At 53.6% G+C, this 112,694-nt stretch overlaps 4 protein-coding genes, 1 long non-coding RNA gene and 1 pseudogene across 8 annotated transcripts in view; 3 read left to right on the top strand and 3 right to left on the bottom strand.

Moving 5' to 3' along the window:
- Positions 1–19,104, top strand: part of LOC140688497 (uncharacterized) — a 32,207-nt gene extending 13,103 nt beyond the window's left edge. The window contains exon 5 of the mRNA XM_072948026.1: positions 14,467–19,104. Coding sequence (XP_072804127.1) covers positions 14,467–15,266 — 800 coding nt within the window. The 3' untranslated portion in view covers positions 15,267–19,104. The remainder of the gene's footprint in view (positions 1–14,466) is intronic.
- Positions 19,105–40,846: 21,742 nt separating this feature from the next.
- On the top strand, positions 40,847–50,584 carry TLE6 (TLE family member 6, subcortical maternal complex member). 3 transcript variants are annotated; one of them, XM_015240976.3, is made up of 13 exons: positions 40,847–40,907; positions 43,032–43,073; positions 46,631–46,952; positions 47,072–47,094; positions 47,409–47,469; positions 47,549–47,652; positions 47,742–47,779; positions 48,385–48,637; positions 48,730–48,980; positions 49,269–49,410; positions 49,816–49,966; positions 50,219–50,295; positions 50,465–50,584. In XM_015240976.3, the coding sequence occupies exons 1-13, from the start codon at positions 40,884–40,886 to the stop codon at positions 50,567–50,569; spliced, it is 1,593 nt and encodes a 530-aa protein (XP_015096462.2). In that variant the 5' UTR covers positions 40,847–40,883; the 3' UTR covers positions 50,570–50,584. The 3 variants fall into 3 exon arrangements, with proteins under 3 accessions (XP_015096462.2, XP_072803136.1, XP_031545587.2); XM_031689727.2 differs by lacking the exons at positions 40,847–40,907; positions 43,032–43,073 and adding an exon at positions 43,803–43,863; XM_072947035.1 differs by lacking the exons at positions 47,072–47,094; positions 47,409–47,469.
- A 1,651-nt stretch (positions 50,585–52,235) lies between these two features.
- Positions 52,236–71,545, bottom strand: TLE2 (TLE family member 2, transcriptional corepressor). 2 transcript variants are annotated; one of them, XM_072948015.1, is made up of 20 exons: positions 71,212–71,545; positions 71,038–71,135; positions 70,579–70,642; positions 70,078–70,122; positions 67,820–67,882; positions 65,580–65,654; positions 65,202–65,382; positions 64,856–64,875; positions 63,713–63,820; positions 63,312–63,356; positions 62,602–62,751; positions 60,880–61,018; positions 59,931–60,091; positions 58,829–58,905; positions 57,788–58,037; positions 57,090–57,337; positions 56,812–56,959; positions 55,086–55,236; positions 54,088–54,164; positions 52,236–52,498 (listed from the first exon to the last, which is right to left on the bottom strand). In XM_072948015.1, exons 1-20 carry the CDS (start codon positions 71,233–71,235, stop codon positions 52,391–52,393), a joined length of 2,232 nt encoding a protein of 743 aa, XP_072804116.1. In that variant the 5' UTR covers positions 71,236–71,545; the 3' UTR covers positions 52,236–52,390. The 2 variants fall into 2 exon arrangements, with proteins under 2 accessions (XP_072804116.1, XP_031545586.2); XM_031689726.2 differs by having other exon boundaries at positions 65,202–65,385; positions 71,212–71,520.
- A 3,914-nt stretch (positions 71,546–75,459) lies between these two features.
- LOC140688496 (uncharacterized) lies at positions 75,460–80,846 on the top strand. The gene is made up of 2 exons (XR_012063232.1): positions 75,460–75,689; positions 80,712–80,846. It is a non-coding gene; the product is annotated as an uncharacterized lncRNA (long non-coding RNA).
- A 3,609-nt stretch (positions 80,847–84,455) lies between these two features.
- Positions 84,456–93,109, bottom strand: TLE5 (TLE family member 5, transcriptional modulator). Its single transcript, XM_072948016.1, has 7 exons — positions 92,850–93,109; positions 91,635–91,732; positions 89,235–89,298; positions 87,810–87,854; positions 87,122–87,184; positions 85,621–85,695; positions 84,456–85,538 (listed from the first exon to the last, which is right to left on the bottom strand). Exons 1-7 carry the CDS (start codon positions 92,874–92,876, stop codon positions 85,317–85,319), a joined length of 594 nt encoding a protein of 197 aa, XP_072804117.1. The 5' UTR covers positions 92,877–93,109; the 3' UTR covers positions 84,456–85,316.
- A 9,216-nt stretch (positions 93,110–102,325) lies between these two features.
- Positions 102,326–102,426, bottom strand: LOC116285122 (U6 spliceosomal RNA; annotated as a pseudogene).
- Between the last annotated feature and the right edge of the window lie 10,268 nt (positions 102,427–112,694).

Genomic DNA, 112,694 nt, shown 5'->3' with positions numbered 1-112,694 from the left:
CTACACAGTAGAACCTTTTTGTCTTATCTATTTTATATATAGTAGTGTGTATCTGCTAATCCCAAACTCCTCTTTTACCCCTCCTCACCGCTTTCCTCTTTGGTAACTGTAAGTTTTCTCTGTCTGTGAGTCTGTTTCTGTTTTGTCAGTAAATTCATTTGTATCATTTTTTAGATTCCACATGTAAGTGATACCATATATTTGTCTTTCTCTGTCTGATTTAGCATGATAACCTCTAGGTCCATCCATGTTGCTGCAAATGGCATTATTTCATTCTTTTCTATGGCTGAGTAATATTCCATTATATATATCTCACATCTTCCTTAGCCATTCATCCGTTGATGGGCACTTAGGTTGTCATGTCTTGGCTGTTGTAAATAGAGCTGCTATGAACATTAAGGTACATGTGTGTCTTTTTGAATTAGAGGTTCGTCTTTCCCAGATATATGCTCAGGAGTAAGATTGCTGGACCAAATGGTAACTCTATGTTTAGTTATTACAGGAACCTCCGTACTGGTTCCCGTTGTGACTGCACCAGATTACATTCAGAAGGTGGGAGTTGTTAATAACAAACACAGCAGACCCAAGATGGGGTGACTTGTGCAAAACCCCACATCGGCAATCCAGGACTTAACACTTAACCTAAACTGCAGTTTTATCTTCCCCCAGGGATGAGGCCTTGAACCTGGGATTTTCTGGTTAACACTGGTGAGGTGGTCACTGGACGGCAATGTCCCTGTTTGCTTAGGAGGCCCCCTTGCCTGAAACAGTGACCCTTGCTGATACTTTCCTTCTGTCACCTCTCTGCCTTCACAGACCTTTTCTTTTCTGCAACTTGGTGGAGCCCCTTTCTGTTTGCTAGATACCCAACTCATTAACTGTTCAAAGAAGTCCATCTGATCTACAGATTTACTCGGTTGAATTTTTGTTGCTAAACAGTTGGGTGCTTATTTTGTAATACTTGTGTCAAAAGTACATTTTATGCATTATTATGCACGTGTATCTTGCAGTAAAATGTTAGGCTGTCAAGTCACATCACTCACCACAGTATCACATTTAAGAACTGTCTCCTTACAAAAGTCCATTGACAGATAACTGGATAAAGAAGTTGTAATAAATTTATACAATGGAATATTACTCAGCCATAAAAAAGAATGAAATAATGCCATTTGTAGCAACATGGATGGACCTAGAGATTATCATATTCAGTGAAGTAAGTCAGAGAGAAAGACAAATATCATATGATATCACTTACATGTGGAATCTTTTAAAATGACACAAAAGAACTTATTTACAAAATAAACAGAATCACAGACATAGAAAACAAACTTATGGTTACCAAGGTGGAAAGGGGTGCGGGAAGGGATAAATTGGGAGCTTGGGATTTGCAGATACTAACTACTATATATAAAGTAGATAAACAAGGTCCTACTGTACAGCACAGGGAACTATATTCAATATCTTGTAATGGCCTATAATGGAAAAGAATATATATATGTATGTGTGTGTGTGTGTGTGTGTGTGTGTATAACTGAATCACTATGCTGTACACCAGAAACTAACACAAGATTGTAAATTAACTATACTTCAATTTAAAAAACTATCTCCAGCAGGTCTGATGCCTGCTCCTAACAAGAAAAAAAAAAGCTACCTCAAATTATCTCATAAATGGAGAAGAGGAATATCTGCTATTCAGAATTTATACATGACAAATTTATTAGTAATTCTGAAATACGTGAGAACTCCCACAGCTTTGGAAGGGCATCTTCATGAAAAAGTTTATGAAAGAATGCATATACAAGTAGTCAAAGGTCACTTACTCAATAAACTTTTTTGAGGGTAGCATGTTTAATCACGTTTTTAAACTTCCCATTGTCTTGTACAAAGTGAAAATTTAGAAGAAACCTTTCTTTTTCTTTAAGAAACACAGAATGTAAGAATCACCACTGATGAAAAAACATTAAAACATTTTATAAAAACATGGATCTTAGATCAAGGAACTACAGTATTTGTCGACTGAACAATTTAGTAAGAAGACAAAATAAGCTGACATGCATTTAAGTCAGATGTTATAAAGAAGTGTTGTCGAGGATGTGGAGAGATTAGAACACTGTACACTGACGGTGGGGTTGGGAAATGGTGCAGTCACTGCAGGTAAGAGCTTCGTGGTTCCTCAAAAAGTTAAGCATAGAACTGCCCTGTGACCCAGCCACTCCACTCCTGCCTGCATTGAAACAGATGCTCAAACACGTGTACATGAATGGTGGTTGCAGCTCTGTTCAAAATGGCCAAAAGGTGGAAACGTCCAGAATGTCCATCAGTGCATGAAGGATAAACAAAGTGTACCCTGTACATAGGATGGGAGATTAATCAGCCATAGAAAGGAAGGAAACTCTGGCTCAGGCTGCAACGTGAATGAACCCTGACAATATTATGCTGAAGAACAAAGCCAGACACAAAAGTTCAGTGGTGTATGAGTCCGTTTATGTATATCTAAAATGTCCATAACAGGTCAATCCAGAGACAGAAAGTATTTCAGTGGTGATCAGGACGTAATCCTGATGTAATGGTATGCTATAATGGCCTTATAATTCATTCTTAAATGAAAAGGTAATTCACAACCGTAAGGTTCACACTCAAGTTTAAAACTCTGGCTATATATTTGTATATCTCACAGCTGTACAACCAACACTGTACAATATAGCCTTTCACAGTTCACTGGGACTGACTTAAAGCTGATGTGATGTGAATTTCTCCGCATGTGAAATGCACACCTGAGAGTTAAGACATCTAAGTGGCTGTGCTGAGTCTGCAGGGAGGCAGGCCTCAGGCCGACCTACTGGGAAAAGGTCCCGTAGCCTTGGATAGCTGACCTCAAGCCTCAGAGTCGGAAGCAGGGACAAAGGGCACAGCCTCCCAGTGTCAAAGGTCAGACAGGGACAGAGCCTGGCACTGCCTTGCACAAGGTGACATCCCTGAAAATCTTTGTTAACGGTCACATTTCTCCGTGACCTCCCTCGCCCCAGGCCAGGCCCTGACCAAGCTGATAAAAGAAATCATCACCAATTGAGGTTTGCAGAAGTCATTCTGGCTTAGACACGATTTAACTCGAAATTCATGCTAAGAGAGCCAGTTTGCAGGCTATCAAACATACATTGTACATCTGCTTTGACTAGTAAAGTAAAGCGTGCATTTACCAGAGGTAAGGAATATTTGTGTTAAAAATGAAGACTAAATGCCTCCCTTCCCGGGACACCAATGCTGATACACCTGCAATGATGACTCCCTCCCCAGGTACAGAACCACACTGACTCCTTGTGTCCTTGCAGGTGTTTGTTTTGGAAACCTTGAAGGAATGTATCCCTGACTTGTCTGATGGTGTTTGGCAGTACTGACAAGATACAAACTGCTGAAAACCATGCTTCTCCAGAGCAGTTCCTCAGAGTTATCCCGGAGGCTGTCCGCGGGCTACAGTCCTCAGTTTGGCTCAGATAAAAGTCTTTTCTATTCCCATTATAGATTGTTTATGTTTTGTTTACATCCGTGAAGCCCTAGGACCCATGTTTTCTCACCTCCACTGGTATACGGCGCGAGCCCCGAGGAAACAGCCTGGACTTGCAGGTGCAGGAGGAGGACGCCGGGGAGCCCAGAGCAGATGCCACAGGGTCCCCGGGCGGGAGCGGGTTCTGCGTGCAGCGCAAGTCCCAGGAGGGGGACCGGCCACCTGTGTCCCCGCGGCCTGTCACTCAGGAGCAGGGACGGGGTCTGGTTGAACTGTCCAATCAGCGGCGACGGGGCGGGGTCCGGACAACGCAGCAGTGAGGGTAGGATGGGGCCGGGAGGGCTGTCCATCAGGGCGGGGCCGGGCAAGGACTGCCGGCCAATCGGGGCGCAGGGCCCCGGGGAGCCGTCCAATGAGGGCGCGCGGCGGGCGCGTTCCCAGCCCGAGGAGGTGGCTCTGAGCCGCCCGCGGCGCTTGTGCCAGCTTGTCCCCTGGGCCTCAGGTGCCGGACCCCGTGGCTCGCACCTGCCCAGGTCGCGGGGCCGCGGGGCCGCGGGGCCGCGGGGAGCAGGCCTCGGAGAGCCCGAAAGGAGGCGGAGATGGTGAGTGCCTAGCCCGGGACCGAGCACGCGAAAGGCTTGTTCGAAGCGGCCGGAACCTGCGGAAAGCGGCGGCCGGCCGGGTCTCCCCGCGCCCCAGCCACCCAGGCGTCCCGGCCCGAGTCTCCCCCTCGGCCGCGGGGTGGGGTGCCGGCGTCCTGTCCCGTCCCCGCGCGACGTGCGGGGCGTCCAGATCGCGCCCTTGGCCCGGGGGGGTCGGAGGGAGGACAGGACACCCTGACGCGGACGGGCAGGCTTGGAGAGGGAGGGGAGGGGGCCCAGGGGAGGGGGGCCCCGCCCTGGACCTGACAGACAGTCACGTCCGGACTTGGTCAAGGAGCCTGTGATGCGAATAATGTTGCGATGGGGCCGAGGCTCGGTTTTCAGAGATACGCAGCGTCTCCCACCACACAGAAGAGGGCTTTTCTGTTCTGTGTGAGGAGGGGGAGCAGTAGAGAATCCGGGCGAGTGCGGGCAGTGCGCTGACTGCAGGACCAGCGTGTCTGGACCGGACAGGACCCCCTGGGTCAGCCTGTTCTCTGGAGAAGCTGACCAGGGGCTTGTTCCGAACCTCAGTGTTGCTCAGAGGTGGAAACGACCCCACGTTTAGGGCATGTGGGGAGGGAGCTTGAAGGTGTCGGGTAACAAATGGGACACAGAGAGCTTGGTCAAGCCCAGATGTGTGCAGGGCAGGAGGGCAGGTAAAAGTCAAACGGGCTGGCCCCTGCCTTACGTGCAGGGAGGGTCACAGTGTCTTGGTATTAAAGGCAACAGATCCACAGTGACCTTGCCCATGGGCTAATCCCTGACTTAGGAGGACCCCAGGCCCTCCTGTCTCATGTAGAACAATAATCAGAATTATGGCTTCAGAGAAAAAAGAGCTTTATTGGGGAGGAGTAGGGGGGAGGGTCTTAAAATTGCAACTTGGGAACACATATTTGAGTTCATGGAATACAATTTATGCTTGAGGCATGAAGAGAAAATGTAAGCATAAGATACTCCGTGTCCTGTTTGAGCCGTCCCTAATGTGCAGTGTGCATCTGCATTATACATTATCCAGATCCTCTGAAAGGCAGGAATGTCTGCTCAATCAGAAAGATCAAATTTTGTTTCCTTCTTCTGCCACCAGCAATGTAACTCCTTAGAAGATAACATTCTTCCTAAATCCTGCTGGGGGGTCATGGTGATCTGGTGCAGCTCTGGACTATGCATCTTTGGTGAACTTTATGTGAAATGTCACTGTGTCATTTTGTTGTATGACCCTGTGTCTCAAAAAGGGATATAACTATGCCTTAGACTTCTAGCAAGCAAAACAGTCGTTAGAATTTTCTAAGAAGCTGCTGGGTTGTAATCCTCAGATTTGCTCAATTCTCTCTTTGCACTTTTAGACCGACTGTTGATCAATATTTCATCAACAGCATAAAATTGTTCTAGGGAAGAGAGAGTAGGAGGCAGCTTACAAGGTTATTAAAGTCATCTGGCGTGAATTCTGATCGACTCTGTCCTTAAGGGATAGGCTGTCAGGAGTTATTTAGGGTAAGGGTCGGATAAGTATCTTGACTTTCTGGGCCACTGGACAGATTCTCCTGATGCCTGCATTAAGTTAGTAAGTGGCCAAAAGTTCAGATTCCATCCTGGTGGAGACCTGCATAGACCCCACTTCCTCAGTGGCCCCCTGGCTCCATTTTAGAGAGCTCTCTTAGCCATACCGACTCCGTTTTACTTTTCCTTTCACACCTGTCCCCTCTTGTCCTGGCCCTTGTCTGGGGAGAGTGCAGCCCTGGACAGGGGATACTAGGGAGGGGAAACTGAGTCATCACCTCTCTGTTCAGGCGAAGGTACATCTGATGCTGTGTCTGTGTGGTCAGAAGCAGATTCGGCAAAAGCCCATCCTGGGGCCTTGTCCCCATGTCCCTGGGGAATCCAGGTAGTAAAGAGCTGAAGCAGGCAACCCGCACTTCCGCCCTGCTCGGCCACGTGACCTACAGCCCGCCCTTCGCTCTTAATCCAGGCCGGCTACGTTGTCAGTCAAGGCCTCTAAAGGGGGTGGTCCAGTCCAATCAGGCCTGTCCAATCAGGGTGTGAGGGGTTAGAGCCCCATCCAATCAGGAGCGGGGGCGGGCGCATTCGCTTCCGCGGTGACGTCGTTCTCCGCCGCCTAGGCGTGCCTGCGCACCTACCTCGGGCGACCTCAGGTGTCGGGTCGCTGTAGCTCTTACCTGCCTGAGCCCTTGGGCTGCCGGCCGCGCAGAGCACGACCTGGAAGCGCGGAGAGAGGCTGAAATGGTGAGTGCGTGGGGCTGGCGCCGAGACCGGCTGGGCCTGGTTTGAACTGGCGGGAGGCGGCCGCGGGTCGGGACGCCCCGCCCGCCGTCCGGACCCTAGTCTCCACCGGGGACGGCGGTGCCGGGTCCCGGCGTCCTGCCCGGTCCTCGCGGGGGGTCCCGTGAGTTCCGACCCAGTCTTGGCCCGGTGAGTGTCTGAGCGAGGACTGGACGACCCCCGGCGCGGACGGTCGCGCGCTGGGGCCCCGCCCTGGGCGGGACAGAGGAAGTCGAGTCCGGAGTTGGTCGGGGAGTCCGTGTTGCAGCAGGGACGGGGCTGGATCTCAGAGACGTGGCAGCGTCTCCAGCAACACACAGAAGGCCTTTCCTCTTCTCTGAAGGGAGGTGAGAGGAAGGCCGCTTGACAGAATCAGAGGTCCTCTGGTCAGGGCATTCTCGGCCCAGGTCACCGGGCACTTGACTTCAGCCCAGGGTTGCTCAGTTTGGGAGGTGCAGGGGCGAGGGATCCCGAGTCTGGGGCCTTTGGGGAGAGAAGCTGGAGTAACGTTTGGGTCAGAAATGGGTGTTGACGTTAAGAATAGCTGTTATTTGCCAGCAAAGACGGATTTATTCAGGAACAGTAAAAAACTACAATTTAGGACAGACAAGGTATAGCGAAAGACTCAGGCAAGTCTAACAGATTTATTTATTGGAGAAAAAAGAGGGAGTTGGAAGGAGCTGTACTGAAGGAAAGTCCGTGGAGAAAATGGCGACCTCAGGGTGATGTTTCTCATCGCCTAGTGGCTGCGGCGGCTGGTTTCTTGTAGAAGAGGCAGTGTGTGTACGTCTTTTCCTCTGGGGCCTGTGAAAGGTGATTCTTTCTTGTTTTCAGTTTTTCTTTTGGGGTCTGTAATAGTCATTTCTTCCTGTAACGGGCGTCAAGTGGTACTGGGTGAGGCCACCCTTCTGCCCCTGCCCCCACTTCTTCTTAGTTTCATAATTTTCACATGGGCAGTCGAGAGCACTAGTTTCCAGCCTGTGGCATTGAAAACTCCAAACTTCAAGGCAAGAGACCTTTTTTCAAATGAGTTACTGCTCGGGGAGAAGGGACGGTTCTATGCAGGGACGGGGAGGGGTGTTTTGGTGTTTTGTTGCAGTTCTATTTAATTTTGCTTCTGCTGAGTTTGCAGTAAGTGAATGTGACCAGTGCGAGACCAGTAATGTCCCCCAGAAGGCTTCTCTCTGGTTCTCAGCCCCCGTCTGTTTCCCACATGCTAGTGTCAAGAGGCCCCCTGGTTAATACCTCCATTCAGTCTGGATGAGACTTGGGTTGTCTCACGTTTATTTTGGTTTTATTTTCTTTCTCCTTCTTTATCAAAAGGAGGTACTGGAAGTGAACTAGGTACCTCACAGGTGCTCCGCAGAGCTTGGCCCCCACCCCATCACGTTTATTTTTGATTTGTCAACAGTGCTGTTATTTTCTTTTTTGTCTCCAAGTGTAAATGCATCATAAATACTTCACATCTAGGAGAAGAACTGTGGGATTGTAGATTATGGGTAAGTTAAAAATACCAGAAAGTGGAGGGCTGGAGCCGAGTGTTTGTTCCGTGTCATTTCCAGCAGCTTAGAGTCTCCAGCTTAAATTGTCCATCGTTTGTGTCCATTCTGTATGAAGTAGATCTCCCTGTGATTGTACATTGGGTGTTACTGATAACTGTTGTGTGGAGCATTTCTTACCAAGTGGTGGTTCATCTTCTGTGAAACAGTTTTCTGTTGTTTTCCCACCTTTAATTCGTGTGTTTACTGATTTCTTACGTTTTATTTACATACTCTGGGCTTTCATCTTTTTCATTTCTAGGTATGCAAATATGTTCTCCCAGATTGTGGATTATCATTTTTCATTGCACACATTTGTGGACAAGCCTTAACTTGAACAGGCTTGAATTGAACTTACCCATCTCTTCCTCTATAGCTGATTCTTCTTTTTCTTATGTAAGAAAACTCCCCCGAATCTCAAGTTATAAACACGTTTCCTTGTAACTTTCAGTGTCCACTTTCTTCTTTCACAGTTAAGTCCACAGTGAATTGGTTATTGTGCATGCAATTGACAAGGAAAAAGGTTTTTTACTCTACTGTGGATACTCACTGATCAGTGCTCACCGCCCCCACATGTTAGACTGTCATCACCTGGCCCTGCCCAGCAGCACTTGTTCTGAATAGATCCATGTGCCAAAAACAGGTGGCCTGTTCCAGTGCCCACCTGTTTTTGTGATTTTTTTTCCGTCGGTGTATTTATCTATCCTTCTGTTAACATCATCCAGTCCCAGTCACTGCAGCTTTAAAAGTGTCATGTCCTTTAGGGAAAATTTCACCTCCTTGATCCATAGAAAACCTTGGCTATTCTTAGAAATTTGTCTTCCATTTGTTTATAGAAGTAGTTTTCTCAAGTCAAACAAAACAGAACGAACCATCCCCTACAGAAACCAGGTTGTATGTTGAATGGACTGAATCATGGAATTTTTAAGTGTTTGGGAGAAGCTGATCCCATGGTCTCTTTTCTGTGGAGGTACCTCCTCTCTCCATTCATTTCCTTGTCCTGCTTTTGCTGTTCAAGAATATTTTGGAATTTATCCATTAAAACATTTTATATTTTTATAGACATAATTTAGAAATAAAATTAGTTTTAATGGCAACTAGGCTGTTTTTGGTTTGGGAGGGCTTTTTTCCCTGTGGCGTCTGAGCCTGGCGCTGTGGTAGGTGGCCATCCCCAGCACCCTCAGGCTGTCTTACCCTTCTCCCCAGGGTGCCACAGACGGCGGGGCTGCTGGGGTGCTGGGGGTGGCGCTGGGGGGGTGAGGAGGGGCCCTTCTGAACACACTTCCTAAACTGCACCCCGCCAGCTCCCTGGGTCCTCTCACCCTGCTCTGTTTTTGCACCTCATTAATCTAACATAAGCAGGTAACTTATTTATTAGTTGTTTGTTGCCTGTCTCCCCACTGGGGCGGGCCCTGGCGTGTGGCGGGGCCCACGGCGTCATCGCTCCTCCCCAGGAAACCTCTGTTAAGGCGGCTCTGGAGTCAGCATTTCCACCCTGTAGCACTGCAAGGGAACTGACTGGGTTCCAGAAGCTTTCATCCCCTGTGGAAACGGTGTCATGCCTTGAGTTCTGCACACATTGCGCCCTTGACAGTTGGCTTGTAGTGTCTCCTCAGCCTGCTGAATCTCTAAAACATCCATAGTTTTGTTCCTTATGCAATTCCTATTGTTTTTTATTTGCCCAAGTTCTGCTGCTTTTGGATAAAATTGCCATTGGAGTTTGAAGATTTTTTTATCTAATGTGAATCTATTTTTTAAACAGCTTTAACTGAGGTAAACTTTATACTGTAAAGTTTCCTGGTTTAAAGTATAAAATTCAAGGGTGTTAGTTTATTTACTGAGTTTTGCAGCCATCCCAGATTCTAATTTTAGATAATTTTTTTATCACCCAGAAGGAACACTAGTATCTGTTGGCAGCCACTCCCCAGCCCAGGCCCGCAGCCTCCCTTGGTGTAGGCAGTTTATTAATCTCCTTTCCCACTTGATAGGTTTGCTCACGCTCCACATTTCACCTAAATGATACGATACTGCCTGTCTGCTTTTGTGAATCCTGCTAATGTTTTCAAAGTTCATTGATTTTGTGCCTCGGGCCAGTACTTGACTCCTCTTGTTGCCCAGGACATTCCATGTGAGATCACAGCACGTGCTTCTCCAGGTCAGTCCATGGCCTTCTGAGCTGCTTCCCCATTTGGGCCGTCGTGAACCACGCTGCTGTGAGTAACTGTGCGTCAGTTTGCTCTTGTCTCTCCCGGGTAGACAGAGGCCCAGAACGGGATTGCTGTGTCATATTTAACTCGTTTTGAGGAACATGCTGGACTGTCTTCCAAAGTGGCGTCACCATTGTACCTTCCTGCCACAGTGTGGGAGGGGTCCCACTTCCTCACATCCTCGCCAGCACTTGTCTGTCTGTCTGTCTTATATCCACCCGTGTGAGGCAGCGTGAAGAGGTACCTGCCTGTAGGTTTGATGTGCATTCCCCTGATGACTAATGCCCCGTATTTTCACGAGCGTCCTGGCCATTTGTCCTTCTTACTTGGAGAAATGTCTGCTCGTGCTCTTTACCCCTCATTCAATTGTACTGTCTTCTGTTCTCCCTGATCTGTAATTACTGTCCTGATTTTTTAATGTATTTAGAATACAGGGATGTTGTCAGGAGTGGGGTTAGCCAACCCCAGGTGCAGCCTTGCATTTTTAGTAGCTGACATAGTGGGTTTTTTTTTAAATTTACATTTTCAAACATATTTTTGATTAAACCTCGAATTTTTAAAAGTAATTATTTGCTTTATATTTCATGAGTGTGCTGTCATCTTATATCATCCTAAAGACATTAATTAGCTCTGTATTCTCCGTGTTAAAGTCGTCTTTGGCTCAACTACCACCAGCTCCTCCTACGACTCTATAGTGGGGCATTTCCCTCCATTTCTGGGCACTTGATCATTGGTTTGAGAGGCCCTGCTGACTTGACAGATCCCTCAGGAACCAGGCCTGCCCCCACCATGGGTGAGCCGGGGCCCGGGCCCCCTGGCATCTTGCCCTCAGTGTCCCCTCACCCTGGCAGGGGTCGAGGCTCCGCCTCTGTTGGATGTGGGTGCTCTAGCCCAGGCCACTCCGTGCGGCTGCCTCAAGGTGAGACTTGTTCAGATGCAGCAGGAACATCAGTGTTCACGGCCTCCTGGCATCTGCTCTGGTTCGTGGAGCTGACGAGGAGGTAAGTTAGGAGCAAGCCCAGCGTCCTGGTCCACGTTACCTGAAGGATGATGTCACTTTCAGTCTTTACCACCTCCGGTTCTGCTCTCTCAGTCAAAACAATTCTTGAAAAGAGAAAAGGAAAAATTGTTTTTTATTATAATGTGAATCTTTATCAATTACTGTTGTCGCTCACTGCTTCAGTGTCCGGCAGTCACCGTCGCTGGGGAAACTGCATTCCATGTGCTCGGGGACTGTCACTTCCCACAAGAGCGCAAGCCCAGGGGTCCTGGATTGTGCCTGGGTCGCCGGCTGTTGGGCCCGTCCCCCCACTCGTGGGTGCAGAGGGAGCCTCACTGAGACAGAGTGTCTCTTTCAGGACCCGGTGGACTTCAAAGACGTGGCTGTGAACTTCACCGCGGAGGAGTGGGCCCTGCTGGACCCGGCTCAGAGGAGGCTCTACAGAGACGTGATGCTGGAGACCTTCAGGAACCTGGCCTCCGTGGGTGAGGCTGGCGTCACCCCTCCACCCAGTCTTCAGGGAACAGATACTCTTACGGTTGTTCTTTCTTATTAGGGACACGGACGGGGACATGTTGAAAGGAAGGCAGGCGTGGTCCCCGCCTTGTAGAACCTACTTAGAGTCAGATAGCGTTTCCATGGAAACAAAGCTTCACGTACGACTGACTTTTTACTGTTGGTCAGCCTCCCTAGTTTTAGGGATTAATCAGAGGCTCCCTGATCCTGTGAATGCGAGCACAGCCTCCAGGGTCACGGGGCGGCGAGAGCAGCGCCTGTGGTCAGCACACGTGTGGCGTGGGCACCTGCTGCAGTCTCATCCACGCATGCCTGTCCCCAGTGACGGGGACAGGGCACCGGCCCGTCTTACGAAATGCTGTGTCCCCCGCCCTCCCTCAGCGCGAGCTGTTCTCGGGAGCAGGGCAGCAGCCCCACAGCGTCGCCCTCCCGGTGGCGGCTGGGGCAGGGGAGGCGGGCTTCCCCGGGGCCCTGCCTGCGCTCAGCAGGAGCGCCGCTCTCAGGAGGGGCAGGTCTGGGCGAGGGAGCGGTACCCGGACGTGCCCATTAGAAACAGGACTCAGTCTTGGAGAAGGTGACGTTTGTCCTTCACCTGGCCCCCTGTGGGGCTTCTCGCCCACCCTCACCCACTCGAGAGGTCTTTCTGTTGCTCGTGTTAGAAAGGGAGCGTCTGGGGACGTGCATTGTGCCCAGCTCCTTTCCCCTTTGCCTCTTTGAAGTATCCCTTTTGAAGTATCTCTTAGTGAACACGCTGCCCCTTTGACTCATTTTCCCCATAATGGCCAAACTTTCAGATGGCAGAGGTCTTCAGAGTTTTCCTTTGCTTGTGTGTTAAATTAGGCTTGGACCCAATTCCAACATGTTTGTGTGTGTGCGTGTGTGTTAAGGCCAACAAACAGTTATTGGACACCAGCAGGGCATCATAGGATTCAACTTAGTCCTGCCACCATCCGCCCAGTGACAGCCACAGACTCCCCAGCTTAGGGGTCAGCCCACGAGACTCGCTGCATGTCCCTGCACGTCCAAGGCCAGTCTCGAGCCCGGGCTTTCACCGGCCCTTCCTTCCAGCGGCTCTAAGTCAGAGGCTCCCGTCACCCGCTCCTTGGGTTCAGTTCACTTGTTAGTGTAGCTCACAGAACTCAGACACATACTACTTCATTACACGTAGTTCCCCATGCAAGGGTGTAATCCAGGAACAACAAGGTGGAAGACATGCACAGGAAAACGAGGTTCTGTGCCCCTGCAGGCGCCAGTCTCCCACACTTCCATATGTCCACCAAGCCAGAATCTCTCTGAACTTTTTTGTTTTTTTTTTCACAGAGGTTTCCTATCTCTGGCAGTTGATTCACTCTGGCCCCTCCCCCATCCACAGAGGTGTTGGGGTGCCTGGGGGTGTGGGTGGGACTGACCTTTAATCACATCGTTGTTTCTGTTGGCAACCAGTTCCCGTTCTTAAGTTCTTTCCAACAATTTCCTTCATTAATAGAAACCCAGTTGTGATGGAAGGGATTTGTTACGAATTACAAGTCACCTATGTCACCCCCTGATCCTGAGGCATTTTCAGGAACTAGGCACGGGGAACAGATACTATTCCATTGCTTTTGTCATTCAGGAAGTTGGTTTGGGGAGCTGTCAGGCGGGAACTATAGATGAAGCCCCAGTTTGTCTGAGAAATCTATGTCAGTCAGCTGAATGATTAAATATATATTTCTTACATACCACAGTATCACACAAGCGTCCTTCCTTGTAAGATTTGATGTACTCTTTTTTTCAGTCTATGAAAAGAAATCGACATCTGGTCTCTCTTCTTCCCTTTGTCCCGTCGTTTCTTCCCCAAGGGTTTAGTCACGCTACCGATTGTTACAGGTTCTCACTCTCAAGGCAGAGCCGGTGCGCTAAGTCCTGAGCAGGGCGCTCCGGAGGGTGAGCTCTGTGGCGAAGACAAAATAGTAAGATTCACAAGAAATCACTCCAAGCCTGTTTTGGGAGAAAGCTGGGCATTTCATAGCACGGGACATCACCACCGAACCCAGGATGGGCGTTTGAGGTGAGTAGCTCTCCCAGAGGGGAAGGGGGGTCTCCGCACAGTGTTCGACTTACTTGAGATTAAAGAAAAGGTACAAACCTAGCTAAACAATGACGTACTCACAGCATTTTCACAACACAGCACTTTAGTACATGGGATGTGAGCGTCTGAAATAGAACTCAGCAGGAAACAACCATCAGGAACCCCTGTGTATAAGAAACACTGAAGGTTGGGGTTCTGTTTGAGCCCTCGGCTGGAGCATGAAGCTTGCTGCACTTCGTGAAAATGCGGAGCGTGGCGAAAACTTGCCCATTCAGTACAGGTGCAAAATACATAGTCAAGATAATCATCAACATCCATCAATAAATCACTAATAAAGAAATCATTAATAATTATAAATCCCCAGTACTGTGCTTCCTATTTTGAACAGAAACCATTGGGTGGAGAGTCTCTGTGGAGGTAAAGAAGGTCATCAGTGTGGAGAAACCCTGAACCAGATTCTAAATCTTACTGTCCATGAAGGTTATCAGACTGGAATTCAGCCCTACAGGTGCACCAAGTGTGGAGGAGCCTTTATGGATTGTTCTTTCCAGAAGAATCAGCTAAGATCTCACCCTGGACACAGACTTTGTCCGTGTGAGGAACGTGTCTCCTGCCTGTGCACCCCTAGGGGAGCAGACATTGTAGAGAAACTCTGTAAATGTCAGGATGCTGGGAGAGTGTCTAAGAGATACGTGAAGAGTCATGGGAGTGAACAGCCCTCAGAGTGTAAGAAAGCTGGGAAGGCTGTCACTTGCCCTTCATCCTTTCAGGGACGTGAGAAAGGTCATTATGGACAGAAAATCCACGTGTGTGAAGTCTGTGGGAAATCCTTCAGTTATTATTGCCAACTTGCTCGGCACGTGAGAACTCATACTGGAGAGAAACCCTACGAATGTAAAGAATGTGGGAAAGCGTTCACTCGGGTCTCACACTTCCGGGAACACGTGAGAATGCACACGGGAGAGAAGCCCTATGAATGCAAGCAGTGTGGCAAAGCTTTCAGTTGGTGCACCTACCTGCGGGAGCACATGCGGACACACAGTGGGGAAAAGCCCTACGAATGCCAGGAGTGTGGGAAAGCCTTCCCGTATCTCAAATCCCTGCAAGGACATGTGCGGGTGCACACTGGAGAGAAGCCCTGTGTGTGTAAGGAGTGTGGGAAGTCCTACAGTTGTCCCAAGTACTTTAGAAAACACGTTAAAACACACAGTGGAGTAAAACCCTATGAATGTACAGAATGTGGGAAAGCGTTCATTACTTCCTCTTCCCTTCGAGAACATATGAAAACACACAGTGACGAGAAGCCCTATCAGTGTCAGCAGTGTGGGAAAGCCTTCAGGTACCCCAGGTCCCTGCAGGGGCACATGGTAACACACAGTGAAGAGAAACCGTATGAGTGTCAGCAGTGCGCGAAAGCCTACAGGTGTCTCATTTCCCTGCAGAGACACATGAAGACACACACCGGGGGGAACTCTGATGACAGGGACTGTGGGAGAGACTTCCTTTCTCCTTAAAACTTGTAAATGTGAGCCGTCACAGGAGAGGAACATGAATCAAAAGAATGGGGGAACCTTTAGCACTTCACTTACCTGGTATGTGAAAGCTGGGCAGGACAGATACCTTTTCATGGCTATAAATACGGTTTTTCCTCCATAAGTGCCTCATCCTGAATAAGGATCCCAGTGTATTAATTTCTAGTTCATGCGCTGATCTGAACACTTAAGATAATTACTGTTCCTCTATGTCTCCTTCGTGTGTACTACTTACATTTTGTTATCTTGGACTTTAAATAATTACAGTCATACAGTGCTTGCCTCAATTCCGTTATAATGTCTTTTGAATTCAGGGATGGCAAGTAGTGTCTGGCTTTTGATTTTTTTTCATGTGGAACTTCATGTAAGTTTAGATGAAAATGTTTTTGTTTCATACTTTTGATTATGATCTTGGTATGCAATCCTGACGTGAGACCTGTATTGTTGAAATGTCTTTTCTGGTCCATGTGACAGGTGATTTTTTTGTGTGACTCAGTATTTACTGTCCCCTTGAGTCTGTATTACAGAAAGCTGTGTCTTCCATGTTTCTTTGTTGCTAGTGGATACTACATTTGTGTTCCTCACAGAAATTAATAATCGTGGGAGGTCTTGGAAGACAGCAGTCTCACCTGGTTATGTTCATTATAACTTGATCTCTGCTCATTGTCCTTGATTGTGGTTGGAAATTGGACAGGATTTATTGAGATAGTTGAGTGACCCGGTGGCGTGAAGATGAAAGCTCGTGTCCAGACGGTTCTACTGAGTTGTGTTGTGGGCGTGGGTAATCCGATGGGAGACTGCCTAACCCAGAGTCCTTCTGTCAGTGGTTCTGAGTTGAAGTTCCTGAGAAGAGGAAGAGGCATGAGGTCTGGAGAACAGAGGTGAGGAAGCCATGAGCCTCAGGTCTTCTGTACTGTCAGGAGGTGGAGACACACGGGAACTTACTGGGCCCAGTTTTCTGGCTCCTGGCCCTGCCCACGTGGGCCAGCCCCCAAGCAGACACGTGTTTGACGTTAGTTCCCGCTTGGGCAGCAGATTCTACGCTTCTCCCCAAGGTCCCTCATTATGGTTCCTCTTTGCGTTTCTGGTTCACACAGACCCTTGCGTGTTCCTGTAGGTCCTTGGTGTCCATCAGGCCACTCCTTCAGGCATTCATACTGTGATCTTCTCACACCCTGTGACCCCCCCCCACGTCCAACAGTTTGGCTCATGACATGATTTGTGTAGGAAGCATCTTATTCCTCTAATAGAGGAGCTGGTTCCTTCCTCCAGCCATGGCAGATTTAATGTGGCAGCCACAAGTGCAGGACACCTACTTCCTTTGTTTCATTGTTGAAACTCTGCAGTGGCCCTGCATTTCTTGTTTCTGAAAACTTCCATGATGGAAATGAGCACTTACGAAAATGGCCCTTTGGGAGCATTTTATCTTGTAGCTGGCTGCTCTGTATATGGTAAACCTACTATATTTAATTACCTTGCCGTTTTATGTGTGTTGACTTAGTGTTTCTTTCATTTTTTTATACATTTGGTTTGGGTTCCTACTTGATAGACCACAGTAGGCAATAATGACACAGTAATCAGAAAAACAAGCTGCAAGCCGCTGTCCAGCAGTCCCCTGTGCATCGGTCCTTCTGTCTGTAGGGGAACAGCGTCTTCACTGTACCTTCCAAGTCTCCTGCAAGGTAGGCTATCGGCGAATTCTAACCTGAGTTATAAAGACGAGATTCTGGGAAGTATGCATCCCAGCCTCACCCACAGAGAAAGAACGAACGTTCAGCGGAACCACACCTTCCAATAGATTCCATTGACCTCTCACAGTGGCACAGGAAGTGCAGCACAGCGAGCATCTGGGAGGGAGGTGGACATGGAGATTCCACGTACATGCCTCTCTGGTCCTCTGGTTCCAGAAGACAGTGCAAGCAGAACAGTAAAACAGTGTTTCACGTGACACTGGGAGTTCATACCTACATGGAGCCCAAAATATACACAAGTGTATGTACACAGGGTCCACTAGTGTCTCCCCCCCCCCCAGTTTCACACCCAGTTGGCCCTCAGAGCTTTTTAAAGAATAAAGTCTGATAACGGGAAACAAGAGGTCCAAAATCGAGTCTTAGCAGCCATGCAAGACGTAATAACAAACTTAGTTGCAGCCTCACCTTTTCCCAGGAACGTGGCCTTTGAGTCAACCTGGCAGTTCCTGGTCTGCAGCAGGAGCTGTTCTGCTGAGAGGCTCCCCAGCTTGTGTTCCCCTCAGGAAACAAACGATACATCCTTTGCCTGAAGTGATGCACTCTTCACTAATAGTTTTCCTTTTTTCTGCTCCTTTTCTGTCTTTAAAGCCCATGATTTCTGTAGGTCCTTGGACCTCTTTTTCTGCTTGCTCAGTGGGCTGCTGCCTGATTCATGGATCTTTCAATAAATCCTGTGAGGTCTTTCAAAGTTACTCAGATGAATTTCTGTCATTTAAGATGGTGAAGCCACTTTGAGAGACAGTCTGGTCGATCCTCAAAATGACGCACACTGAGTCACTGTGTGACATGGCCACATCATCCTAGGTACCTGTCTGCCCAAGAGAGGGGAGAGCAAGCATCATTGCAAAAAAACGGTACACAGATATTCACAGCAGTCACAATAGCCAAAAAGTGGAAACCAGTCAAAAGGCCACTGGCTGATCTGGAGAAGCAAATGCTGTATATTCTCACAACGGAATATCATTTGCAACAAGAGGAATGAAGTAGTGATCCAAGACACAAAATCAGAGACTTCTTAGAACGTTAAGCAGCTCCACAAATGTCCACCAGCAGTATCGTATCGTTTATATGAAACGCAGAGAATGAGCAAGTCTATAGAGGCAGAAAGCAGGGAGAGGGTGGAGCACGGGCTTAGCGTGCATGAGGTCCTGGGCCCAAGCCCCGGCACCTCCAGTAAATAAATAAATAATCCTAATTACCCCCCCAAATAAAATATTTGTTTCTAATTTAAAAAAATAAAAAGGAATTGGGTCCAAAGTCTTTCAGACTCTTTCCTGGTATGGCGGGAGAGGGGGTCATAAAACACAATTTTTGATACCTTTCTTGGGAAAAAATGTTGCAAGCTGACAGTTCACAAAGGGATGTGGTTGCAGTGCCTCATGGTCACACACCTGCCTCAGTGACAGGTGAACACGGTCCCTCTTCAGTGCACCTTACAGGGCCTGTGGAGCCCTGAAAATGGACAGATGTGGGAACTAACACACCATAAGTATTAAGTTAAAAGGTCTTACTCTAGTGGATCAGATTTTCTTTTTTTAAGGCGCACAACGTCCACATCAAACTCTCATCCCAAAGGAGCAGATCCTGATGGACAGTTACCCCTTGCGGGACCCCTGCTGATGGATTCCACATCTTCTGTCATGTCTCGGCCTCGTCTGTGTCCTCATCTCAGAAGCATAAAGTGCTTGGGAGCAACTGAAACACCAGCCCTGGGACTTTGTACACAAGCCCTGTGATTCCTTTCTGTCGTTCACTGGGAGCCAGTCCCTGTTAGGAAACAGGTTTCTGGGTCATGGCTGTGCAGGATCAGAGAGCTTTCACAGAGGTGGAGCTGGACAGTGTGAAAAACAAACCTGCCCAGTGTGGCCGAGCGGAAGTGCTGGTTCCTGTTTAAAGCCGTCTCTGCTGCACTGACCAGGATGGGAACAGAAGATGCCTGAGTATGTCCTGTCGGTGTCCTGGAGACAATTAGCTTAGAAAGCCCTGTTTAATCTTCATTCTGTGCTTTTGGTATTGGACAACTGAGCTCTTCCGCATGGCTTGTAATAAACCACATTTCACGTCTTGTTTCTGCTCAGTCTTTTCAGATACCCAAATGTACGTCTCACCCTGAGCTCCCAGTAATGATGACATAGAAGTCTCTCTGATGCTGACCTGTAGTGCAGTCTTGATTTTCCTTTAAATCATTAATAGAAGAAACTAATGGTGTGGTCTTGTTTTTAACTGACGTTTCCTGGGAAGCAGACAATGCAAAAAGGAAACACTGAACCTCCTGTCTCCCTGAAAAGCAAGGAATAATGTCCCGTGTGAAAAGTGCACTCCCTGCATCCTGAGATAGAAGGTGGGGATTCAGGACCTCATGCACGCTAAGCCCGTGCTCCACCCTCTCCCTGCTTTCTGCCTCTATAGACTTGCTCATTCTCTGCGTTTCATATAAACGATACGATACTGCTGGTGGACATTTGTGGAGCTGCTTAACGTTCTAAGAAGTCTCTGATTTTGTGTCTTGGATCACTACTTCATTCCTCTTGTTGCAAATGATATTCCGTTGTGAGAATATACAGCATTTGCTTCTCCAGATCTTGTGGCTCACAGCGAAAGAGAATGACAATGAATGTGTGTATGTTCATGTATAACAAACCTTGTTACTCCCTTAAATTTACTACCTCAAGCCCAACCTGTTTACATCCTTCACTAATCAAGCACCCAAAACTCAAACTGGCTTAAAGACTTAAACATCCGACAAGACACTATAAACCTCCTAGAAGAAAATATAGGCAAAACATTTCTCTGATACAAATTTTAACAATGTTCTCCTAGGGCAGAAAACCCAGGCAATAGAAATAAAAGCAAAAATAAGCAAATGGGACCTAGTTAAACTTACAAGCTTTTTCATAGCAAAGGAAACCACAAACAACAGAACAACATACGGACTGGGAGGAAATACTTGCAAGTGATGTGACTGACAAGGACTTAATTTCCAGAATATACAACAGCTCACACAACTCAGTAACAACAACAAAAAAACCCCAAACGACCCCATCCAAAAATGGGCAGAAGACCTAAACAAACACTTCTCCAATGAAGACACACAATGGCCAACAGGCACATGAAAAAATGTCAGTACCTCTAATTATTGGAGAAATGCAAGTCAAAATTACAATAAGGTATCACCTCACACCAGGCAGAATGGCCATCATTACAAAGTCCACAAACGATAAATGCTGGAGAGGGTGTGGAGAACACGGGACCCTCCTACACTGCTGGTGGGAATGTAGTTTGCTGCAGCCACTATGGAGAACGGTATGGAGGTTCCTTAAAAACTAAACCTAGACACGCCATGTGACCCAGCAATCCCGCTCCTGGGCATCTATCTGGGGGGAACTCTTAATTCAAAAAAACATGCACCCCCATGTTAATAGCAGCACTATTTACAATAGCCAAGATGTGGAAGCAACCTATATGTCCATCAACAGATGACTGGATAAAGAAGTTCTGGTATATTTATACCACAGAATACTACTCAGCCATAAAAGCCAGCATAACACCATTATAGCAACATGGATGCACCTGGAGAATGTCATTCTAAGTGAAGTAAGCCAGAAAGAGAAAGAAAAATACCGTGTGAGACTGCTCATATGTGGAATCTAAAAAAAAACACAAACAAAGCATAAACACAAAACAGAAACAGACTTATAGACAGAGAATACAAACTTGTGGTTGCCAGGGGGACGGGGGGTGGGAAGGGACAGACTGGGATTTCAAAATGTAGAACAGATAAACAAGATTGTACTGTGTAACACAGGGAGATATATACAAGATCTTGTGGCTCACAGCGAAAGAGAATGACAATGAATGTGTGTATGTTCATGTATAACTGAAAAATTGTGCTCTACACTGGAAATTTACACAACATTGTAAAATGACTCAATAAAATAACTCAATAAAAAAAGTTTAAAAAAAAGAATAAACTAATGCCATGTGCAGCAACACAGATGGACCAGGAGACTGTCATTCTAAAGTGGCCAGAAAGAGAAAGAAAAATACCATATAATGTCATTTATATGTGGAATCTTAAAAAACAAAACAAAACAAAACACAAATGAACTTACTTACAAAACAGGAACAGGCTCAGACATAGAAACAAACTTACTGTTACCAGTGGGGAAGGGGATAGGAAGGGATAAATTGGGAGTTTGAGATTTGAAGATACTACTATATATAAAATAGATAACAATGAGTTTCTACTGTAGAGCACAGGGAACTATATTCAGTATCTTGCAGGAATCTATAATGAGAAAGAACCTGCAAAGGTATGCATGTGTGTGTACAACTGAAACTTGCTGCACACCAGAAATCGACCCAACACTGTAGACTGACTGTACTTCACATAAAAATGACAAACAAACAAGTGCTAAATATCAGCGGTCATCAGTGAAAACCAACATACAATCACAAGAAGATCCCATTTCACACCTCGAGATGGTCTAAAGGAAGCTGGCTACTGCAAGCGCTGGAAATGAGGAGTAAGCACCTATGTGGGATAGTCAGACACTCGACTCAGCCCTCCTTCCACACTTCCAAGTATTGGGATCTTACCCAAATCTACAACCTGGCAATTTTCTTTTTGTTACCAAGGCTGTTGCCCCCAGGATCATACCCCTGCCCCTCCCTCGACTAGAAACCAATTACTCTTACCTAAGCTTCAAGAGACAGCTGCAGAGAAGAAACAAGAACTGGTTAGAACCTGCCCAGTCCACGATGGTGGAGGGTGTGACTTGAGCCTCATTATGCATTCATGGTAACACAGTAATTGCTAAGTGACACGCCCACCAGCACCCTGACAGGTAACAGTAGCAACAACAGCCGCGGGAAAAGCCCATACGAGGACCGACTGGTTTCGTCACACCTGGAAGGAGGACATGATGGTGGAAGCCTCTCATAAAGGTGCACGTGGCGCGACCCAGGCCAGAGCTGTCTCTACTGCCCGTCTTGGCTGACCGCTTCCTTCTCGAGCACCTCTCCTCAAGCGCTTTTCTTCCCTCTCCCTGCTCCAGCACTTTCCTTCCGTTTCCCCTTCTGAGCGATAAAGTGGCAGTCCACTTCGTCCCTCTGCCTCTGCTGTGTGAATTCCTTCACGGCTGGCAGCAAGAACCCATACTGTGGTGAGCTTCCTAATTAGGGGTCCCCCACCCACTAACATTGCTGGTAAATAACTATATTGTTTAGGTCAACATCCATTTCTTACCCAAATTTAGCTCAGACTTCTCCAAAGCCCCTAGCTTTGGGGGTCTCCTCACCCACCCACGCCCGGAGCAGCGCCGGCCTCAGAACAAGCTCCCATAGACCTGGGTGGAGAATGCGCTGCCCGCAGGGAGCCGGGGCCCTGACAAACGGCCTTGCTCTCAGGCTCCTCACACCGAAGAGGAAAGCCCTTTGCTGTGTGGTTGGGGACGCTGGCGCATTTCTAAGATCCAAGGCTCGTCCCTGTTCCAACAGCGTTTGTAATTTCAAGCCTTGTGCCCATGGGAACAGTATTGCAGTAGACTCCTTGGACAGGCTGGGACTTGAAAAACATGTCAGGTCCAAGGTGGGAGCCCCCAGCGCCTGACCGCCCACACCGGGGGTCGTCCTGTTCCCCCTTGGACCCCTACTAGTCAAGGATTCTGCCTGAACCCCTGAAACCACAACCTTGAAAGAAGAGGTGGCTCCAGTCTGGTAGGGCTACTCCACCCGCAGCTGCTATGGCCCAGTGTGGACCAGGCCCTGCTGTTCGGGCCCCAGCCCCAGCCCCTCGCAAACCCGGCCCCACTCCACGCTCTCTAGAGCATCCACCCGGCAGCCCCACGAACCCGCAGCCTCGCAGGTGAGAGTGACGTCACCACCCCTGACTGGACGGGGCTCCTATCCCTCGCGCCCAGACTGGGCGGACTCAGGGCACACCTCCTTTCGGACCCTGGTTGACAAGGTTGCAGGCCTGGATTCTGAGTGCAGGGCGGGCTGGAGGTCACGTGGGGTAGAAAGGTGGAACCGTGCTGGCTTCCCCCCTTTACTGCCTGGCTTCCTCCCGTGCACCTGGATCTGGCCACCGAGGTGGGCTGTGAGCAGAATCTGCCCCTGGCCAGACAGACACCTTCCCCTGTATAGAAAAGTCCTCACTCAGTTCCCCCCACTCGGAGCCTCCTGTCCATGGCTGCCCCCGCTGCACACTGCAGAGCCCTGACGAGGGGAGAGGTGTGAAAGGAGAATCAGAACGTAGTCGATATTGCTAGCGGAGCTCTAAAATGCAGCCGGGGGCCACTGGGTGGGGCTTACACAGGTCTCTGCCCAGATGGACTCTGAACCTTGACCACTCACTGTCCTAATGCAGGCATCCAGAACATCTGCCCAGTGGCCCAGAAAGCCAAGATACTTAGCAGACCCTTATCCTAAATAGCTCCTGACAGCCTGTCCCTTAATGACAAATATTTCCTTCCCTGTGTCAGACTGGACCACAGTTCTTGCCAGATAACTTTAACAATCTTGTGGCTTTTCCTTATAAGCTACTGACTTTTTTCTCTTACCCAGAACATTCTTTTGATTTGTTTAATACAAATATGTCTCTCAAATTGCAATTCTTATGACTCCAAGCAAAGCCCTTTATTCTCTGCAGCCTCAATACTGATTATCATTCTACACGGGGCCTGGGGACCTCCTGAGTCAGGGTTCAGCCGTGGGCGGGGTCACTGTGGATCCGTGCCCTTGGTTTAAGCACGAAGACTCTGTGATGTCACTGCGTGCGAGGAAGGAGCGAGCCTGGGTTCGACCTTTCATATCCTCCCCTCACATCTGGCCTTGACCCGCTCTCTGCCCATTTCTTACCTCACACCTTCAAGCTCCCTCCCCACATGCCCTAAACGTGGGGTCGTTTCCACCTCTGAGCAACACTGAGGTTCGGAACAAGCCCCTGGTCAGCTTCTCCAGAGAACAGGCTGACCCAGGGGGTCCTGTCCGGTCCAGACACGCTGGTCCTGCAGTCAGCGCACTGCCCGCACTCGCCCGGATTCTCTACTGCTCCCCCTCCTCACACAGAACAGAAAAGCCCTCTTCTGTGTGGTGGGAGACGCTGCGTATCTCTGAAAACCGAGCCTCGGCCCCATCGCAACATTATTCGCATCACAGGCTCCTTGACCAAGTCCGGACGTGACTGTCTGTCAGGTCCAGGGCGGGGCCCCCCTCCCCTGGGCCCCCTCCCCTCCCTCTCCAAGCCTGCCCGTCCGCGTCAGGGTGTCCTGTCCTCCCTCCGACCCCCCCGGGCCAAGGGCGCGATCTGGACGCCCCGCACGTCGCGCGGGGACGGGACAGGACGCCGGCACCCCACCCCGCGGCCGAGGGGGAGACTCGGGCCGGGACGCCTGGGTGGCTGGGGCGCGGGGAGACCCGGCCGGCCGCCGCTTTCCGCAGGTTCCGGCCGCTTCGAACAAGCCTTTCGCGTGCTCGGTCCCGGGCTAGGCACTCACCATCTCCGCCTCCTTTCGGGCTCTCCGAGGCCTGCTCCCCGCGGCCCCGCGGCCCCGCGGCCCCGCGACCTGGGCAGGTGCGAGCCACGGGGTCCGGCACCTGAGGCCCAGGGGACAAGCTGGCACAAGCGCCGCGGGCGGCTCAGAGCCACCTCCTCGGGCTGGGAACGCGCCCGCCGCGCGCCCTCATTGGACGGCTCCCCGGGGCCCTGCGCCCCGATTGGCCGGCAGTCCTTGCCCGGCCCCGCCCTGATGGACAGCCCTCCCGGCCCCATCCTACCCTCACTGCTGCGTTGTCCGGACCCCGCCCCGTCGCCGCTGATTGGACAGTTCAACCAGACCCCGTCCCTGCTCCTGAGTGACAGGCCGCGGGGACACAGGTGGCCGGTCCCCCTCCTGGGACTTGCGCTGCACGCAGAACCCGCTCCCGCCCGGGGACCCTGTGGCATCTGCTCTGGGCTCCCCGGCGTCCTCCTCCTGCACCTGCAAGTCCAGGCTGTTTCCTCGGGGCTCGCGCCGTATACCAGTGGAGATGAGAAAAGACGGGACACGGGCCTTGGTGACCTCCGGAGTCAGGATATAGCCCAGCGCGAGGTCACCGTGGAAATGTGCCCTCTAAGAACAAAGACTGTCAGTGACTTGGCCACGTGCAAGGCCGGTCAGGCTGGGTTTTTACGTGTGGCCTTTGACACAGGAAAGCCCGGCTCCTCGTCCCGCCCCCACCTCTGGGGCTTGAGGCAGCAACCCAAGGCCCATGTTCGTTTGCCCGATGGGAAGTGGGACCCGAGACCTCAGCCTCCGTGCAGGACTGGTCTCAGCATAGCCATAGGTGTGAGATGCAACATTTCTCCGGTGTGCATTTTACACTGCAAGCAAATGTTTTTTAGATCCGTTTTTGAGTGTGTCACTAGAAAAATTTGAAATCTAAAAGGCTGTGAAATGCCAAAGCAATTGAACTCCTATTTTAACTGATTTAAGAAAAAGGCTAAATAAGTTTGGGTTGGACCTGAAAACTCAATATTCTGATTAAATTAGGCCAAAACACAGAGCATTTCCTATGACTGCTCATTTCAGAAAATACCCTCCAACTTGAGGTCTAGTAAAAAACTAAACTTCAATGTCCTTGACCATTTTACTTACATAATTATAAAAATTCATTCTTTGTGGTTTGCAAGAGATTTTTTCACGTTCACTAAAATTATAGCTAAGAGAAACAAATTTTAGAATGCTTTCCTATGGTAGAAAAGTGACTTCCAATTACAAATAAATTGCTTTTGAGTTGTCTTTATTTAAAACACTATTTTTTTGTTGTTGTTTTTGTGAATTAATAATGAATGCTGTTTGGAAATACTTAGCCTGAGATTTAGAAATGTAAGAATTGTGGGCAAATAATGTCGCCTGACATATGAGTAAACAAGGAAGTCGCAGCCATTAAGCCAGGAGCCCCTGCTGCCGCCCCCAGCTGGGCACCCGGAAGGGATTCAGGATGGAGGAAAGGGGGATACTGACCCTAGATAGTCGAGGTGCAGATCAAAGGAATAATTTCAGTGAGCCCAGACTCTCGCCATCTTCCCACACATAGAAAAGCACTAAATTCATTACCTTGAAATGCCTGATTTTCTTTAAATTACAGTAATTTTTTGATGTCCCTCTCCCTGGTTTTTGTCGCAGAACTCCTATATATCCTGGCTCCTCCCTTACCTCATCAGAACAGCCCCTCAGAACTATCCGAGCAGCTGCATCCCAGGCTTGAGTACTCGGAATGCCTGTTGAATAACACGTAATTCTCAGCTTCCAGGTTGTGCTTTTTTTTTTTCTTCAGTTTACAAGAGTTGCCCATAGGACATCTGTCAGCACTGGTACCCATTTACCCGAGTCCCCTCGTTACCAATTTCACTCGTTTTTGTACTAGTCAACATTTACTTTATAAGCAGCCATTTCACCGCCATGTTTTGTCCTCTTCCCTTTGTTGTGAAAGAACGTGGTGTACACGCTGCAATATAGTTTGCCTTTTGATTCAGTGAGGGTGTAGTCAGTGGCAGAGTGCATGCCTAGCATGCACAAGGTCCTGGGTTCAGTCCCTAGAGCCTCCATTAAAAAAATAAATAAGCAAGCCTAATTACCTCCCCTGCAAAAAAATTAATAAAATAAACCACCCACAACACATAGGTATTAAAAGTAATAATAAACCCAATATTTTATAAATACAAATGTAACATAAACTTTAAAAATTGTGAATCACTATTTTGTACACCTGAAAATTCTGTAACACTGTGTATCAACTATACCGCAATTAAAAAATTAAAATAAACTTTTTGAAGTTTTAAATGTTAAAGCCTTTCTAAAAAATGCTGTTGGCAACATGATGCCAAGAGACATACTCAACATAGGGCTCCCACAAACCTTCAATTTGTTTAAAAAAAAAAAAAAGCAGTATCTGCAAAGAGCAATGGAGCAAAGAGAAGTGTCAGCCAGTCCTCCTTCGGCTCCTCCATCTCAGCAGGTGGTCCCCTTAATCTTCATAAAGGGGTGTGAGACGTTGTAAGCTTGTGGCCCAGCTCTTTGCAGACACTGGGCTTTTCCCAGGGCTTTGCTGCTCAAACGTTTCTCCAAGGGGAGGAAACGTAATTGACAACGAAGCCTGCAGCCAACCCAGAAGGCTTCTCACAAAGGTACAAGAGTTCACTTTAATCTGGGGCCAAAGGAGGACTACAGCCCAGGAGACAGCACTTCAGACAGCTCTGAGAACTGCTCTGAAGACGAAGGGGACGTCAGCGCGTATGTGATTTTGGTGGAGGAGGGTCCATGCAGCCACACACACTCTTTCTGCAGAAGGTTGCTGCTCGTCACGAGGAGCAGATGGCTCCATTAATATTAGTGCTTTTCTAGGTGTGAGGAGATGCAAGAATTTGGGCTCATAAAATCTTCTCCTGAAAACATTGGGCTCTCTAAAGACCTATTCTGCCGGTTTTTCCCAAAGCACAGAGCGCTCATTCCTGAGCTCCACCCTGAACTCCTTCCTGGGCGTGCTGAAGGTCAGCAGCTTCGGTGGCTTGGGACTTAATCCTTGTAGAGGCAGAGGGCAAGTGCCAAATTTTAGTCGGCATGGCTCCCTCATGGCCGTAAGCACTGGGAGGAACTTCATGACCACTTCGTCCCACAGTGAAAGGGGTGCTCATCCCTGGGTCAGGCGAGGATTCCACTGATAGGCCGCTCAGCGCGCTACTACAGGACTGGGCCTCATTAGCCCAGAGTCCTGGAACACATGACTCACTGGTCTGTCATGATCCAGGAAAAAAATTCTCTCCTGTTGCTTCTTCCCATATCTAGAGTTACACTGTAATGATCGTTGGTCTCATAAAAAGTATGTACCTGGTCACCTGCTTCAAGTCACCTCGTCATCACTATTTTTACCGGAGGCTCAGTCACACATTTGGGAATAGAAGAAAGAATAATCTCGTAAAACAGGCAAAATACAAATAATACAGCTAATAGTATTAATAGAGTTATGATATTTAAGCCAAGAGCTTTCTACACCAAACCAGGTTGCGAAGAGGTCATCAGGGCTAGGGAGCGGTCACTCATGGCGGAAATCTGATTTTTCATATGGCTCATGAAACGTGCTATATTAGAGGATTCATCAGGGATGAAAACCCAGCATGTGGTTTGAATTACAGCACAGGCGCCTCCCTGAGGTGCTGGCAGGGCGCTAGGGGCCATGGAGCTTTGCAGCCGCGCTCTTCTCATCACAGAGACCTGAGAACTCAGCAGGCGAGTAGCCTGATCGCTATCATTGAAAGCCTATTGAGAGAATTTTGTTAACGGTTCTATATGGCTGATTACATCCCCGGGTCCTGTTGAAGGTGCAAAAAATAGCTGCTAAATGGTCGTGCCAGCGGAATGCAGATCTCTTGACCCATCGGACTCATACTGGTGGTAAATTGGCTGGGGCCATCTCCAAATTGTTGCGTACATGACCTTGAGTCCAAGAGAACCCTAGGGTACATCTTCCTATCCAGCCCAGTGAAAGCCAAGGCCATAATTTAGCACCACAGAACCACTGAGTTCCACGAGGTGCGACCCAGTGAATTCCTGGTCGCCTGACCTAGTCTGTTCCATACCAATCACTGTCTCTAAGGGTAACGCTACGCAGGCATTGTCATCAGGTCCCCAGCCTTTCTCATGCTACTACGCTGATTATCCTTAGTATGATTTAAGTGTTCCCAGCTTAGAGGTGCCTTTAAACTTACATGACCACAGACTGGTGTTAACCACATAAATCCATATCTTAATTGTGGGAGGTATCCTGCTAATGAACAGGAGGTTATAGGTTTTGACTGAGACTGAGCTCATTGTTCTGACTGAGCTCTGTGACCCTAAAGGAAAATTCCTATTTATGGCCAGCATCAGAGCAGGTGTTATTAACTGGCCAGGTGAGGGGGTCCCACCTAGTAATATCAACTGTAGCCTGAACAGGACCGAAATTTCTATCTTCTAAATTTCTTAAGAGCTATCCCATCAGCCTTGGAGAGGAGAAATCCACCAAGGTAACCCAGAAGTACTAGACACAGGTAATTGGTTACAAACCCAACAATTGGGTTGATTGTTTTAATGTTTAATTTTTTTTGTGAACTCCAATTTATCCAATTTTATTTTATTCATTTTTTGCTGGAGGTACTGGGAATTGAACCCAGGACCACATGCATGCTAAGCCTGTGCTCTACAACTGAGCTATTACCCTCCCCACCCAGATTGACATTTTTAGTATAGGATCTTGCCCATGATGGAAAAACACTGGATTTACATGCAACGGTAGAAAACAAACTTACGGTTACCAAGGGGAAAGAGGAAGGAGGAATAAACTAGGAATTTGAGATTAACAACTACTATATATAAACTAGATAAACAACATGGTACTACTGTATAGCACAGGAAACTATATTCGATATCCTGTAATAAACCATAATGGAAAAGAATATAAAAAAAAGTATAATCTCAATCACTTTGCTATACACCAGAAACTAACACAATACTGTAAATCAACTATACTTCAATTAAAAAAATTTAAATACCACGTGTTAAGGGCACACATATTTCTTTTAAAAACCTACATATTCAGAGACTAGAAGGCTACATGTCAAACTAGAAATGGCTATAGAAATGGCTACCTCTGGGTGGGGAGAAGGGAAGAAATATCTGTACTGTTTTACAAGTATGTGCTGCAAATACAGCTAAATGTTAAAATTTGTATATTGCTTCTGTAATTTCTTTGAATTATTTCATTAAAATGCAAATACGGAAATGATGTAAATGCCGCATTGAGATTAAGGAGTTAACTTGGATCTTGAAAATCCTTTCTCTCTGAAAACTCACCAATAATCGAATAATAACAGTATCATGGTATCTAATGAATGTCCACTCACGTATTACTTACTCTAAACAGTTTTTTTCAATATCTGCACTATTAAGCATTGGGGTTAATTCTTAGCTGTCAGTGCTGCTCCATGCAGTGCAGGGTGTTGAGAAGCATCCCAGGCCTCTGCCCGCTGGATGCCAGTAGCCCCACCCCCACTACCAGGTGTAACAAACAGAATGTCTCCAGATACTGCCAAGTGTCCCCTGGGGGTAAAATTGCCCCAGGGTTGAAAAATCACTGCTCTAGATCCTTCATTTGATCCAAAGTCCAAGGTTACAATTGCTGTCATCCTCCTGCCTGCACTTCAGGGGTTTAAGACGTTAATATGAGGATAATGACACTAACAATAACCAACACCTTAGTCTCACTCATTACTTGCTAAATACACGTACTTACCATGATGTACATTCCTTTTACAGATGTGGAAACTGAGGCTCTGAGAGGCTTAGCAACTTGCCTCTAAGAAAGCTGACTAAGGCTTGGGGCCACGGTTGGAATCCGGGGCGGGGGCGGGGGGGGGGGGACGCCCAGCTGAGCTGAAAGTCTCAGTACACGCGATACGAGTCAGATTAATAAAAATCAACTAAGAAAGTAAGTACCTGCCCTGACACTCAGCGGGCCCGGAGGGCAGATGGAGCCAGCTGCAAAATTAACAGGAAACAATGCATCCTCCAAAAACACCCTGCAGCTGTAAAGTGTCAAGACAACCCCCTTTTGGGCTATTCCTGTCTACCTCGCTGCATGTCCATTAAAAGCACAGCTTCTTAGTGAAGCCCTATCAGCAAGAAGTCAACGTCCTTCTCCTGCCTGGAAAATCTGATTCTTTCGGACACTGAGGATCCATCTCCATTTTCAACCCAGGTGCAGAGCTCAGATAAGGAGTTTCCGGACGCAACAATCCACAGGCATCTTATCTTTGTGGTTCCCAAGGAAACGGGACCTCGGTATGCGCAGCCGTCCAGACCCGACGCTGACCCCTTTGCACGTAGCTCAGCTTTGCTCTGAGCCAGTGGAAACCGGGCTGTATTTACATCTCACCTACACCGTCCCTTCCCTCAAATCCTAGAGTGGGTCCGGCGCAGGTCATACGGTTTGGGGGGGTGTCAGAGAGTCCTGAGCCCCCAACCAAGACCCCACAGGTCCAGTCTCATTCCACCCGCCTCCACTGGACTGGACCCTGGAATGCGCCCTTTAAGTGACCCCGCCCCCCTGCCCTTTGAACTGTGCCCCGCCCTTTGACCCACTGCCAGCGCCTCCCGCCCCCAGCCCAGCCTCTGCAGCCAAACAGGTGCCGGGCCGGACCCCGCTGCCGTGAAGGCTGGAGCAACTGCCCTCAGGAGAAGCGGCCGGGCCCAGGAAGGCAACCGCGGTAGCCGCCGCCCGCTCCCCAATCGCCGCTTTCGCTTCCGTCTCCGGGGCCGCTGGGAGCAGAAAAGTGGGCAGGCCTGGGGCTTGGGATTGGTGGAGTCTCACGGATGGGCGGGGCTAGCCGCATCCTCCAATTGGCGAGTAGAGAAACGCTATTTTTCGGACGCGATTGGGCCCAGTGCCCGGCCCCGCCCCTCTAGGTTTATCCTGAAGCCGGAATTGAGCTGTGGGCGTGGTTAGTATGGGATACACCCCACGTGGGCGTGGCTGGGCGGGAGAACGCCCGGGGTGAGGCTGGGGGCGTGGTCTCCTGTGCAATTCCTGAGCGCCCGCATTACTCTGAGAAACAGTGGCCGCTCACATAAGCAATAAATGCTTATTTCTCCGAACACTTTCCTCATGCTAACACACCGGTATAAAAAGACATTCCCCTTATAGGAGTGTTTCTTCTTTGAAAGTCTCTTATTTCTTCCAGACATGAGGTCACATTTTATTCATTTCTCTGTATGTTGCCTTTCTAATAAATACCTTGTGATTTTCTATCGTGGACACTGGATGGCGACCTAGTTCATGTTTTCTCTTGTGACTATTTTGGTTTTTGCATTGGGTATACCCAGGGAAAATGTATATGGATTCCTCAAAAACAGAAAATGAAAGAAAGAAAAAGCTCATTAGCTATATTCCGGACTCTATTATCTGCACTGGGGAAGGCAATAATAAACGAAAACAAAAATCCTTGCCCTCATCCTTCTTAGATTCCAGTGGAGGTGGACAAAAAATTTAACCATATTAATAAAAAGCAAATATAATAAAGACAATATATTCCGATGTGGAAAGGGGAGTGACTTTGAGCACCTGTCCCATTGCTGTCCGCCCCAGGCCTTGCACAGCGGTTTGTCATCATACACACGGAAGCCTCTGTCCTTTCCTACTTTCCCCACGCCCCTCTTCTTTTGGGGACCCAACTCCTGCCCTTTCTCACTTCTCCGCTTCTAGTTCTGGGGGGTTGCCAGGGTGACTGAGGTGAGACTGGGGCAAGCCTGGGGACTCTGTGGGCAGCTCTTGGTTGTGAGCTGTCACCTCAGGCACTTGGAGAAGCCCGGGTGTGCCGTGTATCGTGAGCCTAAATTAACAGGCTCAATTTAGGGAGAATCGAAAATTCTTTAAGATCTTCCTTTTAAGGGCATGTCTGTCTGTTCAGAAACGATCACGTCATCATAATACAGTGCACACAAATCAGTTCAGAGTGAGTCATAAACCCAAATGTAATAGCTAAGACTCTAAGCATCTAGAAGAAACACAGGGGAAAGTCTTTGTGACGTTGGGTTAGGCAAGGATTTAGCAAAGAAACAAAATGTGGCAATACACACAAAGAAGAGATCGAGTCATTCATTAAAATTTTAAATAGTCGCTCTTTGAAAACCACTGTGGAGATAACAAGCAGGCAAGCCGCAACAGGGAGAAAATATTTGTGAACACACACCAACAAAGTGATTGCATTCAGAATATACAAAGAATGCTTTCAACGGAGAAAAATCGTGACAAGAGGGCCTCCTTTCACTGCAAAACCTCCTAGTTCGCTGTTTGGAAATAGCCACTGAAGTATCTTAGGCTCAAGGGGGTGTTTCTGAACCAAACTCAGTCCCTCTCACGTGCTCACAGGAAAGCCAATCTGCTGCCCCCAGGTTCTGGTGGAGGAAAGTACGGCGTTTACTGCAGGCACCAAGCAAGGTGTTCAAGTAGCTTGCTTAAAAGATCCAAATTCCCTGGTGGGCTTCAGGGACCGCTTGTTAAAGACAGGATGGAGGAGGAGGGTGGGGGGGGGCGTGATCAGCTCGTGGACGTCCTTCTGATTGGTTGGTGGTGAGGTCATCGGGAGTCAACATCACCGATCTGGAATCAACGTGTCTGGGGTCCGCGTGCTTGTGCTCGGCATGCAGTTAACCTCTTCCACCTGGTGGGCGGTTCAGTCTCGGCAAAACGGCTCAAAGGACAAGGCCAGCATCTACAGCCCTTGGGGAGGAGCTGAGTTTGGCTGTGTTTAATGGCTACACTTTTATTATTTTGGCCTCCTTGACTGTTTTCCTTTCTTTTGGCATTTTCTCACTTCTATGATTAAATTCGGTCTTTGGAACTCGAGGAAGCCTCGGAGACTAAAGTGTTTTTTTTTTGTTGTTGTTGTTATTTTGTTTTGTAACAGATGAGAGGCAGGTGGAAGTCAGGCGTGGGGGTCTGTTTGGGAAAGCCCCATAGGGTCCTGCTCGGTCCCAGAGTTAAAGGGGGAAATATGCATAATTTATATATACATATTATATATACATCCTGAGAAAATGATAAAGCAAAAGGGACAAGATATTAACATTGGGAAAACTGGGTGAAGGGTGTAGTCAGGAGTTCCTGGTACTGCTCTTGCAACTTTTCTGTAAGCTTGTAATTGTATCAACAAAGAAAGTCAAGGGAGGAGGGTAGAGCTCAGTTGTACAGCATGTGCTTAGCATGCACCGGGTCCTGGGTTCAATACCCAGTACCTCCATTAAAAATAAATAAGTAGGTAACTTAATAACCCCCCCAAAAAAGGTAAATTAAAAAATAAATTATTTTTTAAAATTTACCGTTGAAAGATGAGATTTACATACCCAAATTGTTCTAGAGGGAAACATTTTCCTTTAAAAAAGTACAATGACCAGCCCATCTGGGTTTCAGCCCTGCAGACTCTGCCAGGCAACTGGGATGGTGAGTCGTGCTAATCGAGTGTCATCTTTTAAACGGAAATTTTAACTAATTTACTGTAAATAAAATTAGGCATCCATTTCCTCAGTCTCAGTAGCCATGTTTCAATAGCTGCTCGGACAGCAGAGCTCAAAGGAGAGCAGGATCTGAAGCCACGGTAACAGAGATGTCCATCACCGACCTAACTCAGCTTATGATTAAGAACGGAAGGGGTCGTGGAGACAGGCATTAGTTGGATGGAGTGAAACCCTCGTCATCTTGTCCACCCCTGCAAATCCATGGAGACCACTGGTTGTCAAACCGGAATGGCCAGACCGGCTGCAGCAGCGCCCCCTGCCCCCAGCTGGCTAGAAATGCAAATTCACAGCCCCACCCCTGACTTCTCCACCAGAAACTCCCAGGCTGGAGCCCGGGCACCTGCGTTTTAACAACTGCCCCTCCCCCCAAGTGATTCTGATGCACGCACAATTTTAAAAATCACTGACTTAAAGATATGATAGTAAATACCCTAAGAAAAAGAGGACTAACAAACAGCAGACACCAGGGGACCCCCCCCCAAGACCCAGCCGGTGATGGTCATTTGTTGAGTAGTGTTGATTTACAATATTTATGTTAGTTTCAGGTGTACAACATTGTGATTTTTTACAGATTGAACTTCATTAAAAGTTATTACAAAATAATGGATTTATTTTATGTTAAAAACAATGTCAGTGTACTTTTTTGATGGAACATTTTTTTTAAGTATCCATAGACACTAGATAATAGAAAAGTGGATAAACAAACTGAAGGGCCATGATCCCCACCTGGCACAGCGACCCAGGCCCTGTGACTCTGTGATTCTGGCGTTCTGAAATCAGTTCTGGAGCTTGGCAACCCAGAGGCCAATGAAGGCAAGCTGACATCCAGCCACCAGAAGACCCCTTCTTAGAAGGAAGAAGTTCCTGCCACCATGAATCCCCTAATTTAAAAGTTTTCCCACTAGGAGGATGTGGAGGACTGGATGAAGAAGTTGTGGTATATTTATACAATGGAATACTATTCAGCCATAAAAAAGAATAAACTAATTCCATTTGCAGCAACATGGATGATCTGGAGATCATCGTTCTAAGTTAAGTAAATCAGAAACAGAAAGAAAAATACCATATGATATCACTCATATGTGGAATCTAAAAAAAGAAAAGACACTAATGAACTTATCTACAAAACAGAAACAGACTCGCAGACATAGTAAACAATCTTATGCTTACTGGGGGGAAGGGGGGTGGGGAGGAATAAATTTGGGAGTCCCAGATTTGCAAATATTAACTACCATATATATAGATAAAAAACAAATTTCTTCTGTATAGTACAGGGAACTATATTCAATATCTTATAAGAACTAATGAACATGAAAAAGAATATATGTATGTGTATGCATGACTGGGACATTATGCTGTACACTGGAAATTCACACATTGTAACTGACACATTATAACTGACTATCCTTCAATTAAAAAAAAAAGTTTTCCCACTGGGAGGATGTGGAGCAGCTGGGCCATCCTTGCACACTACTGGTGGGAATGGAAAAGTTAAGGGTCACATAGTCATCACGTGATCACAAAACAAAACAAAACAAATGTCCACCAGTGGATGAAGGGCTAAACTAAACAAAATGTGGTCCCTCCCTGCAGTGGAATAGTACTAGGCCATAAAAAGGAACCAAGTACTGAAACAGGCAAAAACAGAAATGAACGTCAAAAAGGATGCTCAGTGAAAGAAGCCAAATGCAAACGATTACAAACCCTATGAATCCATTTATATGACATTTCTAGGAAAGGAGACTCCTATGGAGACAGAAGGCTATGGATGGGAGGGAGGGATTGATTCAAAACTGACGAGAGGGACATTTCTGAGATGAGGGAAATGTGCTAGAATTGGATTGTGGTGATGGTTGTACAACTGGACGAATTTACTATAAATCATGGAACCCTGTGCTTAAAACGGGTCAACTCGTTATATAAATTATGCTTCAGTGAAGCTGTAATAAAACACCTTCCCGGGAGAGGGCGCCAGAGACCACAAATTCAGTTCAGAACCAGCCTGGAGGATGGTCCCAGGGGGAGCGTCCATATGAAGCAAAAAGTATAAATTGGGATGAAGAGACACTTTGGGGTGGATGTGACAAGGGGCCAGGGCTGGACCACTGAAAGACAACCTGGCCAGCCGTGAGGGGGAGGCGTCAGAGCAGGGAGCGCCTCCTGGGGGGCCACCTGGGACCCCCACCTGAGACCCAGCCATCTAAGGAAAGTAAGCTCCCACAAATGCACTTGGGTGAACACAAGTGTCACCCACACAGCCATCCTTTCAGCTACACACGGACAGGGTGGACAAGGAAGAATTAAATAAAACCAAAAGATCACGGGGGTGGTGGGTAGAGTTACAGGAGCCAGAGAGGAAAAGGGATGGGGTCTCCCTGAGAAGAGATTTTCAATTGAGCTCTGCTTGGCAGAAGGTGTTCGCTGTAAAGAAGGGAACAAGAAAGAGAACGTGGATGAATGCTCACCAGTGACCCAACATTGAACCAATGAAGCCACCCTCAGATTTCTGACCTCCAGAACCTGTCTGAGAGGCACTGAGTTTGGGGGCACTTTGTTACAGCAATAACTAATACCTCTGGATTTCTTTAGAAGCTCCAGGTCCAGGAGATCCTAAACCCACTTCTGGGATGGATACACCTTCTTTCAAGCTTGGGTCCACGGGGTGGCCCGACCTAATCACTACGCAGACAGTTCAATTGTGGGGAGTTACTTTAGATCTGAGCATTAGCGTGTAATGGGTGAGTATATATCCTGAGTTCAAATGCCAGCTTCATGACATAGTAACTGCAGGACGCTGGGCAGGTCAGTTAACCTCTCTGAACCTCAGTTTCCTCCTCTGTAGAGTGGGAATATCAGGTCATGGAGCGGGGTGCTATAGTTACTTAATTTTTCTTTTGAGCCTTGTAGAGGGCAGAATTGTGTCCCCTGTAAACATACATTTAAGTCGGAACCCCTGGTAGCATGGAATGGGAACTTATTTGGAAATAGGGTCTTTGCAGATGTAATTAGTTAAGATGAGGTCACACTGGAGTAGGGTGGCCCCAAATCCAGTGACTGATGTCCTTATAAGAAGAGGGAAATTTGGACACAGAGGCGGCCACATGAAGCTGAAGGCAGAGACTGAAGTAACGCATCTACAAACCAAGGACGCCGAGGACGCCCGGCCGGCACCACCAGAAGCTGGAAAACGCAGGACAGACTCTTCAGAGCGAGCACAGCCCTGCCTGCCAGAGCTTTGATTTTGGACTTCCGGCTCCCAGGCTGACCGTGAGAGAATGAATTTCTGTTGTTTTAAGCCACTGGGTTTGTGGTTGTTACATCAGCTCCAGGAAAGGACTGCAAAACTCCACCAGGTGGCAGAAAGCAAAGCTTAATCAATTCTGGGTAATTGGATAAATTCTCTTTTCCTGGGGCCAGGGGAAGTTCAAGGGGATCCACCTGGCGTCAGGAGTGGGGGCAGCTGCGGGCTTCGGAGCATGGAGCGTGTCTCGGCCCAGCCAGCATCTTTGCAGGGCCTGTCCTCCTGCGCCTTTGGTCATTCGTCTGTTGCCTGGACGTGAGGGCCCTTCTCCCTACAGGCTTTCTGTAGGTTCACTCTCACTTGTGTCGCTATTGTCTCTTACCCACGTGGACCACTGGGAAGTTCTGAGGATGGGAGAGAGAATGTGGGGGTGGGGGTGGGGTTTGAAATCTGTCGCTACCTCCCAGCTGTCACCTGCCTGTGGTCACTCGACCGCCCCCTCTCCACCCTGGGCTTTCTCTTGAGCCCCCTGCCTGGTCCACTCCCAACCCAGGTGACCCTGGGACCTCTGAGTGGCTGGGTCTGAGGTCTCCCGGGTGGGCCTAGGGAATTCCAAAGCTTTGGAAAAGCAAACCCATTTTGTCTCGAACTTTCACCAGACCTTTGATTTCCAAATAAACCACAACTCAAGAGCCAAGGAAGAAATCTTTGCTTCCTCCTTTCCCAGCTGCTGCGCCATTGCTCCCCTTCCTGCGGGCTCAGGCTTGGGGAGGTGGCCTGCCTGCCTCCCAGGCTCAGCAAGCAGGGGATAGTAAAAGGAAGAACCGAGGGTTGAGCCCACACCTTGAAAATGGCAACTATTTACCCCACGCCCACATGCATGCAGGGGGTTTTTGACAAATGAGGATGGATTGGCTGCTATAAAACCTGATTTCTGCACAGACCTATGCATTTTTCTTTTTAAAGAACCTCTGTGGATCACTGGATCTGCACTGTCCAGTGGAACTTTCTACGATGGTGGGAAGGTTCCAGATCTACCCTGGGCAGTGTGGAGCAGTCGTCCCCAGTCACGTGTGGCTGCTGAGCAACAACTGACATTTGGCCAGTGCACCAAGGAACTGAGTTTTAAATGTTGTTTCATTTTAATTCATTTTAATTTAACCCCAGGTACCCAGCGGACACCGTAGGAGACAAGACAGCCTCGGATACACTGGTGTGGCCAGCTGACCGTGTACAACCAGATAGGAGGCGAGCCAAGCACAGAGGGAGGTCACTAGTGGGCTGAACCGTACATAAAATACACGTCAGTGAAGGGCCAGTTGAGGGATCGTGGGTGAAGACTTACTTCTTCAGCCCTCACTTTCTCCTCCATAGACAAGCCACAAAACCCAATTTATGTTTACATGATAACCTCTGGGGGGGGCTATGCACCCTCCCAGAGCTAAACCTTCAGTGGCCTGTTCCCCTCCCACAGCCCCCACCCCGTGACAAAGCCCAGTGTGGGCGATAGGTGGGGGGAGGGCTCTCTGGTTCCTGTGGATCCGAAGCTGGCACACCCACCCAGGCGCCCAGGGCCAGGCACAGGCCTGTGTGAGAATCCCAGCAGCATTACGTGAATTTTGCACACAGCAGGGTCTAGGGCCATGGAGATTACAAGATTATCTTCCACATAAACCAAAACTTGGAGAAAAATAAGAAAGAGAGAATGGAGGCCACCCTGAGTGGTGACCTCTGGGCCAGTGTGACAGTGATGGACCCAGCCAGGGGAGAGACTGTCCCTAGCCCAGGAGGGAACAGCCAGGGCCAAGGTTCTGGGCACTGACCCTTTCACATAGGGAAACTCGGCACTGACCCTTTCACATAGGGAGCAGGCATTTTGCACCAGACCAAAACACACACCCCTCTGACAGTGTCCCAAGCCTTGAATACCCACCACTCTTCCCCTCTTGGCCTTGAACCTGAAAAACTATACCAGCCTCAAGGCCTTTGCAGTTCCTGCTTCTGGTTCTCAGGTTTCTCAGATCCTCTGCCCCTGGACTTGGACGGCAGCTGGGAAAATTCGCTGATAAAATGCACAGCCTGGAGCTTGGCTGATAGGAAGCCTGAATAAAAAGGAGCCTGCTAAGTTTTCCCCAAGAAAGGGGCTTGAAGTTCCGTTTGCACTGCACGTTATTTAATATTGAGGAGAACGTTCTTAGCCCATATCTATGGATTGGGGTGAGAGGGCTGATCTCCCCCACTTCCATTCCCAGCCCCACCCCTAGTCATGGGCCACTCCTGGGCAAGACTAAAAATCATCAGGCTTCTCACCAAACAAGCCAACTACGCGCCGCTCAGCCCCTCCCCAAGTTGCACCCTCTGACCTCAACCCCCTTGTTTTTCTGAATATCCTGATTCCTGCCAGGACCCCAAACTGCCTCCGACTCTGCACGCTGCCCTTCCACGCAGCGGGACCGCAAGGGTTAAGCGGCAGCTCCAGGCGCGTTGATTGACGGCCCGGCCGGCGGCTGGGGAGAGCCGACCAATCAGCGACGGCGACCGCGGCCCACGTGGGCACGCGGCCTCGCAATTGGTCAGCGCCGCCGGCGGCCGCCCGCGAAGCCCGAGCCCACGTGCAGCTGCTGCTCCTTCATTGACCGGCTTCGTGGTGCAGGTGGCGGGGGGGGGGGGGGGCGGGTCCGGGGCGGGGGGCGGGGTCAGGGCGGGGCGGGGCGGGGCCCGATGGGTCAATTGGCCCCTGGGGATAGGGGGAGGTGCATCCTCTAGGCCTGAACTTGGCTGACCCTCGCGGCTTCCTCCTTGCTCCTCCAGGACCACCATCCTAAGGGAGGCGGGTAGGCCCACCGGCCTCCTGGAGGACCCCAGGGTCCCTGGGCTGGCAGAGTCCCTCAGCTGGAGGGGTGCTAAGGGGCAGAAGCGAAGTCAAGAAGGGGCTGGGTGCCACAGAAGTGATTGGAGTAGAGAAAGGTCTCTTTTCTCCTGTCTGAGCAATTGCTACTAATTCACCTGGCCAACTCTTACTTATCCTTCAAAACCCCTTTCCAAATGACGTTCTCCCGTGATTTGGGAAGTTGTCTCACAACTAAGGTTGAGCTTTGGCATGCTTCTCTAGGGCTCCCCTAGCCCTGGCTGCTCCTGGCAGTAAGTGTATGTGTTCGGCACCATTACGACCCACCTCATAGGGCGAGGCCCCAGCGGTCCCTACAATTATTCAGCGAGGCTGGAAGCACCAGAGTGTTGGATGAATGAACACACGATGTAGCAGTGCTGTGCAGTGGGGTGCTGGCGGTCAGGGAGGGGCCGGGGGGGCCGGGACTGGGTCCTGGAGGGGAGACCACAATGGGCGGTGGGAGAGGGTGGGGAGGGGCTGGTTTTGCCCCTGCCACTGCCCAGCCTTCTGCACTCATGTTCTGCCATTTCCTTGCTACTTGTAGGGTCCTGGCTACAGTCCTTGTGACCAATGCCTGAGGATGACCTCTTGGGTCCATCGCAGCCCCACAAGGAGTTCCCTCAAAGGATGGCGAGGCCCCCAGGAACTTTGGTGAGGAGGGCATGGTGTGGCAGCAGCCCCTCGGGGGAGGGAGAAGAGGCTGGGCTTAAATCTAGTTCTGCTCCTGAGGGAGAGACTTGGGTGGTGTGGCCAGGCCTTTAAGCTGGGGACACCATCTCCTCACACTGTTAAGGCATTTTCTTTTTTAAATTAAACTTATCACCTAGGTGATAAAACATAGGCCTACATCATATATTGAGTTAATGTTTTACAAGCAAATGCCCCCTCCCCACCACCACACCACTACTTCCCAGAGAAGACCATTGCTAACACTTCTGGGCTGGGGAAGGCAAACTTCTTCGGTACAGGGCCAGAGAGTAAATATTTTCAATTGAGGCCAAGACGTAAAATGGAAGATATCCTGTAGGTACTTAAGTGATAAGGGAGCACGTGACCTTCAGGACTCAGGAGGCCCCGCCCCACCCTCTTCAGGCTGCTTGAGGCTGTGCGCTGTTTTTGGGGATGCTGGGAGGCTGCGGGTTTTCTTGATCCCTCCTTGACCTCTGCAGGTTCATCCTGAGGCCAGCCTCCCCGAGGCCAGCCTCCCAGCCCAGAGCTATCGGGGCGCCCTGGAGCAGCTCCAGCAGCAGTTCCCCAGGTGTGGGCAGTCCTGGGGGAGGGGCGGGGCGAGGGCGGGAGGTCGCCCTGTGGCAGGACAGAATTCCGTCCTCTACCACCTCCAAGACCCCAAAGACAGGACCAGTAAGCGGCTGGAGTGCGGGGCGGCTGTACTGAAGGCCAAAGCCAAAGGAAAGGAACCCCAGTAATATCAATGCTGGCTTTCACTTACATTTTTGATTTTTTATTGTCGAGTGTGAATTTGCTTGTATTCAGTTCTATTTTGGAAAATACCACATTAACAACATATTCATCTTGAAGCCACCTTTAGTGTGGCACCTGGAAAGGACTGGCTCACTTGCTGGAGCTGCCCTGTTGGGGGCTGGGGACAGGGCACATTCTGGGGAAGGGTCTGGAGGCCTCCTCTTCCAGTGGGGTCTGCCTTCCCTGGCAGGTTCCCCACGCACTTGACGACACAGATGGAGAGCGCTTGCTGCTCGGTGAGCCCCGCCCCAAGCCAGGCAGCCCCACGCCCCCCCATCCCACCCTAGGCAGCCCTTCAGGAACCGCCTGGAAAGGCCGCTCTGTTTGGCCTCAGGAGCCAGGCTTGGGGACACTCTCCTCTACTTTCTTTTGCTTTACGCAGGTGAATTAACCCACTGAGCCCCCGCTTCATGTGAATTTTTGTTAGTTAATAAAAACCTTGCTGTGAAAGCGAGTAATTCCATATTTAAGTTAAGATGTTTCTTCGGGCCACAGTTGGTCAGTTAGGGCTACAACACAAGACAGGAGTCCCTGCCCTTCAGGAGTGTGTGTTCTAGTGTGTGCTGTCTTCTAGAACCTTCCATGATGATAGGAATGTTCCACATCAGTAGGGTCCAGTATGACACCCGCTAGCCACATGTGGTTATTGAACACTTATAAGGAGCTGAATTTTAATTGATTTAAACTTAAAGAGCCACATTTGACTAGTGGTTACCTCAGTGGACCAGATAGCTCTAAGGGAAGGAGAGAGACAAGTAGAGAAATGAGATTCTCAAAATGTAAGTGCTAACACGAAAGGAGAAGGTGATGGAGTGAAAGTGAGTAAAGATTTTGAGCTATTGTAGTCAGGAAGGGCTTCTTGGAGGAAGAGACATTCAAGTAAGACCTGGAAGAGAAGATATTCTGCCCAACCTAGAGAGAACAGGGAAGGTCGTGCAGGCAGAGGGTACAGCATGTGCAAAGGTCCTGGGGCATGACCATGCCTGGGGGTCGGAGGCCCATGTGACTGGAGCAGTGTGGGGGAGGGAGGGGGCAGGTCATGCAGGGCCTATTCAGAGGCCTTTGACCTTCAAATCATGTCATTTCATAAAATGAAAGCCAGGGGTCTCCCTCATTACCTCCCACTCGGAGTGTGGTAGGTGGTATCTCATTTGATGAGAGCAGGGACCAGAGAGGTGGCACAGCTTGCCCAGGGTCACACAGCCAGGGAGAAGCACCCTCAGCATTCAGTCCTGCACTCTTGTCAGCTTCTGTCGACCAACTCCCAGTGTGATTTCTGTTGTCCCTTTGCAGTTCCAGAAGATTCAGCAAGGTCTCCAGGAACATCACAAGCAGGTGAACAAGGGACCAGGAGTTTGGTGGGGGAGGGCTGCCCCTCCTTGCAAGGCAGGAGGAAGGCAGTAAGAGGGAGGAGGGGACAGGGCAGGTCGTGCAGGGCCTGTGGGCCTCGGGGAGGACGTGGGCTTTTATCCCCAGGGAGGTGGGAGCCCTGGAGGGCTGTGGGCAGAGGAGGGTGAGACCTAACATGAAATACCCAGGGTATCCGTGGGGCCCCACAAATCAGGAGTGCAAACCCGCGCTCTCTGAGCCTCTTGCCTCCTGGCCCGCTGACCAGTGCCTGTGTGGCTGGACAAGGCCAGGGGCCTGTCAGCATGTTGCAGGTTAGTCACCTCTGCTCCGAAGGGGCTGTTATGTGCCAGGCACGGCCGGATGCGGTCTCCATGTGTCTGCGATTCTCAAGGGCCTGGCTTACACTTGCGGGGAGGGGGGGTGCGCAGCCTGCACCGGGGGCCCAGCTCCCAGCCCCCGGCGCCTTGCCCGAGCTGAAGCATGACTTCCTCCCCTGCCTGTCCTCCCGCCACCTGGCCCCTTTCTCCTGGGCGCTGGCAGGACTTTCTGCCTGTGCCAGATGTGACTGGCAGAGGGCCAGGGCTGTGTCTGCGACTTAGCAGGGCCTGGGGTGGGTAGCTCAGGGATCAGGGGAAGACAGAGGGGCGGGGGCCAGGAAGCAACCAGAACACGGTTATTCATTCAACAGATATTTATCCATCACCTTCTTGCCAAGTGCTGTTATAGGCGCCAGGGAAATAGCGAAGGAGAACACAGACAGACCGCTGCCCTTGGGGTGAGAGGACCTTGGTAAACAGAAGTGTCAGGTGGTGAGGGCTGGGCTAGGTGGGGGCAGAATTGAGCAGTCCTAAGGGGATGTGGGGGACCGAGGTGGGAGTGGGTTGCAATTCAGGATGGTCGGGGAAGGCTGGCTGAGAAAGTGATATTTGGGTAGACTCTGGAAGGAGATCAGAGAGGGAGTGTGGATGTCTGGAATGAGGAGTAGGCCAGGCAGAGGGCACGACTCGTGCAAAGTCCCTGAGGCAGGACTGGGCCTGCCATGTTGCAGGGACGTTGAGGAGGCCCGTGTGGCTGGAGCAGAGTGAGTCAGGCGGAAAGAGGGAGAAGGTGAAGAGCAGGCAAGGGACTAGGCGGTCTTGCAGGGCCTTGTGGGCTGTGGGGGGACTTGCGCTTTTACCCTAAGGGAGGCAGGGGCCCTGGAGGGCTGTGGTCAGAGGAGGGGCCGGGCCTTGTTCAGGTGCTCGCAGGTGCCCTCTGGTGGCCGCTGTAGGGAGGATGGACAGCTGGGGGCCAGAACAGGAGTTGAGGACTGGTTAGAGCCGTCCAGGTGTGGGATGCTGGACGCTGCGGAGGCCTGGTGGTGAGGAGCAGTCACGCTGTGGATGTTCTTTGGGAGGAAACTGACAGCCCTTGCTGAGTATCGAGGCGTAAGGGGAAGAGGAGGGTCCAGGAAGGTCTCTACCCAGCATCCCGGCCCCCCACAGAAGGCCCCAGGTGATGATTCCTGGCTGAATTGTGTTTCCGCACAGACCATCTCCCCCTCCCCTGTTTCCTGCTCCTTGTTTTCCAGCCTTCTTGCTGTGCGGTTAAAATCCCGGGCAGCAGCGGGGGTGGGGGGGTGGGGGGGGTGGGGGGGGCCTGCTCCCCAGCCGCCTGCCTGCCTGCCTGCACACCGCTCTCCCCAGGGAGGGCCGGCTCGCAGGCAGGAGGGAGCAGCACTTTTCATGCTGAGTGCATTAAAGTGCCAGTAAATTGCGCATTAACGAGCCAGGGCGAATTGGGGAAGGCTCCCCTGGGCCTTGTACTGCTGGGAGGCCCAGCTGGGGAATCCATCACTGGCTGCCCTGGGAGGCAGCAGCCTTGAGTGCTCAGGGAGGGGTCCTACATCACAGCCTCTCCGTCCACCCTCCTGTTGGCCCCCACCCACCACGGGCAGTGGGTGGGACCAGGCTGCCAGGGGAGGCAGATTAACACGGCTGGCCCCCATGTCTCCTGACTTTGGGGAAATTGGCTTTGATTCCTGAGCCTCAGTTTTCTCATCTGCAGAATGGGAACGCCAGTAGTGCCTGTTGAACATAACAGACAGCCACGGCGCTTATACTGCGTCTCTTGAGCAATTCTTTCTCTCTGTGAATCAGAGCATTTCCCCAGGGTTCTGGCATCCACCATGGAGGGGCCTGTGCAGTCATAAGACCATGGCCACCACCTCCAGAGCCATAGGCCAAAGATAAATCCATGTTCTCTTCTTCAACAGGACACGCGTGGCTATTTAAATTTTAATTGGCATCAGCCGAGGTCACTGTTCACATTTCAATCTCTCAACAGCGACCACCCTAGACAGGCAGGTCCAGAACATCCCTGGTGGCACTGCGTTTTGCCTGCCTGGGCCGAATGTAGCTGCACACACATACCTTCCACAGAGCCCCCTACCGGGCTGAAAAGGGGGGTCTCCCTGTGGCAGACGGGCCGCTCTGGCAGGGAACTTCCTGTCTTGCTTGGTGCGTGTCCTCAGCCGTGGGCCGGGCCGTCTAGAAACCACTGCCTTTGTTCCTACTGTTTGTGCTGGCTGCGGCGGCAGCCCCCGGCCCCACCTGGCGACTGAGCCTTGAAACGTGGCCGCCGGGACTGGAGGGATGCGTTTGGAATTGTATTTGACGTTTAAATAGCCAGGCACGCTGTGCGGGGAGGCACCGTCTAGTGGAAGGAGAGGTTCCAAGCAGAGTACGCGTGTCTGCGGGCGGTGGAGAAGGGCCGCGGAGTGGGGGTGGGAAGGTGCCCCTTCTTGAGGAACAGACAGGCAGGCCGCCTGCTGGGAGGAGGGGCAATGAAATGCAGGGTGCTTTCCGCCCCCTTAGAAACTGTTAACTTAAATCTGGAATTGGCAGTAGTCACCTGGCTCCACCTGCCACACAAGCGAGGCCCCCCAGCTGCCCTGTCGCCAGCCCCGCTACCGAAGAGGGACCCATCGGCGTCTTAGGACCTGTGCAAGGTTTAAACAAATCCAAATGTCGTCCCCACACAGGGGGACATGCCTACACACAGCTTTGCTTCTTGAAGCCCTTTTAAGCAAGGGCTGGCGTTCAGCTGTGCTTTTCAAACATCCCAAGACAAGCAGCTGGGCTGCGAACCCCGATCTGACTTGACTTTCTGCCACACGGTCCTGGTGACTGGTGGGCATTAGGGCTGGATTTTATCACCCGAGGTCAAGGCTGGCTTCTGGGCGCCAGGAGTTTGTTTTAAGCTAGGTGTGGTTCGGAGGGCTGGCATGATCACGAATCCACCCAAGGACGGTCCAGGGAGGTGGGGTGTCCCTGGGGACTCTGGCTCGTAGGAGGGGACGCAAGCCCAGGCCTGTCCGATGACAAAGCTTTGGCCGGGTGGCGTCCCCCCTCTGGGCGGAGGACTTCCTGCGGCTCCTGGGAGCCTGCAGCCGATCCCTGGGCTTGCAGCAGGGGGAGGTGGCTCCCGGGGCCTCGAGGAGGGAGGGGGCGGGCTCGGGACTCGGGACACATCCTCATGTCCCTCGTGACATGTTCTTCCAGCACCAGGGGAGCCAGGTGTCCTCTGGTGAGCAGGCCAGCCAGGGCTCCCAAGGGCCGGCCAGCCCCGAGGCCTCCCGGCACGCAGGGGTCAGGACCCTGCAGCCCTCCAGTCTCCAGGGGCCCAACTTCGAAGACACCATGGCCACGAGGTCCTCCGACTGGCTCCAACAGCCCCCTGGCATGGACGACGAGGCCGACCTCGACCTAGATGTGCGGCTGTCCTGGGACTCGGAGCCCCGCTTGTGGCAGGATGTTCTGACTGAGGAACTCTGGCGGACCTTTGCTGGGACCCAGGAGAAGGAGAAACGCCTGGGCCTCAGGAGTGAGTCTCCCTGCGGGCGAGGGGAGGAGGGGCTCGGGCCACACGGGGGGGCGGCCAGGGCTAAACTTGGATGCCCTGCCATCTCCCACTCTGTCCTCTCCTCCCTCCCGTTGGCATAGCGACAGACCAGGCGCCAGGGCTGGTAAGTAACTGGAATCCTCAGTACCCAGAGGGGTGAGCTGCTGGGCTGGGTGTCGTCCGGCCTGTCTCCCAGGCTGGGACGCGTGGGTTCCTGTGGGATGGGCCCACCTCCTCCACCTCAGCCCTTGGATACCCTCAGAGGACTCCGGATTGTGCCAGAGCCTGTCCGCAGCTCTGCCTGGACGGGAGGATGGACTTCAGACCATTGGAGAGTCCCAACCACACTGTCTGGACCCTCCTAACGTGTTCTGGTTCTAAGACTGACCCTGGACAGGTCCTTTGGTCTGAACCAATCTCCCTAACTCCCGCGGGCAGGAAAGCCAGAACCCAGGACCACGACGCCTGGGAGTGGAAGTACTTAACGAGGACACTCTGGGTAATCCTGATGTGGGGAGGGCAGCCTGCCCCAGGAGCAGGGGGATGCCTGCCTCTGATCCACTCGTGTCTCTGCCCAGTTCTCAGCCTACCTAAGCCCTCCCCCAGCAGCTGTGAGGGCTCCAGAGAAGAGAGCACAGGACGGGGCGCTGTAGCCCAGGGGGTGTCCTCCCACGCGGCTCGGGTGAGACCCGGCACCCCATGTGGAGGCGGGGGGGGGCGGCTTGGGGCCGGAGGAGGATGTGGCTTAGCTGTGATCTCATCTGCCTGCAGGAGGCTGCCGGGAGAGCGGATCAATTTCTGAAGCCCATGTAAGTTTCTGCACTGCCCCTCCTCCCTGTGGAGTGTGGGTACCTCTGTGCCCGGCAGGAAATGGGGATCGGAGGTGTAGGTGTGTCTTCCTTCTTCCCTATCACCAAGGTGCTGTCCTCAGTAACTGCAGCTTGAGGGGTCTGGGTAGAGAAGTGTGACTCAAGTTATAATTACACCAGCATCACTGCCCCTCCCCACATAACCAGCTTTGAGTTCAAGGGCTTTGGGGAAGGAACTCCCATGGAGTGGGAAGGGAGGGGGGCTGTGTCAGAGCTGGATGCAGGCACTCCCAACCTTGTGGTCTGAGGCTCGGGGAGCCCAGACTGGGGAGAAGGTTTCCTGGAGGAAGGGGCATAATTGTTAGGACCTTGAAGGATGAGTAGGAGTTTGCTGGGATAGGGCAAAGCATTCCAGGCAGAAGGGAGCAGTGTTTGGTTATGGGAGAAGGGGAATACTTGGAGGGGTGTGGATAGGACCTTAGGGAAGTATGGAGGAACCCCCAAATCTGAAAAAGAACCAAGCCCTTGTGGGGCTTGGTAGGTGACCCCCTCTGGGTAGAGAGGCTTGCAGGCAGGCTGGTGACCCTGGGGCTCCTCCTCCCAAGATGCTGGGATCCTGAGGACTTTGAAAGCACGAGTAATAGGCCTGATGCCTTGCCCTGGCAACCCAAGAAGCTGGCCGTCCCACACCAAGTGGAGAAGAAGCGGAGGCTAGAACACGGGGATCCTGTGCTGGCCACGGCTGTCAGCAGCTTCACACGGCACGCCTTCACCTGTGGTAGGGGTGGCGTGAAGGTGTGGAGCCTGGTCAAGCAGGTGGTGGTGGCCTGGTATCCGGAGTGCTACCTGCCTGTACAGGTGAGGGTGGGGCTGGTGGGGGGCAGGACTTGTGGGCACCAGGAGAGCCTCTCTCAGGAGAGGAAGCTCACCCGAGGCTCCGCTCACCCCAGATTCCTGGGGCCTACCTGCGCACCTGCCTGCTGTTCTCAAATAGCACAGCCCTGCTGACGGGCGGCCACAACCTGGCCAGCGTGAGCCTGTGGGACCTGATGGCGCCTTCCCTGTACGTGAGAGCGGAGCTGCCCTGTGCGGGCCTCAGCTGCCAGGCCTTGGCTGCCAGCCCCGAGGACTGCCTGGCTTTTGCCGGCTTTACCAATGGCACCGTCAGGATCTGGGACCTGCGGAACCAGAGCGTGGTCAGGTGTGGCCTGGGGGTGGACAGGGTCATCCTGAGATCCCCTTCCCACTTTGACCCCTGAGCTGGGACCCAGCAGTCTCCAGCACAAAGCCCCTTTCCTCTGGGAACTCGCATTTGAGAGTTGAAGACCCGGGTTCAAATCTTGTCTGGGCTGTTTCCTCCAAGCCTGGTCATGGTACTTTTTGTCTGCCTCAGTTTTCCCATCTGTCATGTGGGTGTGACAGGCAGGTGGTGTCCCCAGAGTCTCAGCCCCGACCCCCCGCCCACCTCATGATGCCCTTTCCTGGCCAGGGACCTGCCGGGGCACTTGAACGGAGCCAAGAGCATCGCTGTCAAAGACCAGAACATCTGGACGGGGGGTCTGGACGCCTGCCTGCGGTGCTGGGACCTGAGGACCACCAGGGAGCCCCAGGAATACCCGTTTGAGGCTCAGGTGCGCAGGTGGAATGGGGCCTGCTCAGCCAGGAAGCGGCTGGGCTTGGATAGAGGAGGTGGGCGCTTCAGGGAAGGGTAGGAGGGAGCTGTGCCCCAAGTCTTAGTGATGCTGTAAAGGGAGGGACGTCCTCCCCGATCAGCTGTGTCCTCCTCGGATGATTTTGTGCTCTGTGTCAGGCATTCCTGTTCTTCTTCAGTCTCTGTGATAATCTCATCACATAGAGAGGACCACACTCATTTTGCAGATGAGCCAACCAAGGCCAAGAGGTGTAAAGTTGCTTGTTGGGGCCTGGCAGCCAGGAGCTGGGTGGGCAGTCAGCCCCCAGGGTGGGTGCCTGCGCTCCTGCCGCCTTTTGGGCCAAATGGGACTTGATCAGCTTTCTCCCTGCTGCCTGTTCCCCAGATAATGAGCCTGTCCCCAAGCCCCAAGGAGGACTGGGTGCTGGTGGGCACAGCCAATGGCCGGCAGTGGCTGCAGCCCACTCGGGGGGGCCAGAAGCGCATGGTGGGACGTAAGGATGGCACCATCCTTGGCCTGAAGTTCTCTCCACTTGGTGAGTGGCCAGGAGGGGGCAGGGGGAGTCCCCAGTGGTCCCCAGCCTCCCACAGTGCCCTGCATCACTCAGACGGACTCCACCCAGCCCTTTCTGACCCTTCCTGACCCCCCCCCGTGCCCTCATCAGCAGGAGCCACCCTCAGTGATACTCCCCACAGGGCCATGAGGGATGTGGGGTTCCCTGCTCCCCAGGGGTCTGGCCCTTAGCTGCCAGCTTCCCTGTGACCGGGTTCCCTCTGACTCCTCCCAGGCCATTGGTGGGTGAGTGTGGGGACAGACGGCCTGGTCAGCATCTACAGCATGCCCACAGGGACCTCGGTGGTCCAGGTATGGGGGTGGGGCCGGTGGGCGGTCGGTGCTCGTGTGTCCTGGGCGCTTAGGGGCTGAGCCCAGGGGTCCAGATGCGAGGGCACAAGAGGGACTATGTTTGAACTGATGGGCAGGTGTTAAGGGCAAGGACGGATGAGCCCCCTTGCTCTGCTCCCAACCCCCCCAGGTACCCGAGACGTCCTCCATCACGTGCTGTGATGTGTCCGCCAGCAACCACCTGATGGTCACGGGGTTCAGGGACCACGCTGTGGTGTATCAGATCGCGTACTGAGGGCACGCCACGGGCTGGGTGGGCACGGCTGGGCCTGTGATCTTGGTCACGTGTAATAAAGCAATTGGAAAAAGCTGACTGGGTGCTACGTCCTGCCCCTTGTCCCCTGGCCATCTCGTGGGGATTTGGAAGGACTTTGTCCAGCCTGGGACTTTGAGCCTTTCGAGTCCACATCCCCTGAGAATTTGATCAGAGCCACTGACCCCCCCCACCCCTAATCAGGGCAGGTGGACACAGAGACCTTCTTTCTTCCCGTGCCACAGCCCCTCTGCCCGTGTCCTGGAGGGCCATTTCCCAGCCACTGCCTGTGCCGTCCCAGGCATACAGTCCTCCGTCCTTCTCGAGATGCCTGGGTCCTGTTAGACCGGTGCTTCTCCCCCAGGGTGAGTCTAACCCCCAGGGGACACTGGGCCATGTCTGGGGACAAACGTGGCCATCACAGCCAGGAGTGCTCCTGGCATCAGGCGGGTGGGGGCCCAGGACGCCCCGAAGAGAGAGTTACGCTACAGCCCCAACACCAGCTGTGCCGCGGGGGGGGCGACTAGCTTACAGCAGGGGCCCTTGCGGGCCAGCGCCCTGCCCCTCCCCGTGGGGCCCACGTGCTCACCGCATCCCAGAGAGCACCAGTGGGTCTGGTTTCCATCACGGGAGAGTTGTCCTGCCTCCATCCACTGCCTTCAGAAACCTCTGGGCCTGACTGTTTCCAGCAGGGACCCTGCCCCCCTACCACCCGCTCCAGAAACTTCCCAGAGCTCTGGTTCACCCCCAAGCCCCCTCCAACCCATAGTCCTCGTGGCAGCCCACGTGAGCTTCCAGAACCCGGATCTGATGGCTTCACCTCCCCCACAGACCCCTCCCCAAATTGGGTTCACAATGCCATGGGCATTCTCTGCTTCAGCCTGAGCTGGAGTTGAGGAATACCCCTTCCCTCCCACCCCCAAACTTCCTGGTTTCCACCAGCACAAACTCCTCACCTCTGAGCCTTTGCACATGCTGTTGCCTCTGTTCCTAGCACACCCTTCCATGACTCTTCTGAACAGCTCTTCTCTTAGCTCCCACCTCCTCTGGGACTGTGACCTCTGCTTATTACCTGACAGTGGGCCAAGCATCATGTACCAAGCTCTGAGGACTTCTCACTGGGTCTCAAAGGAAACATGAATGCACCCCAAATAGCTTTGTGCTCCATCATATCCCACCCCCCACTTTGTGTGGGCAGCATCTTGGGATGACTCTGTCCAAAGAGCAGGCAGTAAAGCTTTTGGGACAGGGCTGTAAAAGCTGTCTATGACTCACTGTCCCTGCTATGTTGGCCCCAGAAGCTACACTTTGATGTGAAAGCTTCCACCATCCTGGAGCCTAAGCACCTACTTGGGGTCGAGTACCTCCTGCCACACTGATGTGAGTGAGAAATAAATGTCTATTGTTTCAGCCAAGATCTGGGGGGCCATTTGTTACACGGCACAGCAGAAACCACACGGCCCAATACAACAGCCATTTCTTGTGGTCCACCCTGCAGTATTTCATGCAGAATGAATTCCCTCAGTGTCCAGATAAGTAAGGAAAAAGAGGCTGAGAGAAAGAGAGCCACTGACCCACAGCCCCAGCACCAGAAAGTGATCTTCCCTCATAACGATACCTAGCTCCCTAGGCCAAGACAGAAAGGCAGTTGTGATAAATACATTTATTTCCCCACAGTCCCCCTGAGCATCCGGCCCACATCCAGCAGGGGAGGATGAGACTGAGTGCTCACGGTACCACAGGCCAGGAGGCCCCTCGTGCTCGTCCCCCCAGAGTTGGGCTGGGGGTGAGGAAGAGGGGGTCTCAGTAGACCACCTCGTACACGGTGGCCTTCTTGTCCCCCGAGCCCGTCACGATGTATTTGTTATTCCCGGAGATGTCACAGCTCAGCACAGAGGACGACTCCTTGGACTGGCAAGGGGGAGAGGGAGAGAAGGGAGAATGAGGCCCAGCCAGCACCAGAAGGTCCGGGCTGCTGACCACCTGCGCGACACGCAGAGGGAAGAGGCAAGGCGATCAGGGCAGTGCCTGCCCCCAAGGGTGAGCCTGTGGTCAGGCTGGGGCCAAGACAGGATTCGGGGAGGGGGAGCCCAGAGTGTGGAGCCCAGACTCTCCTAGCCGGGGAGGTGGGGGAGGGTGAAACATTTTCCAGAGAAAGGTCCTCTGGCGCTGAGCCACTGGACAGGTGATGAGGCTCCTGGGAAGAGCAGGTTCTCTGTTCTCTGGAACAGGAGAACAGCCCTTTCCCGGGAAGCTCAGAGAGGGTGTGCACCAGGCATGGGGACACACAGCAGGCTAAGGCTAGAACAGAATGACCTACACCAGCACTTGGCAAATTTTTTCTGTAAAAGATCTGATAGTAAATTTTCAAGCTTTGGCCTGAAAGCTCACCTCAGTCCAAATGAGCTCTGGCCAGTAAACCTATCTGCGTCACATTGTCTCTCTCTCTTTTTTTTTTACACAACCCTTTAAAAATGTAAAAACCACTCCATGTCCAACAGGATGGTTATAAGAAAGACACCATAACAAGCGGCCAGGACAGGGAGACGAGAGAACCCCCCTACACTGCTGATGGGAATGGGAAGTCTAGAAAACTGTCTGCAGTTCCTCCAAAATTTAATGGTTATCAGCAGTTCCACCCCGAGATACCCGCCCAGGAGACTTGAAAACACACATCGAACAAGGAGCTGTACGTGAGTGGTCACAGCAGCCAAAAGGTGGGCACAACCTCAAGTGTCCGTGAACAGACGATGGACGGACACAACGTGGTCCACCCACACAGCAGAACGTCAGCCTTACAACTGAAGGCGATTCTGACTCCTGAACCAACAGGGGTGACCCTTGAGGACGTGATGCTCAGTGACAGAACCAGACACAGAAGGATAAGGCTTGTGTGAGTCCACTCACAGGAGGTCCCTGGAGGAGTCACATCCACAGAGGCAGAGAGTAGATGGTGGGGCCGGGGCTGGGGAGGCGGTGTTTCATGGGGACAGAGTTGCAGTTTGGGAAGATGAGAAAGTGCTGGAGACGGTGGGGGGGAGGGTGGCACAACAGTGTGAGTGTGCTTCACGCCGCTGAGCTGTGCTCTTAGACATGGTTGAGCTGGCCAATTTTATAGGCATTTTGTCACAGTTAAACAAAACGGGGCAGGGCACCGCTCAGGGGTAGAGCACATGCTTAGCATGCATGCGGTCCTGGGTTCAATCCCCCATACCTCCTCTGAAAACAAATAAGTAAACCTAATTACCTCTCCGCTAAAATAAATAAATAAAAAATGCAACACATTTGAAAAAAAATTTTTAAAACCCCAAAAGCCTAATTACCCCCACCAAAACAGAAACAAAACAAAAGCAGGCTGTGCCCAGGTTTGCCCCGGGCTGACCGCCCTGCTTCAGTAGCTCCCGCTGGTGGGGCGGATCTTCTGTTCAACCCCCTCCCCACATCCGGTGTCCCCAGGCACCTGGCGTCCTGCCAGGGTGGGGACCTCAGTCATGAAGTACCTGGAAGATGCTGGCTCCGTAGGGCGTCCGCCAGGCATTGAGCAGGTTGTCCTTCCCGGTGCTGACGAACCACCGCCCTGGGGGTGGGAAGGAGGGCGGGGGCTTCAGGAGGGAGGGAGAGGCCAGGGCCGGGGCTGCAGGCAGAGGTGGGGCAGCCTGCTCGGGCCTCTGGCCTCCTTTCCTGCACCTCCGTCCTCATCTGTGGACATGCGATGCCCCTTGGAGACCTGAGGATCCAGCCTTCCCCCCATTTTCGAGATGGTGGGACCAAGGCCCCAAAGGGCTGCAACCGACCTTAAAGAAGGGGGACCCCCTCCCTGGGAGAGAGTTGCTGGATAAGAACAAGGCACCCAGCTACACCTGAACCTCAGGTCAGCATGCGTCATTGCTGCACAGGTGTGTCCCAAGTATTTCATTATTTGGGTTTTTTTTAAAGTATATGTTAAGTTATATAAAATACTTGGGACATATTTATACTAAAAACGGGGAGGAGAAGGAATAGCTCAGTTGCAGAGCACGTCCTTAGCATGCTGGAGGTCCTGGGTTCAATTCCCACTACCTCCATTAAAAAAATAATAATAAAAATAACTAACTAACTAATTAATTAATTAATTTAAAAAATAAATATAAATAAAAAGTTCAGTATCTCTCTTGCAATATCTGAGACACAGTCGCACTAGCAAATTAGCTGCTTTTTTGGTGTACATATGCCCCACACATTTTGGGGATACACTTATGCTCATAAATTGTTCGTTGCTTAGTGTAAGTATGTCCCACAAAATACTTGGGAGCTACTATACTTATGCTAGCAAATATGTGTCCTTCCGTGTATGTCCCAGGAGGTACCTGGGACATTCTTACACCAAGGAACGACCTCTTGTTTATCTAAGAGTCGGACGGACCGGGCGTCCTGCTCTCTGTTGTGGGCTTCAGCTGTTGCTGTGTTTTGTGCTCTGGCAGCCCTGCCCCCGCCGGGCGCCCCGCCCTGGCAGACACACCGCAGGAGGCGAACTTGAGGGAGAGCACGCAGCTCTCGTGGAGGTGGAGCTGGTATTTCTCCGGCTTTCGGACGTGCAGGATCTCCACGCTGCTGCTCTCCATGCCGACGGCCAGCCAGTCCTGGCTGGGGCAGCGGCCCAGGGAAAAAATCTGGGGGCAAAGACGGAAGAGAAAGGATTAAAAACCCTTGGAATGTAGTGGGTGCCCGGAGCTGCGGGGCCAGGGGGAGGGGAAAGGTCCAGCCTCTCCTGCTGCAGCCCCCACGCTGAGAGGCAGCTGGCCCCGGGCCTGCAGCACAGCAGGCGACTGCATGTCAAATCATTAATATTAATCAGAATTACACGGAACCCCGGGGCCTCACATCCATTATCCGCTCTGGCTCTGAACGCACAACAGCTCTGGGATGGGGGGGGGAGAGGGAGTGGGAGGGAGGGGGAGAAGCCGGTGGGGACAAGAGCTGCCCCCGAGCAGATGGTGGGAGGGAAGCTGAGGCCACATCTTGCTCAAGGTCACACAAGTCCCTGAAAGACCAGGCCTTCCGACTCCCCGCTCGGAACTTTCCCCACGTGCCAACGCCTCTTTTTACTCTGATTGGAAAGGACCAGTGGCCCCAGCCGTCTGTATCCGACCTCAAATGGGGCACAGGGAAGAGTAAGACCCTCCCCGATCCTAAGCCTCTCCAAGTCTAACTGGTGAGTAAGACACGCGTGGAAAGCACTGTAAGTTTACAGCAGTGAGAAGACTGGAGGACTGGTTTCATGTGTTCCCAGCCATACGGTAGTGTTTCTGTATAATGAAGCAGGGACCGGCAGGATGGGAGATGGAATGGAGTGGAATCACCAGCTATATATGCCCCCCAGTCTGAGTTTTGGGGACGGGGGTAGACTACTATATCCACCTGCCCCCCGATTTCCGTATCAAAGAAAGCTTCAACCTAACGAGAAAAGGAGGTAAAAAGAGTTTGGGAGCTAGCTCCCACCAGGCTTCAAGGAGGGGACAAATTGGAAATGGGTTTTGAAGGATGAGTAGGAGTTTACCAGTTGGCGAAAGGAAGGGAAAAGCATGTCAGCCAGAGAGAACAATAAGTGGGGAGATCTAGAGGTGTCACAGAGCATGTGTGAGACTAGAGCATGGACGCCTTCAAGGACAGACCAAGGAGCTCACACCTCCCAAGGCAGTAGGAGACAGGATCTGGGTCCAGGGTATCTGAAGACTTGTCCTTCACTCTTTGCTCAGCCCTGAGGAGCCCCCTGATTCTGTCCAGCCCCTTTACCACATCCTTCAGCCTGGCTTCCCAAAGCAGAGCGTCAACAGAGACCTCTCTGTGCCCAACGCCTCCATCAGCCTCTATGTGTCCCCCGGGGTCAGGAGCTCCTCCACTGTGATTCCACGGGGGGCGGGCAGGAGCTCTCAGTGGAGTCAGTGGAAGGAGAAACAATGGAGCGACACAAGGAGTGACAATGGACAGGGGGTGGCTTGGCAAGAGCACGTGGAAGATGATCCGAGGGTCTCAGGAGTCCCTTAGGTCCTTTGTGTTTCCCTGTGTCTGTCTTTGAAGAATTAAAGAGGAAGGGCTGTAGACTGGTCTCAAGCACAAGGAAGACGGACACAGACAGCAGGTATTGGGTCCTGCCCAGCTTCGGGAAGTGGGTGCCTCCGGGGGAGAGGGAGGGAGGCTGGATTCCCACAGCATCTACTCCGCCTCCGCCAGACCCTGTGCCGCACCTGGGAGCTGAAGTCATGCTGCTGCAGCTGGCGGCCCTCCCGCAGGTCCCAGCAGCGCACGGTGTTGTCCAGGCCTCCAGTCCAGAGCCGAGTGCCGTAATCGGAAATGTCGATGCAGCTAGCGCCATCGGTGTGGCCCTGGAACTGCCTGGAGGGAGGAGGGCCCAAGAGTCCTTCCTGGAGTTGGTGCTGCTCCAGCATCCTCCCAGGCCACTCCTCCGCCCCCACAGCACAAAGGCAGCAGGGCAGGGGCTTGCACCAGGGCACCTGCCACCCACCTGACCATGGTCTGGTTCTGCAGGTCCCAGACCACGATGTTGCCGTCGCTGCAGCAGGAAAAGCAGACCTTGGCATCGGGGCTGACCGCCAGGGCGTAGCAGGCGGGCGCCGAGGAGGTCAGCTCAGCCTTGATGCGAGGGGTGGGTGCTGCCAGGTCCCAGATGGACAAGGTGCTGGCCTCACCACCCACGATCAGACTCCGACCGTCTGGCAACAGCTTGCAGGAACGAATGTAGTTGTCCCGATTCTGGGAGTGGAGAGAAGCAAGGGAGTGGGGTTGCATCCCAGCCAGGCCAACAAAAGCTCAGAGGGGGCGGGGGGAGGGTGGGGGGCAGCGTGTGTGGGAGAAGGTTCCCCCGACTCCTGGTTGGCCTGTAAGCTCCGCCCCTGGTTGGTCTGTTAACCATCACCTCCTTGCCCTTAAACCACAAGCTCCACCTCCTTGGCCTATAAGCCCCGCCCTTGGTTGGCCCATAAACTCCACCCCATTGGTCAATAAGCCCCGCCCCATTGGCTCATAAGCCCCATTCCTGTTGCGTTATAAATTGTGTCCCCTGTTGGCCTACAATCTCCACGCGTGGTTGGCCTGAGTTCAGCCCCAAACTGACCAACAAGCCTCACCAAGGTTGGCCCATAAACCCCGCCCCCTGGCCTGCAAGTCCCGCCCATGTGTCGGCAGGCTCTGCCCTACACTCACCAGGCAGTCGAGCTGGGCCACCGGCATCTTGGCGCCGGGCTGGCCCACATCCCACACCTTCACGCAGCCCTTGCCGCCCGTGTACACGTGCTGCGTGGAGCCGCTGATGGTGACCGCACAGACCACCTCGCCGTGAGCCAGCGTGTGCAGCTGCCGCGCGTGCCGCGGGATGCCCGCGCCCACCAGTGCATCGGATGGGAAGGGCACCGGCTGCATCTGCCCGTCCGCAGACACGTGGAAGGAGTAGGCCCTGGACGGGAGGTGGGCATGACTTGAAGGGAGGGGACCGCCCTGGAGGGGGGGCAGGGACCCTCCTAACCCCCACCCTCCAGGGCAGGGAGGTGCCTTCCCCGTCTGCGCCCCTATGCGTCTAGGGAAGGCACCACAGAATCAAAAGTGAGTCAGAGTGAGAAACAGGAAGGGGTCTGGCTGCGGCCTGGTGCGTGGTAAGCTAGCACTTAGCCAATGTCTGTGGAATACAGACCCCAGGAAGACGCCTTGTAAGTTCCAGGGGACGCTGGCCAATAGTAGCCACTAGCCACAGGGGCCAGTTAAAGAAATTAAAAATTTCAGTCCCTCAGTTGCAATGACCACATTTTAAGTGCTCAAAAGCCACAGATGGCTGATGGCCACCAGACCGGACAGCAGTAAGCACAGAGCATTCCCAGCATGGCAGAAAGTCCTGCTGCTCTTGGCTTAGGGTCACTGAAGGGGGCATCCTGTACACGGTGGGCTGCTAGGCAGCGTCCCTGGGCCCTGCCCACTGGAGGCCAGAAGCACTCGGGCGTAACAGCCAAAATGTCACCAGACATGCCAGATGTCCGAGGGGACGGGGCGGTGGGGCAGGGAACAAACCTGCCGCCTGTTGAGAACCACTGGTCTAGACTTTGCTTGATACATACCTCTCTATACAGAGAGCTCCTCCGGGAGCCCCCATTATCTTCCAGAAGAGACTTTCTGGAAAGGCAGCAAGGAACCCCAAGCCCAACCTCAGAATATAAGCAGCTTAGAGGAGGCAGGGGGCCCCACCCTGGTACTCACGGCTTTCCCCCAGGGATGGTGGGCAGGGAGGAAGAGATGGACGACCCTCGGAGATGTGGGTGAGACTCAAAAGCCATCTGCCAAAAGGCCAACTGGGTGTCACAGGGCAGGTGACCCAAAGCCACATCTGCCCACTGGCCATATCCCTCTCTGTTTATCAGCCACTCCCCAAGAAAGCAGAGATGCCCTCCCTCTGCCCATCCCACAGGTGGGACAGCAGAGGTTTTCACATAAGGGAACTCGGAAGTCTCTGGCCAGGGAATCCTACAGCCCCAGAGTTGGAAGGATTCTGAGGAATCTTCCAATGCTCAGAACCAGGCTGGCAAACTCCAGCTCCCTGCTTGTTTTTGTAAATAAAGTTTTATTGGCACACAGACACGCCCATTCCCTTGTGTGTGGTCTGTGGTGGCTTGTGAGCTATAAAGGAGGAGTTGAGCAGTTGTGACAGAGACCAACTGGTCTGCAAAGCCAAAAACACTTACAATCTGGCCCTTTACAGAAGACATTTGCTGACCCCTGTTTTACAACTTACCCCTTGGAAGTGCCCACCCAGCCTCGGGCCTGGGGGAACTCCAGCGACAGGCGTTTTATCCCCTTGGGAGGCGTCTACACTCACTTCAGGATGGTTCACTATCGCCCAGCTGTCTCAGGACTGCCCTCTGGGGCCCACGCAGACCCCGTCTCCTCCCCCTGCCCCAGCTCAGGGGCCTCATGCCTCTCCTCCCCCTCCTCCTCATTACACGTCACTGCCAGTCCTCTCCCTGGGCTACACTTCCTCCGCAATCTACCAGAATCTCATAGTCCCTTAAAACTCAGGGCAAACAACTGTACACCATCTGCCAGGAGGCTGAAGGCTGGGGCTCTCTGCTCCTCTTAATGCCACATAATTACAGTGGCTTTTCCCACAATCACAGGTGCTTGTTTGTATTAAGCTTGTGGGTCTGCTGAGACTCTCAGATCGTCTTCCCACATGCACATATCAAGCCCGGACTCCCCTCCCTTGCCCCATTCCCTTGTCTCTCTGTATGTAACTGGCTTCTCCCAGCCCCCAGCCCCTGGGCCCTGCTGACACCTCCTGGCATCTCTCACCCTGAGGACTCACCATGGGGGAGCGTCCGTATACCACAGAGCCGCTGACCTGGGGGGACAGGTGGAGGCTAACATAGGAGCTGGGCACAGAGAGGTCCCCATTAAGGGCACTGTGGGAGCCCAGGCTGAAAGACGTGGTGAAAGGACTGGACAGGGTCAGGGGGCTCCTCAGTGCTGAGCAAGAAGAGACAGAGACAGGTCTTCAGGTATGCTGGACTCAGATCCTGCCTTCCATTGCCTAGGGGAGCTCTGGGGCTGTCACGCTCTGGTCGAGCATCACCGTACCCCGTCCCATCTCCAGACATTTGAATATGCTGTTCCCTCTGGATGACATGCCCTTCCCTTTCTTTCTTCAGTTGCTGAACTCCTATTCATCCTTCAAAAATCTACTCAATGTCCAGTAACATCTCAGGAACATCCTTGAGCTTCCCCACTCCACCCCTAGCCTCCAATCTTGCCCATCTTGGGTGGCTCCCTCTACCCCAGCCCTGATCACACAGGGCTAGGACTTCTGGGGTCTGTTCCCGCCCCCCCAACCTGGGAGCTTCTTGAAGCAAGTTCCCAGGCTGATTTCTTTCTGGAACCAGCATAGAGCCAGGAGGTAAGATGGAAAAAAAGAACGCTGTCATCCCCAAATTAATAATGCAGGAAACTGAGGCTCAGAGAGGTCAGCTCACTTGCCCAAGGCCACACAGCTGGCAAATGCCCAAAGCTGGCCTCAAACCTGAGACTGTCTAACTGGTCTTCCCAGGGCACTGGGCCAAAGCCCCCACATAAGTCACTTCTCCATCTCTGGGCCTCAGTGTCCCCCCATCCCTGCACCTCGTTGAGGCAAGACAACGAGGAAACTGATACCCAGAGCAAGGCAGCACCTAGCTCAGAGTCACGGAAAGAGCAAGGCAGTGCCAGGGCCAGAGCCCCCCCGCCACCTACCATTTTCTACAGCACCCCCAGGCACTCACCAATACTGTCCGTGGAAGGCGCTGGCTTGGCCGCGAGCTGGCGGAGGTGACTGGTGGAGCTGGGCCCAGGGGTGGATGCGTCCTGGGGCGGGGAGGACTCACAGGACTTGGAGGCAGGGGTGCTGGCAGGAAGATCATTCTGGGGAGAAAGGGCAGGACTGAATGCCCCCAGGCACCTGGCGCCCTGCAGCCCACAGATCCTGGCAGAAAGTGGGTGGGATAAGGGAGCAGGCACACCTGGGGTAGGCCCGGGCTCCCGGGAGGGGTCTGCACGCCTCCCCCCTCAGGTGCAACCTCCCCCCAGGGAATGGGCCCCACAGCGGAGCATGGGGCACGCGTGAGCATCTGCACACTTGGGATACCAGGTGGACACCTGACCATCGGCCCATGGGGTGCACACACAGGAACCAATGCAATCTGTTGCAAGAACCACGCACGCGCGCGTGTGTGAGATAAAGTATCCGGTACAGCTACAGATCAGGAATGCAGTAGACATTCCTACGTCTGGGGTAAGGTGCCCACAGGGGCCGGGGCACACCCTGCAGGCAGTGGGGATCACTGCCTGCAGTGAAGGCAGTGATAGACAAAGTCAGAGAGAAGAGAAGGTGATAGACAAAGTCAGAGGCTGTCAGATCCTTTATGGCCAAGGAACCAACTTTGTGATGGGTCCTTGAAGTAGGAGAACGCCGTGTGCTCCCAGACAAAAGACCAGCACCCTTGCTCCCCACAAGGAGGGGTGCCCCCCACCGCTGTCCCTCCCCTCGGGGACCCTTGAAGAGAGGGGAAGCCAGACCATCATGTAGGAACAAGCTCTGTGTCTGTGGTGTTCTGCCATCACTTCCTTTGCCTTTCAAGAAACTTCACATCCTCGTCTTGTGTGGGCTGCTGTCTCCCCCGGGCACAATCACACGTTCTGTGACAGCCACACTTGCACACCCACGAGAGGGGGTGGATGGGGCCAACGTGTGGACAGAGGGACCTACCAGGGGCTTCTCTGTTAGAACAGCACTGCCCCTCCCACTCTGTGTCTCCTTGGAGTGGGAGGAGGGCACAGGAGATGCATTGGAAGCCCCAACCTAGGCAGTTGCCATGACAACCTGCTGGGAGGGGAGGCCTAGAAACCGACCGCAGTCTCCCTGGTAAGTGCAGGGCAGGGGTCTGGGGAAGGTTTCGGGGGAGGGATAAACGGAGATGAATTGCGAATTCTCTTAGGTGATCCCTACATACACCTGCCATTAAACGTCAGGACGTGCAAGGAGAAGTTGTTCCAATATTAATCATCTTTCCTTGCACAGACATCTCCAGTCAGGGCTGGCGTGTCCCCCGTCATCTCTCAAAGGCCTTAACACCCACCCCCAGGGCTGGAGTCTGCCTGGCTGAGTTGCCAGTTCTCTAGTTTAACTGTGTTTATTTCCACCGGATTTCCTATTTATTGCAAGATCCTTGTTTCCCACATCAGATGGTGAGCTGTCTTTTAATATTATTTGCAAAGTTGCCTTTCCATATTTATAGAGGTTCAATTGAGTGAGTCCACTTAGGAAAAATTACCTGAATGAAGCAGAGGTGGTTTTTAGGAAGGCAGCAAAATAATCACGAAGGGAGTGCTAGGCCACACCAGCCCAGCCCGTTTCTCGTTGCTCCACGTCTAGTGTGGTAGCATCTGTTTCCAGATCCCCAGGATGAATAAAATGAGTTTCAAGGCCCCCCGCCCCCACTCCTCACCAGGACGAGCTCCTTGGCTCTGGGGAGAGGTGAGCCAAGGCTGGAGGCCAAGGAGGCCGGACTGTCCACGAGGTCTCGACGGGCAGGGAGACAGATGGGTGCCTTTCCACACGGGGTGGTAGCTGGGCTGGGGGGCTCTGAGGGCTGGTCCTGGGTTTGGGGAGGTGATGAGGAGTGGGGGTGAAGTGGGGGAGGGGAGGTCCTCCCTATACACCTCCCGTGTCCCACCCACCGCTATGTTGGGCACAGGCCCCACGTTGGGACAATTACAAAACCTCCCTGTGCATCAGGGGACCCATCTGTGAAACGTGGTAACGACAGGACCTGCTCCACGAGCGCCCACAGCAACGGCTACATGTGGGCTGGGCTTCGTTGCCCACACTAAGCAGCTGGGGAAAAGTGAGGTCGGGGAGGGGGCTTCACGCCCCCAGAGTCACACAGTGAGCCCCCCTCCTGGGTTCTCTGGGGCTCCTCTTCCCAATCTGTGCTCCAGAGAGGGCGTCAGCCTGGGGTGTCCAGGTTCCCCTACTTCCCCTGGCCCCACGCCATCCGCATCCCAGCCATCCCAGAGAGGGGAACACCAGGACCCCACGCCCTCTGGGCCCCCCAACACCCCGGAGAGCCCACTGCCTGCTCTGGGCCCTGACCTCCGAGTTCCCTGCCTCCTGGTCCCGGAGGTCAGAGCAGGAGGCAGCTGGACCCCGACTCACCTCGTCCACCACCAGGTTGTAATCACTCTTGTCCTCATCACTCTCCTGGGGGGGACACAGGAGGGAGAGCTCACCCTGGGCGCGCCCCCTGCCTCCATGCCCCCTGGCACCTCCTCAGGAGGGTTTGGTTAGGATCCTGGGGCTTGGTTCATTCGCTCAGCACAAGGGAAGCTTGGGTGTGGGGGTCTCTCATGGAGGAGGACGGAGGGGATGGAGCAGAGCCCCCAAGAGGTGCCCCATGGCCTCAGTTTACTCCTCTGTGCAGCGCGGGGAGAGCCAGAGACCAGAGACCAGGAGGCAGCCTCACCTCCTTCCCAGCTGTTGCCCCACAGGGCCAATCAGCCTCTCAGGTTTGTCCGTCCCACTACCCCACCCCCAGTCCGCGTATGCCCCCGACTCACATAAGGTCCTGACAGGTCCTTCTCCTCAGCTCTCTGCTTTCCACTGCCCCCGGGGCCACTGGGTCGCTCCTCTTCCACCACACTCTCTGGGGGTGAGGGGGATGCACTCTGCAGAGACACAGGGGCCAGGCAGGGGAAAGGGTCGGAACCCTGGGCCCCCAGACCGTGTCCTGGCCTGGCCCAAACCGAGGGTCCCCATCACCATTATTAGGATCTGTGCCTCAAGCTTCCCATCTGGGAAATGGGACCTTCCCACGGCAGACTCGCTGTGGTTGCAACAACCACAATTCTCCCCACAGACATCACCTCCGTTCCCTGGGGGTCACCAGTGCGAGCTGAGATGAGCTCTGACTGGAATACGCGTTAGGATCTTGGAGACTTGGGACCATGAAAAGGATGGAAGAGATCCCATGAAGAGTTTTTTATGCTGATTACAGGTTGAAATGTTTTACATACATTCTGTTAAGTAAAATAACGCTATTGAAATTCATTTCACCCACTTAACTTTTTTACTGTGGCTACTAGAAAAATTTCAGTGATGTTTACACAAAGTGAAACGTGATTGAAACTGCATAGAAACACACACACACACACACACACACACAAGTGCACGTGAAACCCTGAAGTGGGAATAAACTCTGTGGGTTGCACCCAGGTTGGTTTCCTGGCTTGATACTGCACTTTAGTTTCGCAAGATGTTATCACTGGGGGAAGCTGGGTGAGGGGTGCATGGGACCCCCCCCATACATTTCTTGGCAACCTTCTGTGAATCTGTAATGACTCCAAAATAAAAACAATTTCAAAAAAAATCCCTACAGGGCTCACGTGATATTTCTATTGGGCAGTGCTCTCGTCAATAACATGGAGTGGAGGAGGGATAAATTAATGGATGGATGGACAGGATGCTACCCAGGCATGTATTCATTCATACAATTGCAAAAATCGCTCAAGAAAGAAAATTTTAAATAAATAAAACTCTAGTATGCTGAGCACCCCCCTCCCCCACAAAAGGCTGCAGGCAGCACAATGTGAAAGCAGGGGTGGGGGTCTCCCCGTGAGCTCAGAAGCCGCTTCAGCCACAGTGGGGTGTCTACAAGGCAAGTGCGAGACAAGAGGGTAAGTCCCCAGGGCCCCACAACTTACCCTGCTCGGGGCTCTCTCCACTGGCGTGGGGGTGACGTCAAGAGAGAGACGGGAAGGAAAGAGGCATTTGTATTGCATGGTGCCACAGCATAGCCCCCTTCAGGGCATAAAGCTCCCTTCCCAGCTCAGAACCCCCGCTTTTCCTCCCAGTGCCCTTGCAAGGAGTGGACCATCCCTTCCTTGCACCATTCAGATAGATGCCCAGAGATGGGTGATAATTTGCCCAAGGACACACAGCCCACTGGGAGCCTGTGGCCCCCTCCCTCCCTCACACTGAGATGAGTTGGGTGGCCCTCTCTGGGCAGCCCTCTTCCCCAGCCACTGCTGCCCAGTGTCGCCCACTCACCTCTGGACCCTTCGGCCTCCACGCCTGCCCGGTCCTCCTTGGTGACCGCGGCCAGCTGAGCCTGGGCAGCCAGGGCTCCGGACAGGGCCAGCAGCCCCGTGGCACTGCCGCCCACCAGCCCCGCCGGGCGAGGGGTGAGGGGCACAGGGGGGGTGTGGTGGGACAGTGGCTGGAGCTGCTGCTGCTGGAGAGGAGGGGGGTGGGCCAGGGGCAGATGGGGGCCCCCAGCAATGTCCCCCCCAGAGGCTGTAGCGAGCGGGACAGGGTCCAGGCAGAGGGGGTGCCCTCAGGTCTCCAGGGTGGCCAGAGCCCAGGCCAGCCACCCACCTGGCACGCCCAGCGTCACCACCCACGGCGGGGTAGGGCCGGAAGACTCACCCCGATGAGGCTGTTCAGCTCCCCCACGGTCACCTGCTTGGCCCGCTCCACGGCCTGCAGCACCTGCTGTTGGTGCTGGGGGCGGGGGCGGGGGGACGGGCGCTCAGGGGAGCCCCTTGTCTGCTTGGCGCCCCCACCTCCGGGCCACTGCCCCGCTCCTCTCCCACCAGCGCTCACTATTTCTATTTTCTGTCTCCCCTCCCTTTTAAAATCATGAAACAAACACATAGACAAAGAAACAAAGCATTCAAGTGCAGTTAAAACCGATCATTACAAATCAGGGTCCACCCCCACCCGGCACTGCTGACATGGGGTGGGCTCCTCCCCCGTAGGGGGCCGTCCCGGGGGGGGGGGGGACTGTGGCGCCTAGAGCAGCCTCCCTGGCCCTGACAACCAAGCCAGGCACCGTGCCCCTGTGAGTCCTAACGACCACAAATGTTCCCAACGTCACCCAGTGTCCCCTGGGAGCAGAGTCACCACCCCAGGAAAGAACCACAGTATAAATCAGTGCCATGTGCCGAAGACCCAGGTCAAAAAATACAAACTGGCAGCCTCTGGATGCCAGTGCACCCCGCCCTCACCGCACCCTCCTTCCGCCTCCCCCGCCTCCAGGGGTAGGATGTCCCCTAGGGCGCTGCTGGCTGCTGAAGCCACGTGTGGCTACTGAGGACTTGAAATGTGGCTGGTGCAACGGTGCACCGGAATGCTTTGTTTAATTTAAATTAAATCAATACAAATTCAAATATAAATTTAACATCCTACATTTAAAAAGAAATATACCTTCAAACGTAAATGGCCACACCGGGCTGGCCGCTCCTGTGTCTGCTCTAAGGCCCCTGCTGTCCCTGCACTCCCAATGACAGGGGTTTGGGCTGTTCCCACTGAGGATGTGCCGGGATGCTGGCCCGGCCCTCCGGTACGGGGCCACCTGGGACAGTGTGTCTAGGCCAAGGGTTTGGACATTTTTTCCACAAAGGGCCAGAGATTACGTGTGTTTAGCTTTGCTGGCCAGAGGGTCTCTGTTGAAACTCCTCAACTCTACCGCTTTCTTGGGAAAGCTGCTGGTGACAATCTGGACATGGATGGGCCTGGCTGTGTGCCAATAAAACTTTATTTACAAAAGCAGGTGGTGGGCTGGAGATCTGGCCCCGGGGCTGTAGTTTGCTAACTCCTGGTCTAGAAAGATGGAATTTGCCAGGGCACGCATGTGTCTTCATTTACTCCTTTTAAAGCCTCTGCACCCTATTTCCTGTAGCTTTTGCCTTTGTCTCTCTGGGCCACCTCGTCCCCACCCTGGGCTTCGGACACCATCTCTAAGTCTGAGTCCAGATGGGACCTCCCTCCATCCCAACAGCCCAGAAACCCCAGATTCCACGGGGTCCAAACCAAGACGAGTACTTTTTTGGTCCCCAGCACAATGAGGGCCCCCTGCGTATCCACCCTGTGGGAGAATCTGTCTGCTTGTCTCTCTGGAGATAGAACATTCCAGACAGAAGCAGGAACAGGGGGTGCAGAGGTCCTGCAGAGTTTGGGGCATTCTTCTAAGGGCTAACTTTATTTTTCAAGTTTCAAAGAAGTGCTCACACTCTATGGTTTTATCTGTCCTGGCTCCACCTTTTTATATTATTGTGGTTACAAATACACAAGTTACCCTTTTAACCATTTCTAAGTGCACCGCTCAGTGGCATTTAGCACATTCACACTGTTGTGCAGCCGTCCCCACTATCCATCTCAGAACTGTCTCGTCTTCCCAAACTGAAACTCTGCCCCCATGAAACACTCATGCCCCTTCCCCTCCCCCAGGCACTGGACTCACCATCTACTTCCTGTCTCTGTAAATCTGAGTCCTCTGGGGACCTCATGTGAGTGGAATCACAGTATTTGTCCTTTCCGGGCTGGCTTATTTCACTCAGCATCTTGTAGGCACTGAGTACTAAGGACTGACTTTTATTGGATGTTTACTAAGCACCCAGCATCAGATACCACCTGGTAAGTATCAACTCTTCTAAACTTCATGACAGAGGCACAGAGAGGGCAAGCACTAGCCCACTGCCACACAGCCAGGATTTGGCCCGAGGCAGCCAGGCTGCAGGCTTGAGCCTCCTTCTCCCCCTCAGCCAACACCTTCCTTCATCCCTAGAGCCCTGACCCAGCCAGTGCCCAGGCCCCCAGGCCACCCAGCAGAACCAGTGCCTGCAGCATCCAACCAGCTCCCCTTCCCCTCCCCCAAGCCCACTCACCTCCTGCGTCAGGAAGGGGATGATCTGAGCACAGATACCACTGAGGCGCTTCACAATCTCAGCCTGGCAAGAAGAAATCAGGAGGAGGCTTGGAGGGGGGAGGCTCTCAATCCAGAACCTCGACTCCAGGGCATAACCCTTTGCAAAGCTTGGGGGGGTGGTGGTGGTGGGGCTGTCACCGCAGGTGCAGGTGTGTGGCATGGGCCTCGGGACAGACTGAGAGCCTGGTGAGGAGGCCCTCCACCTGATGTCCAGAGCAGCCTTGAGCCAGAAGACCAGGACAGGTACATTGCCTGCCAGACCCGCTTAACAGAGATGCCCAGCTCAGACTGCAACCCCCAGGAGCTTTGAGTTCAGCATAAACAGAGGAAGTTGGGCCTCAGTCCCAGGTTCGAGCCCTGGCTGGGCCCAGGGCTCTCTGGGGCAAGGGCCCTCTCTGGGTCTCACCTGCGCCTTGGGGCTGTAAGCAGGGGGAGACCCTGTGCACCACACTCAGGGTGTGATGCTGTGATATAAAAGAAACATGTTTGGTCTTTGCCCCAGTTCCTAGCACTGAGCTCCTAAAACTCTAGGGTTTCTGAGTAGCAGGGGCGAGGGGAGGGAGCACCTTGTATTACTCTCAATAAGCCCCTATCACCCACACCTGAGGTTACTAAGAGGGCTGGAACTTTCAGTCCCATCCCTGACCTCCGGGGAGGGGAGCGGGGCTAGAGGTTGAGTTAATTGCCAATGGTCAGTGTGAAATCAATAGTGCCTGTGTAATGAAGCTTCCCTAAAAATCCCTAATCAAGTGCTTCCGAGAGCTTCCGGTGGTGGTGGACACGTGGAGGAGCACACGTGGAGAAGCAGGGAGGCGGCGCCTGCCCCAAACCTCACTCCCTACCTGCCCTCTGTATCCCTTCTCTCGGGCTGTTCCTGAGTTATATCCTTTATAATAAAAGAGTAATCCTAAGTAAGAGCTTTCCCGAGTTCTGTGAACCATTCTGGCAAATTATCAGCCTGAGGAGTGGGTCATGGGAGCCCTGATTTACAGCCAGTCGGTCAGAAGCCTGGACTTGCGCCTGGCATCTGAAGTGAGGGCAGTCCCCCGGGGCCGATCTCTGACCCTGTGCCATCTGCGCTGACTCTGGGGAGTGTGTTGGAATCCAGCTGGTGTCAGGTGGAGAAGTGGTTGGTGTGTGGCAAATCCACACATCTGGTGTCAGAAGGATGGAGGGTAGGATGGAAGCAGCGTGGCTCTACTTGAAGATTTCATCCAGGACCCGGGCTGGGCAGGGGTGCCCCACAGAGGCTGAACAGAGGGGAAGTCTGTGGGTGGGGAAGGGGGTGTTTTGTCAGCCTGTGCTTCGCCTCTGCCTGAGTTACAGGGGTGCAGTGTGTGTCTGGGTAGGGTGTGTCTCCCATCCGCTACCAGGAGGGTAGACCCAGGCTCCCAGGGCCGGGGCCCTACCCCATGCCCTCCACCCCACCAGGGGGTCTATTTCATGCACCCATGAGACCACACTATGCTCCAGGCAGACCAGCCCCCTCCCACCCACATCAGACCCAGGAGACCCAAATAAGCATGCCAGGGCAGGCACCCCCAAGCACTCCCAGTCCACCCCCACTTCTTCCCACCCACCAGGAAGCCCTGACCCTAGGCTCTGTCCATCTACTCTAACATCCTGATGGACTGAATCCAAGATTCCATCAACCTCAGAATCTCGGGATCCCTCTCATCCCCTTAGAAACCGTCTCGAGGTCAGTCTCAGGATCTGGGGGTTAATCTTGGACAATGGGAATCAGTTTCAGAACCTTCAGGTCTAACTCAGAACCTTGCGATCATACTCAGAGGCTGAGGACAGTCTCAGAACCTCAGATCATTATGGTTAATCTCAGAACCTTCAAAACAGTGACAGAACCTTGGGGTCCATCTCAGACCCTCAGGAGCCATCTCCAATGTCAGATGGAAAGAGACCACTAAGACTGTCTGTTTGGACCCCTCCTGGGACAGAAGTCCCTCTTGGCCTGGCCTGGCTGTTCACCTCTGCTACAAGCCTTCCTTGGCCTGGCCCTGGCCCACCACTCGCCTTTCTGCTGGACAAGGTCTCCAGAAGTCCATTTCATTTCATGAAGCTGAAATCTGGCCCCCTGGTCCCAGAGATTTCAGGTTAAGAACCCTGTTCCCTGGGTCTGGGACTGTCAGAGCACTGGGTCCAACTCACAGCTTCCAGATGTCCCCCTTCCCCTACTGGACGCCCTTACCCCCACACAGTTACCTGCTTGTGCATTTCAATGTTGAGTCCGTAGGACATCTCATAGTACTGCAAAGGAAGAGTCCAGCAATGTCCACTGTGCCGATGGATGTCTGGCTGGGCTGGGTGACCCTAGGTCTTTCAACAGCTCCCAGGCTTGGGGGAAGGGTCAGAGCAGGACCCAGAGCCTCCCAGCCCCATGGGGGCCCAGACGGGGAGCTCCAAACAGCAAGCAGAACCCCCTCCACTCTTCCCAGGCCAGGAAGAGGGGAACAGGTAGGCAGTGCCCAGAGACCCTGGCCCCTTAGGGATGCCGGTCAGGAGAGTGAGCATCCTTGTCTCATTGTTCTTAAGGTCAGGGAGGGCCCTGGAGAGAGTTTGGAATCCCAACCAGCCCACTTTACAGATGAGAGAAAGTGAGAACCAGAGTGGTCCAGGAGTCAGGATTCACACCCTGGGTGTTTCCACTCACAGCGCAGCACTCCTCGCCACTACCCCCACCCTGCTCTGATAACCCCTCCTCACCATGACATAATGTCGCTGCATTTCCGTCTTCTCACTTGCCAACTTCTCACACTCCAGCTTGAGGCTGGGAAGGAGAGAGGGCATGGAGATCCCACCCTCCTTGGCCCCCAGCAGAGACACCCACCCTCCGGGGTCCCCTTCTGGGCCAGTTTCCAAAGTGATGGGATAGATTCTCCCCTTCCCCACTTCCTCACACCTACCGCCCTTCACCCGCTCCCAGTCCCTCCTCACCCCTTCCCAGGCTCAAAATATCCCAGCACCGGACAGTGCGTTCACATCACCTGCACTTCCTCCTAGAAGTCCTCGCGCGCCCCTGGAGGCCCCTTCCTCCTCCCAGCACGCTGGAGACCCCGCCCCTTCGCCCCAGCGGCCCCGCCCCCTCCCGGGGCTCCCAGGTGAGCCCCCAGGTGAGCTGCCAGGTCCCCCGGGGCGGGGCGCCCCCGCCCCCGCCCCCCTCACCTGTGGTACTGAGCCTGAAGAAACTGGAATTCCTCTTTGATACGGTCGCAGATCTCCAAGATCGAGAACTTGAAGGGCTGGCCGGACTGAAGCGGGGCCTGGGGGGGACCCCGGGGTCTGAGTTTCCCGGACGCCCCGCGGCCCCCACCCGCCACAGCCCGGGCCCCCACTCACCGGGTGCCTTCCCTGGGGGTACATCCTGCCGATCCGGGAGGCCCCCCCACGCCGCCGGAGCTTGACGATACTGGGGGACCGAGGCGGCGGCGGGGTGGGGGAGAGGCTGGGGTGGGGGGCTGCCCGAGAAAGAAGGGGGCAGGCGGCGTGGGGCAGGGGACCCTGGAGTCCCCCGCCCCCCGAGTGAGCGCGCGGGGTCGCGGGGACCGAGGGGCGCCGAGGCCCCCGCCGGGCGGCGATGGGGGCGCGCGGGGGGCGCAGAAGGTCGGGCGAGCCGCGGCCGGTTTCAGAGGCGCGGGCGGCGGGCCCCGCGCGGAGCCGCCTCCCTCCGGCGGGGCTCGGCCGGGAGCCGCGGGCAGAGCCGCCTTAAGGTGGCGCCGCCGCCCCCGGCCCGCCCGCGCCTCGCACCCCGGCGACGGCGGCCGCCGGCCCGGGACCACCCCCTCCCTCCCTCCCACCGGGGACCAGCGGGGAAACTGAGGCTCGCCTCCTGCCCTGCAAACATCGCCCCCCCAATTCCCCGAGGGCCCAAGAGAGAAAAGCCCGAAAACAAATACCTAGTGGGCCGCTGTGGGGAGCAGTTTGGTGGGGAGGGGGGCAGCTGGGGGCCAGAAAAGGCCTTTCTGAGAAAGCGGGCTCAGACTTCAGGATCAGGAAGAAGCAGGGAAACCTGCCGGCAGCCAAAAGGGACCCCGGGGGAGAAACGGAGCTGGGGGCGGAGCTAGGGGGCAGAGATGGGCCCTCACCCTCTCTGGGCCTATGGAGAGGCGGGAGTTGGAGGGGGGGTAGTGTTAAATGACATGGCACCTGAACAGCCCTCAGCCTGGCCAGGCACAGAGTAAACTCCCAGAGATGGGAATTGAGGTCCCCTCTGATTGCCACCACCAGCAGACTGGGGTGTCTCTCCTCTCAGACTATGGGCTCTTCGAAGGCAGAGTTCCCACTGAGATTGGGAACAAATCTCTGCCATCAGACTGAGGTCTCTCTGAGGGCAGGGGCTCCATCTCCCACCACAGACCACCTCACATTCTCACTTGGGAGGTGGGACCTTCTTATTCCCATTTGCATATAAGAAACTTCAGGGTCATTTGTTAAGTCAATCAACAAACACATATTGAGAGCCTACGGGGGGGCCTCTGTTAATACCTGTGCCTGTGACAGAGGTGAGTAAGGAAAAGGGCATACACAAGCCCTCTCAAATTTATGGAGCATCTGTGACATGCCAAGCATCCTTTCAGGCACCAGAAATACAGGGTGGATGGAAGACAGATCCCTGCCTTCTCTGAGTTCAGGGGAACAAGGCCAGATCTCAGCTCCGAAATTATGGATTTATGTGTATGTACAAAGAGGAGTTTAGGGGGCAGTCATAGAAATCACAGAGGGAACCTACGTATCTGGGATGTCTGGGAGAGGCCACTTGGAGGAGGGTAACGTTGGAGGTGAGGCCCGAAGGATAAAGATGGGCAGCCACGGGAAGGGATGGGGAGAGAGACCCTGAGGCCAAAGACATGAGTGCATAGGTGTGTATGTGTTAGAGGGAGCGAATATTCAATGGCTCCCTATTGCCATCAAAACATCATCCAAACTCCTTTGTCTTCCCACAAGGCCCTGCACAGCCCCCTTCCCAGAGCCCAGCTCCCTTCACTTTCACCCTCACTCTGCTCCAGCCCCACAGGCCTCCTCACTTTCTCCAACTCACCTGGTACAGTCCTACACCCAGGCCTTTGCACTTACTGTTCCTGTTGTCTGGAATGCCGTGCATTCAGGTCTCAGCTCAAATGTCACCTCCTCACAAAAGCCCTTCCTGGCCACCCCTTTAAGCAGTGTTCACCCACTCTATCCTGTGATTCTCAAACATGACAAGCTATTCTCTCTTTCTCTGTCCTATCGGAGTTCCTGTGGGTTATTTTGTTTGTTTGTTTTGACATGATTGTTTCTTCGTGGGTTGTTCCATTTGTTATTCGTTGCCTTCACTAGGCTGTGTCAGGACAGAGCCCACCTTGGTGCCTGCAGAATGTGGCACACAGTGAGTGCTCAATAAATGAACAGGCAGTGGAAAGAGAAGAAGAAATAGCAGATCCAGCTAAAGCCAGGCACCGCTGGCCACACTCCTGCTGTGGGGACTTCTGAGAAACCAGGAGTTCCACAATTAATTCTATGATGCCAAAAGTTTGTCACTCCAAGTTTTGGGGGCAGTCTGTAAGTCCTAATTCCAAAACCGTCCCAGGAGGTGTTTTACCTCCACTGGGAAGGCACCATCTCTCCTGCCTGGACCACTAGTCAGAGAAATGGCACCCCTTCCTCAATCTCTGCTTCTTCCCACCATGCATCTGGGCTTCTCTTGTCAAAAGCCCTCCACCTCTTCAAGTTCAATGGCTCTTTCTTGACCCTCTCTCACAGCTCTGCTCAAAGAGCCTTTCCTCTCCCTGCCCCCACGCCCTCCGACCTGGCAGCCCTCCTTCCTCTCTGAGTGCTGATCTCCTTGCTCCTAGCCTGACCGCCTGAATGTCACCTTTGCCCACACCTCTGGCTGCCCAGGCTCTGAGCCACTGTGTCCTCTTTGAGGCTTCAGCCATCACATTTGTGAAGATGGCTCTGAGCTCGGGCTCCACACGTGGTCCCTACCCTGAGACCCAGCCGTGTGGGTACAGCCACCAAATAATTCCCCTGGACATCCCTCAGGCCACTAGATGCACTCTCTTCCCCCAGACCTGTCCCTCACCCTGACAGGCCCCAGTCCACCCTGATCCCCCAAGACAGAGCATCAGCGTAGACTCTTCTCTCCTCGACACCTGCCATGCAACCCTGCTCCCCGTCCCCAAGCTGCCTGCCTGCTCCAGCCCTTCATCCTCTCCCATCTGGACCTCAAGCCACCTTCTCCCTCAGAGCAGCTTTCACTCTTGTGGAAAGAGGGAAAGCCCCCCCCCCCACTTAAAACCCTCCCATGGCTCCCTAACGCCCTTGGGACAAAGTCACAGATCTTCCAGCTAGCATCAGATGCCCTGCACCACCTGGCCCAGCCCAGCTTCACCTCCCTTCCCTAGTTCAAACACTTTCAGCTCTGGCCACACCAGTCAGATTACCTAATCTGTGTTCCTTCCCACCTCTGGGCCTTGGTTTCTGTGATTGTCTCTTTCTGGAATTCCCTCCCCCTCCTTTTCTGCCTGGAGAAAATGCATTCTATCAAGGCCCAACCCAAAAGACACCTCATCCGGTCAGCTCCTCCAAAAGGCGAAAGGCATCTCCCTCTCCACAGACCCACACTGAATACAGACTGTCTAAAGTTGGCTATAAGTGGGTATTCATTCCGTAACCACCTCCTTGTGGCCTTAGCAAGGACCAGACCCAGGTCTTGCCTAGAGGCTCCCAGGGTGAGTGGGAAGGAGCTGAGGACACACTCCAGGCCCACATGGTCAGTGCCAGAACAGAGGGAAAGCCCAGGGCCTGGGGGACCCAGAGCAGCAACACTAGCGCTGCCTGGTGAGTTCAGAGGGGGCTCCCTGGAGGAGGGGACCTTTACCCACCAGTCTTTAGATCCCTCAGCCAGGCACACTCCACAGAGGAGGGTAAACACAGATTTGTGGATTGCCTGAGAAGCCACAAAACCACACACACACACACACACACACACACACACACACACACACACGTCTCTTGGTGTGTATAATCTGCCAGGAAGAAGGCGATTTGCTCTGAGCAGCAGCAGCCCCAGCTTTGGGAGCAGCTTTCAGAATTTGGGGAGGCTCAGCAGAGAGCAGTCTGTGAGATGGGGAGACCCCTAAGCAGCCCATTACTCGATAATTCGCTGAAATGCCACATCCGGCCAGAGCAGGAGGCAGGGAAAGGACTGCCAGCCTTGAGTTACAGCCCGGGCAGTCTAGCACAACCTTCTAATTTCACCGGGAAGGCTTCCCCCAGCTAACTACTTTGCCATCTGGGGCTTCACGCCCCACGCCTTTGGGTCTCTGTTTCCCCATCTGCAAAACCCTCGGAGAAGCTGCAAAATGGGGGAAGGGGCTTAGCTTTTGATCTCTCCCCTCCCGCTGTACAGAAAGGCTCAGTCCCGGTTCCTGGCTGGGTTTTTATGATGTGGATGTGGGTTTTTTTTTTTTTTTTTAAAAGGAAAAAGCTGAGAAGCAGCACTGGGACCCAGGATTGCTCAGACCACCTTAAATCAGCCTCGCCGCCCTAGCTACTGTGGAAATTCCTTTCTCCGCGGTGGTTGGTTGGGCGCGCCAGCCAATCCGTCTGCCGCGCTCCCACATGGGTCCGTGACGTCACAATGGGCGCTGGCCAATGGGGACGAGAAATCCGGCAACCAATGGCAGAGGGCACTAAGATCGGCTGGGCCAATCGGAAGGCGGCGGAGAGCTCCCAGCGGGGTATGGAGAGTGCAGTTCCCCCTCCCTAAGAGGAGTTGAGACCCTCGTGGACGCCTGAACCTGGAGAGGTTGGAGGAGGGCGGGGGATCCGGCTCGGTTAGTATCCAAAAACAGGAAGAAGCGAGTCACCCCGTGAGCCTGGAGGGTCTCCCTGTAAAAAAAACAAGAGCCTCTTGTCCAATGTACCACCTTGCAAAAGCGCAGCCCGCTGAGGGGGTCGACTAGCGCCTTTCGCCCTATTTCACAGATAGGTAAACTGAGGCAGAGACGTTAAGTCATTCCGGACGCCCCGGGAAGAACTGAGACTCTCACCCAAGCCCGGAGGCTCCCAAAACGGCAGGTCCGTTGGGGAGGGATGGGCTCATGCGTAGGCGAGGGGAGGTGTGGTGCAGGTCCCGGTGCCTCAGTTTCCCCGAGAGCGAACGGGAGAGGACACTCGAGCAAGCATTCGAGAGACTACGATCCCCACAAGCTCCCGCGCGGCGCCCGCCCGGGTTGTCAATCAAAGTAACGTGGGTCCCTCTCCGGCCCGCGCTCCCCCGCCCGCCGCCTCTCTCCTGCCAGCTCCCGCTCCCTCCCCGCCGGCTCTGGGCCCGGCGCGGTATAATTACAGCCCATTGATCCGACCCGGGCCGGGAAAGCGGCTCCCTCGGGGAGGCCAAGCCTTTGGCTTCCGACATCGCCAACCTCTGCCTACCGCCCCTCTAGCCGAGATGCTGGGCCACCAGCCAGGCCTGTCCCCTCCTTTTGGCCATGGCTCGCGGGTGACCTCTGAGCCTCGGTTCCCGCCACAGTTGGCGTTAAGCTCCCCTCAGAAGAATTACATACAGGTTTCCTTCCACCCGGGAACATGGGGAGCCCTCCCGCTGTGTTCTCGAGCCCCCCACCTCCTCACGTGACCTGGAGACTCTTGAGGGCCTCTCTCTGGGCCACAGTTTTCTCACCTGTATAGTGAGATGGTTACAGAAGACTTATTCATGTAACCAATGCTTTTTGCAGGCCCCATATGTGCAACCAGGGCTGGGCCATGCAGGAGGGGCTCCCAAGTTTGGGGAAGAGGGAGGAGTCCCAGGAGAGTGGTGGGGCTGGGACAGGGGGAGGGACCAAGGCTGGAGGTGGGGACAGGGACAGAGCCAGGAGGGAGCCGGCGACTGTTTGGGAAGTTGGAAAGTCTTCCTAGATGTCACGTGGGGATGTTAAAGCTGGGGTTCTGCAGAATGCATAGGAGTTGCCTCATTTAAGCAGTGCCTTTATGTCACCCTAACCCAAAGTAGAAGATGAAAGATGGGCAACCTGAAGCCCTTCCCTGGGACTGAGGAGCCTTGAGCTCTGACCCCTTGCCTTGCTGGGTGGACCTCTGAACATTCTGTGGCTGTGAAGTGGGGAGTGGACACACCCGTGGCTATAATACCCCTCTGCCTACTTTCACCACGGTCTGTAAGTGGCAATAGGCTCTGGCCAACGGCAGGAGGCACTAGGATAGGCTGAGGGCTCCAAACTCTAGCCAATCTGTGGGCAAGAACAGGGGAAAAAAGGAAGGGCTTTCAGGAGTCCGGGATGGACCTGGGCTCAGTGAGTATTCTCATCTTCAAATAAGTTCAGGCTATAAAGTACTTAAAATCATTCATAGTAAATGCTCAGAATGAGGTAGCCGTTTGTACTCCTCCGTTTATGCCCCAAGGTCCCTTTCCCTCCCAGCCTCACTTCACACACCCCAGCTGGGCCAAGCACTCACTCTCCACTCCCCCCACATCTTTGATCACCCATTAAAATGAATCAAATCCCATCCTTCCCTCTGCTCAAGAATCTTCCATAGCTCCCCATCACCCTCAGAATAAAATCCAAACTCCCCATCTCTGTCTACACGATCTGATGCCCACCACCTTCCTATTCTCACCTCCTCCCTCTCTCCTCTGCGCTCACTCCCCTCCACCACATGGGCCTAGTCCCTGTTCCTCCAACACACCAGGCATGGTCCTGCCTCAGGGCCTTTGCACAAGCTTGTTTCCTTTGCCTGGACCATGGCCAGCTCTTCTCTTCCTTCCAGTCTTGGATCAAACATCACAACCTTAGGAGGCCTGGCCAGGCCAGCCTGGCTGCAGTAGCCCCCAACCTCCCTACCTGGTCAGCCTCTCTTATTTCATTTCCTTCAGAAGCCTCATCACTCTCTGAACACTTACAATTGACTTGCTTATGTGCAAAACCCATTGCCTGCATATGTGTTGGGAAAATAAAGGGGTGAGCTTAGAGAGGGGCAGAGCCTCTCCCAGGTTACCCAACAAGCTGGGTAGGGTCCCAGGGCCCCTGACAACCTGCCTGGTACTAACCGAGCCTGCAAGAGTCCGCTGCAAGCCAAGGCCACCCTACCCCCCGAAGGCTGGGTTCACATCCTCCCTTGGATGCTGTGTTGCTGTGATTCTGTAAAATGGGGGTAATGACAGAAATTTCCTCATCCTGTGTCACAGGATCAAACAGCTTGACAGATGAGCTGGCTTTAGCTATTACTATGATGTGAAAGTGACCAGTGTGGGGAAGAGGGCTGGAACTGGCCCTCAAATGGCTATCCCCCATTTTTAAACTCCCAGGGTCTCTTGGTCAGTGCATCTCACCCAGACCCCACACCACCTATGCCCCCTCAGTCCCAAGTCCCGGCTTCACCCTCTGCACCCTCCCTTCTGGCATCCCTGTGAGCTTGGACTCTGTCTCTCCCCTGGTGGGGGGCAGGGAGGCCTCCTTGCTGGACCCCAGTCCTGCCCAGCCCCCAGGCACTGCACAGGTGTAGGTGGAACAGTGTGGCCCAATAGGAGTCTTACTCCTTGGCTTCTGGCTTGCAGTAAGACGCTTTATCCTCTCAGGGCCTCAATTTTCTCATCGGGAAAAAGGGGCTATCCTGGGTAACATTACCCATGGCAGGGGTTACTCCTAGGTTAGCTGCTTTATTCATTTGATCTTATGTCTGAGGCTCACAACCGCCCTTTACAGTAGGGGTTGGGAACCTGCAGTAGCCAGAGGCAGTCCTACCTCCAGCCTCTGCACCCCACTCCCGGGGTCCATCTGCCTGGAACACCCTCCCTGCCCTCCAGCCTTCTCCCCCAGGCAGGCCCCTTCTGTCAGCCAGGCCTGCGCTCAAATGTCATCTCTTCAGAGAGGCCTACTCATCTCCTGGCTTAAGTAGCCCCCAGTCATTCTCTGTCTCCTGGCCTTGCTGGATTTTTCCTCCCACAGCCCTTGACTGTTTTCTGAAATTATCTTACTTGCTGGTTTATTTGTTGTCTGTCTTCCCTACATGCTGTGGGGCAAGAGGGGCTCTGTCCTGGGTCCCAGGCCCCTACCACAGAGCCTAGCCACACAGCAGGCGCCCAGTAAGTTTCGGTTGCCCAGTTGCTGGTGGGTCTGGCTTTGGAGTGGGGTGGAGGAGAGGCGGCCAGGCCCAGAGACGCCTAGGGACCTGCCCAAGGTCACACAGCGCGGCGCTTGGTCTGTGGCTGCCCTTGGAGCCACCCTCCCAGGCCGGGTGTGGCCGAGTGCCAGGTGGCCCGCCCCCTCCTGCCCAGTCGCCGCCGCCAGGGACCCACCGTTAACCCCGCGGGCCGGCCCAGCGCGTCACCAAATAGGCGGGGTCAGGCCCAGCAGGGAACGGGGAGCGCGGGTACCGCCCCTCCCCGGGCTGGGATCTGGGAGGCAGAGAGGGGAGGGGAGGAGGAAACAGAGGGGACAAAGGGGGAGGAGGCGGAGGGGAGAGGGAGGAGGGTGAAGGGGGCGGAGGAGGAAGGGGCGGAGGGGCAGGGACGGGGAGGAGGACGCGAGGGGGCGGAGGGTCAAGGGCGGGGGAGGGGCGGCCTTCCAGGCCTGGCAAGCGCCCAGCAACCGGGCCCAGCGGGGGACGAGGTTTGTGGGGGGAGGAGGGGGGAGCACGGGCGAGGTGGGCAGAGAGGCGCGGATGTAGGGGAGGGGGCACAGAGCGGGGACACACGGGGAAAGTAGGAGGGAGAATCTAGAAAGACCTTGAAGGACAGAGGGAGGAATAGAACAGAAAGAAGATGAAGACACAGGGAGATAGAGACTCAGAGACGCCCAGAGGCGCGGGGCAACAGAGACAGAGAAAGGCAGGTCCCAGGAGAGACCCACAGAGCGGAATGCTTGGTGGTGGGCAGAGGACGAGGGTGCACGCAGCTCCCCCCCTACAGCGACTAAAGTCAGAAAACATCCAAATACCACGCGGCCTCCTCTTGAGGCCTTGCCTCCGTCTTCCCTCCATCCTGGCCCCCCTGAGTCCCCAAGGAATCTTGCTCCTCCTGTATCTGGGCACGCCCCTCCTCTGCTCAGACACCTTCCATGGCTCCCTGTGTCCCCAGCTCTTCCACCTGGAGGGGAGCATCCTACAGGGCTGGCCTAGGCCCACCCATCTCACTGGCTTCTCTGCCATTTTCCCACTTTCTCCTTCCATATTTACAGAACACCTACTGTGCCCCAGGCACGATTCTAAGCCCAGAGGATTCAGGGGTAACCAAAAGAGACCGAATCCCTGTTGCTGCGGAACTCATCTTAGAGTGGGGAAAACACAGGACAAGGGAATATTTGTTGACCTAAGCTGTTTAAAGCGATCAATGCCGTGCAGATAAAGCAAGCAGGAGGTGGGGGTGGTAAGGAGTTCGGTGGCTTTGGGGACAGTGTGTTCCAGGCAGAGCGAGAGGCCCAGAAATGGCACCAGGCTTGGTCACCCTCAGACACGAAAAGGAGCCCAATTAGAGTGAAGGCCCTGAGCAAGGGGAGAGGCCACAGCTCTGCCCACCTGCCACTGGGTCCAGAAGCTTCTCCTTCTCTTTTCAAAATGGCTAACATCAGGACCTGGCAGCTTGGAACTTCCTGTGTCAGAATCCAAGTTCCATGGCTGGGTGCCCCTGGGGAAGTCACTTTGAGTCTCAAGCCTCAGTTTCCTTATCCGTAAAATGGTTCTTCCTTCACCGGTCATCTTCAAGAATTAATTGAGAGATGCCCTTGGAGCCCTGAGTCAAAGCCAGAGGATAACAGATGCTCAGCAAATCGCAGCTGTTTGTGATTTCTTTTATCCATATGATTTGCTCTGCCTTCCTGATTATTTCTGGTTTTGCCCAGCAGAGAGCAGGAGATTGGCTGCAGCCCTGCCTTGTTTTGTGACTTTGACAACTTCCTGCCCTTTGACGGGCCTCGGTTTTCCTGTCTGCACAATGGGGAGAGTGTACGGTCATTCCAAGATCCCCGATTTCACTGTCACCGCAGCTCCTTTTTGATTCTCCTCCAAATCCAAGTTTAAGCCGCAAACACAGAGGCAGCTGACTCTGGGAGGAGGAAGACCACGTAAATATTTCAGGCGGCAGATGTACCTGGCCCGCCTGGATGGTGAATGTTTAATGTGTCACGTCCTAGTCCTCACTGGCCTTCAGAGGACGTTTTTTCTCCCTGGCTGGGGAATCTATTAGTCCTGGACACCTCTAGGAGGAGGGGGTGGGCCTGGCTCTAGGAGCGGGGCTGTGAGACTCCAGCACTGAGGACAGTGGGGACATCAGAGTGAGTCAGGGACCTGTACACCCTCCATGCACACAGATCCCCCCCTGGAAAGACCCCAGGAAGCAGGGAGGGTGCTGGAAAGGGTACTCCCAGAAAGGGCTAAGGTCTGGGAGGGGGACTGGGGATGGGTGCACCCAGTCCCCTCTGCTCAAGTCCTGTGCCCAAGGAGCTGGGGGCACAGCACTGGCTAACCCCCTCCCCCTCCCCCTCTGGAGTTCCTCCGTCCCTCCCCACGATCTCCCTCCCTCCCCCAAGGCCCCTTCACTGCCTCACTTCCCTCCTTCGCATCCCCACCCCCTCCTCTGCTTTCCCTCTTCCCTCCTTTCCTTAACCCCCTCCCTTCCCTCTGGCCCTCCCTCCTCCCCCCGCCCTCCTCTCCGTTCTCTCCCCTCCCCCTCCTTTCTCTCCGTCCTCTATCTCCCCCTCCTCTTCTCCCCTCCCTTCCTCCCTCTTCTCCCCCTCCTCCCCTCCACTGTCTCCCACCGTCCCCTCCTCCCCAACCTCCCGCCTCATTAGGCGCGGCCGCGGAGCGGGGCCCATTAGCGGATCAATTAGCCGAGGTCGCCGGCGGCGCGGTCGTTAAGCGCGGGAGGCCGCGGCGGGGAGGGGGGCTCTGGAGACCGCACCTCCGCCCGCCCCGGCTTCCTGGCCGAGATCGGGCCCTCCCAGGACCTCCTGGTCACGCGCCCCGCTGCGGACTCCTCGGGGGACCTGGGGACCGAGCCCACCGGGCAGGATGAGGCTCCGAGGCCCAGAGAGACCCCAGGTCACAGACCTGTCCGTGGCTGGGCAGGCCCCTCCTTCTTAGGAGAAGACTCCTGAGGGGGACACTGTCAGCCTTGTGAGGCCCCCCACCCCAGCGCCCTTCATCTGCCAGCAACATCAGTAATAATAATAATAATAACAGCTGACGGCTGGTAAGCCCTTGCCGGCTTTCTGCTAATTCTCTGAACAGTTTCCCAGAAACAGATCAGACAAGTGACTTCACTGGCCTCACTCCCCCATCCTTTCTCGGCCTTGGTCTCTATCCACATACCCGCTGACACATGTTGTGTTTTCCTAATGCATCTGTCTACCCCAGCCACAAGGGCAGGGACGTATGTCTGTCCTGGTCCCTGCTGTGTTGCTGGGGCTGGGAGTGGGGGCTCAGTGAATAAATAACTGTGCCAGGCTCTGATTGTAAATAATATGATCCATCTTCGTGACAATGGTGGGTTCTGTGGTTGTACCCGTTTTACAGATAGGGAAACCAAGATCCAGAGTGGTGAAGCCACTTCCCTGGATCGCTCTGCTGTGAGAGGAAGAGCCAGGATTTAAACCCACCCTGGAGACTGCATGCCAGGAGCCATTGTGTGACATATTAATAACAGCTGCTGGTCGCTTTCCACTTGGAATTTGTGTAGGCCTCGGGCTGGGGAGTATCAAAGAACCTTGCTTTGGGGCCAAGTTCAGAGCGGCCTTCAGAAGTGATTGCTAGGAGTCTTAGTCTAATCTGTGGGATTAGAACGTGGGAGAGGGGAAAAAAAAAACACCACCACTGTTTCAGGCAGAAGGAACAGCATGTGCAAAGTCCTCCAGGCAAGGAACAGCAAGATGTTTCAACCTGGCTGCAGGAGGAATGATGAGAGGTGTAGGTAGCAGGACCGGCCCTCAGGGTCTCCTGGGCCTAGAATTTATTCCAAGGATCAGGGAGGCCAAAGATAGTCTATTTTAAAGTAATTTTTTTTTTAAATTGTGAAATAGGGGGCGGATATAGCATCGTGGTAGAGTGCATGCTTAGCATGCTTGAGGTCCTGGATTCAATCCGCAGTACTTCCATTAAAATAAATCAATAAAATAAGTGAGCCTAATTACCACCCCCCAAAAAGAAGATAATAAAGGATAATTAAAAAAAATAAAATTGTGAAATAGAACACATAAACAAGTGTACAGGTTCTAAGTGAACAATTCAATGAATTATCACAAAGTGAACACACTCATGTAATCAGTCCCCAAGTTACCATTACCCTTAGAAGTTGCTTTTGTCCCCTCCTCAAAGATAACCCCATGACATTTGATACTATAGGTCACTGGGGCCTGTTTTTTTCTTTAGATAAATGGAATCACACAGCATGTACTGTTTTGTACCAGCTTCTTTTGTTCAGTGTTAGGTGTGCAAGACACATGGTGTTGAGTGCAGTAGCCTCTCCCTTTTCCTGGCCGCATAATATTCCACAGGCAACTAACATCACAGTATATCCATCCTACCCTTGATGGACAGCTGGTGATTTCCAGTTTGGGGCAATGATGACTAACTACAGCTGCTCTCAACACTTTAGTGGCATTTCTGTTGGATGGACCCAGCATCCAAATTCAGGGGAATTGCTGGGTACCAAACAGCCTTCTGAGGTGGATGTAACAATTTATACTCCCCAAGTGGCAGAGGTGAGTTCTGATTGTCAACACAAGGATGAATGTTAAGCAGGCAGTGGCCCTGTCACACTGGCATTTTGGGAGGTGCTTTCGCTGCAGTGGGGGAGGGGTGGGACCCAGTAGGAGAGTTACCCCTGTCCCCTCTCTGCCGCCTGTCATCACCCCTCCCTCTCACTCCATCCCTCCTTGTGCCCTTGGCTCCCACTGGATTGGGAAAGCAGGTGAGATGTCCTTGGACCTCCTTGGTGCTCCCAGCTCCTTGAGGGTGTGATTTCTATGCCACGCAGCCCTTGCATAGATCTTGCAGTGTTAGGATGGCAGCCCCCACTCCCCTCTCCATATCCTGAGTGGACAGCCTTAAGTTCTTGGCTCAAATGCCAGGTGCACCAGGGAAATCACCTTTCCTGCTCGGTCCCCCAGGGGGTGATCCATCTTGGATGCAGTGGGGTGAGAGCAGCCTCTAAGTGGTCCTTGGAGGGTTGAGGTCCGACTGGGGCTCTGTTTCTCTTATCTGGAAAAAGGGATCTGTGTATGTGTGCAGTGGGGGCGGATTCCAGTCTCCACATCCTGTCTCTAGGGTGAGGAATGTTTTTCAGGAGCCCCCTGGCTTGGGACTCAGAAACCAGCTCCACTTAACCAGCTCTGCGACCCCCTAGCTCTTCTGAGCCCCTCTGCCTGCCTGTCTAAACAGCTGGCTAAACAAGCACCTAGGCGGTACTGTGAGACCTAGCACCTCCGTCTACCCTCTCTGGGCTATGCGTCAAGCTGGGGAGTCCCACTCTGCTAGGACTCTGAATACCCCCTCGTAACAGAGAAGGGGGCTTAGACTTGAAGGAAGCCCTCCTCCCCGGGGAAGGCAGACAGCTCAGGCAGCCCGCAACACAGAGGCAGGAACACGGCAACCAACCTTCTCACGTCTTTATTTGAAAGGCACAGCTAAGCCCACCCTCAATACAGCATTTTTACTTCTCTCCGTAGAGATCAAACGACTGAACACAACAAAAGCTGACAGTCTAAAAGGCTATATACAGACACAGGTGTGGGTGTTGCTTTTTTTTTAACATCCCTTTTCTTAAAAGACAAGCTAGTATACTGGAAAAAGGGGGAAAAATAAAATAAAAACCAAGACAACTTTAGTACCCTCATCTTTATTTGGGAAGGGGAGAAAGGGGATTCTGGGTCTCCGGCCCCACCCTGCTCCCCAGGCTAAGCGCATTTTGTCCCAGCCCCTCTCTCTCGTGGGCGAGGGGAGAGGACCAGGTGGGCGTGGGGACCAGCAGAGGGTGAGTGGGCAGGAGGGGGGACGCAGGACGCCCGGGGTGGCGGGAAGGGGCGGCTAGCGTGTTTGCATGCAGTGCCAGGGTGGGAGGCCGGGTGTGCCAGGAGGGTCCCCGGCGGGCAGACTGTCAGTTACACGTGTGCGAATCGGGGAGGTGCGGGGTAGTGGGGTTGGACCTCATGAGGCTTTGCTCCCTTCTGACCTGGCCTCCCACTTGCGCCTCCAGGCCTCAGCTTGCCTCATCTGCGGTATGAGCAGGTATGCGCCCATTCCGGCTGCAGGGGAGGAGGAGGGAGGCCAGGAGTCGGGGTGTAGGAGGAAAGCGGGGGGGGGCACACGTGCAGGGCAAGGGCCCCAGCAGGTGGCTACCATAAACATTACCAGCGTTTGGCCAATCCCAAGCTACACTGTGTCTTGCACTGAAAGTCCCTCTCTCCGTGTCTATCTCCCTCTGCCCACCCCTACCTCCCCACCCCCACAGCCCACTAATCGGACTTCTCGCCGTCATCCTCCTGGTGGGTGTCACCGTCATGCCCGTTCTTGTCTTCCTTGGAGAGGTGGGCCTGGGAGCCCAGCGCCGACAGCGAGAGGAGGCCGGTGCCTGCGCTGACTGCCGGCAGCGAAGGGGGCTGCAGCCCCACAGGCAGTGGGGTCAGGGGCAGGGCCAGAGCCTGCAGCTGGGACAGCTGGTGGGCTTGGAGCTGCTGCTGCAGGGGCAGAGGAAGGGGAGTGTCAGCCACCTCTGGCCCTCCCTTCCTCCCTCCACACCCGCCAAGATCCCGGACATACTCGGATGATGGAGTTCAGCTCAGGAGCAGTGACCTGCTTAGCTCTCTCGATGGCTCCCAAGACCTGCTGCTGGTGCTGGAAGGGGGTGGGGTGGAGAGGAGTCAGATGAGTCGCCCTGATCTTGTTGGGGGCTGTGGCACAGAGCCCAGCAGGAGCCACACTCCTATCTGGGCTGTGAGAGCCCTCCCTCTCCAGGGCTTCCCAGCTGCCCCCCAACGCCGAAATCCCCTTCTTTCCAGTTGCTTCCTTTCCCCAAGCCTTAGTCTATTCATCTAGAAAATGGGAGAAATGGAGATGCATAGAAGACCCCAAGGAGTTGGTACCATAATCTTGGGAAAAAGCCTGCAGGTGAGTCTGAGAAACCCCAGACCATGATCTATCCAATGCCACGTGCAATGTAACAGTGCAGTGTACAACCTGGCCAACCAGACAGGCAAGTCCTGGTCCTAAGAGCTCAGGGGCTGTGCTCTAAGATCTGCTCATCTAAGCACCTCCTCTTCCACAGCTGGGGAAGGCCCAGTGAATTCTCCTCTGGGCTGGGGTAGAAGTCTAGGTTCAGAGCAATCCCTGCCCCCATCCCCAGCCCTCCCTGAAAATCTGTCTCTCCTGCCATCAGATGCTAGAATCTGCCAAGTTCCTTTTTTTTTTGCCTTGGCTACCAGGAAGCCTGTCATGAAAGGAAACCACAGTCTAGGTCTTCAGGGTTCCAGGAATCCCCTTCTTGGAGGCTTTCATGGTGTCCACCTGGAACTGTCCCTGGGCATCACTTGAAAGACCCCGAGATATGGGCAGGGATGGAGAAGGAAACGGTGAATTACCAACAGTAAATCTGGCAGAGAGGAAATGGGCCTTATGTGACCCAGACGTGTGTGTGTGTGTGTGTGTGGAGTGGGCCTCACACCAAAGGTCTTAGACGTCCAGGAGGCAGATGAGGAAGAGCTGGGTACCTGGTTCCCCCGGGGGTGTGAGTGCGTCTGCCTCTGTGGGCAGCTGTGTGTCCACTCGGGTATCTGCGTGTCTGCATCATTTTGTTTGCACATCCGTGCTTCTGTGTGCACCTGTGGGTCTGTGTGTGTTGCACCTGTGCAAGTCTGTCTGTCCACCTGCGTCTGTGTGAGGAGCGCCTTGCCATATATCCTCTTGTCCTGGGCCAGCAGTGGCCGGCAGGGCCCTGAAGATGAATCTCAGGAGGGTGTGAGGCAGAAGCAAGGCAGGGAACACAATTCTTGGTGCGTCTGCGTAGCTGACATTTTTACAGTGAAATGACTCACTCGGGCTGGGAATTCCACAGCAGGGTGAGGCCCCTCCCTTCACTGCCCTGCACCCCTGGGGTTTCTCCAGCCTGGGGAATTCTCCACAGGCTAGCTGGTGGCTGGGAGGTCCAGAGAGCGAAGGCGTGTGCCCCAGGGCACCCAGCACCAGTTGCTGCAGTGGAGAGGGTGGGGGAAAGTTCAAAGTTCATCTCCCTCCTTCTCCCTGCAGCCCTGGGGGCTCCACTCACCTCTTGGGAAAGGTAGGGCAGGACCTGGGCACATATCCCATTCAGCCTCTTGACGATTTCAGCCTGGAACACGCAGACGTCTCAGCCCCGGGCGGGCAGCCGGGCAGGTGCAGACCAGCCCCAGGAGGCCCGGGGGTTCTGTCTAATCTAAGAGAGGGCCAGCTTGGCCCAGGGTCGGAGCAACTCATCGGGCCCATGGGCACCCAGTGGCAAAAGGGGCATCGGAGTCTGGTTCTCTGCCCTGCTGCTAAGGGCACAGTGTGGATGGAATCCAGGCCCAGCCACTTGGGGCCTGGTAGGTGGTGATCGCTCCAAGGGAGGGAGGGAGGGTTGGTGGGGGCAGCTGGCGTCATTATCCCATGATACACCCGATTTTGGCTTCGTCAGGGCACAGATGGCAAGAGCGAGGCTGGAGGGCAAGGGGCAATCTGGGGGTCCCATGGTGTGTTGGCACAGGTCACCCTCCTCCCACCGTCACAAGGGGGAGACAATGGTAGGGGTGGCAGGTCCTGGAAAGTCTCTGCCCCTCCCCCTTAGGGAGATAAACCTCCCAGGGAGGCCTGAGAAAGAAAAGAGGGGGGCTTCAGAGGTAACAGGATACCAGCAAGGACTTGGTGCTCAGCCAAGGGGCGGGGCGGGCTCCTACCTGCCTGGGGATGCTGAAGTGGAGGGGGGGGAAGAGGCGTACCTGCTTGTGCATCTCAATGTTCAAGCCGTAGGACATCTCGTAGTACTGCGTGGGGGGAGACAGAGAGCGCGAAATGGGGGCGGGTGGGGGGGTTCCGGAGACAAAGAAGGGGGGGAGGAGGTGACAGAAAGACAAAGCGGGGAGACAGCAAGAGGCAGAGGAAGGGAGAAATGGAGAGACAGCAGGGAGAGGAGAGGAGGGAGGCAGGAGGGAGGGAGATGGAAGGGGGGAGACACCCGCACCAGGAGGGTTTGAGGGGGGGGCCCAGGTGCCTGGTGGATCCGCTGGGGAAGCCAGGGGAGCTTCAGGGCCCCAGAGGAAGCCTGGGTGCCCTGGTTTCTGGAATAATGATCGCCCTCCAACACACACACACATTCCAAGGCTCCTAATCTTTTATCTTTATGTGTCTTGTCTGCGGGTGGCCCTGGACTCCGGGGAAGTTTGCCTTCCTGGGTATAAATAATCCAGGATAAACAGACCCCGCTGGGCTGCTGGGATGGCTCTGGGGCCAGCAGTCCCCCTCCTCACGCCCCAGATCTGACCCTGCCCCCTCCCTGGGGGGCTCTAAACCATCCCATGGCTCCGCATCACCCTTGGGAGGGTGGGTGGCGAGAGCCAAGTTCATTCCCAGGCCTTTGTGTGGTCTCCCCTTCTCTGCCCAGCAAGCTCCTACTCAATCTTCAAGACCCAGCTGTAATGCCCCATTCTCCATGCAGCCTTTTTCAAATGGGGAGCACCCCACTCTGGAGTCCCCCAGTCCTGGGTCCCTCTCTCTGCCCCAGCCCCATCCCCTCTCTCTGCCCTAGCCCCATCCCTCTGAGACCAGGGAGTCTGTCTGCCCGCATAGCCTGGGAGAACTGTGCTCTGGGCTGGACAAAGGTAGGGAGTTTGGATTCGTAAATCGCCACCTGGTGGGTATGAAACTGAGCAAGTGAACCTGGCAGGGTGCATGGGCAGGGTGTCAAATGTCAGGACAAAGAATGCAGTGCCAACCATCCCCACCTCCAAGAGTGTCAGCCTCCTGCCTGGGGAGGGGCTGCCAGGGGTCCTCCCAAGCTTGAGCGAGGAGGGGTTAAACCTGGGATGCCCAGACCCTGGGAGGGAGGGGAGAGATCCACACTCCCCCACGTCAGTTCCTGGCTTTCACAGCCGCTGCCTCCTCTGCTGCCAAGGACAGCCGGGGGACCTGGCAGGCCCAGGCTGCAACCCGGTGGTTTGGCACCTCGGCCACTGCCTGGGCAGGCGGCCAGGCTAGCAGGGCGGACTCAGCCCAGCCCAGGGGCTGCTGAATGGAGGGCAGACCTCGACTCCTCGCACCTCTCAGAGGAGGTGACCAGTGTTAGGGCTGCAGCTGCCAGTGCTGGAGGGAGGTCTGGGGTCCCCCATCCCTTCCCACTGGACCTGGGGGGTGGGGTGCTGGCTTACCATCACATAATGACGCTGCATCTCCGACTTCTCGCTGGCCAGCTTGTCACATTCTAGTTTCAGACTGAAGAAGAACAAGGAGGGGGGTGGTGGAAGCTGGGTTGAGATCCCTCCCTTGCACAGGGAAGCTCCAAACTTTGGTGAGGGACAGACACTTCCTTCTCTATGGAAATAGGGCAGGGGGAGCCTCAGGGGCCCTAGTTAGACAGTGGGGATTATGGAACCAACCGCGCAGATCTAGGGGCAGAGAAAGCAATAAAAATAGTAATAAAAATAGCAGAAGTCGGAGCAAATGCCCTGACTGCAGGTCAGACCGGGAGCCCAAGGCACTTTACCCTACCCTGACACCCGGCGAGGTCCGGCCTGTTAAGTCACTCTCCTTTCACGGAGGTTGCAGTGGAAGCCCAGAGAGGCTGAGTGAACTGGTTCAAGGTCACACAGCCAGGAAGCTGGCTTCAGAGGTCACGCTCTCAACCTCTGGGGAAACTCTCCAGCATGGGAGAAATAGATAGCGCCAGAGAGGCTGCCAGGGCCAGGAGCTGGCTAGCAGGGCTCTGGACCGGACTTACCAAGGAGTCTCCAGACCTTCTTGTGGGCCCTGACTTCCCTGGGAGGCGGGTGTAACTTGTCACCATTCGCTAATAGAGATCAGGACCCCCTTGCCTCTCTCAGCCTCCCCCGGCAAGGATGAGCTTCAGGCCTGTCTCAAAGGCCTCCCTCAAAGGTTTCGGGGTGACAGGCAGAGAGCTGAGAGCACAAACTCAAGACAGGAAGACTGGGTTCAAAGTTCAGCCCTGCTTCTTTGATGCTGTGTGACTCTGGGCAAATCCTGCTACCTCCCCAGGCCTCAGTCTCCAAGTCTGTTGGGTACCAACCTCCTGGGGTGGGGTGGTGAGGATGAAATGAATTAAAGACCAGAAACGCTCTTAATGCTGGTATATAGTCAGTACCCAATAAATGCTTAGTTGATCTCATGGTCACTCGGAGACTGGAGTTTCATGCCACCAGACTGACGGTGACGTGTGTACCTCAGTTCAGGGGTGAGCCACAGTTGGTTTTTCTAATTTTCTTTAAAAGTAGTGCATTTGTTGCCACCGATTAAAAAAAAAATCAGGCAATTTCTTTCCAAATTCTGCATTTCTGGCCTTCCTGAGGGCCTGGCAGATACTGTATGAGGCACCAACATGACAGGACTGCCTCACTGTGTAGCAGCAAGCCCCGCCCAGGGAGTGGAGACTCCAAAGCTCAGAGAGGGGTCTGGCCTACTCGAGGTCACACAGCGCTGTGGCAGCAATGGGACCCCCAGTCTCTGGAATCAGATCAGCCCCCATGCTCCCTGGGAACTGCGCTTGCACCAGGCAGGGAGGGGAGGGCCTCCTGGAGAGGCTCAGAGAAGCCAGGGTTGCCAGGCAAAGCCCCTAAACCTTCCTCCTCACGGGACCAGAACAAAGTTCCTGGGCCTGTCCTTCAACCATCGGTGCCTCAGTTTCCTCATCCTTAAAATGGGCACAATGACAAGATGGCAGAGAAGATTAAACAAAAGCATGTATGTTCCCATGCATGAGAAGTACCCCCAAAGAAAAAGATATATAGCACCTTTTCCCATTTCTTCTTGGAGAAAACTCAGGATCCTTCAAAGGAGTGTGGGTAAACGGAGGTCCAGAGATGGCCTAAGACCTCGCCAGTATTTATGGCTGCGGACCCCCTTCTGATTCCCAGGCAAAGCCCTCCCCCTGCCCAGCCATAGCAGAGCCTTGAGAATCTGCATCTTCAACCCAGAGACTGGGTATAAATCTCAGCTTTGCCACTTCCTTGCGGGGCAACCCCAGGAAATCCCTATCTTCTCTGGGCTTCAGTTTCTCTTAGTGTAAAATGAAGGCAACAGTGGTCCTTCCCCTTAAGTCTGGCACGGGGCAAGCCCTTTAGAAATGTCAGGTTAAATTCTGGGGGAAATCCACCAGGTGCCAGAAACCCGTTCTCCAAAGGCAGAGAGAGATACAGGCTGCAGGCGTTCTCCCATGGGGCAGGGGTGAGAGGGGAGGTGGAAAGTCTACCCCCAGCTCCAGCTGCTGGGAGGTCTTTTATCCAGTGCAGACTGGGGTCGGGGTGGGGAGAAACCAGAGAGCTCTGAAACCAGACAGCTGAGTCTGTGCAAAGCATTCAAATTTCTGTGCCTCGGTTTTCTGATCTGTGAAATGGGACTGTCTTAAAGACTAAATGAATTCAGTATCTGTAAGTGCTTAAGGCAGGGCCTGCCATATGAGACACTAAGCACCTATGCTATTCCGAGTGTCGGTAGGTAGCAGGGGCCACAACCTTCGCCCCAGGCCTCCGTCTTGCCATCTGAGCAGGGGGAGTCCCACCTTCTCCCTGGGCAGGGACTGCCAGCCCCCAGCTCACCTGTGGTACTGAGCCTGCAGCAGCTGAAACTCATCTTTGATGCGGTCGCAGGAGTCCGAGGTGGTGAATTTGAGTTGCTGGGGAAGGTGCGACGAGCCCTGTAGGGAGGGGGCGAGCGGGCTCAGGACCCCGCAGGGCCGCCGGCCACCTCCCTCCTGGGCGGTCCTGAGGCAGCAGCCGGCGCAGCTGCAGCGCCCCCCCTCCCGCCCCACTTCCCGGGCTGTGTTTACAGCCCCTGGCGCGGCCCCCGCCCTCGCTTCCTGCCCCCGCCTCTCCCCGTGAAGCCGAGGGGGTGGGTGCGCCCGGAGCTGCTCGTCCCCCGCCACCCCCAGGCTGTGGGGGTGCGTTTGAAGGCCCGCCCTTGGTGGGGGGCAGGGTGCGCCCTCTACCGCGCTTCCAAAGCGCGGGGAGGGGTGGTATGTCTGAGCCCCCTAACTGCCTCGGGGAGGGGGGAGAACGCGTCCAAGAGAGCCCCCTCCCCAAGTTGGGGGGCCAGGCTTCCTTGCAAAGTCCCTTTAGGGGAGAGGCCTCTTTCAGCACCCGAAATCTTCCGGGGGGCCCACCCCAGATTCCTAGCACTCTTCCTCCGGGCCGCGTTCTTCCGGGAGGGGTGCGCCTCGGGTCTCCCCCTACTCCCAGGCCCCGATAGCAGCCCCAGCGTTAGAGGTGCTTGGTGGAGCTCCCAGAGCGCCCCAGGCCCGAGGCCAAGGCCGCCGAGGCCCAGCCTAGCTTGGTGGGGGGAGCTCAGGGCCCAGGGGCTGTGGGGTGGGGGGTGTCTGAGCTGGGCGCTGAAGGGGACCTGGCCTGGGAGCTAGGGGGGCTCTGGGCCCGGAAGGTGCGAGGGGGACCAGGAGCTACGGGGATGGGAGGGAGCCCGGGAGCCGGCGGCGGTGTGTGTGTGTGGGGGGGTGGGGGTAGCGCTGGGCCCAGAGCTGGAGGGACTGGGCCCAGGAGTTGGGGGGAGGCGCCGAGCTGGGAGCCTGTGGGGGGATGGCCCGCCGAGGACCTGGGGCGAGGGGCGAGGGCTCGGAGCTGGGGGGTGCCGGGCCCAGACCTGGGGGAGGCAATGGCCAGGCTGGGAACTGGGGGTGCCGGGCCAGGACCTAGGGGGACGCAGGGCCTGGAGGCGGGGAGGTGGCCCGGCCGGGAACTGGGGGTGGGTGCCGGGCCCCGAAGCGGGGGGTGGGGTGCGCCGGGCCGGCGGGGCCCGCTTACCGAATGCCTGCTTTGTGGAAACATCATGTCAGTCGCGGCGGGGGGCGCGGGCTGCGCCCCGGCTGTGCGCCCCGGCTCGGGCTGCTCGGGGCGCCGGGCGGCCGCGCCTTTGTCCCGGCGCCGATCGGCAGCTCCCGGGGCCGCCGCCGCCGCCTCCCGCGCCCGGCCTCGCCCGCTTCCTGCGCCCCCTCCCCGCGCGCCCGGCCCCGGCGCGCCCCGGGCCCCGCTTCCTGCGCGCCCGGCGCCCCTCCCCGCCCCTCCCCGCCGCCCGCCTCCCCGCACGCCCGGCCGCCGCTCCTATTGTCTAATGGCGGCGACGCCGGCAGTGGCCGCGGCCTCTGCTGCGCGGAGGCTCCGGCTCCACCTGCTGCTGCCGCCGCCGCTGCTGCTGCTTCCCGGGCCCCGTGCGCGCCGCCGAAGGCGGGGGGGGGCGCGCGCCCGGGGAGGCCCGTGGATCCCCACCCATCCGCCTCCCCCGGGCCAGCCGGCGCGGTGACCTTGGGCCCGGCGCGCCCCCGCCTCTTCGCGGCCCCTCCCGGCTGGGTGGCCCCAGCCGCGGCCTGGGCCTCGGTTTCCCCGTCTGTCAGAGCCAGGGGCCCGGCTGCCCCCATCTAAGCCGCCGGCGCTGTCATGGCGCGACCCGGACGCGTGCCAGGGACATGCTCCGTAACCTTGGCTCACTGGCTCTTCTCTGAGCCTCGGTTTCCTCTTCTGTACGAGGGCAGTGGTGATACCCCATGGGAACCGTGCCTTCCACACACATTTATCGAGCGCCTACTGTGTGCTAGGCCCTGCTCCAGGACATGGGGGTGGGAGGGGGTACAAAGTCCCGACCCTGGTGGAGATGACATGAGACTGAGACACAAATCCCTGAGCCAAGCCTCTGGCAAGTCAGATGGTGGTAACAGCTATGGAGAAAATAAAGCAGGAGGGAGGGTGGAGGAAGTGCGATTTTAAACAGAGAGAGGTCAGAGAGGGTCTCCTGGGCCCTTAAGAGGACCTGAAGGTGAGAGGGAACCAGTAGGCTATGGGGGTGGTGGCTTATTCAAGGAGGCAGAAACAGCCAGTGCAAAGGCCCTGAGGCAGGACTGTGCCTGGCACCGGGTGGGGGTGGGGTGCTTGGGAGGAAAGGAGGGCAGGGAGGCTGGGCCAGTGGCTTCATGCGTTCACACAGGGGCCCTGCTCCCAGAAGAGCCTGCGCCTGGGTTAATGATCTGCTGTTGTGGTCTGGAAATGCCTAATAATTTTTGAACAAGGGGCCTCTCAGTTTTGTTTTGCATTGGGCTCTGCAAATTCTTTAGCTGGTGACGGGGCCGCACAGATGGCACAGGGCCTTGTGGGCTGTGGGGAGGACGTGGGCTTTCGCTGTGAGGGGTGGGAGCCCTGGAGGGCTGTGGGCAGAGGTGGGACGGGACTGACCTGGACTTTGATAGACGCTCTCTCCTTGCCATGTAGAGCACAGGCCTCGAAGAAGCTGTTGAAATAATGCATGTTAAGCCCCAGCAAAGGCTAAATATACAGAGTCTTAATTATCACCATCATCATCACCTATGCATCTTGCCTTCCGGATGAATGTAACTTCTTTGGGCCTTGGGTTTTCCCATATGTAAAATAGAGAATTAGGACCCTGGTCTCCTTTCCTGGGCAGATGCAGGGCCAGGACTAGGTTGAAGTGAATTAGCAAAATAAAAGCCCCTTCCACCAAAATACCCTTCAAGATAAAATAGTACTTTGACACAATATTTTTAAAAATAAAAATTAAGGTCAAAAATTCACAATGAGGAAAACATTAAATAAGACCGCATCCAACGGGGCCACAGGTGAGCTCTGAGAATGCAGGGTCTCCCTGGTCCCAGTGCCGTAAGAGAAGAGGCCCAGACTTTTAGAAAGCTTACTCTTCCTAATGGTTCTGGAATATGCAGACTCCACGAATCATATCGGAGTCCCCAGTTGGAAGGGGTCACAGAATTGTCAGGGCACCAGGGCAAAATGAAAATGGAAACCCTGTTATTCAAAACAGATCAGGGATTTCAAGATGGTGACGACCGAGCAGGAAACCAAGCGTGGGGACCTTCCTTGAAGTGCAGGGTCCTGCAGGGCCGCCAAGTCACAGGCCCAGAAACCAGCCCTGCTCCCTATCCTCCCCGCCCCTGCCTCTTGGGGACCAGACACCGGTTCTCTTGGGAGGCCACCTGCCTCTGACCCTCATTTCGGCAGGCAGCTCCCAGTATCAGGGCACTTGGTGACCGCTTTAACAAACCCTAGACAGTGCCGTGGTGCCAGGGCTGGGCCTTTCAGCATGTGGAGAAGCCAGAAGTCTGACCTGGACTATGAATAATAGTAAACCAACCCACTTGTATAAGTTTTTACTATGCACCAGTCTCTTTTTTAGCATTTTAACCCTAGAGACTTGGCCAAAAATCACGTAGCTGGTGGGTGGCAACATCAGGATGTCAACCCAGGGCCTTGGGCCCTTGACTGCACTGCAGTACTGCCCCTCCAGGTGGGGCATGGAGACAAGGGCTGGTGGGAATACTTGCTGGAAAGGGCCAGGGGCCCAGGTGATGCAGGTGCCTGCATTCTGGACTGAGGAGTTGGGATTGTACCTGGAGGGCACTAGGGAGCCATGAGAGGGTTTAGAGCAGGGCTTGTCAGTCTGTACTCCTGACATGCTGGCCCAGATCACTCTCTGGGGCGGGCCATCCTAGGAACTGTGGGATGTTGAGCAGTCTCCCTGGCCCCCACACACTCGATGTCAGGAGCACCTCCCAGTCCCAAGCATCCTCCGGGCAAAATCGCCCCCAGCTGAGACGCCCTGGCTTAGAGCAGCAGAGAGACCACCAGGACGAATGGTAGAAGATTCTTGCCGGTAGTGGGAATGGATGAAGGCGAGGCGGGAGGCCAGTAGACCAGGGAGGAGGCCCAAACTAACGTTCGGGAGGGGCACAGGCTGGGCTGGGCCTGCTGTGCAGAGGAGCTCTTGGGGGCAGAGAGAACCGAGTGTCAGCGGGTGAGGGAAAGGTAGGGCAGAAGGCAGCAAGCCGGGAGGGAAGAGACTTAATGGCATAATTAACTTGGGGGGAACTGGAGCTTTTGAAGATCCTCCTGTCTGGGCAGCTGCCGCCCCACACCCCTCAGTCCCACCCATCCCCACCTCCTCTGGACCACATCCTGCTCTTTCCTCTCCCTGGGGTCCTCAGGGCCACATCTGGGGCCACGTTGGGGTGGGGATCTGTCTCCTGTCTCCCACAGTCTGAGACCAGCCTCGCAGCCTGCTTACAAATGAGGGCCCGGCCCAGCGGCCTCCCGGGCAGAGACAGGCGCTGGCTGGCGCATGATGCATGGCGCTGCAGGGCCATTAATCAGAGGACGGGGCGGAAACAGGTGGCCGCCGAGCAGGTGCGGGACCTCCCTGTGGTTGGCCTGGAGGGGCTGGGGCCTCAGCTGTCCGGGTCTGGGTTCAAGCCCCTGGCCTGCCACAGCCGGGCTAGATGACCTGGGGCAACGTGAGTTTACTGGTCTGCACCCTCACCACCCCGCCCCCCACAGTGGAACTCATTCCCTCGGTGAATGTTTATTGCACCTACTGTGTGCCCAGCATGTGGAGGTGTACAGTAGTGACCAAGGAGGCCAAAAATCTCTTCCCTTGCGGAGCAGAGGCTTTAAAAACTTGATTTAGGTCCTGCCCCTCCTCTGCCCACAGCCCTCCGGGACTCCCACTTCCCTCGAGGTAAAAATCCAAGTCCTCCCCATGGTCCACAAGGGTCTACACAACCTGCCGCATACCCTCCCTGCCTTCTCCTCCTCCCTCTCTCCCCCTGACCCACTCTCCTCCGGCCATATGGGTCTCCTCACTTGGGGAACATGCCAGGCAGGGCCCCGTGTCCCGCCCCAGGGCCTTTGCACTGACTGTTCTTGCTGCCTGAAAAGTTCACCCTCAAATCCCAGTTTGGCTAAGTCCATTGTCTCCTTCCAGTCTTGGTTTAAATATCACCTTCTCAGTGAAGCCTTATCGTGGCTTCCCTGCGTAATTCTGGCAGGACTGGGACTAGGATGAAGGTACTTTCAAGTAAGACACTTTCTTAAGGTATAAAATTTAAGGAGGCACCAAAAATCTCAGTCAACAAGATGGGTGCTGTTTTAATGCAATCGATTTTTTATTGTGGTAAAATGTACATAAAATGTATCATTACAGACATTCAGCACATTCACAATGCTGTGCGATTCTCACTTCTGTCTACTTCCAAAACATCCCGTCACCCCAAAAAGAAGCCCCACCCCCATTAGCAGTCACCCCTCCCCCAGCCCCTGGCAAGTGCCAACACACTTTCTGTCTCTGTGTAGACCTTTCATATAAATGGACTCACGTGCTCTGTGGTCTTTTGTGTCCGGCTTCTCTCACTGAGCATCAAAGTCTCAAGGCTGTGATGTATGTCGTGCTTCACTCCTTTTCGTGGCTGAGTAAAGTTCCATTGTCAGGATGGACCACATTTTGTGCAGCCATTCATTCACCTGCTGATGGACACTTGGATCATTTCCACATTTTGGCCACTGTGAATAATACTGCCGGGACCATTCCTACGCAAGTGTTCAGGTGAATGTGTTCTTCTAGTTCCCTTGGGTGTATACCCAGAAATGGAATTGCTGGGTTGTAGTGTAATTCTGTGTTTAATCTTTGACGAATCACCAAGCTGTTTTCCACAGTGGCAGCACCATTTTACATTCCCAAATGTGATGCACAAAGTTTCAATTTCTCAACATCCTCAACACTTGTTATTGTCCTATAAAAAAAGTGTGTGTATATATAAAAAATATCCACTCTACTGGGTGTGAAATGGTATCTCGTGATTTTGATTTGCATAAGGCAATATTTGAACACATCAAAAATAACAAAAAAATTTCCATGATGAACAAAATGTCAAAATTCTAAATAAAAATGGGGTCCAGCCGTGCACTAGTGTACCCTGCTTTACTTGCTCTCCTCTTCCCAGCCCTGTGGCAGCTGCTCCCTGCAGTCCCCAGCCCAGTAACGTGGTCCACGTTTTCCTGGCTACATGGGACTCATCACCATCTAGGCTGTGATGTCTTCATGTATTTATTGGTTGGCTTTCTCCCCAACTAGAGTGTCAACTCTAGGAGGGAGAGATTTCTGTCTGTCTTGGTCACAGCCGTGCCCTTAGCATATAGAACAGTGCCTGGCTCACTGTAAGTACTGAATAAGTGGTGAATGAATGTATTGTAAGGATCCCCTGAGTTGCTGGGAGAACTAAATAAGATAGGACTCAGAAAGCATTTAGCATTCATGGCTGACACCTGACATCCTAGATGTACGGTTTCTAGCTTAGTAGAATCCTCTGATTGGCCAGGCTTGGGTCACATAATTACCCTGATTCAAGACTTATTGTCTGAATACATGCTCTGATTGGCCAGATTTAGTTCACATAACTTTCCAAATCCACTCAGTGAGAAAATGAGTGATGATTATATCAAATTATATTTTCCCTTCTCCTACCTTCCTTTGTTTAACAAATGCCTCCTATTTGCCAGGCTGTTTGCCATGGGAAAAGGATGGGAAATAAACTGACATTAACCAGGCACTTATTATGTGCCCAGGTTGCTTCTGATTTTCTTTTCTAGCACTACAGTGCGAGGCACCTGGACATGGAAGGTCAGACCTACCTGAGGGCCTTTGCACTTGCTGTTCCCTCTGCCTAGAATGCTCTTCCTTAGCTTTTCCTATGGACTTAATCCTTCTTGTCAGCTTAAATAGCAGTTCCTCAGAGAGGCCTTCCCTGACCAGTCCAATGGGGAAAAAAACTCATTCTTTATTATATCACCTTGTTTTATTATTTAAAATAGCATTTCTCACTTGGAAATGATCATGTTTAATTGCTGTCTTCTTTATTATCTGTCAGCCTTGTGAAATTAAAGGTTCCCTGAGAGCCTGTCTTGTTCACTGCTGTGTCCCAGCACACAGCTTGCTCTGGAAAAGGATTGATACTCGGGACAAAAATCAGGTTGTGAAATGAGTGAGTGAGGTAGTAATTATTATCCCCATATTTCAGATAAGGAAACTGAGGCTCAGAAAGGGGCAATGATAGATTCTGCTATTTATGTATCTTTGGAATCCCTGTCTTTTCCTCCACCCCCAGAGCTATCACTCAAGAAGAATGTTTGAAGACCTACTGTGTGCTTGACCCTGGTCTAGATGCTAGGGATACAGTGATCCACATTGACCCCAACCTTACAGTCTATCAGGGAACCAGATAGGAATTAAATAACTATGCAAACAAATACGCTGCTATAATCTATCAATGATCACACTGGTCCCAGCTTCACACATGTACCCAGAATCCAATTGTTTCTCACCACCTAGAGTTACTAGCCTGATGCAAGTCAGCACCATTTTGCTCAGTGCAGTTGTCTCTCATTTTGTTTAGGATTTTTTTAGTGCAAGTGACAAAAAGAAACAAATGAACAAACAAACGAAAAACTGAAACGGCTTAAGTGCATGGAATGGAACATCCAGAAAGTTAGTGCTGACTTCAGGCATGGCTTGATCCAGGGCCAGGGGTTCTGTGTCTCTCCACTCTCAGCTTTTCTGTGCTCTGTGTTGTCTTTATTCCTGGGACAGTTGTCTCCCATAGTGGCCAGCAGGCTCCCGCAGCTCTAGGCTTCCATCCTGACAGCTCAGCAACCCCAGCTGGTTCCTTCTACTTAATTACAGCCTAAGTCCTAGGGCTCATTCTCACTGGCCAGGCTCAGGTCATGTGACACCCTGATTTCCCTCATTATGGCCTGAGTTGACTGCTTTGATTGGCCATTCTTGGGTCACATGGTTTTCCCTGTTTAAATTTTTTTAAAGGTGTGATTGACACATACCATTATATTAGTTGCAGGGGTACAACACAATGATTCGATATTTGTATACATGTGGAGATGTGGTCACCACAATAAAACTAGTTAACAATCTCACCATACACAGTTACAGAACACTTTTTTCTTGTGATGAGGACTTTAAAGATCTACCCCCTTAGCAACTTGCAAATCTGCAGCACGTCTTAGCACCTGCAGTCCCATGCTGTACATTGCATCCGTAGGACTTATTTACGCTGGAAGTTTGTACCTTCTGCCCATCCCCCCACTCAATCTTAAAGGCCTAGAGGGAAATGCTCTGATTGGGCAGAATGAGATCACATGACTGACTTCATTGCCCCCCACGCCCGTGGCTGGGAGGAATGCTCGGATTGATTGAGTCACGGGCGCCATCAAAGTAAGTGGGTGGGGCCAGGCCCAGTAGAACCACCTGGGGGGAAAGTGAGGGGGAGATGCTCCGCCGTGGGAAACCACAGGCATCGGGGCTCCGTGTGAAATGGGACACGGGGGCGGGGGAGGCGGGAGACGGTGGACTGGAGGGAAAGATGCCGACCGGGGTTCAGATCCTTTAAGGTGCAACTTCTGTGCAACCTCCAAGCCTTGATATTCCTTCCTCATAAAATGGGAACCCTCTATTTAAAAAAATGGGGACTATGGCAAGAGAACGAAGAGAATGTAGGGGAGGGACATGATCAACGTTTCCATGACTTCTTCAGCCTCGCCCCCGCCCGTGCCACCCCGACCACCCTTGGACTGGTTGCTCAGCTCACCATCAGGTCCTGGGCTAGACCTTCCAAACCAATGTTTTAAAAAGATAGATGCTGTTACTATTACGAACCCGTTGTACAGTTGAGGACACCAGCTCAGTGAGGAGCAGCGACTCGTGCAAAGACTCGGAACCAGGACGTGGAGCAGCCAAGGCTGGGGCGCAGGCCCGTGGGACTCTCCGCTGTCCGTCCCCCGCAACGTAAAGCGGTCAGAGGGAGCTGGGTTTTTTATTTTAAGTTTACTTTTCCTTTTGGCTTTTTATTTTGACATAATTTCAGGTTTACAGAAAAGTTGCAAAAATAGTACAAAGAACTCTCAGATGCCCTTCACCCAGATTCCCCAAGTGTGGCTCTTTTTTTTTTTTTTAACCACATTTGCTCTCTCTCTCTCTTTCTCTCTCCTTTTTAATCCATTTGAGATTTTATTGTGGGCATCATGCTACCTTAACCCCAAATTCTCAGCAGGTGGTATTTTCTACCAACGAGGACGCTGTCTTGCAGAACCACAGTGTCATGGTCAAAAATGTGTGGTCAAGAGAATAATATTGAGCCAGTGTTTTTTACCTGGTCTGTGGTCCACATTCAGATTTCACAGTTGCCCCGATACTGCCCTTTACAGCAAAAGGAAATCCTGGGCTGCAAAGTGTGTCGGAGTCTCACATCCGTCAGGCTCCTTCCACCCAGAACAGTTCCCGGACTTGCCTTGTACTCAGGACACTGGCGGCTTTGAGGACTGCAGCCCAGCTGTCCTGCACACTGCCCCTCAGTTCGTGTTTGTGTGGTGTCTCCTCTCAGTCACAGTCAGGCTGCGCACTTTTGGCAGGGATCTCCTGGGAGTGGCGCTGTGTCCTCCTCGGGGCGTTGTGGCGGGACGTGCATAAAGCCTGTCTGTGCCACCTCCGGTGATGTCAGCCGGGCCGTGGTGGTTGCTGTCTTCCCTTTCTAAGTCATGGGGACCTGGTGAGGACATACTCGGGACCAGGTAAACATCCTGTCTCTCCTCAGGCTGTCGCTGATCCGCTTCGCTTTCTCACTTGAGTCATTATCACAGTGGTTGCCATGGGCAGTAATCTGAAATTATCTACTGAGATGCTCAAACTGTCCCCTATTCAGAAGCCCCTCTGAGGTGGCCCCTGTGTCATCTGACATGTCCCCACATTTCTCTGAGCACTTCCTTATGTTCTGGGCCTGCAAGATGTTCCAAGCTCACCTTGTCCCTTCCCTGCTCCACACTTGGCATCAGTCACCTCTTGGCAGAGCTTGGTTCCTGCTGATGGAGAATGGTGTTTAGAAACCAAAATCTGGTTGCTGGGTGTGCTCAGACTAGTGGGACTTTGCTGCTCTCAGGCCCTTCCAGTGAGCAGAGCTGGAAAATACACACACAGATGGATTCATGTATTTACATCGAAAGCTGTCTGTCTGTCTATCTTTCCATCCATCCGTCCATCCAGGTTAGGAACTGCGAGTTCACACTGATCCCTCCAATTCCATTCCATCACCCCAGGATTTATTCCTTCCCTCCTTCCATATTTTAACAATTCCCTTCTTCAGCAGGGTGAACCCGGCTCAGAGGGAGAGTTTTGAAAACAGAAATGGGGTCATGTCCTTCCTGTTCAAGACTGTCCCTGGGTTTCCTGATGCATTTTACTATATATATATATTATATATATTAATATATATAAATTTTTTTACAAAATGAAATGATTTTATTGTAAAATTTTCAAAGGCAGAAAACTAAATGTAGTATTTATTCTGTCCACTTCATTGTACCGTGTATTTCAGTTGCCTGTGAATGAAAAATAAAGAAATCTATAATTTTGAGCTTAAGGTTTTAAAAACATGGAACATATCACGAATCTGCGAGTCATCCTTGCATAGGGGCCATGCTAGTCTTCTCCGTGTTGTTCTAATCTTAGTAATACATTGCTGAAGTGAGCTCCCCGATGCATTTTCAGTGATACCCAAAGTCCCCTGGGGACCCACGAGGCCCTTCAGGACCTGCCTCACCCCCGCCCTGCCCTCACCTCCTCTCTCTCCCTCATTCACTCTGCTCCACGTGGACATCCTTGATGTTCCTGCAACGTGCCAGGCATGGTCCTGCCCCAGGGCCTTTGTGCGCACTGTTCTCTCTGCCTCAGAGGCACTTCCTCCAGGTCTCAGCTCAGCGTCGCCCTCAAACAGACCACCTTGGACTTTCCTAGAAGAACCTGACCTCCATTCACTCACCCTTCTCTGTTTTTCTTTACAGCAACATCTCTGCCTTTATGTTTCACTTCTGTGCCTGTTGTCTGCACCAGAGCCTCAGCTCCACGAGGCAGGGGTTTAGCATCTTTCACTCCCTGCACAGAGCTGGTCACACAGCAGGTGCTCGGTAAGTCTTGGTCAACACGAAAATCCTCTTTCTCGGGATTAGGCTGCACGGGCAAGTCAGGATGCAGCTTCAACAGGTGGGCTGCAATGAGACACCACAGCCCAGGAGGTTAGTAAACAACAGACGTTTATTCCTTGCAGTTCCAGAGGCTGGAAAGCCCCAGATCAAGGTCCCGGGCAGTTTGGCTGCTGGCGAGGGCCCTGTTCCTGGCCCGCAGATGGCCACCTTCTCCCTGTGTCTCACTTGGCCCTTCCTCCGTGTACACATGAGGACTTAACTCTCTCTCTCCCACTTTTTTTTTAATCGAAGTTGAGTTGATTTACACTGTTGTGTTCATTTTTGGTGTACAGCATAGTGAATCAGTTATACACATACATTCTTTTCCATATTTTTTATTATAGGTATTGCAAGTTATTAAATGTAGTTTTCTGTGTTGTTTAAACTTTGGTTTTTGAAATTCTTTTTTGTTGTTGTTGTTGTTTTGGGGGAGAGTAATTAGGTTTATTTATATATTTAGTTAGTAATTTTTATGGCGGTTCTACGGATTGAGTCCAGGGCCTTACGCGTGCTAGGCACAGGCTCTGCCACTGAGCTGTACCCTCCCCCCGTCCATCTGATATGCAGTGTTTGTACCTGTTAATCCCAAACTCCTACTTTATCCCTCCCCACCCCTTCCCCCTTTAGTAACGACAAGTTTGTTTTCTATGGCTGTGAGTCTCTCTCTCTCTTTTTTTTTTAGTGTTTTTTTTTTGCAGGGGTAATTAGGTTTATTTATTTTTAGAGGAGCTACTGGGGATTGAACCCAGCGCTCTGCCACTTGAGCTAAACCCTCCCCTCTGTGAGTCTCTTTCTGTTTTGTCAATGCGTTCATTCGTACCATTTTTTTTAGGTTCCACATACAGTGATATCATATGATACTTGTCTTTATCTGACTTACTTCACTTGGTGGGACCGTCTCTAGGCCCATCGGCGTTGTTGCAGATGCCATGTTTCTCCTCCTCTTCTTGCAAGGACACCGATCCTGTTGGATTAGGGCTCTGTTCTTATAACCTCATTTAACTGGAATTACCTCCTAAAGGTTCCATCTCCAAGCGCAGTCACATTTGGGGGTCACAGCTTCCACACAGGAATTTGGGGGGATATTATTCAGTCCGCAGCACAGCTCCGCTGCGTTCTGCTCTGGCAGCCGGACGCAGCGGTGCCCCTGGGAGGTGACTGAGCAGGGCTGTCTGCGGTGCACGTCACATGTGCCAAGCCCTGGCACCGGGAGGGGACAGCAGGATGGCTCCTGGCAGAGGAGGCAGGTGCGTACCTGGTGGCTACTCTGATGCGGCTGTTCCCAACGAGGGGCGATTCTGCCTCCAGGGGACATTTGGCAACATCGGGTGACACCTGTGGTGGTCACACTGGAAAGGCTCCTGGCATCGAATGGGTGAGGGCCGGGGAGGCTGCTCCACACCCTCCCAGGGCCCAGGACATCCCACAGAGGACTGTCCCCCAATGCTAGCAGTGCTGAGAGTGGGAGACCTGGCTCCTCTGATGAGAGCCAAATAGCAAACAGAGAGAAGAGGTTCTGGAGTTTTTCCAGGAAGATTTATAACAGTGGAACTGACCTTGGCGGGGACTGAGTTTCCCCCCAAATGAAGGATGTGGGGGTTACCGGGGTGTCCACTGATCCGATTGGAGAAGACAGCTCGCACAGAGGCCAGGAGAGGGGAACACAACTGCTGAGACTGGGGCGCATGGAGGGGGCTGGCGGGGAGGGTGGTCCCCAGGGGCAGACCACCCAGGGCCCTGGGCTCTGCATTCATTTGGAGGGTGCTGGGGCCACGCAAGGCTTTTGAGTATCACGAGAGGGCACCACCATCTGATATGGCTTTTGAAACCTCTGTCTGGCTGTTTCCAGGAGAGCAGGAAACAGGGCTGCCTTGGGACCTGGTGGGTCTCTTCCTGTATGAAAATGGTGAAATTTCTGTTTTACGTGGTGTTGGTATGCAGACAGATACCCCGCATGCTGGATGCGTGATGATATATTCGTGATTATTAGATTCATTGTTTTCTTCCCATTTTAAAGGAAATTAAAACAGTGGGCCCCTAAAAGCATCATGGACCCTGGGCACTGTGCACAGTGAAGACGTTGGTCCTGGAGGAGGAAGATCGGGGGAGCAGAGGGGAGTTGGGTGGGTGGAGGTGGGGTGGGGGCTGGACTTGAGTGAGACTCTGCAGGGTGGGTGTTGGCATGGATGGGGCTGGCAGGATGAGGCTGGCGGGCCCGTCGTGGGAGTGAGCTGCTCTGGGAGACAGTGCTGGGGGTGGCTTCTGAGTTCACTTTTGGACATGCTGGGTTTGAGAACCCTGCGAAATGCCCACAGAAAAGTCAAGGGGGAACAAAATAGATTTACTGGACTTCATCGAAATGAATAACTAAATTTTTTTTAATTTTGGGAGAAGGTAATTAGGTTTATTTATTTTTTCATTTTTTTAAATGGAGGGACTGGGGATAGAAACTAGAACCTCGTGCGTGCTGAGCACGTGCTTACCACTGAGCTGCACCCTCCGCGCTGAAATGAACACCTTTCGTGCGTTGAAGACCACCACCCAGAGAATGGGAAGAGCTCGTGGAGTGGGAGGAATCCTCGCAGACTCTGTATCTGATAAGGTTCCGTGATCCAGAACAGGTAAAGAACGCCGCCGGTGCAATAGCAAAGCAAAATGCACCGCCTAGTGAAGCGCGGACAGAGGGTTTGAACGACGCTTCTCCAAGATGACACACAAATGGCCAAAAAGCACAGAAAAAGATGCTCAGCATCACCAACCATCAGGGACGTGTAAATCGAAACCGCCATGAGACACCACCTCACACTCCTAAGGATGGTTATTGTCAGAAGATGGAAAATTACACATCCTGGCGAGGATGCGAAGGACTTGGAAGCCTCGTGCATGACTGGTGGGAATGCAAAATGGTGCAGCCGCGGTGGGAGACAGCCTGGCGGTTCCTCAAAAAGTTGAACATAGACCCAGCGTATGACCCAGCAATGCCACTCCTCGGTCTAGACTCAAGAGAATTTAAAAAGCAAGGATTTAAACAGATATTTGTACACCAGTGTTCATAAGAGTATTGTTCACAGTAGCCAGGAATAGAAGCAACTCTCCATCAACAGAGAAATAGATAAACAAGAGTTCACTGTCTTAACCAATTTTAAGTATACGATTCAGCGGCATTAAGCCCATTCACACTGGTGTGCAACCACCGCCACCCTCCATCTCCAGAACTGTCTCGTCTTCCCAAGCTGAAACTCTGTCCCCATGAAACACGCACTCCCCAGCCCCTCCCCCAGCCCCTGGCCCCACCATCTACTTTCTGTCTCTGGATGTGACTCCTCTAGGTTCTCCTGTGAGTGGACTCAGAGTATTTGTCCTTCTGTGTCTGGCTTATTTCATGCAACATCTCTTAAATAAGCCCTGTCCCCATGAGTAGTCACCCCCCCCAGCCCCTGACAACCAGGAGCCCCCTCTCTGGGGACTGGCCTGTTCCGGACGCCTCACATCCGTGGACTCACACAGTGTGTCCTCCTGTGCCTGCTTCTCCCCCTGAGCACCATGCTCTCAGGGTCCGTCCCTGTGGTGGCGGGTGTCAGGGCTGCTCTCCTGGTCACGGCTGAGTGATGTCCCGGTGTGGAGGGACCACATTTTGTTCATGCGTTCATTCACTGATGAACATCTGGGGTGTTGCTACTTTTTGGCTCCTGTGCGTCTGTGAATAGTCATGTACAGGTTTTTGTGGAGACACCCGTTTTCATTTCTCCTGGGTTGGTACCTGGGAGTGGAATTGCTGTGTCAGATGGAAACTCCACGTTGAACTTTTGAAGAAACCACCAAACCGTTTTCCACGGCGACTGCCGTTTTCCATCCCCAGCAGCCATGTAGGAGGTTTCCGATCTCCCCACATCCTCGCCAGGACTGTTACAAGCGCTTGCAACTTTTGAACCTGACGTCAGTGCCTCGCTCATCTTGCCCGAGTCCAGGCCAGCAGGGAGCCTGTTCTGTCTACACCTCGGAAACCCCGGGAGAGAAAAACAAACAAACGGGGGAAATGATGCTGCACGTGGCACAGGTCTCCGATGTGCTGGGAGCCGTTCTCAGCCTTCTCCACACCTTCATTTATTTGCTGGTGACCCATTTTGCAGATGGGGACAGTCGGGGCTTAGGGAGGGTGTGGCCCGGCAAGAGGTCACCCAGCCCAGCAGGGGCTGGGAACTCGGGCCTCTAGACCTTGTCACCCCCCACCCCAAGCCTGACAATGAACATGTTTTGTTTTTGTCAGTGCGCTCTGGTAGCACCCTTGGGAGCCTGGCGTTGGCAGGGCTGGGAGCCACTGTTGGGGTGTTTAAAGACCTTTAAAAGGTGTTCCCAGCATGTCCCTGGGGCTGCGCGATAATTAGGTATGATGATCAGGAGGCCAACTCCAGCAAGCATGTCTCTGGGGACACCTGGGGACATTTGGGGACTGTGGGGGAGCAAGGACGTGTGGCTGCCCACCTGGCCTGCCCTCCAGAGGCCCCCACTGCCTCTCTCGAGGTGCCTAAGGGCCAAGTGCCTGCCGCGGCTCTGCAGCCCGAGGACTGTGTGGCCCTGGACCATTGTCTGTCCCTCTCCGGGCCTCTGCATTCCCATCCTGTGTAGCAGGTGAGGGTCAAGTGCCAAGCCCGCGGGACCTGCACCGCTGTCCTCACGCCCTGGTGCCCCTGCCCCTCCCCCTAACCAGTCAGTGTCCCCTTCGCTGTGAGAGGCCAGGGTCGGCCAAGACCTCCTATCGCCAGAGCTGTCCCCGAGCGGGGCCCGGTGATCACTCCTGCTTTACGGCTGAGGAAACGGAGGCCCAGAGCCCCCGAGGGTCTGAGAAAGGCCCCGGCCTGTGAGTGGGAGAGCCAGGATTTGAACCCCGACCTCCCCCCCCCGCACCAGCCCGCGTTCCCGCCGCGCCGCTGCGCGGGCCACACTTGCAGCATTTCGCGTCGACGCCGCGGGAAAAGCGGTGTCCGTCCCGGCGGGGGCCGCGCTGAGCCCTGGCCCGGCTCGGGGGCCTTCGGGGGGGACTCGGGTTCGGTGGGGTCATGAGGGTGGGGCCCTCGGTGGGTGGGTGTCCCGCCGTCCCCGCCGCGGCCTCGGGCTCGGCTCCGCCTCCCGGACCGTGAGGAAGTGCGTGGCGGTTGTTCCAGGCGCTCGGGCTGCGGTGTTCCGTCATGTGCCCCGCGCAGACAAGGGAGTAAGTCAAGGAATTCAGTCCCCAGAACAGTCCCAGGAGGAAGTGGGTATAGTGGACCCAGAGGCTCAGAGAGGGCAAGACACACCCCTGAGGTCACAGAGCCCGGAGTCGACAGAGACAAGATACGAACTCCAGTCTGGATGGTTCTCAGCCTTGCCCGGATCTCACCCCAAGTCAGTCTTGGGAGGCAGTGTAGCCTCCCAGTGAATAGACAGAAGTGGGTTCCAACCCTCACTCTGGCCTTCTACTTGCTGAGTGACTGGGACTAGGGCATGTCCTCTGTCTGCACCTCTGTTTCCTCATCTGCAAACAGGAATCCTAACAGCTCCAGAAAGCTGTGAGGATGGAATGAAATCAGGCATGCAGGTGTCCTAGCTGGCCGTTAGCTCAGAGTAAGAGCACTTGGTAAAAAAATGTTTTTAGTTTAAAATTTAAAAAAAATTAAAAAGAGCACTTGGGCAGCTGTCCTCTCTGAACCTCAATTTCTTCTATTAAATGAGTATAATGTCAGTGCCTGCCTGTATACAATACCTGAGGCAAAGACTTGAGTCGATAGGAGTAAAGTGCTCAGAACAAGGTCTGCTGTCAGTAAGTGCTTAATTTATAATAATTAAAAAAAATGCTCATAAATGCAAACACATCCACCACCGCGGAGACACACAACACCTACAGACACACACACGTGGGGTCCCTCCTGCCCAAGGATGAGTGGCTGTTTGCTCTACCAACTGGACTGTCCACCTGGGTCCCCACAGAGCGCCCACGCCCACCTGCATTAAATGTAAATCAGTCAGAATGAAAGGAAATTTAAAAATTGGGCTCCTCTGTTGCACAGGCCACATCTCTGGGGTCCATTCGCCACTGCCGCCACCACCCTGGACAGTGAAGACTTAGAAGGTGCCCATCCTCTTTCACCACGGCAGGCCATTCTGTGCAGAGCGCGGCTTTGAACGTCCTAGAGCAGTGGTTTTCAGCCTCGGGTGGTTCTGTCCCCAGGGGACAGTGGATGATGCCAGGGGACATCTGTGGTCATCATGCCTGGGGGCTCCTGGCTTCCAGTGGGTGGAGGCCGGGAAGCTGCTTCACACCCCACCAGGCCCGGCCCCCCACCCCCCAGCATGACCCGGCCCCACGTCAGCGGGGCTGGGGGGACCCTGGAGGAGGGCAGTAGGTCTCAAATGGGTCCCCAGACCAGGGTGGCAGCATCACCTGGGAGCTTGGAAGACATGCAAACTCTCTGGCCCCACCCCCAGCCAGGAATGCTGCTCACATCCAGGCACAGGACGGCTTGAATGTCCACGGCGCCGAGCGGGAGGGACTGTGGACTAGAGCTGTGGGAGCCACTAACCATGCACGGTTCTACTCGTTTACCCTGAAATTGATGTAATTAAATGAACTGGAAGATGCCTAACCTCGGATGCCCTGGTCACATCGCAGGGGCTCAGCGGCCACAAGCGGCTAGCATGCTGGACAGCACCGAGCTGGAATGCTGCCATTCTGGCAGAAAGTGCTGGTGGGCAGCGCCGCGTGGCGACCCTCCCCGAGGTCAGGCCAGGCGGGCACCGTGGGCCCCGCCCCCAACACGAGCGCCGAGGCCGCGGTTCCACGACCGTCCACAAGGGGGCAGCGTGTCCCCGGAGCCGGCGCCCCGCGCCGAGACCCAGCACGGAGCTGGCATCCCTCCGCTTGCACTGTCTTGGGGAGCGCGCCCGCCACCGGCCAGGCTCTGGGCTGGACACCGTGCTGCACTCCGGTCTAGCCCAGTCGGCGCCTGGACATTGGTGCCGGTCATCCTCTGCGGGGCTGTCCTGGGCACTGTGAGGTGTGGCGCCCCCTCCCTGGCCCAGCCACTCGATGGCAGAAGCCCCCCAGACGTGACAACCACAGATGTCCCCGGACACGGCCCGGTTCCTCTGGTGGGGCAGAACTGCCCTGAGAGAGACCCCTCGGGTTAGGGGATTCTATGGACCCCCCAGGAGACTGTGTGCTCCACCACCCAATGACCCACTGAAGTCCTGGGATGCGGCGCACATTTCAATACACAGCTGAGTGGGAGGGAGGGGAGGTGCCTCACAGACGCTGGGGGGCGCCCTCGCTTACACCGTCGCAGCGTTGGGTGGTGTGGGCAGGGATCGGATTTATTCCTTCCCCCAATAATTAACACAGGGTCCCTCCCTCTCTATGATATTTGGGGCCAGATCATCCTTGGGGAGGGTGGGTCCTGAGTGGCACCCCTGGTCCCACTCAGTCGATGCTAGAAGCCCCCCACAGTGTGACAACTGCCAATGTCCCCCGACATCACCCAGCGTCCTCCGGAATCACCCCCAGTCGTAACAACCAGAAATGTTACCAGCATGGCTGACAGCCCCTTGGTCGGGCAAAATTACCCCCAGCTGGGAATCACCATTCCAGTGACTCAACCCCTCGCACATACTAATATTTAAATTATGAAATAACGGGGGAGGGTATAGCTCAATGGTACACTGAGTGCTTAGCATGTGTGATGGTCCTGGGTTCACTCCCCACTATCTCCATTAAAAAATAATAGTAAAAAATCAAACTTTCCAAAAAAAACCCCCCAAAAATTTATGAAATAAGACGCAGTATATAAGTGGGGGTGTGGGGGGGAGGTGTTCTAACTTTTTTTGACCATGACATCTCCACCCAGTAGAAGTAAATGAATTCATAAAGAAAAATCAGTTTAAAATATTTACGCACACTTGCTCAGGACACGAAGTTAAATCCATACCTCACCCCAATAAAAGTTGCACAAACTAAGTTCCCCTTGCCAAGCATGACACATTATGACATTTCCTCTCCTATATCACTGAAAATAAAAATGTGGGTCATGACCTCCTAAACTGACTTCTTGACATACAGGTGGACAAAAGCAATGATTCAGAGTATAGTCTGGGAAGGATCCAAACCAGGAACCCAGACCCTGAAGCCTGTTGACTGCAGGCGAGCTCACTTGTGCTGGGGTCTGAGCCTGGAGAACAGCCAGCTGCTACTGTCACGACTGTGACACGTCTTGCAGGCACGATGGGCGTGGAAGGAGGCCAGGCACGGAGAGCTAGCAGCCCGTCTGCACGTATGTGAAGTTCAAGAGCAGCCAGGTTAACCCAATTAAGACAGGGGTAAGGGACTTGAGGAGATTTTTCTCCAAAGATACACAGTGACCAAGTTGTGCACGAAAATGTGTCTAAGATCATCATCAGTTGTCAAAGAAATGCAAATCAAAGCCACAGGGAGATACCACTTCACGCCCCACTGAGATGTCTACAAAGGTAAAAAAAACCTCAGAAAGTAACAAGTGTTGGCGAGGATGTGGAGAAATCAAAACCTGTGCTCTGCTGGTGGGCATGGAAAATGGTGCAGCTGCAGCGGAAAACAGTGTGATGTTTCCTCAAAAGGGTAAACAGAGAATCACTGTGTGACCCAGCAATTCCACTCCAAGGTTCACCCCCAGGATAACTGAATGCAGGGAGTCAAATGGGTATTTGTACACTTGTGTTCACAGCAGCGTGATCCACGACAGCCAAAAGGTGGAAACACTCCAAGCGTCCACCGACAGATGATGGATAAACAAAATGTGGTCCAGCCATACAACAGAATATTACTCAGGCTTAAAAAGGAAGGAGATTCTGACATCTACTACACCGTGGATGGACCTTGAGGACATGCTGCTCAGTGAGAGAACCAGACACAGAAAGACAGATACGGTCTGATTCCATTCACACAAGGTCCTCAGAGGAGTCACATCCACAGAGACAGGATGTAGCCAGGGCTGGGGGAGGGGAGGGGGAGTCAGTGTTTCCTGGGGACAGAGCTGCAGTTTGGGAAGATGAGAAAGTCCTGGAGACGGTGGTGGGGATGGCTGCACAACAGTGTGAATGTGCTTAACGCCGCTGAGCTGTGCTCTTACAAATGGTTCAGATGGTGAATTTTATGTCATGTGTGTTTTACCTACAACAACTAAAAAAAATTAAGTAAAAATGTGAAGAAAAAAAAAAGAAAGCAACCTGGTTGTGTGGGGAAAGCAGAGCTGGACACAGACGCCACGGTCCCACGCAGGGAGGGCTGGGGGAGCCGGGCGTGGTGGGGGGCACGGACTTTGCCTGGACTCAGGCTCCCAGTAACACAGGACGCCCAGGTACCGGCGCATAGGACCGCCTTCTTCCTCAACACTATTTGTTATTTATCTGAAATTCCCGCTTGATTGCATGACCTGGGTTTTTACTTGCTAAACCTGGTGAGTCCCGCCGGGGCTGCCTCGTGCCCACCCTCCTGGGACCCCTTCTGGGCTTTGCTCTAAGAGGAGGAATCGGAACACCGTAGCGTCTTCTGCGTGAACGGGCTCAGGCGCCGAGACTGGAGGGCGGCGCCCAGGCCTCGCGAGCTGCCCCGCGGCCGCGGCACGGCCAGCCCTCCCTGTCCCCGAGCGCCTGCCGGCCGGGAGCCTCGCCGGGCTTTATTGCCGGGCACAGATAAGGGCTCATAAGGCAAAGGACACAGGAAGTTTCCAATAAAACTCAGAACCGAAAGCCTCTGCAGCCACACGGTTC

Source organism: Vicugna pacos, chromosome 22 (genome assembly GCF_048564905.1).
Source record: "Vicugna pacos chromosome 22, VicPac4, whole genome shotgun sequence".
NCBI classification, from domain to species: domain Eukaryota; kingdom Metazoa; phylum Chordata; class Mammalia; order Artiodactyla; family Camelidae; genus Vicugna; species Vicugna pacos.
This window is presented reverse-complemented; position numbering and strand designations above follow the sequence as displayed.

Excerpts from the sequence above, each read along its gene's own strand:
- TLE6 (XM_015240976.3), top strand. The coding sequence starts at position 40,884 with ATGGCGAGGCCCCCAGGAACTTTG. Across the intron at positions 47,095-47,408 it reads CAGACCAGGCGCCAGGGCTG|GAAAGCCAGAACCCAGGACC; the intron begins GTAAGTAACTGG and ends TCCCGCGGGCAG. Across the intron at positions 47,780-48,384 it reads GATCAATTTCTGAAGCCCAT|ATGCTGGGATCCTGAGGACT; the intron begins GTAAGTTTCTGC and ends CCTCCTCCCAAG.
- TLE2 (XM_031689726.2), bottom strand. The coding sequence starts at position 71,235 with ATGTACCCCCAGGGAAGGCACCCG. Across the intron at positions 63,821-64,855 it reads TGGAGAGAGCCCCGAGCAGG|AGTGCATCCCCCTCACCCCC; the intron begins GTAAGTTGTGGG and ends GTGTCTCTGCAG. Across the intron at positions 52,499-54,087 it reads ACGGAGCCAGCATCTTCCAG|TCCAAGGAGTCGTCCTCTGT; the intron begins GTACTTCATGAC and ends CCCCCTTGCCAG.
- TLE5 (XM_072948016.1), bottom strand. The coding sequence starts at position 92,876 with ATGATGTTTCCACAAAGCAGGCATTCG. Across the intron at positions 91,733-92,849 it reads TTCCACAAAGCAGGCATTCG|GGCTCGTCGCACCTTCCCCA; the intron begins GTAAGCGGGCCC and ends CCCTCCCTACAG. Across the intron at positions 85,696-87,121 it reads TGCCCTACCTTTCCCAAGAG|CACCAGCAGCAGGTCTTGGG; the intron begins GTGAGTGGAGCC and ends ACCCCCTTCCAG.